The sequence below is a fragment of the Balaenoptera borealis genome (assembly GCF_965194805.1).
Source record: "Balaenoptera borealis genome assembly, chromosome: 20".
Classification (NCBI taxonomy): domain Eukaryota; kingdom Metazoa; phylum Chordata; class Mammalia; order Artiodactyla; family Balaenopteridae; genus Balaenoptera; species Balaenoptera borealis.
In genome coordinates, this window is record NC_138879.1 from 2,316,808 (window position 1) to 2,441,574 (window position 124,767).

At 39.2% G+C, this 124,767-nt stretch overlaps 2 protein-coding genes and 1 pseudogene across 8 annotated transcripts; all 3 read right to left on the bottom strand.

The window, feature by feature from the left end:
• Nucleotides 1-4,773: 4,773 nt before the first annotated feature.
• Nucleotides 4,774-78,410, bottom strand: ABCA6 (ATP binding cassette subfamily A member 6). Of its 6 annotated transcripts, none has more exons than XM_082370404.1 (40): nucleotides 72,504-78,410; nucleotides 71,749-71,832; nucleotides 71,125-71,225; nucleotides 69,417-69,621; nucleotides 68,217-68,378; nucleotides 66,923-67,026; nucleotides 66,309-66,535; nucleotides 62,318-62,459; nucleotides 61,358-61,543; nucleotides 58,292-58,439; nucleotides 56,770-56,938; nucleotides 53,210-53,268; nucleotides 50,052-50,162; nucleotides 49,471-49,646; nucleotides 49,161-49,280; nucleotides 47,149-47,287; nucleotides 46,334-46,424; nucleotides 44,970-45,109; nucleotides 40,531-40,647; nucleotides 39,125-39,293; nucleotides 38,149-38,315; nucleotides 35,891-36,024; nucleotides 34,271-34,408; nucleotides 31,305-31,412; nucleotides 30,259-30,432; nucleotides 29,920-30,033; nucleotides 27,102-27,221; nucleotides 26,728-26,805; nucleotides 25,393-25,484; nucleotides 24,549-24,702; nucleotides 23,834-23,951; nucleotides 22,599-22,690; nucleotides 22,183-22,361; nucleotides 21,304-21,379; nucleotides 21,132-21,226; nucleotides 19,936-20,055; nucleotides 19,596-19,736; nucleotides 17,752-17,831; nucleotides 14,401-14,456; nucleotides 4,774-14,268 (listed from the first exon to the last, which is right to left on the bottom strand). In XM_082370404.1, the coding sequence occupies exons 3-40, from the start codon at nucleotides 71,218-71,220 to the stop codon at nucleotides 14,167-14,169; spliced, it is 4,899 nt and encodes a 1,632-aa protein (XP_082226530.1). In that variant the 5' UTR covers nucleotides 71,221-71,225; nucleotides 71,749-71,832; nucleotides 72,504-78,410; the 3' UTR covers nucleotides 4,774-14,166. The 6 variants fall into 6 exon arrangements, with proteins under 6 accessions (XP_082226530.1, XP_082226531.1, XP_082226529.1 ...); XM_082370405.1 differs by having other exon boundaries at nucleotides 24,585-24,702; nucleotides 72,364-78,410; XM_082370403.1 differs by having other exon boundaries at nucleotides 72,364-78,410.
• Nucleotides 78,411-78,522: 112 nt separating this feature from the next.
• LOC309617784 (SKA complex subunit 1 pseudogene) lies at nucleotides 78,523-81,494 on the bottom strand (annotated as a pseudogene). Its single transcript has one exon. The product of its transcript is annotated as an SKA complex subunit 1 pseudogene (transcript).
• A 90-nt stretch (nucleotides 81,495-81,584) lies between these two features.
• Nucleotides 81,585-114,495, bottom strand: LOC309619358 (ATP-binding cassette sub-family A member 6-like). Its single transcript, XM_082374464.1, is given in 24 exon segments — nucleotides 81,585-85,350; nucleotides 86,522-86,577; nucleotides 87,482-87,561; nucleotides 89,742-89,882; nucleotides 90,075-90,154; nucleotides 90,157-90,196; nucleotides 90,731-90,857; nucleotides 91,149-91,407; nucleotides 91,606-91,645; nucleotides 92,344-92,555; nucleotides 92,882-93,010; nucleotides 93,669-93,786; nucleotides 94,493-94,584; nucleotides 96,258-96,801; nucleotides 100,281-100,429; nucleotides 100,617-100,856; nucleotides 102,713-102,821; nucleotides 103,391-103,407; nucleotides 103,412-103,552; nucleotides 105,578-105,681; nucleotides 106,031-106,217; nucleotides 108,256-108,446; nucleotides 108,557-108,564; nucleotides 110,173-114,495. Coding segments are annotated over 24 exon segments (3,426 nt in total). The 5' UTR covers nucleotides 110,388-114,495; the 3' UTR covers nucleotides 81,585-85,203.
• Nucleotides 114,496-124,767: the final 10,272 nt, after the last annotated feature.

Sequence of the window (124,767 nt, forward strand, 5' to 3'; positions counted from 1 at the left end):
GGGGTCTCCTGCAGAGGCGGGGGGTGGCTCTGTTTCACTGTGGGGACAAGGACTCTGGCAGCGGAGGTTCTGGGAAGTGCTCCTTGGCGTGAGCCCTCCCAGAGTCTGCCATTAACCCCACCAAAGAGCCCAGGTAGGCTCCAGTGTTGGGTTGCCTCAGGCAAAACAACCAACAGGGAGGGAACCCAGCCCCACCCATCAACAGTCAAGTGGATTAAAGTTTTACTGAGCTCTGACCGCCACAGCAACAGTCAGCTCTACCCACCACCAGAGCCTCCCATCAAGCCTCTTAGATAGCCTCAACCACCAGAGGGCAGAGAGCAGAAGCAAGAAAAACTACAATCCTGCAGCCTGTGGACCAAAAACCACAGTTACAGAAAGATAGACAAGATGAAAAGGCAGAGGGCTATGTACCAGATGAAGGAACAAGAAAAAACCCCAGAAAAACAACTAAATGAAGTGGAGATAGGCAACCTTCCAGAAAAAGAATTCAGAATAATGATAGTGAAGATGATCCAGGACCTCAGAATAAGAATGGAGGCAAAGATTGAGAAGATGCAAGAAATGATTAACAAAGACCTAGAAGAATTAAAGAACAAACAAACAGAGATGACCAATACAATAACTGAAATGAAAACTACACTAGAAGGAATCAATAGCAGAATAACTGAGGCAGAAGAACGGGTAAGTGACCTGGAAGACAGAATGGTGGAATTCACTGCTGCGGAAGAGACTAAAGAAAAAGAATGAAAAGAAATGAAGACAGCTTAAGAGACCTCTGGGACAACATTAAACACAACAACATTCGCATTATAGGGGTCCCAGAAGGTGAAGAGAGAGAGAAAGGACCAGAGAAAATATTTGAAGAGATTATAGTCAAAAACTTCCCTAACATGGGAAAGGAAATAGCCACCCAAGTCCAGGAAGCGCAGAGAGTCCCATACAGGATAAACCCAAGGAGAAACACGCCGAGACACATAGTAATCAAAGTGGCAAAAATTAAAGACAAAGAAAAATTATTGAAAGCAGCAAGGGAAAAATGACAAATAACATACAAGGAACTCCCATAAGGTTAACAGCTGATTTCTCAGCAGAAACTCTACAAGCCAGAAGGGAGTGGCATGATATAGTTAAAGTGATGAAAGGGAAGAAACTACAACCAAGATTACTCTACCCGGCAAGGATCTCATTTAGATTTGATGGAGAAATCAAAAGCTTTACAGACAAGCAAAAGCTAAGAGAATTCAGCACCACCAAACCAGCTCTACAACAAATGCTAAAGGAACTTCTCTAAGTGGGAAACACAAGAGAAGAAAAGGACCTACAAAAACAAACCCAAAACAATTAAGAAAATGGTCATAGGAACATACATATCGATAATTACCTTAAACGTGAATGGATTAAATGCTCCAACCAAAAGACATAGACTGGCTGAATGGATATAAAAACAAGACCCATATATATGCTGTCTACAAGAGACCCACTTTAGACCTAGGGACACATACAGACTGAAAGTAAGGGGATGGAAAAAGATATTCCATGCAAATGGAAATCAAAAGAAAGCTGGAGTAGCTATACTCATATCAGATAAAATAGACTTTAAAATAAAGAATGTTACAAGAGACAAGGAAGGACACTACATAATGATCCAGGGATCAATCCAAGAAGAAGATATAACAATTATAAATATATATGCACCCAACATAGGAGCACCTCAATACATAAGGCAACTGCTAACAGCTATAAAAGAGGAAATTGACAGTAACACAATCATAGTGGGGGACTTTAACACCTCACTTACACCAATGGACAGATCATCCAAAATGAAAATAAATAAGGAAACAGAAGCTTTAAATGACACAATAGACCAGATAGATTTAATTGATATATATAGGACATTCCATCCAAAAACAGCAGATTACACGTTCTTCTCAAGTGCGCACGGAACATTCTCCAGGATAGATCACAACTTGGGTCACAAATCAAGCCTCAGTAAATTTAAGAAAATTGAAATCATATCAAGCATCTTTTCTGACCACAACGCTATGAGATTAGAAATCAATTACAGGGAAAAAAAAACCATAAAAAACACAAACACATGGAGGCTAAACAATACGTTATTAAATAACCAAGAGATCACTGAAGAAAGCAAATAGGAAATCAAAAAATACCTAGAGACAAATGACAATGAAAACACGACGACCCAAAACCTATGGGATGCAGCGAAAGCAGTTCTAAGAGGGAAGTTTATAGCTATACAAGCCTACCTAAAGAAACAAGAAAAATCTCAAGTAAACAATCTAACCTTACACCTAAAGAAACTAGAGAAAGAAGAACAAACAAAACCCAAAGTTAGCAGAAGGAAAGAAATCATAAAGATCAGAGCAGAAATAAATGAAATAGAAACAAAGAAAACAATAACAAAGATCAATAAAACTAAAAGTTGGTTCTTTGAGAAGATAAACAAAATTGATAAGCCATTAGCCAGACTCATCAAGAAAAAGAAGGAGAGGACTCAAATCAATAAAATCAGAAATGAAAAAGGAGAAGTTACAACAGACACTGCAGAAATACAAAGCATCCTAAGAGACTACTACAAGCAACTTTATGCCAATAAAATGGACAACCTGGAAGAAATGGACAAATTTTTAGAAAGGTATAACCTTCCAAGACTGAACCAGGAAGAAACAGAAAATATGAACAGACCAATCACAAGGAATGAAATTGAAACTGTGATTAAAAATCTTCCAACAAACAAAAGTCCAGGACCAGATGCCTTCACAGGTGAATTCTATCAAACATTTAGAGAAGAGCTAACACCTATCCTTCTCAAACTCTTCCAAAAAATTGCAGAGGAAGGAACACTCCCAAACTCATTCTATGAGGCCACCATCACCCTGATACCAAAACCAAAGACACTACAAAAAAAGAAAATTACAGACCAATATCACTGACGAATATAGATGCAAAAATCCTCAACAAAATACTAGCAAACAGAATCCAACAACACATTAAAAGGATCATACACCACGATCAAGTGGGATTTATCCCAGGGATGCAAGGATTCTTCAATATACGCAAATCAATCAATGTGATACACCATATTAACAAATTGAAGAATAAAAACCATATGATCATCTCAATAGATGCAGAAAAAGCTTTCGACAAAATTCAACACCCATTTATGATAAAAACTCTCCAGAAAGTGGGCATAGAGGGAACCTACCTCAACATAATAAAGGCCATATATGACAAACCCACAGCAAACATCATTCTCAATGGTGAAAAACTGAAAGCATTTCCTCTAAGATCAGGAACGAGACAAGGATGTCCACTCTCACCACTATTATTCAACATAGTTCTGGAAGTCCTAGCCACGGCAATCAGAGAAGAAAAAGAAATAAAAGGAATACAAATTGGAAAAGAAGAAGTAAAACTGTCACTGTTTGCGGATGACATGATACTATACATAGAGAATCCTAAAACTGCCACCAGAAAACTGCTAGAGCTAATTAATGAATACGGTAAAGTTGCAGGATACAAAATTAATGCACAGAAATCTCTTGCATTCCTATACACTAATGATGAAAAATCTGAAAGAGAAATTATGGAAACACTCCCATTTACCATTGCAACAAAAAGAATAAAATACCTAGGAATAAACCTACCTAGGGAGACAAAAGACCTGTATGCAGAAAACTATAAGACACTGATGAAAGAAATTAAAGATGATACCAACAGATGGAGAGATATACCATGTTCTTGGATTGGAAGAATCAACATTGTGAAAATGAGTATACTACCCAAAGCAATCTACAGATTCAATGCAATCCCTATCAAATTACCAATGGCATTTTTTACGGAGCTAGAACAAATCATCTTAAAATTTGTATGGAGACACAAAAGACCCCGAATAGCCAAAGCAGTCTTGAGGGAAAAAAATGGAGCTGGAGGAATCAGACTCCCTGACTTCAGACTATACTACAAAGCTACAGTAATCAAGACAATATGGTACTGGCACAAAAACAGAAACATAGATCAATGGAACAAGATAGAAAGCCCAGAGATTAACCCACGCACCTATGGTCAACTAATCTATGACAAAGGAGGCAAAGATATACAATGGAGAAAAGACAGTCTCTTCAATAAGTGGTGCTGGGAAAACTGGACAGCTACATGTAAAAGAATGAAATTAGAATACTCCCTAACACCATACACAAAAATAAACTCAAAATGGATTAGAGACCTAAATATAAGACTGGACACTATAAAACTCTTAGAGGAAAACATAGGAAGAACACTCTTTGACATAAATCACAGCAAGATCTTTTTTGATCCACCTCCTAGAGTAATGGAAATAAAAACAAAAATAAACAAATGGGACCTAATGAAACTTCAAAGTTTTTGCACAGCAAAGGAAACCATAAACAAGACGAAAAGACAACCCTCAGAATGGGAGAAAATATTTGCAAACGAATCAACGGACAAAGGATTAATCTCCAAAATATATAAACAGCTCATTCAGCTCAATATTAAAGAAACAAACACCCCAATCCAAAAATGGGCAGAAGACCTAAATAGACATTTCTCCAAAGAAGACATACAGACAGCCACGAAGCACATGAAAAGATGCTCAACATCACTAATTATTAGAGAAATGCAAATCAAAACTACAATGAGGTACCACCTCACTCCTGTTAGAATGGGCATCATCAGAAAATCTACAAACAACAAATGCTGGAGAGGGTGTGGAGAAAAGGGAACCCTCTTGCACTGTTGGTGGGAATGTAAATTGATACAGCCACTATGGAGAACAATATGGAGGTTCCTTAAAAAACTAAAAATAGAATTACCATATGACCCAGCAATCCCACTACTGGGCATATACCCAGAGGAAACTGTAATTCAAAAAGACACATGCACCCGAATATTCATTGCAGCACTATTTACAATAGCCAGGTCATGGAAGCAACCTAAATGCCCATCAACAGACGAATGGATAAAGAAGATGTGGTACATATATACAATGGAATATTACTCAGCCATAAAAAGGAACGAAATTGAGTCATTTGTTGAGAAGTGGATGGATCTAGAGACTGTCATACAGAGTGAAGTAAGTCAGAAAGAGAAAAACAAATATCGTATATTAATGCATGTATGTGGAACCTAGAAAAATGGTACAGATGAGCCGGTTTGCAGGGCAGAAGTTGAGACACAGATGTAGAGAATGGACATATGGACACCAAGGGGGGAAAACTGCGGTGGGGTGGGGATGGTGGTGTGCTGAATTGGGCGATTGGGATTGACATGTATACACTGATGTGTATAAAATTGATGCCTAATAAGAACCTGGAGTATAAAACAACAAACAAACAAAACAACTAATACTAAACTTTCATTGGGTTATTTGTATGGAAATATGTTAATATAAATGTTTCAGACATTACATGAAATTTCTAAAAATCTTATATTTGTATTTGTATGGAAATATGTATGGAAATATGTTAATATAAATGTTTCAGACATTATATGAAATTTCTAAAAATCTTATATTTGTATTTGTATGGAAATATGTATGGAAATATGTTAATATAAATGTTTCAGACATTACATGAAATTTCTAAAAATCTTATATGGTCTGGTATAATGTTATAAGTAATAATCCTAGTTATTACTTTAAAATGTATATCTCAGAAATAACTAATTTTCTTGTCAACTGCATTATTATGAACTTTCATCAAATCTTTAACAGTGGTCATTTTTAAGTCTTTTGTCATTTACAGACAGTTCTGTGTGTACTCTGATGCTATTGCAAATATGTTCCTATGAAAGGGTTTCATCTTCAAGAAATTCATGGAAAAGACTCTGACAAGTACAGGTTTCTGGTAACTGACTGTACTGCTGAACTGAATGAATAAGCATTTTCAGAACTCTAATGAAAAACTGATGAACTCATAAAAGTGCTAACAAAAGATCAAGATGAAAAAAAAATTAATTACATGGGACTGAGTGAACTGATGAGGATGAGTATAATTTTTGTGACTTTCTGTCTGAATTAAAAAAAAAAAATCCCGCAAGGACTCAGAGGCAAAGAACATACAAATCAATTTTCACTGCAAAGTAAAGGAGCTGTTACAGTGGAGGATTCCTGGACTGAATGTCAATATTATGACATAGTATGAGTGTGTTTCATGTTTGGTAATTGCAATCATTGTTGCTTTTGTTGTGGTCATCCATGTACAATGCTTGGTGTCAGTCTATTTATCTCTTGTAAAAATAAAATACAGTGTGTGTGTGTGAAAAAAAAAAAGTCTTCTATTGCTTATTGATACTATGTATAAAATAGATAATTAATGAGAACCTACTGGATAGCACAGGAAACTCTACTCAATGCTCTGTCGTGACCTAAATGGGAAGGAAATCTAAAAATGAGGGGATATGTGTATACATATAACGGATTCACTTTCCTGCACAGCAGAAAGTAACACAACATTGTAAAGCAACTATACTCCAATAAAAATTAATTAAAAAAAAAAGAATGGGTAAGAAAAAAAATCCTCTATTGCTGACTGAAATCATTGGTGGATCAAGAAAGGCACCAATGGCTATAGAAACTGATAAATCATGAATTACTTGACAAGAAAATGCTTAAAATGAACAAGAAAGAAAAACACATATTTATCAAACAAACTGAGGGACTCAAACTCAGGACGCTAGCTTCAGCATTAGTAGCCTAGTGACTAAAGCAGCCATGCAAAAAGCGCATGAATTGACATATTATTGTTACATTTTGCAATGTTTTTTTGCTCTTTCATTCTTTTTACAAAGGGTAACTTGCCAAATGCACAACTAAATGTCATTTAATAGTGTTACTTATATTCACCAACTTTGAATTTATAGAATACAGTCATTGGATCTACACAGGTTTCTCCCTCCTTGTTTACTTTATATATGCCTAACTGGTAAGCTTGGGCTCCTTGGACCTCACCATCAGCTATAAGTACATCATTACAAGCTCTAGGTAGATTTAACAAAAGTTGCACACAGCTCACTGGGTTTGAAAGAATCAAGGATACTGCCACTGAATTCTCCTTAACTTTGGCTGACAGTGGGCTAACATCTAACATCTCAGGGCAGAATGCAGAAAGTGATGGTAGATGCCAACCCAGTGTGGGATGCCTGAACAGAGCCTGGGAAATTTCAGCTCCTTCTCCATCAGAGACTAGGAAATCCCAGACTCATCCCATAACATTTCTGGCTGTTAATCTTTCCTATCTTTGTTTTTCAGATATTTGATTGAATCCATTTATCTTAAATTTTGCATGAGCTTTTTGTTCTTCATAGAAATTATTACTGCCCATTACCTTTTTGTATATTCAATGAGAACGTCAAGCAAAAATGTATTCAGTCATCTAAAAGTATTGTTTACAATGTACAATCATTACTTTTCTAAAGCCAACCCCAGGAGTCCTTTTTGCAAGTTTTCTGGTTTACTTAGTGTAAAACTTTAAAAAGCTGAAGAAAATGTTGGGCCAGTTACCTTTGAATTGATCATTTGCACTAAAATATCACACAGTGTAATTTTAAAGACAATAGCAAGATTTCTATCAACGGTCAAACCACTGCTGATGTGTTTTCCTCTGTCCCATTTTAAAATGGATGAATAAAATTATTTCTTGTCTTATTTCTGCCAGACACCGGAAATAAGACAAGAAAACAAAGCTAAAAAAAGAGTGCAAACTTAAGCAAGCAAGTTCTGAGGTGGTTTGGCAAAGGCTGATTGATAAACCAGCTAAAATATGATTTGTGTGTAAGGATAAAATAGTCACATTTGTCAAACAAAATCTGAGATTTCTCTTTTATAGATCTCTCTGATAATGGATAATATCTCTTATATTGGATCTCCTTCAAGAAGAAAGAAATTGAACCCAAAAGGAAGTAGTTGGATGTTGGAAACTAATAAACACATTGGTAAACTAAATAAATATTGACTGTGCAAAGTAATGATGACAATGACTAATTAGAGTTGGGGGAGGGAGGGTGTTAAACATGATATGGGACTAAAATATCAACCAGCAATTATATGGTAGAAGAGAGAGCCATGATCAGGGTTAAATTCTCTGGAGATCTTACAGTTCAGGATAAGGACAGAAATAACTGATTAAAAGTGCATTGTCCAATATGGCAGCCACTAGCCTCAAGTGGGTATTTAAATTTAAATGTTATTTCATTAGAAATCAATAAAATTTAAGATTCAGTTTCTTCACCTCTGACATGTGGAGAGCTTGGAAGTCAGCATTCCCATCCTAACGACAAGAAAAAGTTAAGCAAACTGAAAATCAATGATGTGCCTTGGACCCATCAAGAGTGAGGTCTCAGGGCAAACCACAGCCCTGAAATCTGGACTCATAGGGGCCCAAAGGTGTTAAGAGACGAATTGCTTTTTAAAATTCAGACATGGCCTGCTTTTGTTTGGGTCTACACTCAAATATGGCTTTCTTTAGGGTGGTCTTTCGCATAGGACTAGCAATATTCCCAGACATGGAATATGCATTCCCCAAATCCAGTAAACCAAACGCCACGCTTCTTGTTTGGTCCTAGGGGTGGGGAACGGCAGCAGTTTATTTTTAGTTGCTCGTGGATTATCCTGGTGGCTCCTGCCCAACTTACTCTTAAGGATTTTACTGTCAGGGCAGGTCCTTGGACTTTTGCTGGATTTATTAATCCAGCCTTGGTTGGCTATATGAGTCACCATTACATTGAACTCATGACATCATTAATATGGTGTCTTCCATTTCCAGTATTATCATAACGTCATCAATATGGTGTCTTATTACACTGGAGACCCCCATCAAGTCCAAATCCCTTCTGACCAAATTATGACAGGAAGCTGGTGAGTTTAGATAACCCACGAGAGCACAGCAAACAAGTTGGGATTCTTCTCCTGTGAACCTGAACTACAACGGGCTCTTTTGCAAGACTGAAATGGAGAAGAAAGTGTTTGCAAAAACAATTACTAAGTACAAGTCTCCTCTAGCTTGTTGTATTTTGTGTGTGTGTGTGTGTGTGTGTGTGTGTGTGTGTGTGTGTGGTTGAAACCATGTCCAGAACTGCTGAGGCTATCGCCGTGCAACTTTATTTAGAATGACCTCTGCTGTTAGTCTCCATGAGCTACCAGCCTTTGTCACGGGACAGAGAATTCATTGGTCCCAGAACTCCAGCTTCTAGCATGTCATTAGTTAAAGTGGTCATCTCTTTTTGGCCACCAACTACTCTATATTGTTTTAAATTACCTACCTGTGTGGGTTTGGGCAGTTCTACTGGTTCCCATTCAGTGCATCCAGTTAAGACAGGCCTGAGGGTGGACTTGCGTGCTTTCTGTCTACAATATTAGGTAGACAAAGCAATCTCCAGTCAGACATAATATCCATCCCAATAATATTGATATATTCAGGTAATGGAGACTTGATCACTTCACATGAACTTTGCTTAAAAATTTACTTTTTGCCTACATTTTCACCTTAATCCCATCAGCCTTTGCATCTTCTTATCCTATCTAAATTTAGCTGCCATTAAGACTTCACCAACAGGTTTCCAATCGCAGTACACTGGGCTCTTGGGTTAAGGAGTCCCAGAAAAGCCTCTCCCCCTTCCTGGCCAGTAACCCACACATGTGCATGTGGCCTTGGATCCCCACCATGTAGGACCAGAAGATTCTGGCCTCTCCTTCAATCTTTATGATAATTAATCTGCTTAGCCACTACCCCAGGCCATTCTGGGTGGGGTATCTGATCATAATGTTTGCCTTCTGTTTTTCTTAATTCTTCCAAACTGGGGTAAATGGAGTGAACTTCTTTGGGGCCTTCTGACGTTGGAGTGCCACTGGTCCACCCAACCTTCCGCAGTGCTGCATTGACACCACCCAGGTCCACCACATTCATCCCATTTCTCATTAACCTTCTTGAAAACTTGCCCCCTCCTAGGTCAAGTACCTTGACTCTTCTTTCTGTCTCTCCTCATTTTCTCTTTAGTGGCCTTGGTATCAGTAAGATAGATCCCTACGGGGAAAATGAGACAGCAAATCTGATAAAGCTTCTCAAACTGTTGGATTTCACAAGAGCAATGTCACGTGGGGTGCCCATGTAAAAGACACCCCCTTAATCACCGCATTTACCGTAACCTGGTAAAAGGCATATTCAGTGGGTGAATGCCCCAGTCCTCATAAACCCAATCTCACTAGCCTTTGAAGCATATCAACTGTCTCATCTGAGATTCCACCAGGCATTTCCTGGGGCAGGTGGGCAGTCAGTCATCCTTTTCAGGATAAATGCATTTTACGGTGGCTTTTATCCCATCCACCAGGCTGGCCATTCCCTCAAGAATAACCCTCTGTGTGTCTGGATCACATATAGCCATCTGTGACTGTTCAGTTGTGAGCTGCAGGTCCTGTAAGACCCCACCATGCCCTTCCCCTCTGCAGCCCTCAAAACCAGACACAGCCCCCAAATTAGTCACTCTCACAATCCATTTGAGTCAAGGTTCTTCAGGAAGTTGATGATACTAATCCAAAAAATGAGACAACGTCACACTATACCCCCTGCCTCGGTAGTTTCTTGTTTTTTTTTCCCTCCACCACACTGACTTCCTTTTTGGAGACTGGAGGCCACAGAGGTACTTTCCTGGCATGATTTTTCCCTTTGCAGGCAGCTTTGAGGTTAGCGGTCAAAGCTAAGACTGACCCAAAACTGAGCTTTGTCCAGCATCAAGGTCCAGCTCAGCACTTTCTCTCACTTTCGCTGCTATAGATAATAATGACATAGGGATTGTATGTTTAGCATGCTTATTGTTCTGCATTTCCTTGCATGTCCAATGAACCATTGCGTCTACTCTCATCTCTAATTCCACTGGTAAGTGTTACCTTTGGTAGCTGATGTTTATACCGCGGGTGATGGGGGTAGCTATCAGGGACCAAAGGTTCTCCATCCCCTGCCCTTGCATTCTTTCTTTTCCCAACCTGCATATTTGCATGAGCCAGAGCCGTTCTAGCAAATTCCACTTCACTGACACCAAATGTCTAGGAAAAATACCCTGTTTTCTTTTGCCCGCACACGTCACGTCTGGCCACCATATGTGTGGGTTTTGAGCCATAGTGAGCAACTCTCCACCACCACCTGGGTGTTGGAGAATTCTATTCAATTCAGTGTAGTTCTAGCACTAGCTCTCTGGTTATTGTCAGATCCCACAGGTTAAGCCTCAGTCCCACAAAACTACTCCCGCTACAGATGCTAATTACGAGTCCTCAGCTGGTCATCTGTGCTGCTGACCAATTGGTTATAAACTGGGCTTCCTGAGACTTCCCGCCTTGGGTTCAACAATTTGCCAGGACAGCTCACAGAGCTCAAGGAAACTTACTTAGGTTTACAGGTTTATTATATAAAAAGAATGTGATAAAGGATTCAGATAAATAGCCAAATGAAGGGATTCATAGGGTCTGGAAGGGCCCTGAGCACAGGAGCTGGGGTGTACCATCCTCCTGGCATGTGGATGTGCTCACCAACCCAGAAGTTCTCTGGACCCAGTACTTTTGGGATTTTTATGGAGCCCTCATCAGGTAGGCATGATCAATTATTAACTCAATGTACAACCCCACTCCCCTCTCCCGAGAATGGGAGATGAGGCTGAAAGTACCAAGTTTTTCATCATAGCTTAGTCTTTCTGGTGACTAGCCCCATCCAGGAGCCCACCAAGAATTGCCACGTTAGAATAAAAGATGCACTTATCGCCCAGGAAATTCCAAGGAACTTAGGAGCTCTGTGTCAGACACTCCTATTGCTCAGGAAATTATGAGGGTTTAGAAGCTCAGAGTCAAAGACCAAATATTAGCAGAAACTAGGGGCAGAGATCAAGGTATATATTTCTTATTTTTTTACACAAGTGAATACAGAGGATCACAGCCAAGATCAGCTTACGCAGAGCAGAAGCCACTAGAGCCATAAGCTGGTAGAAGCAAACACTTAAATGGGGATTTTGATGAATTGCTGGTGGCTGAGTGTGGACTAGGTGAGAGAGGGGTCCTGGGGTCAACAGTACGGGGAGGGGGGAGGCAGAAGCAAGTGGGTGTAACCGGAGGGGGACAAAGATTATAGGCCTGGAAAGATGCATCTACTGCTTGAGATCTGAAACTACAGCAGCGGGAGGAGGAGAGAGACCCTCTGACCTTTCTCTTCCCGTCTCTTGCTGCTACTTTCTGTTGGGTTGGTCAAACCCAACTGGAAGCCACCCATCAAAGAAGGGAACTGTGAGGCAAAGAAGGGAACTGTGAGGCAAAGAAGGGGAAGTCAGCTTCCCCTGCAAGGGGATGTTAGGAAAACAGAGAACAAACCCAGTACAAGACCTGTCCACAATAAAATTAGAGATGGTACAAACTCTCTATCCTTTTTTAAAAAAAATCCCTTCCTTTGTTTTGTTCTAATGACCTTCTCTTTTGGAACCCAATCACCTGCTCTTCAACACAATCCTAATAAAAACAAAAGTTAATATCTTCAAAAACAACTGTATTATGATGGTTTTAGCAAACTACATCCAGATTAATCTTTTAAAATATTCATAGTACTACATCTGATATTGGTTATTTAGTACTTTGTAAACATATTTCTATAACAGTTAAGAAAATATATCATTTATAAAGAGTGCAAGTAAAGATTTCATCATACTGTTATGTAAAATGATTGTATATGTTGTCATGTTACACAGTTGAGCAAGACAGGATTATTTATTGCTTGAGTTTAGAAATACTTTAAAATCAGCTCTCATTGTGATATGGATTTACTTTTGTAGGGTACTAAGGGCTCCTGAATAAACAGTAAACTATAAGTCATTTATCATAGATTTGGAAATATAATGTTCCAGATACAATTATGATATATGTAAAATACACAGATAAAATATTTAACCATGTAAAAAGTTTATAAAATGGATAAGAAAAAGATTAAAGTACAATCATAAATGAACAAAGAATACAAATAACACAAAATAAAATGCAAACATATAAAGCTGCAACCTCACCATAAGTTTAAAAGTAAATTAAAACAATTTCAATGTTATATCAGCAAATATGCATATGTATTTAATCAGGAAATTATATGTACTATCATGATTCTAACCATGTAAAAAATGCACTAAAGAAAAAAGGAAATAGTTGATTGGGGGGTATGGAGAAATGGTAGTGACTCTTTTATTCAGTACATTCAATTTCTATATTTTCCTCTATTATACACATTTTCTTCTATGAGCATAACAACTTTTTTAAAAGTTATGCAATGTATCACCCTCAGAAAGCAGCAAGAATACTGCTTTGTCTTCAAAAAATTTTCTGATGATATTCAAAATGAAATAGCTATTGTTTAAGGGAAAAAATAAAATAATATGTAAAGCTAGCACAGACTTTGAGTAATACAAAAGATATGCGCACATGTGTGCATATATCTTCTTAAAATAGCAGTAAATACACAGAAAACTACTGATCAGGTGATACAGGAAATCAGTGCCCCCCACAATCATAAGAACATACTCAAATTTTTGAAAATCTGAACAAATACTGCTGTGATTCTCATTGTTTTCAAAAGGTATATTTGAACTACTTTTCCAAAGCACATGCTTGTTCATTTGTGAATACAAGGAACTCCTAATCCTGTGACTTTTAAAACAATTTCTGAAGAGGTTTCAGAGGAAGACCCTGGGTTGTACCTGTGTATTAAAGCAAACTCATACACCCAATGTATCACAAACTGGTCTGCAACAATCATGCAGTTTCTAGCTGTTGAATACGTCCCTCACCTTTGTCAGCAAGGGAATTTTAGAAAGTCGTCATACTTCTAAAAAAGTCACATTTCAAAAAATTCCAAATGTGTGGCTTTATTTTCACAACACCCTATGCATGGCTCTTCAGGTATCTCTACTAATACTTTGTATTGCCTTTATTATAGATCTTCTACCACTCCAAAAGTTAAAGGGAAGAATAATTTTTTAAATTTATTCATTTATTGACTAAATATACAAAATATACCTAATATTGATGTCAATAATTTTTTAATTATATACACTGCTAATTATTACATATGACATAAGCTTATAAGACATCAACAAAGAATGATTAGGTCTGAGGTTTCAAGGGTCTTCTGAATGAGGAAGGAGTTTCCATCTCATGGTTGTATCAACCTCTTCATCAAAATTTCCCAGCTCCTGCTCCTTAGAAAGCTCTAAGGACACCTAAACATGTGCCAAAGAAGAAGCACAAAGAATTAGCAAGCTGTTGATTGTCTTCTAAATAATCAGAAAGCATGCACGCTACTTTCATGTGAAATTTACAGGAATGATACCAAACCATACAGGTTGACTCACCTTTTCCAAGGTGCACTGAGAGAGGTTGTATTCTTCCAGGTTAAAGTTATGTTTCACTGAAAAAAAAAGACTAGTAGTAGATGCTTACAATTTATCTATTACCAACCATCTTTTCAAAGTCATCTGAAACAAAACTGCCAATAATTGATATAAATGGACTATAGAGCTGAATGAACAAATGCTTGGTGAAAGAATGTAGTAGTGAAAAGTCATAGCATCAATATAAATACGTATTTTTTTGTTGATATTATAATTATTTATTGTTTTTTTTATTGGGGTATAGTTGGTTTATAATGTTGTATTAGTTTCTGCTGTACAATGAAGTGAATCAGCTGTACATATACATATATCCCCTCCCTCTCGGACCTCCCTCCCCCTGACACCATCCTTCCCACCTAGGTCACCAAAGAGCACTGAGCTGACCTCCCTGTGCTATACAGCAGGTTCCCACTAGCTAACTATTTTACACATGGCAGTGTATATACGTCATTCCCAATCTCCCAATTCATCCCCCCTCCCCCCAGCCCCGTGTCCACACGTCTGCATCTCTATTCCTGCCCTGCAAATAGGTTTATCTGTACCATTTTTCTAGATTCCACATATATGCATTAATATACGATATTTGTTTTTCTCTTTCTGACTTACTTCACTCTGTATGACAGTCTCTAAGTCCATCCACGTCTCTACAAATGACCCTATTTCGTTCCTTTTTATGGCTGAGTAATATTCCATTGTACATATGTACCACATCTTCTTTATCCATTCATCTGTCTATGGAAATTTAGGTTGCTTCTGTGTCCTGGCTATTGTAAATAGTGCTGCAATGAACATTGGGGTGTATGTGTCTTTTTGAATTATGGTTTTCTCAGGCTATATGCCCAGTAGTGGGATTGCTGGGTCATATGGTAGTTCTATTTTTAGTCTTTTAAGGAACCTCCATACTGTTCTCCATAGTGGCTGTATCAATTTACATTCCCACCAACAGTGCAAGAGGGTTCCCTTTTCTCCACACCCTCTCCAGCATTTATTGTTTGTAGATTTTTTGATGATGGCAATTCTGACTGGTGTGAGGTGATACTTCCTCGTAGTTTTTTTTTTTAACTTAAAAAAAATTATTTATTTATTATTATTATTATTATTATTATTATTTTGGCTGCATTGGGTCTTCATTGCTGCATGCGGGCTTTCTCTAGTTGCAGCGAGCGGGGGCTATTCTTTGTTGCGGTGCGCAGGCTTCTCACTGCGGTGGCTTCTCTTGTTCTGGAGCATGGGCTCTAGGCACGCGGGCTTCAGTAGTTGTGGCACGCGGGCTCAGTAGCTGTGGCTCACGAGCTCTAGAGCGCAGGCTCAGTAGTTGTGGCACATGGGCTTAGTTGCTCCGTGGCATGTGGGATCTTCCCAGACCAGGGCTCAAACCTGTGTCCCCTGCATTGGCAGGTGGATTATTAACCACTGCACCACCAGGGAAGCCCCTCATTGTAATTCTGATCAGCATTTCTCTAATAATTAGGGATATTGAGCATCTTTTCATGTGCCTCTTGGCCATCTGTATGTCTTCTTTGGAGAAACGTCTATTTAGGTCTTCCATCCTTTTTTTTTTTGATTGCGTTGTTTGTTTTTTTGATATTGAGCTGCATGAGCTGTTTATATATTTTGGAGATTAATCCCTTGTCAGTTGCTTCATTTGCAAATATTTTCTCCCATTCTGAGGGCTGTGTTTTCATTTCAGTTATGGTTTTTTTTGCTGTGCAAAAGCTTTTAAGTTTCATTAGGTCCCATTTGTTTATTTTTGTTTTTATTTTCATTACTCTAGGAGGTGGCTCAAAAAAAGATCTTGCTGTGATTTATGTCAAAGAGCGTTCTTCCTATATTTTCCTCCAAGAGTTTTATAGTGTCTGGTCTTACATTTAGGTCTTTAATCCATTTTGAGTTTATTTTTATATGGTGTTAAGGAGTGTTCTAATTTCATTCTTTTACATGTAGCTGTCCAGTTTTCCCAGCACCACTTATTGAAGAGACTGTCTTTTCTCTGTTGTATATCCTTGCCTCCTTTGTCATAAATTAGGTGATCATAGGTGCGTGGGTTTATCTCTGGGTTTTCTATCCTGTTCCATTGATCTATATTTCTGTTTTTGTGCCAGTACCATACTGTCTTGATTACTGTAGCTTTGTAGTATAGTCTGAAGTCAGGGAGCCTGATTCCTCTAGCTCCATTTTTCTTTCTCAAGATTGCTTTGGCTATTTGGGGTCTTTTTGATATGACTGAAAAGGGGTTAAAATCTAAAATATATAAACAGCTCATATAAAACCAAAAAAACCCAAACAAACAGCTTGATTAAAAAATAGGCAGAAGACCTGAACAGATATTTTTCCAAAGTAGACATACAGATGGTCAAAGGAACATGAAAAGATACTCAACATCACTAATCATCAGAGAAATGCAAATCAGAACCACAATGAGATATCACCTCACACTTGTCAGAATGGGTATCATCAAAAAGACCACAAATAACAAATGCTGGAGAGGGTGTGGAGAAAAGGGAACCCTCTTGCACTGTTGGTGGGAATACAAATTGGTGCAGCCACTATGGAGAACAGTATGGAGGTTCCTCAAAAAACTAAAACTAGAGCTACCATATGATCCAGCAATCCCACTCCTGGGCATATATCCAAAGAAAACAAAAACAGTGATTCGAAAAGATCCATGCACCCCAATGTTCATAACAGCATTACTTACAGTAGCCAAGATATGGAAGCAACTAAGTGTCCATCTGTAGACGAATGGATAAAGAAGATGTGGTACATATCTATACAGAATGGAATACTACTCGGCCACAGGAAAAAAAAAAAGAAAAGAAATTTTGCCATTTGCAACAACATGGATGGACCTGGAGGGCATTATTCTTAGTAAAGTAAGTCAAAGACAAATACTGTATGTTATCACTTATGTGTGGAATCTAAAAAATACAACAAATGAACATAACGAAACATTTCACAAATAGACTCACAGATCTAGAGAACAATCTAGTGGTTACCGGTCAGGAGAGGGAAGGGGGGTGGAGGCATGATAAAGGTAGGGGATTAGAGGTACAAACTACTATGTATAAAATAAATAAGCTGCAAGGATCTATCGTACAGAACAGGGAATATAGCCAACAGTTTATAATAACTTTAAATGGAGTATAATCTATAAAAATTTTGAATCATTATGTTGTACACCTAAAACTAACATAATATTGTAAATCAACTGTACCTCAATTAAAAAATGAAAAAAATAAAGTTAAATCCAAAAATATTATCTAAGTTTTGATTAATTCTTCAGAAGTTTTATTTAAAAACGGTCATTCTTACCTGCTTCTAATTTGTGAAAGGCCTGAGACAGAGGGCGAACATCCTCCGTGGGCAGTTTATAGGCCAAGAAGGAGGAATACCTAGAAATAGAAAAATGTCATACTTGACCTTGAGTTTCAAGGGAAAAAAATGACCATCAAAATAAATGTTGACATTAACAGCAATTTCCTTTTAAAAATAAAATTAATGCAAATTAATGTATGGCTTCAATCTGAAACAGATAATTTATCAATGGACATTTCTTACAGTGGCTTTGGTGGCTGGTGGTTGGAAATGATCCAGTATAATTACTTTTATGCTTAGTCTATGCAAACCTTTTTCTTGTGGAACACAGATATTCTGAACGAATCCCTTTGGTTAGTTCAAATTAGGTTGGAACGAATCCCAACTTAATATTTCATCCTTGTCACCAGAAAGTGAAGGAAAGATACAAAGTTGAGACTGAGAGTCATAATAGTGTAGGGATTCAGATCCCTCTAAACAAAACTTTCCTGACATCTGCTGACTTAAAAATGCACAACGTGAAAGCTGTGAGTTAAGTTTTATTTGGGGCAACATGAGGACTCTAGCCCGGGAGACAGTATTTCAGAGAGCTCTGAGAAACTGCTCCAAAGAGGCAGGGGGTAAGGTCAGTATGTATGTGATTTTGGTGAAGGGGAGTACATGCAATCAAGCACATACTTTTTGCAGGTTTCTGCTAGTCACGAGGAGCAGACGTCACCATGAAGGATTTTAGTGCTTTTCTAGATAGGAGGAGATACAAGAATTGGGCTCATAAAACCTGAAAATTTCTATCTCAAGACCTGTTCTGCCAGTTTTTCCCAGAGCACAGAGCACCTCATTCCTGATCTCCACCCTGAATTCCTTTCAGGGGGTGCTGAAAGTCAGCAGCTGCAGCAGTTCATGATTTAACCCTTGTAGAGGCAGATGGCAAGTGCCAATTTGTAGTTGACGCCTCAAAGGAGAGGACGAGCCGGAACTGATTTTTGCCATCGTTTCCTTGTGCTACTCCTGGCTGTATGACCTCAGGCCCCATGCTCCCAGGCAGCCCTAAAGCTGCCAGACCTCCCGGTCGGGCCCTCTTCAGCCCAGCACCCCCTCTCATGACCTTTCCATCTATTCATCAAAACCGCTTCTTGGATTTGTGACCCTGAGGGTCTGGGAATAGGACTGAATTACGTGCCCTGGCGTATCCCTTAGATAATTCCATTACATTTGAACTGTGCCAAAAGGCAAACAGCCACTGTTACGCCCTGCTTTTTTGCTGTGCTTATCCCTCCAAGGAGTTTCAAACTCAGTTCCTGCTCCACGCCCCTGCCCTCCCCTTGAAAAAACAACACCCATATTCCTATGTGCTCACACACACATGCCTTTCTATTCTACATTTTGAGGCATGAAAACTCCATGAAAGGGACATTCTTTGATGGTCTCAATTGCTGTTTCTTTCCTATGAGGATGGTTCATCCTAAACAGTTGCGTCTTTAAAATTGTAACTATTTACATCTTTTAGAGAAGCCTAAGGAAGGTGTCATGGGCCCCGCTGCAGTCTTGTGTAGCTCCAAGTCATCAGAAATCCCTTCCCCCGTTTTTCGCAAGTTCCCCTGCAGAGCTGGGGACCAGCCTTGGATGGCCGAGGAGGCCCAGGCTGGGTGTCCCCAAGTCTCCCTAGGGGGCACAGCTTTCTGCGTAGCTCCCAAATATCATAATCTGGAAGACTTAAATCCATTTTTGAGGTCTCTCACTTGATTGTGAAGTCAAGTAGCCCTGAACTTCTCACAGAGCAGGAAAAAAACCACTGATGGGAAAAGCCAACACGTTCGTCCACAATCAAAAGCTCCTTTCACCTCTCCTGCTGTGCAGCGTGCGGGAAAAGCTTCAGAACCTCGGTGTGGACCAATGGCACTTGAGAAGTTTCCTTCACTGTTAGTTCGAGGATGTACTCCTTGCCAAGGTTGTTTTTCAGGTGTTGGATGGAACCGATGCATCTGTGAGCAAAAAGGAAAACATGCTGGAAAAAATCTTGCCCCTGAAATTTTTTCATGTTATTCTTAAATTTCAAATTTAGGGAAAGGGGGTCCCTGAGGTAGAGGAAAGGAAGGGCTCCAGCGGATCACAGGGATTTTTGCCGTTTTCATAGCAAATCTCGTTCTGAAAGTCAAGTGCAGGCTCTGGAAAGACACCCACCTCAGCCTTCCGGACACCATCACGGCCACACGGTCACACACGGCCTCGGCCTCGGCCAGGTAGTGGGTGGTCAGGAGGGCGCCCCTCTCCGTGTTCTTAATGGCTGCCTGGATCGTCTGCCTGAAGGAGCCCCAATATTAACACCATTTTGTAAAAAAAGTGTAGGAAAAAAGAGATAGAAGGGAAGTTTTATAGATGAAATGCAATTTATGGATCATATTTAAATCCTAATTAAAAAAGAAACAGGGACATGTGAATACTGAGAAGGTTTTGATAAAAGTTTTAAAATATTTTTAGGTGTGCTAATGGTATTCTGGTTAAGTAAATAAAAAAAAACTCCATTTCTTTTGGAGAAACTAACTGAACTGCTTATACATGAAGGATACACTGCCTAGTATTTGCTTCAAAATAACGGGAGAGTAGGGAAAAGAAGGGGCAGAGGGTAAAGATGAAGGAAGATTGGCCTTATACAAATAACTCTTGGTTTAATAGATTCATAAATAATTCTCTATCCATTTGTATAAAATTTCCATAACAAAGTTCTTTTAAAAAGTTGGGAGGGACTTCCCTGGTGGTCCAGTGGTTATGGCTCCGTGCCTCCACCGCAGGGGGCACGGGTTCGATCCCTGGTCGGGGAACTAAGATCCCGCATGCCGTGTAGCGCGGCCAAAAAGATTAAATAAATAAAGAAATAAAATTTGATTTAAAAAAAAGTTGGGAAAATATTGGACGGTCACAAATATGAGAGTGGACTGGAGAATTTTATAATTCCAAATAGAAAGTCCTACATAGGAAAGTAAAAAGAATTTAAAAACTAAGAAAACCTGGGTCAACAAATTTGACAGATTTGGTGAAAGCCGGAAAAAAAGGAAATGAGGAAAAGATATCAGCAAGTTAATAGTTTCTAAGGCAACTGTTATAGACGTCTCAATAATTGGCAAAATTAAAATACATTCCAAATTGCAAGACCTAAAACTTCAACAAAATACCGAGAGGTGTTTTTTTTTTTCCCATGTGAATACCACATGCGTATAAAGCACTATTAGAGAGTCTACCTGTTAAATATTTGTTTTCCTAATAACATGGATTGTTTCCACTCAATTAGGAACCAGTGGATTCGCTTTTCCAAGATCAGTTTAAAATGCTACTTGTACATAAGGTTTGTCCTCCTGGCTCTGAGGGTCGTAACTTCTCACCACATGTGCTGCTGCTCTGTTGGATCCAAGCGTGTAGACGGTTCATCCAGAAGCAGGACAGGCGGATCTCCCAGGATACTCAGCACAAAACACAACTGAAATGCAGAGAAACGCCGCTATTTGCTGCCACCAGCCCATCAGCTCTCAGAATAGCATCCCGCACCGCACAGACCTTTCTAGCAGCTCCTGCTGTTAATTTCTGCACTGGAACATTCAGCTGTTCGTGCAGTTTGAAGGCGTCCGCCAATCTGATGGGAAACAGGATGAGACTATGAGATCAAGAGCATCTGGGGAAAGGCAAATCACATGCAAGGGTTACAGCACTGGAGTTCCCTCCTTGGCACTATTATTCTCAAAACTGATGATCAAAGAAAAAAGTTTATTTTGAACATGAGAGATTTTCATCTCATAAAAAAATTTTGAAACTAACTAGAATTCTAACTGAAATACATGATTATTCACTCATTTAACATTTTAAAAATGTATTTTATTGAAGTATAGTTGATTTGCAATGTATTAATTTCTGCTGTACAGCAAAGTGATTCCGTTCATATACATATATCCATTCTTTTTCAGATTCTTTTCCATTATGGTTTATCACAGGACATTGAATACAGTTCCCTGTGCTGTACGGTAGGTCCTTGTTGTTCATCCATCCTGTATATAATAGTTTGCATCTGCTAACCCCAAACTCCCACTCCATCCCTCCTCCCTCGCCCCTCCCCCTTGGCAACCACCAGTCTGTTTTCTACGTCTGTGAGTCTGTTTCTGTTTCATGGATAAGTTCATTTATGTCGTATTTTATTGATAGATTCCACATATAAGTGATATCATATGGTATCATTTGACATTGACAATTATTCTATGGAATTATTTTTTTTTAAAGATCCCTCGGTCAGGGATGCAGGAAACAAGACCCTGTCCTCCATCCCTGCTCTACCCCTGACGCTCCCTGAAAGGTGCAGACGTCATTCCTACTCTCCACTCTTTATTCGTGATGGTACAGCCTCCCTGCATCTCGGCACAGAGGAACCTCATGACCGCACAGTACCGTGAAATGGCAATGCTGGCGTCCGCTTTACGCAGCCCTTTCACCGCGGCGAACACCTCCAGATGTTCGCGCGCTGTCAGGATGGGCCACAGCACGTTCTCCTGGGGACAGTACCCCAGGAACCGGACGCTGCCGTCCCCCTGATGACCCAAAACCGAACCGTATCCGGTCAGTTCCACCTAAGAAAGTGAACTGGTTTTAGAAACGTGCAAGCTTTTCTCCAATCACATGATTACTCAAGAAACTGACTTGTAGCTAAAAATCACCCAAATTTTTTGAGAAATATTACAGAAATTACTTCATATGTTTATTATAAAAAACTAAACTACTAAAAGTACAGTCTTACAAGGATATAACCCATATATATTATAACATGTCTATTTTGGGAATGGAAACCATTTCTTCATTTTCACTACCTCTCCAGCTGTTGGCTTCATGACCCCAGATATCATTCTAATAGATGAGCTTTTACCAGCGCCATTAGGTCCTAGCAATCCCAAAATTTCACCTGAAAGAGAATTACCCATTATCAATATTGGAAGTAAAAGAATAACATAAACATGTTTCTTCAATAAGTTTCTGAGATATATGTGCATCCCTCAGTACCACTTTGAAATTTATAATGTATATGTAATCCATGTCACCAAAACATGTTCTTTAACCCCTATAATTATATAAAACATTTTTGAGAAAGCTTAGTGATTGATATTTGCTATCAATACATAGGTCTTTTTTTTTTTTTTTTTTCAGATTACGTTTTCAGCGAAAAAAACGTGCCCAGATATTTTTTTATAGCAGATGGCTGATGTGCTGAGTACCTAAATGCATTCCTAAACTTGGGAAGTCGGGGACATTTTCTCCATCCCAAATTCCACCACTTGTGTCTGTGTCACTATCATCTTTCATCTGAACTGGTATGAAAGCCTCTTGACTTGTCCACCACCCAAATTCATGAACAAACAAGAACCAGGGTGTAATATTTTTCAAAGTACCAATTAAATGGTGGCAAAAAGCCTCTAAAAACCCTCTGGTGGCATTCCACTAACTTGGTATAAAGTCTAAACTCTGCTGTTTTTCACAAAGCTGCACCTCATCGGGCCCTGCTCACCTCTTTGACTGCACCCCTTCTGTTCATGGGGGCATCCGCTGACCTCCGTTTGTGCCTTAACCACTCCAAAGGCGGGCCTGTGTCTGAGTCCCTGCCCTTGCTGTCTCCTCCGCCTGAGGTTCTCTTATCTCTTCATGCTCACGTAGCTGGCACCTCGTTATCACCTAGATCTTGGCTTAAATGTCTCTGCTCAAGAAACGTCTCCCCTAACCCTAAGTGGATGCAGCCCAAGTCACTCCCGTCATTTTGCATACTTGAATGCTCCACACAGAACTTGCCAGCATGACATCTGAAACTTCTCTTGATAAGTCATTTTTGTTTATCGACCCCCCTGAGGATGTAAAATCCATGAGGTCAGGAACTTGCCTGTTTGTTTCATAATTATATTTCCAGATCCTAAAAGAGCCCCTGGCACACTCAAACCATATATGTTGAATGAATGAATGAATGAATGCTTCAGCAAGTACAACGGTGCCTGTAACCTAGATGCTCAGTGGGCCTTTCTCAAAATAATGGCGAATTTTAAAAGTGACTCTTCCAAACCTTTTTTAACACAGAAGGAGACATTTCTTGCTGCTATTTTCTTCTTCCTCCTTGAAAAGCACCTTTTCTTCTGGCCTGCATATTCTTTGTGTAGACAGCTAGCAATTATGACTGGTTTCTGGAATAGATGACAGCGTGATTTTCCTCTTAAACTCCAGAGACTTTACGTTTCTGTGCTCCCCCTGCTGGAACCTCTCCTGCCCTACGTCATGAACCAAACCACATTTTGAGTTGCCTGTCACCCATATTGCTTGTTTCGAACGTAACGTGCATTCATGGACACCGACAATACTTCTCGCTTCTCAATGGACGGAGTCGACAGCATAGCTTCATAGCTTAGCTTCTAAATAACAGCATAGCTTCATGCCGCCTCTTTGCCTTCCCGGAGCAGAAGTATCCGAGCTCACAGAAACACCACCACGTCAAAATCGAACCGAAGAGTAACCCTTAAAATCTTAGTCTCTACCTGGCATTTTATAACAAATGTCACATAAATTCTTCAACTCATGAAAATTTTGGTTTTGAAATTATAGCTCTACATATCCAAGCCCATTTTTCTCAGAAAAATAAAACCACTGTGATTTGTGTTCTCTGAGCATCCAGGACCCTCAAAAGAGGCGCCTGCATGTTTAAGAATTACTTGAATGCACCAAACTGCAAACTTTCTAAACGAAACCCAGCATATCAACCCCCATTCTTGACCGCCCTCGAAGACCTCCGCTAACACCCATTCTGTCGCTTGCTTTTCTACCTCCTCTGTGGAAATGGTTAGGGCAGTTGCCGTTCTTATTCTTTCTGCCTGAACATCTTCATCTTCATCTACAGGTTCTTCTGGATTTGGACGACCATCTCTACTTTTAGGGGAAATTCTGCAGAGAAAATGAAATACACAACATGTGATTTTTCTAGGTGTCAAAGATGCATCAAAAATCAGCTTCTCGGTGATTTCACCATGGACCTTTCTTTCAATACACTGGTCATGATGATGGCTCTGTGAATATGGCTTCTGCTTTTGCCAAGAAGGTCCGTCCCAGCAGCCAAATCCCTTTCTCAGTGTTGCTGCCATTCTCCTAATAAGCATCTTTGACCCTTTCAAATTTGTCAGCAAGTCCTGCTGCTTCCTTAAAAGTCAGGGCACCTGCATTTTCTCTGTAGAATGTGAGCCCACGTTACTCACACCCAGTATCTGCCTAGTACCTTTTACCTGGATTTCCTCCAGTGGTGAAGCACTCTGAGCTATGCTGCTAAACCAACTCCATCCCATCTCTTCTGGTCAAGCATGTGCTATCCTCTTGAATGCGAGGATGGCATATTTGAGTACTCATTAGATTTTTGAGAGGCTGAAAGCTCCCTTCAGCTCATTAGTGGCAGAACTCTGCCTGGGTTTCCTATTTCCTGGCAGTTCAGCCAGAAATCCACTGACCATCATGAAAATCATCATGCTGTTTACAGTCAATATAAATTGTCAATATAGATCAGTAATTTGAGGGCAGTGGTGCAGCCACTATCTAGGAATATGAAAATACGGTATTAAGTATGAAAGTAAGTTTTATGCCAACCTGAAAACAGGATCCTTTTGCATTATTTTCTTTCCACACTTTATTTCCAAGCATCGTAGAACAAAAATGAAAAGCAAAGCCTGAAAGTAAGGCTAGGAGCAGAGAAACACTGTTACATTGAGGCATAAGTTCACAAACATTATTGAAACATTTGAATCAAATCTGTGGTCTTTCAGTCTTTGGATAAAATAGATGTGAATCATTCTTAAAAATCAGGGGAGGATTCCAGTTATACAGTAACAATCCAGCTTGGTGGAACCGGCCTTCTTTCTTCTTATACAGCCTACATCCAGTCCGTTAGCAAAGGTAATCTGCTCCTAATTTCAAAATTATCCGGAACCCAAGGGCCCCTCACCCCTCCTGGCGCTGCTCCTGCCCCGGCCCAGGTCGCTGTGATGGCTCAATATTGATATTACAGCCCCTTGCTACTGGGTCTCCCTCTTCTTCCCTTGCCCCAAACATCTATTCTCAACACAGTAACTACAGCTGTTCTTTTAAACCATGTCACAGCACATCGCTTCACTTGAAACCCTCCGATGACTCCTTGATTATGAAAAGTAAACTCAAGGTTCTTAACGTGACCCAGAATCTCTGTGTAACTCCTCTGTCCGCCCCGCACTTGTCTCTGCTACGTCTGTGACCTTCTCTTGTACCACTCTCCCCCGTGGTTACTCTGCCCCAACCACACTGGCCTCCTGGCTGACCCTGAAACAAGCCAGGGTCACCCTCTCCCCTCCTATGGGAACGCTCCTCCCGTGATATCTCTGCAGCTTGCTTCCTTGCCTCTTTCAGGTCTTTATTTTCAAAGTTCATCCTTTCCTGAGCACCCATCTTACCCAGCATGTGTTATTTATTTAGTTTATTACCTGTCTCCTTCCACCAGAATTTAAGCCCCATGAGGGCAAGGACTTTTATTTTTGCTCTATGCCTAGAAAAGTACTCACACATATGCAAAGACAGTAGTTTTCTTCAGCCTAAACATACTAGTATAATCATTTTTCCCTTTCATTCTTTTTTTGACTTGCTTTTTTATCTCTAATGCAAAGGATTTAAGTTATAGTGTATGTGTTCTTTTACAAGCTCTCTCAAATTTGGAGGGGGCAGTAGACAGGATAAATAACCATGAAAAACTAATTTTATACTGAATTCTGGACTTACGCAGTCCATTCAGGCATATAAAAATAACTAGGATTTAGAATCGTGTCTGAATGTAATTGCTTTATCTGACTTTCTTAAAAACACTTTCAAAGTTGGCACACTTCAGACAAGAACAAGGAGTTATTACAGTAAATGATAACTATCCAAAAAGTAGGCGATGAGATAGAAAAACCTTACTATTAGGCATACTAGAAGATCAGTTGCATTCAGGTCATAGTTTGGGTCTTGATATTTTATTTGGTATTTGTGGACTCTCTGCAAAGACAAAAAATAAAAGGCTTTTTAAATAGCGCTGTTGAGGTTAAATTTTCATGCCATAAAATTCACTCATTTTAAGTGTACGATTCAAGGATTTTTAGTAAATTTACAGAGTTGTGAGAGCGTCACCACAATTCAACTTAAGAACATTTCTATCACCCCAAAGAGATATCGCCCCCCATTCCCACCTCAGCCCCAGGAAAACACTAGCCTCTTTTCTGTCTTTACAGATTTAGGCAAAGCACTTCAATAGGCTGCACATTCAAAATTAATGACACGGTAACATTTCTTACCTCTTCCAAAAAACCTATAAATCCACCCAAAGTCATTGAGGGAACTAATACCATGCAAACCATCAAGACACGGAAGTCGAATTGATTTATTATAATGATGCCAAATGTGATGACTGCAGTCTACAAGGCAAGTTGAAATATATTACACGTCATACATACTCAGTCCATTGATATTTGAGAAAATACTTAAGATGTAGGTGTTCTCATCAAATGCATGAGAATTTTTCCATATGCAGATACACCCCTTTCAAAGGGAGAAGGGAAGGGAGGAGCTTTTGTTAATGAGAATATATATGACCTTCAGCTTCCAACAGAAAATCTTTAGATGAAACATCTGGAGATTAAGGTGAAAGCTAAAATGACCAAATAGACTTCCTGGACCTCAATTTTATTCCTGAGTCTGTCACTAATTTTTGTGTGACTTTAAACAGGTTTCTTAACTTTTTTCCCTCCATCAAATGAGGTGAATTATACTAGAAAATCTTGACTTTTCTTCAAATCTGACACTTCAATATTCCATGACTATGTAGCTTCTCTTCAATGCTATAAAAATGAAATGGGCAAGTATGCTGGAGTAGACAAAGATGAGACAGGAAAAGGGAAAATAATCAGAAAACATAAATAAGTATTATACTGTAATACTATGGTGTGTTTTTTACATTTTGAACAAAGAAATTTTTATTTTACAAAATTTACTTTGGTTTTGCAATACTGCTTTGTCTTATTTTAATCCATAATAATTCAAAAATAATTAGCAGCAAAGGAAAAAAGGTATCCAATCATCTGTAGATATATTTCGATTTGAAAGAGAGGGTTTTTGAGAGTCAAATGTTCACTCCTCTGCCGTGGTCCTTTATCTGCTAAAGCTTGCTCATGTCACAGTAAGAAGATCTTAATCATCACATTAATCCACAAACCTAATAGAAAAGATGTCTGTATTATCATGACTTTCCTTAGAAATAACAAAGTCAAATTTCTTCGTTTGTTCATTTATTCACTGGAAGCTGAGGAATTACACAGGAGGAATTCACGATAAGATAACGCAGATTTGATTCTGCCTTCTACCATGAATTGAAGGAACTTTGCCCTCATTAGTCTTTCATCCCTTATTATGTAAAGAATTAGGGAAAAAATGGTCTCTGCTCTCTAAGCCAAGAGATGAAAGCTACTGCTCTGGCAGACTCTGGTGTATCAAGTTCTGGAAGGTCTGTCATATCCTGTTGGAGGTGATGCACTTTGAAACCTGGCTGAGAAAATTCTTTCCCATTTTTTCCAACCCAAACATCCCTCCAGAGCCTGCATTCATAAGAAAAGCTCCACCCCTACTCTGCTTCTCCATTGATAGCTGAAGGATAAAGGGGTAAGGAAGGTGTGGTTCTACTGGTGATGTTGAGTGTGCCCTCATCTGAGAAACTGTCACATCTGTACAAACCAGGATGAATGGTGAGTGTATGGTAAACCAAGGGCTGACTTCTCGCTTGACACATAGCAAAAAGGCATTAATCTAGACACCCATTTATCTCAGCCTGGAGTGGTTTCTGTTTAAGGAGAGCCCAAACAAAGAGTAGAGAAAAAGGAACCATGACTCCAGGCTACTGATGACTTAGGACTGAAGACCAATACGCTCAAAGAGTGTCTCTGAGGTCACTCACTAGGATATTTCATCCCTCACTCATCCTGACAGTAACAGACCTGTCAACAGCTGTACTGGCCAATAACACTGACACTGCTTGAACATCGGCTCCAAAAGAGACTTTGTTCAGAGTTGAAACTACTAGAATACACAAAGTGTGGACACGAATTCTTCGTCCACCTTTTCTGGACATATTCAAGAGTACGGACTGAAAAGAAATCAACTATTAGTCAGACTGATATCTGTTCTGCTTACCCAGTATCTGGGTTTACATTAGGCAAAAGCATTAAGTCTGTTGACTGAACAAAAAAAATTCCCAATGCAAAGCATGAATACAAAGACTTTGGGTGCACCAAATCTTCATGATTGCCTCAAAGCCAGTCTTCCAAGTAAGGTATCTCTATAGGCACTACCTGCTGAATACCAAGAAATACAATCTAGAGACACCAAATCAGAATACTGTCCACTGAGAAGGGATAAGTCAACAGCTAACTGCTGACCAGAACAGTCCAAGGCTAATTTCTTATAGAAATCGATGGATGATGTCATACCTATTTTCTTAGCAGATGGGCTTTGGTTGGGTTCCTCTCATGATTTCAGGACTCCCACTCCCAAGAGTTGGGAGCTGTGTTTACAAGACAGACATTTAACCACCAGCTGGGGATTTCAGCTAAAAAGCACCAGAAATGCTGAGATTAGGCATCTCCAGAGTCTTGGTAAACATTTCCATCCAAGTTTTGAGTAATCTTGGACTTTCAGTAATCTTTCATTTATATTTACAAATACTTCCTCTGGCAGAGGTATAAAAACCTCTTTGATCTCTGAAATTATTAGAGTCTGAGTTTAAGAGAGACCTTCGTGAAGACTGCAGAAATGGATTGTACTGTCAAACGCTATAAAGCCAGTTTTGGTTCTAGTGTTGCCAGGAAGCCCTGTGCTCTGAAGGATCCAGTAACTCAGTGATAGCATCTGGGGCATCAGGTCCTCTGCAAGGTTCTCCATCAATTCTAGTCAAGGCTGTACATGAATTCTCCGGGAACATCTTTGACTCCGTAACATGTTACATCCCCTCCCCTTTCTAGGGTGTAATTTTAAGGTATTAATTTTCCCCATCACTCAAGGTAAACGTGACTATAGTTAACGTAACATTAAAAGTTTAAAAAAGAACTCTGTGCAAATACTTACCATATAGAAGCAAAATGACCAAAGGCCACTATTTTTTCTCCTCTTCCGAAAAATAAATGATATCACGTATGTCAGGAAGACAAGAGAAACTGCGTAACCAAGCGTAATGACAGCCTGAAGATAATACAAATAAATATCAAAGTCAAAAAATGAAATCTAAACTGAGGGCAAGGTTACAGAAATTTTTATTTTTCTCATTACACATGCACTTTGCATGGTTTTTGTTTGGGTGTATGACAAAATAAAACTGAAAACCTCATGCTTATATGAAATTGCACCAATATTAAAATTTATTATGAGTTCCCGTATAAGACACCGTCTATGTCATGTACTACTCACCAAAGCAAGCACAGCTCGACTTGTGAGATGAATGTGCACCATGTTTGCTGCGTAGAAAACTGAATACATTGAAAAGAGAATGAAATTGTAGAGGTTAACGTCCACCAGGGCCTGACCACACCAGTAAGCAGAAGGGAAGAGTCCTGAAATCCACAGCTGGGACTTAGTTCTCTTCTAATGGAAAAACACAGCGTATACATAGATTCAGTTGAAATCCAAATCCAAAGCAAACACATCGGAAGATTTGCAAAGATAAATATAATCTAATATTCGAATACTTAAAAATTGTTAATATAATATTTTAAAACCTATTTTAAAAAATCTAATATTTTTAAGTTTTAATAATTTTAATTCTGTGCACGTTGTTTAGGAAGTTGAGGTCTAAAGAGCCAATTCCATCAAGGTGGGCATTTTGAAACTGAGTATTATTTTATTTGATAGATTTGAGTCACAAAACCACTTCAGCTCATGAAGAACAAATAGAGCAGTAGACCTCCTAATGATCAAGGCATAAGTCTCCTTCAAAAGAAATGGTATTTTGTAATCTGAAGAACAGCAAGTTCTTCATTATCCAAACATGCTCGGGGAGAGTTAATGACTCAGAATTGTAAGAGATGACTTATCTGAATTCGATGTAACTGTTTTGCCTGGTTAATGAGCATGACCAAATACAAATACAACCAAAAAACTGTATTCTCCACGGTAGAAAGTGGCTTCAAGTCTTAACTTTGGTCCTCAATTACGACATAGATGATTTCTTCCTTGTAGTTAGGAAATAATGTAGTTGAAAGTTTTGTAATATTCCCCTTTGAAGGTTTAGATTAATTTGAGTCCCTACCAGATTATTGCACTTTTCCTGTCATTTTGAAGTAAAAAAGTACTTTGTGTTTTTAGAAGAAAAATTTCTGACTTGATAGAAATAATGTTTAAGTACATTATCTAATTTAAACATATGTTAAAAGGTTTTCCTGTGAGACAACACATAGCATTTAAAATACAACTACTGAAGTCCCCGAGTTTCTTTTCTTTTTTCCCCCGTTTCTTACTTTGTAATCGCTGACACTGTTCATGGCGATGTAAGGAGAAATGCTGCACACGACGAAAAATAAGAAAAAGGACCCTTCTGGCAACCCAGTCCAGAACAGTGCATAATTCTGCAAGTATAAAAGGTACTCTTTACTTTGTAGGGTACACAGAGGTGAAAATATAATGTCATACTCATAAGACTTATATAATGTTATAAATCAATAAACCACAAAAGTAATTAATTAATTAAAGATATCCAATACATTAAAGCACTTTAAACCAGTGAATATTTTTAAAAATGAAGAAAGGGACTTCCCTGGTGGCGCAGTGGTTAAGAATCCGCCTGCCAATGCAGGGGACACGGGTTCGATCCCTGGTCCGAGAAGATCCCACATGCCGCGGAGCAACTAAGCCCATGTGCCACAACTACTGAGCCTGTGCTCTAGAGCCTGCGAGCCACAACTACTGAGCCCGTGTGCCTAGAACCCGTGCTCTGCAAGGAGAAGCCACCACAATGAGAAGCCCGCGCGCCGCAACGAAGAGTAGCCCCCACTCGCCGCAACTAGAGAAAGCCCGCGTGCAGCAACAAAGACCCAACACAGCCAAAAATAAATAAATTTAAAAAATAAACAAATATAAAAAAAATGAAATACTGATCATCATAAAAGTACGTGCTTTTTGAAATACTGAAAAATCAAAAGCGAACATCTAACAACAGAGATTGGCACAACACTGTAAATCAACTACAAAAAAAATAACATTAAAGTACAAAGTAGAAAAAAAAAGTGTACATCGAGTTTATCAACCTCTGCACATGGAGGTGGGAGGGAAAATAGTTTCTGATCATTTAACGTGAGGCTTCAACGCCTAGGAAAAAAGAGAAGTGAAAAATAACTCAGGACCCATTTCAGGGTGTATATCCAAAAGAAATGAAAGCAGGGTCTCAGAGAGATACCCGCACACACGTGTTCACAGCAGTACTATTCACAAAAGCCAAGAGATGGGAGCAACCACATGTCCATGGACAGAAAAATGGATAAACAAAATGTGGTATGCATATTATTAACCCTTAAAAGGAAGGAAATCTTGTCACACACTACAACACGGATGAACTGTGGGGACATAAGGGAAATGGGAAATAAGCCAGTCACAAAAAGACAAATGCTAGTATGTGATCCTACTTGTATGAGTCAAATCCACAGAAACAGCAAGTAGAGTGGTGGTTGCCAGGGGCCATGAGGAGGGGGTAATGGGGATTTCTTGTTTAATGGGTATAGAGTGTTAATTCTGCAAGATAGAAAAGTTCTGGAGATCTGATTCACAACAATGTGAATACACTTAACACTTCTGAAGTGCACCCGTAAAAATGACTAGATGGTAAGTTTTATGTTATGTGGGTTTTTTTTTTATCACAATTATAAAAATGATAATTCAGGAATTATGATCCAAGAGAAATAGATTATTCAGGCCTGAGCAACACGTCTTTCTCAGCAAACCTAGTGATGAAGGTGTGAAGATACTGGCAGCTGAGAGGATGCTTCTGAAGCATAGGCTTAAAAGGAAAACTCATTGCACCAAGCACATCCTCAACGAGATGAACTTCAAGTCACTACCCCCAAATCAATGTCTGTCTGCGGCTGGGTTTATGCTCAGGTGGGGTACAGAGCTGCCTCTTGGATTTAAGTACAGGAGATCAGTGCAGTAGCCTGTCTCAAAATAATTCTCAAACTTTACTTAAGGCTTTGGAGGCTGCATCTACAAATTCTAATTTTTCATCAGATGGGAAAATGCATCACTGTCTTTATAAGAATGGCTGAAAGAAGAAAGGTGTGTGCCTTTGGGGGTGCCTAAGAGAATAACCATGGGGCCTCGGTCCATTTTGATCCTGAACAAACAGGCAATAAAATGAGGAAACTAAAGGACCAAGAGGGGGTAACATCTACCTCTTTCTACTACCAGCTGGTCCCACTTTCTGGAGCGTTCCTTTCAGGCACCATCCCCGCTCTCATGGTCAGTGCTGGCTGCAGCTCAAGTATATCCCATCCACCTGCTCTCGCATGTACTCCCAGCACCACTAAGGCAGGGAGGCCCCAAAGTGAATTCAACCTCTTTGTCACAATGTGGGCTTCCCTTTCTGATGGCGCCATTTCTAATTGGGTTTCCTGCTCTTCCAACTTCCTGGTGTGGAACAGTTTGGAGTCAGCTTGGAGAGATCCCTCTTGGGCATCAATCAGGGTCTAACCAGAGAATCTTAACTACCTTCTGTACTTAAAATACAGAGAAGTTAACCACGCAATGGTTACATGGGTGGGAAGAGTGGAGGAAGCAACAAGGATGATGAAGCCAGAAGCCACTGTCCCTTCTGGGTTAGAAAGAGGAAGGAAGGAGGTGATGTGATTGGAGCCCAGGGTGTGGGATGCTTCTGCTGTCCCAGCGCCTATCACTGCTCCCTGTGGCCTAAGTCCAGCCTACAGCCAGCTGACAAAGAATCCCGAAAGCTAGCCTGTGGGTACCAGGCACCCTCGCAATGCAGAGCAATGATGGGTAAGTAAAGGAATTAATCAGATGGCAGATAGCCCAAGAACTGGCAAATTCTCCTTCATTTCAGTCAGTGAAGGGTCCACCAACAAATTACACTGGATTTATAAGATTCTAAAGCCGGGTTACAAGTGCTCCTGATTTCCAATTCACTGTACACACACACACACACACACACACACACACATACACTCTCTCTCTCTCTCACTCTCTCCAATACACTTCCGCAATCGAGTATGTATTTTTTCAGACGATTCCCTAGGAGACTATGACAGAATATTGAACAATATTCCCCCATGCAAATTCTCTAATAATAACTTAAGAAAAAAATCATATTTTGTTAGGTATAGTCTGTCTGAAAGGTTAGGACACAATAATTTTTAGGATTAACAATCCATTATGAATATTTAACAGCTAAAGAGGGAAAATGAGTAAATCCAATACTTACAAAAGGAAATGAGCTTCTCTCGGTTCGAATGTACTGTGTATGATTAAGCATTCGAAGTAACCCATTGCTGACAATATTCATAAGAGTAGGAAAACAGTGCAGTCTCTTGGTATTGCATACAACTGAAAATCTATAATCCTTCAAATAAACAAAGACAGATAAAATAATGTTAATCCTAAATCATTAAAGAACAAAGAAAAAGGTCTTGTGTTTAAGAGCTTAAAAATGCCATATTCTAGCTGTGTGGCCATCTTTAAGTTAACTGGCCTTTCTGAGCTTCAGCTTCCTCTTCTGTGAAAGGGGAGAATAAATGGGTTGTTAAACAGTTTAAATGAGATAATGTATATTAGGCCCTAGCACAGTGGACCGCACAGCTGGCAATATGAATTTTTATTAGGATTACTAATTTATTAGTAATTTTCAAATTACTAATTATTATACTAATTATACTAACACTATATTATAGTATAAAATTATATTATAGTATAAAGTTATTATAGTTTAAAATTATTATAAAATTACTAATTTTATAATTTTATAAGTAATTTATTATTTATTTATAATTTGATATTAGGAGTTATTAGTATTACTAATTTTATTAGTATTACTAATTCCTCATTTTGCTTATGAGGAAATTTCATCTAACAAGATTTAAAAGTGGCCCTGAAAAGTACACACTAAGCTTACAGTGAGCAAGCAAAGGAATCCGGATTTTCTGGGTGGGAGATATGCCTGGGGTTAATAAAATATTCACGGTTACACTGCCAGTGAAGCGTTTTCACACTTTATAAGAAAATATTTATGATCTTCATGTTTATAAAAATGTTCATGCATTGATCAAGAGGCTCAATATTGTTCAATATTACCAAGAGTTCATGCAAGAAATACCACAGATAAGTAACAAGTAAAGCAAATGTCAAGCAGCGTAGTTTCCTAGAGTTGGCACAAAGAGATTACGTCTTTTATGATGTGCCCACTTTAGGTAGAACTGAATTCAGTGATACATCTTCAAAGCCTTTTGTTTCTGTTTTATTTCCCTTGTAGCAAGAAACAAACAGGTAGCTTCATTTAATTTGGCCCCCAGCTTTGCACTGGAATTTAAGTAAGACTCGGAGTTTTACTCAAGATTGGGATGTATTTTCAATAGTTTTATTCCTGTGAAAGGATCTCTACTGCTTATACTCTTTTACCCAAATTGAAACATATTAAATAATAAACTGAGAACACTTTTCTCTCAGAGATTTCATCCGGCTATTATGGTATTTAATGTATTTTCTCAATATATAAAAATATCACTTGGGTAGTCGTTAAATAGGATTTCTTAAATTCATAATTATATGGGTTGGTACTTTTAAGGTCTAATATTTTTTTGAGTATGAATAATGCAATGACATTTAGGTAGTTTCAAATGTAAAAAAATCATCTAACTCAGAATTTAAGATAAAAATGTTTTACAACAACTTATTTAAACTTCACAGTTTATTCAATAACCCCAAACGTTTTTAAGTCAAGTCGCTGTATACTAGCTGGATTGACTTTCTGCAGTTTTTAAAACAGTTAAAATGTAGCACGTTAACTTTTTTCATAAAAGCAAAAACAAGAGGTAAGTAGCAAGCATACCCTTTTTTTACCAGAAACTATGATAGCTCCATTGTAAGCTGGGTCATCAGTACCATTTCTATTTTCAAAGTCATCTACTTCCAAAAGTATATTTTGATGCTTCAGTGACTGTATAAAATCTTCAATATTTGATTCTAGTATGAAATCAACAACAGAAGGTCATCATATAAAGCAAGAACATATATGACAATTTAAAAAAATAAACCACATACACAATTGAAAATCAATATTTATAGAATATCATGTAAAGGCATGTGCCTTTGGGCATCAAAATAATAATATTCGCCCATGAAAGAGAACCCATTATACTATCTTCTGTTTATCAAATCTTATGCTGTGATGAGTTAGCTTTATAATTCTACTTAATGCACGCTAACATGTTACCATTAAAACACGATAACTCTATTTTCTGACTTTTGGTTAAAAAATACATTTGAACTCATTAATTTGTGAAAATATAATAATTGTATGAGAAGTACTTTAGATTAGCCATCCTAAAACGGCCAGTAATAAACTCCCCTCTCTCCCTTATTCTCCACAATAACAGAAAAGCAAATATATGTATATGTATACTAAGTACACATATTTCACATATTTACATATATATGCCATAAATACACTTTGGAGGTGGGAAATGAGTGCCACTATCCAATCAAAGCGTTCGATACACCCCTAAAGAAGAAAGCAGACAGGATTGTTTGACAGAAATAAGAGCTGAGAAAACTGTGCAGCCTAGAGCACCCGAGAGCCAACAGCTACAGAGGTAAAACCAATTTCCAGGATATCTAAACCCAGAGTGGACAAATTCAAGGGGCAAATTGGGCTCTAAAGCCATGGTCAGGCTCACTGACCGGTTAACCACACCTGAACAAGGTGACCCCGCCTCGCGTTTCATACAGAGTAGGCAGCGGCTGCCGCGAATTACTTTCTAAGAGACATTATCTGGGGAAGTTACTTGAGGGCAAGACCTAAAGTAACTCCAGACAGTTAGGGATGTCTGGAGGATGGAGGACAGGACAGGATGGAGTGAAAAAGGAAAAAGGAGGACTCGTGTTTCTTTGCTCATTTGAACTTTGAAATGGGAATTCATACTAGGATTGGAAAAATAGGGCCAAGCCCTGGATGACAGGATTCTCACCGGGTGGGAAAGGGACGCACACACACAACGTAACCTTTCCGTGCATCCTGGGGCAGCCACACATCCCACTCCATCTCCACAGTCGCTGGAGTAGCACACCTTCGTGGTGACCCACATTCACCTCAGCAAACAGGGATGCTTCAGTGCAAGAGGAACATCTAACCAATAACCGTCAGACTCCGAGAAAAGGGGAAGAAGATGGCACAGAAGCTCCACACTTAGATCACAAAATAGCTAACAGCTGAGCACAGAGAAGAAAAAAATGAGGAGGTCAACACAAGTACATGGATCTCAGAGTAACTGGAGAGGAAAACACATACATGAGACAACAACAAACTGAAAGGTAAAGAACAATTCTAGATCTTGGAAATCCAATATGCAATTAGCAAGACTTTCAGTTTTAAGGTAGCAGAGTGAATAAAATTGCTTTCTAAAACCCAAATGGAAAACAAGAAGAAGAATGAGAAACAGGAACGAAAAGACCACCTTGGTTTAAAGAGGAGGCATCTATAGACCTCTGAGCCATGAATTGATACAAAAATTGGAACGCATGGGGGATGTCATCAAGAGAGGACTCGTACTCTGAATCTATTTTTTAACATCTTAGAGAGAAACATAAAAGCTTCTTCTTTACAGTGAAATAAGCAATTAGGCAAAACCAACTGCCCATCATTTAGGAGAACAAGGTCACGGGTTCCAAATGGTCTTAAGGAATCTTCCTAGATCTTGTTGGAGGGGCATAGGGTATAAAAATGACATCTTTACATATCAATCAGTATGTATAACATTTATAGCATAGGTTAGGCAGCTGTAACAAAGAGATGTAAAAATAGAGTGGTTCCATAAATATAGGACTCTATTTCCCTCTCACGTAAGAGCTTAGGATAGTCAGGCAGACAGGCTGATAGGGAGGTAGGTTATATAGTGACTCAGCCTCATCTGCCTTGTCCCACCATCTCCAAAGTCACAGCAAACGGGCATCATTCCTCATAGTTGTTTTCTATAAGTGAGGTTTAAATACACATTTTATTCCCTTATAATTTGCTTTCCCCCACTCTACGTGTGCTATTTAACAATAAAACTAACTTATTTCTGGATTCAAATTTTGTTTTTTGTTTACCTGTGTTGTTGATGATCAGTAAGCTGGTACGAGGGTCTTGGGGAAGTTGTCCAGGAGAGAGGAAATACAGTTCGGGTTTAAAGTCCCAATCAGTCTTTTGATTTAATACAGCATAGAGTATGCTTTCCACAATCAGAGGGAACATTGCAATTCCAAATACAAATAATCTACCAATAAAGAAAAATTACCATATGAATCTATAACAATGTTATTTATTCAGCCAGACGTTTCACAAATATTTGCTGAGTGGCATCTATAATAGACGCTAAAATTTTGAAAGTCACACCTTTGCCCGCCACACAGTACTAAAAGGCATTGCAATAAAACACACGGCTATCAAACTATGAGAATTAAACAGACCTAACGTACAGGTGTTCCCACCCTTGGTAAAGATCAAATGCTACATTTATCCAACTCTGGCAGGAATGTTGGTTGGGTATCGTGTTCTAGTTTTTTGTTGTTGTTTGTTTTTGCTTTTTTTTTTAGATCCAAGATAACAATTTTCTTTTCTTTTTTTCTTTTTTAAATTCTCTTCCCATACAGGTCATTGCAGAGTGTTGAGTAGAGCTCTCTGTGCTATACAATAGGTCCTTATTAGTTATCTATTTTATATATAGTAGTGTGTATATGTCAATCCCAATCTCCCAATTTATCCCTCCTGCCTCTTTCCCCCCTTGGTAACCATAAGATAGTTTCCTACATCTGTGATTCTACTTCTGTTTTATAAATAAGTTCATTTGTACCATTTTTTAAGGTTCCATATATATATAGCGATATCATATATTTGTCTTTCTGTGTCTGACTTACTTCACTCAGTATGACAATCTTTAGGTCCATCCATGTTGCTGCAAACGTCATTATTTCGTTCTTTTTTATGGCTGAGTAATATTCCACTGTATTCTAGTTTTTACTTTTCTCCTGGTTTAACCCTCTCTTGTCACTCGCTATCTAACAAACCACGTGCTCTGATACTCACAGGGTCAAAAATGCTTTCTTCCCATGTTTTAACTTTAAGAAACGGAGCCGTGCCATTGCACAGAACTGCAGTCTCCAGAGGCCCATGGCACTCACAGCCGTCTGCATCTCAGGGAGAGAAGAGCAAGGTGGATCCATTTCGGGTAGGCGTCCTGTGTCCCCCATCATCTCTGCTTGTTCAAAATTTGCACACACACACACACACACACACACACACAAATACACACACATTATTAATGCCACCATGGGCATCACAGTTTTCTCTTTTTAGCAATATTATAAATTGTCTTAGAATGTTCGTGGTTACAAAGCAAAGAACATAAGAAAAGAATTATGTGTATGATGTCCACATTCAATAAACTCAGTGGGGAAAATATGCTGAATTCATACCAAAAGTGGAATTCAGGAAAGGATGGTCTCACTATGCCCAGTCTTTGAGAAGGCAGAGAAGGTCCCATAAGTGAAAATATTCTGAGGGATTTCAAGAAATCTTCTCCATAGGAACAGCCAATCATGGATGCCTAAATATCTACTGTTGAGCTATCAATAATTTAGAAGTATATGTGAAAGATTATCAGCTCTGAAACCATCAGATCTGTACCTGATTCCCAAATATATGCCTTACAAGCAGCATGACTTGGGGCAAATCACTTAACTGTGGTTTGTCCGATTTTCTTATACGTAAAAGCGTGCCAATGGCATTTGTTATAAAGGTTATTATAAGAAGGTAATTGCAATATAGCCACACATCGATCAAAGTGTCTGGCACAGAGGCTGCAAAATGACAGTTCTTATTATTATCACCCATTAAAATACACCTTAGGAGGGACTCCCCTGGCGGTCCAGTGGTTAAGACTCTGCACTTCCACTGCAGGGGGTGCAGGTTCAATCCTTGGTCAGAGAAGTAAGATCTCGCATGCCACATGGTGCGGTCAAAAAAAAAAAAAGAATCAGTAAAAATACAGTAAAATGAAATGAAATAAAATAAAATACGCCTTAGGAGATTATTTAATCATTTTCCTCATTAAGACCTTAATGGAAATCTTATATGAACAAGCTAAGGGCGATTTTTATAAGAAACATCTGCTCAGACTTTATGACCCTGTTTGAGAGGCTGTGACATCCTCAAAGTATCCAAGAAGCAGTGAGCATCTGGGGGTAGGAGAAAGCTGCTGAAATAGGAAGCAAATCATTTCCAAAGGGAAATCTGGGATACTCCAAGAAGGGATCTGTGTTCGGTCCTCATAACAATGCTAAGAAACAGTGACAGCCTTTCCCAAACGGCAGAGTCAGATTTGGAAGTTGTCACATTCCTTAGTGTGAATCATGCACAAGACATTATAAATACTAAGTTGATACATGACCATTTGGAAATTGATCTTCCATGAAGTATACAGATGGATTTACCTTGCTCAGCAGTTGATGTTCCTTCCAGTTTCATGAAGACTTCATTCAGAGTTGACGTGGAAACGTCATAGCCCATCACGCCCAGGCCAGAACCCTTATCGAGATCACTGAAAAGGTCTAGGGCAACAGAGGGGAATAGATACATTTGAAATACCACATCGACAACTAAACCTAGTAAGTAAATACTTATCTAAAAGATGATGCAGAGTATTGTGCAAAAAGTTTATGTCTTTGGAATATCACAGTAAGCAAAAGCAAAATTTCACTAGAATGTTCTCCCTCTCTGAACTGAACATATCAGGCTTCTCCCTCTGTCCTCAAACCCTCTGCACTCCATCTTCTGTCCACAGCTCATGAACTGCCTGCAAACTTCTTTGAGGAAAGATGAGCAGTCAGAAAGAGCATCCTTTTCTCACACCACAAATCAATGTATATGCCTACCCCTATTCCTGGTTTCCCCTCTGTGTGATTTGTAGCTGCTCCCACCAAAGCCCACCTCTTTGACTTGTGTCCTGAATTCCATCCCTTTGGGCATCTTAAGGACTTCCCAAAATAGTCTCTTCTTTTTCTCTCCTGCATCATCAACTTCTCCTACATGTACTGGGTCATCCCAAACCAGAGGCAAAAATGCTGTAAGATCACCCACTGAACAAAGACAAGCAACAGCAGGGACTTCCCTGGTGGCGCAGTGGTTAAGAATCCGCCTGCCAGTGCAGGGGACACGGGTTTGATCCCTGATCTGGGAAGATCCCACATGCCGCGGAGCAACTAAGCCCATGTGCCACAACTACTGAGCCTCTGCTCGCTGCAACTAGAGAAAGCCTGCACGCAGCAACGAAGACCCAATGCAGCCAAAAATAAATAAATAAAATACAAATGAATTTTTAAAAAAGACAAGCAACAGCAAAAGCAAAAACAAAACAAAACAAATCTACTCCTTTCCCACACACATACACACATTGCTCCAAAGATTTGTCTCTTTCGTTCTCTTTCATTAGTCGCATCCTATTCACACTTAACCTACACAAATCCAAATGCTACCCTTATGCCTCCACAGAAGGTACTCTCTTCAAGGTAATCAGCGATTCCAGATTTCTTAATTCAATGAATAGGTTGGGGGGTTTTTGTTTGTTTTTTATTCTTTTAACTTGGTATGTCTGTCTGTCTCTTCTTTTTTTTTTTTTTTTTTTTTTTAACTCAGTGACATTCAAAGCTGCGGACTAGCCCCTTATTGTAGAAACGTTTTCTCCCTTGAGTTGATAAGAACACATCCTCCTGTTTTTCCTTCAGGTTCCTCGGGGACTCCTGATTTCCACCCCCCTCTGACTCTTTCTCATTGGTCCTTCTCATTAACCCAATCCCTTTGCATTAAATCCATCTATATGCCAATGATTCCCAAACTCAATTGTCACTTTGTTCTCTGATTGCCAGTATCTTATAATCCAACTACATACTTGGCCATTTGACATCTCCACTTGGGAGTCTAAAAGCATCTCAAGGTAAACATTTCCAAAATAGAACTTTAATTCCCTTTGCTCCATCCTACCCAACTGTACCGGTCATCATTTTACACTAAATGCCACCCTTTCCACCCAGTGATTTAAGCCAGAAGTCCCGCTTAATTTTTCACTTCTTGTGCTCCTCAGACTGGCCATCAGCCAGATTCTTTGGCTTTATCTCCAAATATATTTCAAGTCCAACCATTTCCATTCACCTTTCAGCTGGCACCATGGCAACCGATCACCTTTACCTCTGATACGGCCCCATGACTGGTCTCCTAGGGTCCACTCTTGTTCCTCTCTACCCTGTGTGCTCTTTTATATCCAGAGAATGAAATTATAAGTCACATCACATCAATGCCCCGTTTCATGACAGTCAGTGGTTTCTCAATGCATTTAAAATAAAATTCACACACCACGCGGCAGCCCCCGAAGCTCCATATGAGCACGTCTCTACCCTTATGACAGCACCCATGTCCGCCAGCCACTCCCTGCCCCCGCCCACCGCAGCCCAGACACCCCTTTTCCCCTCTGCTTGGAATGCTTTGACCATTTCCTTCTTGTGCCTGTCGGTGTCCACTCTACATAAACCCCAGCCCGACACCAGTCAAACCCATATGTTTATTACTTTATGATACAACTGTAATACAGTCTGGTTTATTGTGTATGTCCACCTCTCCTCACCCAACGGCCTGTAGGGTAGGGATACATATGTCTTATTTAATCCCTTGAGGGTAGGGATACATATGTCTAATTTAATCCCTTGCACGTTGAGCAGTGCCTTTTATATAACAAGTCCCTGATAAACACTGATTGTGCATCTCTTTCACGGTGGGCACTTGGATGAGGAAGCAAGCTTTGCTGAGAAGCCTCTCACCTGCCACGTTCTACAGTGGGTGGGTGACAGGCCAGCAGCATTACTGAGACGAGCTAGAGGAGCCCTGAGGTTGGAGAGGCACTGCATTTCCCCATGGCCTGCACGCGGCAAGCGGGGGACCTGGGAGCCCCCTTAGGTCCTACAGGACATAAGTACATCATTGGGCTGGCAGAGGCCTGGCGTGTGCATTCAAGGCTGCCATGGGCTGACACACCTACACCAGGGAATCTGGCTAAGGGACACATTCTAGCGGCGGTATCAGCATATACCTCACTACTCCCCTTACCCAACCGAAAAAGAAGGTAAGCTAGTTGCACCTCATTGGACATTAGTCCAGGAACAGAAGAGCACCATACAGCCCATGGACCTGAGGGCACCATCTTCCCTGCTACCACAAGGACGTAGAGAGCTGCCGCATTTGCACAGTGGGACTAAATCTGAATTCCTGAGTATTCGCCTAAAGAGACGGAATCATCCAAATGAGCCTGTTTAATCAGGCCTGTAGGGAGTTAAACCTTTAATAACCTAAATGTTTTAACAAAAAGAAAGCTGTTTAAATCAGAAAAGACTGAGATTCATTTCCTCATTTGTAAGACAGGGAAAATCACAGCATCAACCTCACAGAACGGCTGTGAGGGATAAATGAGCTATATACATCGGAAACCACCAGAACAGCACCTGACTCGTGGTAAGCACCGTATGAAGAGTGGTGATGGTTAGAATGATTATCAAACACATCCGAGGTGGGCAGTGCTACCCAGCAGACTGCGAACACATGGCTAGTACTTCTGCAGAAGAAAGAAATCATGGTTTCTCTGCAAAATAATTACAGACACAATTAAACTAAAATAAAAAAGGGAATGTGTAGCAGATGCCTCGATGCCCCACGCCCGTCTTGTCTGCGCTCACCTGTACACAGCAAATCTGCTTATGAAGAACACCTGCCTGATATATCCAGACAAAACTCTAATTCAAAACGATACATGCACCCCTATGTTCATTGCAGCACTATGCACAACAGCCAGGACATGGAAGCCACCTAGATGTCCATCGGCAGATGAATGGATAAAGAAGATGTGGTACATATATACAATGGAATACTACTCAGCCATAAAAAAGAGTGACGTAATGCCATTTACAGCAACATAGAGGACCTAGAGATGATCATACTAAGTGAAGTAAGTCAGAAAGAGAAAGACAAACACCATATGATATCACTTAACTGTGGAATCTAAACTATGACACAAATGAACCTACTTACAAAACAGAAACAGACTCACAGACATAGAGAACAGACTTGTGGTTGCCAAGGGGGAGGGGGATGGGGGAGGGATGGAGTGGGAGGTTGGTGTTGGCAGACGTAACCTATCATATAGAGAATGGATAAACAACAAGGTCCTACTGTAGAGCACAGGGAACTATATTCAATATCATGTGATAAACCATAATGGAAAAGAATATATTAAAAAGAATGTTTATATATGTACAACTGAATCACCTTGCTGTACAGCAGAAATTAACACAACACTGTAAATCAACTATACTTCAGTAAAAAAGAGAGAGAGAGAGAGAGAGAGAGAAAGAGAACACCTGCCTGAAGGCATTTTTTCTGGGCTCTGCTAAGTCCACAAGGAGCACAAGCCAGAAGGGTCAGAACATTAATGCTCCTGGAAGCATCTCTCAACCAATGACGGATAAGGAGTGGTGGATAAATACCCCAGCTTTCTCACCCTCCGGTGACAACTCTAAACCCTTCTTACTTATTGATTTATTTCTCTCAGTGGTTTCACACCGCAACTGCCTATTGCAATAACCTGCCCGATGATGGTCACACAGACTTTCCTGGCTTCCTCCCCTCCCCCGTCTCATGTCCCCTTTCCCCACTGACGCTTCTAGGTATGAATTACCAAACAGATTAGCTGCACTGAACGCCTCATCTCAAGTTCAGCTTTTTAAAAAACCCAACCCCAGAGCAAGATCCAAATCCATTAAACAATGAAAACTGTAATAAGAACGTGAACACTTTCCCAAATTTCATTCCATCGTATTCATATTTAAATTACCTGGAAATTTATTCGTCCTTTCCACAGGCAAAGTATACACAAGCTTTTCTTTGCTTTCTGTTTTCAGTTTGGCATCAGGGATGTGATGATTAATGAGGGATGTTATTTTTTCTGGATCACATGTTTCATTTCTGTACAAACTAATACATAAAAGGAAAGACAATTCATTTGTATTTTCTCTACTGCTACCACAAAAATAGAGTTTTTATTGGATTTCTAGCCTTTGTGTATTACTTTATCCGGCTTTAGGGAACAAACAAAATGAGTAAATAATAAGAATAATAATAATAATGTCATCAGTTTGAAAAATCTTAGGATCTATATAGAGAAGGTATATCAGCTCAAAACAACTACAAATACACAAATAAATATATAACGTAATTAAAACTATATATCAAGTATGAAGATAAACAGAGGGAGTTGAGAATATTAGGCAGAAGAGATTTCTCAGGGAAAATAATTATTACACCAGACTGTGTAGATACCAGAAAATGTGTCTAATCGGGAAATCTGCCCTTCATGCATGTTTTGTGTGGCCATCAAGGTTTTTTCATAAAATTCTTTTAGCCTGGACACTTTCCTTTTTTAAATTTTATTTATTTTTATTTTTGGCTGTGTTGGATCTTCATTGCTGTGCACGGGCTTTCTCTAGTTGCAGCGACTGGAGTCTACTCTTCATTGCGGTGCATGGGCTTCTCATTGTGGTCGCTTCTCTTGTTGCAGAGCATGGGCTCTAGGCGCACAGGCTTCAGTAGTTGTGGCACGTGGGCTCAGTAGTTGTGGCTCGCGGGCTCTAGAGCACAGGCTCAGTCATTGTGGCGCAGCACGGGCTTAGTTGCTCCGCGGCATGTGGGATCTTCCCGGACCAGGGCTCGAACCCGTGTCCCCTGCATTGGCAGGCGGATTCTTAACGACTGCGCCGCCATGGAAGCCCCTGGACACACTTTCTTGTTAGACATGGTCCTCCTCACTCTTTGCCACCAGATTTACTTCCTGTGGATAGTAGCTTCTGAGGGTATTTGACTTTGTGCCCTCTGAAAGGATGAAAGTCTACTGCAGGATTGCATGGACCAGCTGAGGCGATGGACGGTGGGAAGAAGGTCGAGGCGTAGGTGGCACGGGCAGCTGCCTGGAAAGTGGCCCACGAAGCAGCCCTGCTGTCATTAGTCAGCCCGGGCTTCTCTTTTTGGAGTCTGGCCGATCCCTAGAGTTAGTGAAGGTGCAGGGACAGCACTGGGAAACAGACCAATCCAGCTGAGCGGAGATGAAGCAGAAGGCCAGTCCTCTCTCAGAATGCTCTACCGTTATGATACACCAGTACTGAAGATACAGCAAGGTACCCCATCTGTGCCTGAAGGCTTTACCTTAAGTGATACCCAAGACCCCATCTTCTCTTCAGAAAGACAGAGGAGCCCGCACACTTCACCCTCCCGCTGGACAGGATCACTTTTCTATCTGAGGAGAAAGAAGCGAGAGAGGAAAGATGAGAGGAGTCACTTCTTCCCTCTCTAGAAAATACGGAGGAGGCGCCAGAGCTCAGATTTCCAGACGAGACGTGTCCTATGGGGACATAACTCCATCTAATGGGCATTCACACATTTGAAACATGCATTAAAATGGATGCATTTAAAATGAGCTTAGGCGAGACTTCCCTGGCGGTCCAGTGGTTAAGACCCCACGCTTCCACTGCAGGGGTTCAACCCTTAGCTGGGGAACTAAGATCCCACAAGCCATGTGGTGTGGCCAAAAAATTTTTTTTTAATGAGCTTCTGCATCCCAGTCACTTCCGTGCCCTCCGACACTCGAAAAAACAAACAAACACACCATAAATTCCACGGGCATATTTTCTACTCTGGATGCTAAAGGACGAGTGGATATTTTTCAACCAAGTGTACATGAAGGAAGATTGGGATGTTGACATTAATCAAAAGCTGATGTGAAAAAACATCAGTTTTTTATTAGCACTCAGAGTCCAACATATGTCCCGCTGGTAAGGAATTCTACAGTGAGACTAGAGGCCTGCCACCCCCAGATTCCTACGCAGTACAGACACACCAAGGTCACCCCCAGATTCCTACGCAGTACAGACACACCAAGGTAACGAGAGCAGGGGTCTTGCTCTGGGAGTAAATACTTCGCACATTCTTCATTGTCCTACTGAGATAAAACCAACAATTACCAGCCAGGATGTCGGCTTCATCCATGAAGTTGGTACTCAAGAGGATCACGCGGTCTGCTTTGTGCTCCTTGAGGAAGCTCCACACTCGATGCCTTGAGAAGGGATCCAATCCCACAGTTGGCTCATCTAATAGCAAAACCTACAGACGATGAAGATACATAAGCTGTGCCTCTCTTCCATGTTAATTGTTTCCACACTAGAGCATGGGAAACAATCAAAACCAAGCAAAACAGTAACTATCCAAGCATGTATATCCAATATACTTACACTCATGGTTAAACATAGGAGGTTCTCTCTTGATATATTATAATGAAAACTCTACTACTTTTAGTGGTAAAAGAAGAGCTTCACTTCTTTGACATTAGTCTTAGCAATATTTTTTGGATATGTCTCCTCACGCAAGGGAAACAAAAGCAAAAATAAACAAATGGGACTACATCAAACTAAAAAGCTTTTGCAGAGGGAAGGAGACTATCAACAAAACCAAAGGCTGCCTACTGAATGGGAGAAGATATTTGCAAATGATATGACCGATGAGTTAATATCCAAAATAAACAAAGAACTCACACGACTCAACATCAAAAAAAAAACCTGATTACAAAATGGTCAAGGAATCTGAATAGACTTTTTTTTTTTTTTTTTTTAAATTTATGGCTGTGTTGGGTCTTTGTTTCTGTGTGAGGGCTTTCTTCAGTTGTGGCAAGCGGGGGCCACTCTTCATCGTGGTGCGCGGGCCTCTCACTATCGCGGCCTCTCTTGTTGCGGAGCACAGGCTCCAGACGCGCAGGCTCAGTAATTGTGGCTCACGGGCCCAGCTGCTCTGCAGCATGTGGGATCTTCCCAGACCAGGGCTTGAACCCGTGTCCCCTGCATTGGCAGGCAGACTCTCAACCACTGCGCCACCAGGGAAACCCCAGACATTTTTAAAAGAAGACATACTTATGGCCAACAGACACATGAACAGATACTCAACATCACTAATCATCAGGGAAATGCACATCAAAACCACAATGAGATATTACCTCACACTTGTCAGAATGGCTCTTATCCAAAAGACAACAAATAGCAAGTGTCAGTGAGGATGTGGAGAAAAGGGAGCCCTCGTGCACTGTTGGTGGGAATGTAAATTGGTGCAGCCGCTGTGGAGAACAGTGTGGAGGTTCCTCAAAAACTTAAATTAAAAATAGAACTACCACACAATCCAGCAATTTTACTTCTGGATATTTTTCCAAAAAACCCCCAAAACACTAATTCAAAAAGATGCATGCACCCCTATGATCGGAGCAGCACTATTTACAAGAGCCAGGACATGGAAGCCACCTAAGTGTCCATCGATAGATGAATGGATAAAGAAGATGTGGTGTATATATACAATGGACTACCACTCAGCCATAAAAAAGAATGAACTCTTGCCATTTGTGACAACAGGGATAGACCTAGAGGGTATTATGCTAAGTGAAATAAGACAGAGAAAGACAAATACTATATGATCTCATTTACGCGTGGAATCTAAAAAAGAAAACAAACGAACAAACAGAACAAAATGGAAACAGACTCAGATACAGAGAACAAACCAGTGGTTGCCAGAAGGGAGGGGGTGGGAGGACAAGAGAAATAGGTGAGGGAGATTAAGAGGGACAAACCTCCAGTTACAAAATAAATGAGTCACGGGGATGAAATGTACAGCTTGGGGAATATAGTCAATGATAGTGTAATTATTTTGTACAAAGACAGTAACTAGATTTACCATGGTGATCTTTTGTAATGCACAAAAATATTGAATTAGTATGTTGTGCACCTAGAACTCACACAGTGTTGTAGGTCAATTGGATTTCAATAATAATAATAATAATAATAAATGGGCACGTAATTTCATCACCTGTGTATACAATAAAATGTTTTTATCACACCACACACACACACACACACACACACACAACACACACACACACAGAGCTGGACTTTTTCCTGATACTCAGTCTGCATTCCTCCATATGTATAATCGCACTTACTTGAGGGTCTCCTAAAATGGCAATCCCAATGGTCAGCTTTCTTTTCTGACCTTCACTTAAATGTGTAGCAATATTATTCTGAATGTTCTGTATGTCCAACTCCAATAAAATTCTTTGTACCTAGACCAGAAAGATACAAACCTTGTAATCCAAGATGATGCATATTACGCAATTTTAACCATCTGTTAAAGTAGTATGTACATTTTAAAGGACCTCATTGCCTAAATTTTATTCATAACAGGGCAGTAAATCACTGATTTAACATGGCAAATGGTTGGCAGTTCAGTGAACCCCAAGCACACCCGTCTACCTCTTGTTCCACTTCCTGTGGCGGAATCCCTTTTATTTTAGCAAACAGCCTGAGGTTTTCCTTCACAGTGAGCATGTCAAACTGAACATTGAATTGAGGACAAACACCAGTTATCTTTTGGATTTCCTCCAAGTCTTGCATTTCAGAGAGATTTTTATTATAGATGGTAACTGATCCTAAGAATGGAAGTTAAAAATAATTTAACATTGGCAAGATAACACGATTTATTAATGTTTGGAGATCTTATTCAGGAATATATTGGCATATATTCAGAAATATCTAAAATAATGACTTTGTAATTTATTAACAACTACTAATTAGTCTTAACATAAATAGATGCTCAGAATAGTGTATATTTCCCTGGAGTATCACACAGCAATGGAATAAAGATAACGATTTCCACAAAAATTTGGGAAATACAAAATATATATAAAACCTTACAGATCTGATAAACAGCTTTAGATAAACAAACATTATTTCTTCTTAAGCAGTTAAATTTAAACCTTAAAATGAGAAAGGCATACATATGCCCTCATTCTATTATCAGACATCTTGCCTTTGGGAAATATCTTTTTGCCCACCTTCTGTTGGAACAGACAATCCATTAAGGATGTTTAGCAAGGAAGATTTGCCAGCTCCACTGTGACCCAGAATTGCTGTGATTTGACCTTCGTATATGTCAAAGAACAAGCCTGTTTTTAGAATAAAATATTAACATTATAAACAAGAGGGCAATAGACAGGGCTGTTTCTAAAAACAGAACAAGACAATTTATTTTAATTGTGTATTCTGAAGCACTTCAATAGTTTAAAATATATAATATTCGGTATTCTCCTGGTTGCTAAAATAACATGCTTACTGTAGAATATTTGAGAAATAAATACAATCACTTTGGAAGATAAAATCAAGGATAATTCCAAATATTAACATTGTAATAAACTTACATCCTTGCATTTGCATATATGAATATGTAAATATATATTCATAAACTTTGATCATACTCTATTTTTTCCTAGCCTGCCTTTTCAAATATTAAATCATAAACATTTTCCATGGCATTAATTACCTTCTAAAATATATTCACCAAAAATTTATATTTCTCCCTGAGCCCATTTTTCTATTCTTTTGTTATAAATGTTTTGCATTTACATGTCAATAGAAAAATCATTTAGCTAAGAATCCTTTGAGGTATTATTTTTTGTTCGTTTGTCTTACCACCAAGTGAAAAATCAAACTTTGTTATGGAAAGTTGTTGAACAGAGTAAGATGAAATTCTTAAGAATCTTATAATACATTATATCTAAACGATCAAATCCTTTCAATTAAATTAAGTAACCTACTTTCTAATGTTATTGAAATTAATGACTGGGCTGAAATTTCAGTTCATCTATTTTCTATCTGAATGATCTTGGATAAATGAAATTCTATAAGGTTTGGTTTACTCAGCTATTAAATGTGCTAGTAAAAATAATTATAAGTAAAGGGAAAATTCTTCCTGTTGTAATTCAATCCATTAAAACCCTCGTTTACAATTGGACTAAAAGATTCTAAAGATCATTGGAAGAATAAACTCAAATAATTAAGAAAATTTAAAGAACAGTATGAAATCAGTCTTGGCTACAAGATATTAAAATATATTGGAAAACCATGATAATTAAAATATTAGTAACAGTCATAGCAGTGGAGCAAATATAATAATTAAAATAATATATTACTGGTCCAGGATACACTGACCAATAGAACAAGAATAGAAACCTAAAAGGAACCAAAGTAAAGATAAGAAATAAAGATTAATGAAACAACCTTTCAAATTCATCAAAAAGATGAGTTAATTAATAAACAATATTGGGACAACTAAACAAGTTACATTAACGACTTTTATGTTTGTTTTTAAATTGGAAACAAAAATGTTTTCAAGGATGAGAGAAAAGTGACACTAGCTATCTTGGAAATGACATGTATTAACTGAAAAAAGAAATATAAGCCTCAGTTTCCTCATATGCAAAGTGGGAGAGACATTATGGATCTCATAGGATTAAAGGGAAAAAAGGAAAAAAAGTCCATGTATGTCATTTAGCATAGTTCCCAGCATACACTAAGTACTCAATAAACGTTAAACGTTTGTTGCTATTCTTACTGTTGTTGTTAATTACTGCTTACGGGAGTATGAATTTTTATAACCTTGGAAGGAAATAATTTGATATATGAACCAAGAATCTTAAGAATATAGCCCCATTTGAATAATTCTGCTTCTAGAAATTTTTATTCAGCAAATAATTAATGATCTTTACAAAGATTGAGCAAGAAGGTGCATTATAGCTCATTTTATGAGAGTGAAAAAATTGGAAACAAACGGAATTTCCTATACCAGCGTGTTAGTTAACTAAATCACGGGGTCCATACAATGTAGTGCTATTTAGCCCTGTTTAGCTAACAGGCTGCAGACAAGGGACTCAAAGGCACATTTTCAAGAATGTTCCAAGTGGCCACAGGCACCAGCTTCACGGGGTGAGGGGGCAGCTCCCATCCTTACTTTCCAAAGAGTAACTCCAGCTGGTTGTTTCACATGTTTTCACATCTACCGATGCTCAATGTTTTGAAAGTTTTTAAGGTTCTGTTACTTTTAAAAATATAAGAAATCCTGCAGAAGTTGAAACTATTTAGACATATTCATGAGGGCAAAAGTAGTTCATAACGCGCTCTGGAAACTGAAATGATATATTTTAAAATATTTAACGTATCTTTGGCTAAAATTTAAAAAATGAAACCACAGACCTAGATAGTATTTGATAAGAATAAACTTAAATTTAAACTGTCAGAAAGAAATACATATGGGAGTCTTTCCACTTATCCATGTTAAATACATAATATAAGGTGACATTTTTAAAAGATGCAGAAGGGAATGTGAATAACAATAAAATTTTATCAACTAGGAAAAAACCCCAAAAACCAACTTGCTTACACAAGTACATTAAATTCCCAAAGGAAAGACGTAATCTCAAAGGAATAAGTAAAATTGAGTTAAGGGATCTGCACTTGTTAGAAAATAATTGCAATGTAAGCAAAATGGACCAAAGAACTCTCAACCTTTGAGAGGGTCTATGGTTCCTCCTTTTCTAAATTTTAAGGTTTCTGTCTCTTCTAAAAATACATTACATTCCTTCTAAAAATCATTATTCATAAGAGCAAGCTGTCCTCTATGAAATATAACCACTAACTCTGATGCTTGCTTAAAATGTTTTTAAATAAAAAAACTACATTTGTGAGAACACTCAGTTTCAAATATGTTGGTTCACTAGAAATTATAAACCATGTTTGTCGTAGGGTATTGACTTGTGAAATTTAATTTATGGTCAAAGGTGTTACACGTCTTTGTGTTAATCTCACCAGTACACGTAAACTATGTAAATTCCCTGGCTAGTATAAAAAACATGTATCCATTTTAAGTCTAGACATTAGTTCCTCATAGTGCAAATACAATAAAATATTGCTTATAGCAAATTCTTCTTTAAAAATGAAGAGGCATTTTTCACTGTATGATTCCATTTTTGTAGATTAATAGATCCATGAAACATCTGGAAGGATTTTACATCCAGTTCTTAATCATGGTTAATTTCCAGGTGGTGGAGTTAGGCTGTTTGTGTTTTTTTCTGTTTTGCTTATCCATATTCTCTAATTATTCACATTGAATTTTCTCCATTTTTTGTAATAAAGAAGTCAATGAAATGTTTTTCTTTACCTTTCAATACTTCCACTTTTCCAGTTTTTTCTTTATATTCTTTTTTAACATTTCTGATTCTGAAATAACAAAATGGGCACTTACTTAGACAACAGGAAAGTAAGAATAGTACAGCTCGTGAACACCCCGAGTGAGAGAGATGCAGCCAACTTTACGTGAAATAAGGGATGACATATAACAGCCCACTTAGAAAGACCAAGACTCATTTCTAATTAAACGTTTCCCCTGGGGGAGAAAATTAAGAGTCCCTCTAGAAAGTTACAATTAAATTACTAGTGTTTCACTTGGAAAAGTAGAATGCTCTGTAATTACCCTCACTTTCTTCCCCGAGTCTTAGAACATTTGGTGTTTGTTCCCCTGTGCAAGAGGCACTCATTTATCTGCACTCTTTAAGCATCATCTCCCATCCCCTTCAATCTTGGTCATTAATCAGACCCTCTGTCACCTGCATTTTCCATAGTTTCCTCCCTGAGAGCTTCTCTTTGGCTTCAAACTCTGCTTTAGATACAGTCAAATCTCCCGCCTCCCCTTAAGACAATTTTTCAAGCTAAAATGTAAACTTGCCATCTCCTCTCCCTCACGTGTCACTTCCTCCTCGGTCACGCTGGCTTCTGACCCCACTCACCTGGTTGCTTCAGTGGGAAGCAACCTCTTCCTACTGAAAACATTCATGTCCTCCTGATGGCCAAATGCAACAAATACTTTTCCATCCTTACTTATTGGAGTAGGGGTCGCTATTGAGGACTCCTAATTTTCCTTGTTGAAAGTGTCTACTTTCAAGGTAACGTTCAACTTTAATTTTTTTCTTCCTATTTTTCCAAAAGTTCCTTCTCTGTTTCCTTGTAGAGTACTCTTCTTTCACCAGACAGCACCTTGCTGTTCCACGGGGTTCTCTGTGTATATTATAGGTCTTCTCCTTCTAGACTCTGTCGATGGTCTATTTCATTGGTTCTCACGGTTTCAACACCAACCTAAAACTGACACCATCCTTTTCCCTGGGCTTTAGGCTCACACATCTAAAGGTTTGCTGGATTGCTTCATCCAAATACACACACACACACACACACACACACACACACACACACACACATACACACCCCTCTAAATCAATGACTACCAAAGTTGAATGCACATTGGAATTTCAAAAGAAACTGATACAGGATGAAGCAGGAACCAGGCTCAGACAGATTAGCGATGTCACAACCATATAAGATCATATACGATGAATCTTCGAGGTCAAAGGGAAACAGAGTTTAGTCACCCTCTTCTCTGAGCCTGAATCAGAATAAAGGTAAGGACATTTATTCAATCAGGATGCAGGTGATGGGCAGGGTTACAGCCAAGAGTCTGGAGATTTAAAAGAAAAAGGCTTCAAAACTGCTAAATCCGACAGGGTATTTTATTTCTGCCTTTCTTTGTGTAGTGGGACGCCATTGAAGTGAGGCTTTCATATTTTATTTTAAATAATAAACTTCTACCTGGGAGCGGCTGGCTCTTTTTGGATTTCAGAGATGACGGTAGCCATTCATGTTTGGAGCAGACATCCTGCCTGTGTTCTGGGCATGTTGCATGAATGGTGTAGTTACAGAAATGGACAGATGTGCAAACAAATGCCCCCAGAGAAGAAGGACTGGGTGGGGGTTGTGGGTGAGAGGGAGCAAGTTGTGAATGAAAAATAGATTTTTTTTTTTACAGAATGAAGATCTTGATTCTGGTTAGAACTCTGCAAGCTTTCCTCCACACTTACAGATACACAGAGCTGAAGGGCTACTCAGGAAAGAGGAAGAGGTCCTTAGTATATAAAGCAGGGATGCCTGGGAAAAAGGGAATCAGTATCTTAGTACCTTCTATATCCGTGCAAAATCAAATTCACGTGTTGGGATAGATTGCAGTAGACTTGACACTTGTCTAGCAGAGGGGAAGGGCAATGATTTTCCTAAGAAAAGGTCTCTGTGAAGAAAGACGTGGTAAGACTTGTGGATTGGGAAGGTCAATTGCAGGCCGTCTTGCAGTCCCAGAACCTGCTTCAGCAGTGACTGAAGATGCAGCATTGGTCACGGAAGAGCTATCCTGTGGGGCACCGAAGCCGACTTTGCTGCTTTGGTGTGGATCTGGGGTGAGCAGCTGCACAACGGAGCCAAAAGCTTGAGTGAACAGGCTTTGGATCAGATGACTTTCCCTTCCTGCCCCAGACCTCCATGTTAGCGAAGAATCCAGCAAACAGACAGGATGTCCAGAATCAACACCACACAGATTGGTCAGGGTTGCGGGGTAAGGGTGAGGACATTTTGCTTTGCTCTCCTTCACAGAAGTCAAAGAACAAGCATTTTTTGATCTATGTAAACTAACCTTAAGGCTCTCTTAGGAGACTGAATCTGAAAGTTATTGTCATTTGAATAGTAATATAATTTTATATTTAGTGTTCTCTACTGGTAGAGAGGGACTGATGACACTGCGTCTGGGGAGAATGTCCCTCACTTGGCTCTTCTCTTGGATGGATGCTTTCCATCAAGCCCGGATTGGGAGGGGCTGTAGCCCCGCAGAACACTTAACAAACAATAGGCTCAGAATTAGAAGGATGAAGCTTAGATACATAGGTTCAACCACGCTCCTAGAAACACTTCACTTCCCAGCTATAGTCCCTTTTCTTCATCTTCCTTTGCCTCCGGACATCTCCTCAGTAGCTAGAGCTTGCGAGTATAGACTCTGGAGCCTGACTGGATTCCAACCTCAGCTCCTCTGTTAGGTTGACAGAGTGTGTGACATTGGGCAAGAGTCAACCTCTCAGTATTCACTTCTCTCATTTGTAAAATGGGCAAAATAGAAGTGCCTGCCTTATAAGCTTTTTGTGAGAATTAAATGCATGTCCAGTACATAGTAAGCACTATGTGAATATCTGCTAAATAAATGCTTAATGTTTAAAACGTTCTCATTCTTTAACTTCAGTGCACATTAGGAAGATATACAGGGCTCTTTAAAATCCACAGATACTTGGGTTCAAGCCCACTGTCCCTGAATTAGAATCCCTGGAGGTAGGGTCTGACAGCAGAGATACGTGAAAAGCTCCTCATATAAGTCTGTTACAAACAACCCTATAAAGTAGATGTTACTCTTGTTTCATAAAGGACACAGAGACTCAGAGAAACTAACTCATTTCTACAAGATTCCACATCAAATGAGAGGGGAGCGTGGTATTAAGATCTAAGAAATGTTGACTCCAAATTTCTTACTTCTTCCATTAGACCATATAAGCCAGACAAAACTATGAAGGAAGGGATTCAGAGAAAGAAAAGAGCAGCAATAAAACAGAGGTGGGGGACAAGAGACAGAAACAGGGAGGAGACAAGACGGAGGGTGAAGTGGTAATAGGGAACTATGTTCAATATCCTGGGATAAACCAAAACGGAAGGGAACGTGAAAAAGAGGGTATATATACGTAGAAGTGAATCACTTTGCTGTACAGCAGAAATTAACACAACATTGTAAATTAACTAGATTTCAATAAAATTTTTGAAAAATTCATTCACCTTGTGCCCGTATATTAGTGTATGTGTGATTACCTGATGGCTTCTTTTCCTTGGAATTCTGGAGCTACTGGTTCAAAATAATCATCAGAGGGGAACTCAGGATCTACTTCTTTCTGAATGACCTTACTATCAGTCCTTTGGTGTTGGAAACAAGATGATGAGTTCAGGAAAAATAATGGAGAGTAACGGTGCTCATTTCCATCTAATTAATCAAGAGGCAATAAAATGTTTGTTCAGTAACATGAAAACAATGAGCAAGGAAGCCTTATTCAGAACAGTATAGAATGTCTTGGATGTTTAAGCATCATAAAGAAATTCTTTGCTTTCTAACTTCCTATTATTGAGAAGAAAGCTTGAGAGTGAAGAAAACAATGAAAATTAAAATTATTACAAAAGTTAAACAATATAATAGAACTTTTGATGAAGTATAAATCAAAGGTTTGAATAAAATGTGTTCTAAAAGGTGTTTAGAATTATGATTAAATCAAACATTGGCCGGGAAAAGCCTTAACATGGCACATAAAAATAATTTTAAATATGTTTGTGAACTTAAGAAATCACTTGACCCAACAATATGATTGAACATAATATGGAAATCTATATGGTATATGAATAAAAAGTACGTGGGGAAATTAATTTGTTCAGGATGAATATATGGTCATGCTCTAGATTTTAAAAAATGAAATAGTATTTATTATTAAGGGTTTTCAGATATTAACCAGAAGTGATAAAAAGACAGAAATACATACAAGTAAATACATAGGAACGTATACGACAAACTTAAATACAGTCAAAGTGGAAGGAACATAAAAAATAAGATATATAAGTAAGATTTTGCAAGGAAAAAGCATTCTGATTCTAGTATATGTGCAGGAATTCTAGGCTTATGTGAAATTTTTAGTTGTTTACAAGATAAAGAAAATCTAACTGGGTAATATACTTCTGTAAATATGAGCAATATATGGAAAGTTTAAAGAATAATGATGAAATCATCCTCTGTAATTTTCATTTGTTATCTCCTTAAATGATGCACAAATGGCCCTCCCATAAACAGAGGCGAGTGAGGAAAACACTGATTATTTTCCACCTTAGGTCCTGTCCAGCTGCACTTAGTTTACAATCTACCCTTCTTCTTGTAAGAGGAACAAATTCTTATTAGGAAGCAATTTCACCATACAATGGCCCTACGCTAATCAAAATCATCTTAAGAACTAATTTATTTCCACTCGTTCTGATACAAATCCTAAATATCATTCTTTGAAAACACTTTCAGGGATCCTTGAAAAGATTAACATTATTTAACACTATATAATTATAATATGCATTAAAATTATCACTACTGTATACCACTATATTACATTCAGAAGAATAATTATTTTTATATAACAGTTCCTTCAGACCATTAAAACTAAGAAGTAGAAAGAACTCATTCAGCCTGTGATGGGAAATATTTGTCATTCTTCATTTCTTAAAATATATTTATATAACCTTAACAAAAAAATCTTCAATGTGCTCAATATCTGAGGATGTCAGAGTAAAACCCATTATTACTTACAGGGTAAGATTTTGTCAAAGTATAACGCCAACACCAAGTACAAAAGAGCATCAAAAGCCAATATGGAAAAAGTTGCTATCATTATATATGAGTCCCCTGAAGTGTCAGGAAAAATTACACCATTCATATTATAATCCAGGTGGATAATCTAAGATTCAAACAGAATAATAATAAATATTTAAATTAAATAAAAATAATTCAGTGTAGCAGCAAGAATTATCATTTTATTAAGTAGCTTTTTCAAGAAGCCCTCATAATGAAGCTATTAGTGAAACTATTTCTATTTTACAGTAATCAAAGGAATATTAGAAGGAAATACCGATTTTTAAAAGTACAGTGTTTTAGTAACAGGAATTTAATTTATAATACCTTTGTTTTTTTCATAAAGTCATCACAGTATTGCAAACTATCTACTCCATGCAACAAAGAAATATAAATTTTAGAAAGAATATGAAGAATTCTTTGAAGTTTCTTATTAGGATGATAAGAGATCTATCTCTTTTTCTAGTTATTACTATAAATAAAGATTTGTATTTATAATTTTGCCATGTAATAATAGTACCATGTTCTAGGCACTGTTCTAAGTGCTTTTTATATTATCCCATTTAATCTTCATTATAATCATATAAGATAGGACTTATTATTTCTCATCTGCATTTTACATATGATGAAACTGAGGCACAGAGAAGTTGGGTAGATTAGCCAGATGAGGTCAAAATCACATAGTGAAGACTGATAAAGCTGGACTCAGAATACAGGAAGTCCAGCTCCCAAGCCTAGTTCCTCACCCTAGATACTCTACAACTTCTCAGTTTATGTTAAGATTGTTAACATTTCATGACAAAATTGAGTTTATTCTAGGAATGCAAGGGTGGATCAACATTTGAAGATCAATCAATGTAATTCAAAATAAAACAGACTGAAGCAGAAATAATGTAATTAATCTAATAACGGCAGAAAAAGCAACTGACAAAATTCAGTGTCCACTTATAATAAAGTCTCTTTACAAACTAAGAAGATAGGAGGTCTTCTTTAATCTGGTGAATTCAATGTAGGAAGACCAACACCAAAAACCATGCTTAACTGTGAAATGTTGAAATCTTTTTTCCCCCCTGCATTTCTATTCAATGTTGTATATACTAAAGGTCCCAACCTGTGCAGTAAGGCAAGAAAAATAAATAAATGGCATAAGGACAAAATAAACCATCATTATTTGTAGACATCATGACTAAAAATAAGGAAATCCCAAGATAAAACCCAGAAAAATACTAGATTTAACAAAAGAACTACGTTATACAGCAGAAACTAACACACCATTGTAAAGCAATTATACTCCAATAAAGATGTTAAAAAAAAAAAGAATATAGCAATGATAGTGGACACAATACCAATGTACAGAAATCAATTGCATCTCTCTACATTAGCAACAAACATTTAAAAGTAAGAATTTAAACATAAAAGCTATCTATAATGGCATTAGAAGTATCAAAAAACAACCTTTGGAATAAATCAAGCAAAAAAGGGCAAGGATCTATACAGAAAACTGAAACAGTTGCTAAGGAGAAATGAATGTGAAGATAAAATGTGTTCATGACCAAAAACAAGTGTCAGTTTCCCCAAAGCGATTGAAAAATTCAACTGCACCAAAATCCCAACAGCTTTGAGCACATCTACTGTGTGTATGTGTGTGTGTGTGTGTGTGTGTGTGTGTGTGTGTATATATATATATATATAACTTGTTAAGTTAATTCTAAAATTTTCATCATTTCTAAGAACCTAGAAGACACTCTCTTGAAAAAGAAAATAAGATTTTCTTTTAAAAAGAAAAGAAAGTAAAATTGTTACCACCAGATATCAAGACATATTATAAAGCAAAACAATTGAGACAATGTGGTATCAGTGCAAGGATAGACAGATGGGTCAGGACATGATTGGTTCAGTTGTGACAAAGGAAATACTGCAGTTCACGCAACTTCATCAACAATCAGGAAAATGCAAATTAACACCACAATGATATATCATTACTTATCCGCCAGAATGGCTAAAATTTCAAAGACTAACAATACCAAATGTTGGTGAAGATTTGGAGCAAATGAAACTCTGAAACACTGTTGGTGCAAAAGTAAAGAACTGCAATCACTTTGGAAAAATATTTGATAGTAACTATGAAGATTAAGAGATTCATACTCTAGCGCTAGATATACATACACTGTTCAACTCCCAAACATATACCAAACAGAATTGAATACACATATTTACTAGGTAATATGTGTGAGAATTTATTGGCAAGTTATTAATAACAGTCAGAAGCTGGAAAATATTTTTGTCCATCAAAAGAAAATAGTATATTCACACAATAGAATACTATAAAAACCATACTACAGCTACACATAAATTGTATATGTAAAAACATAATGTTGAGTGAAAAAAGCCAGATCTTCAAAAATCACTTTGTACAATATCACCTATATAAAGTTAAAAATAGGCAAAACTAAAAAATTGTATTTAGGAACACATACTTAGATGATAATGAAAAACAAGGTGGTGATTATCATAAACCTTCTACCATTTAGGAGGAAGGAGTGTTTAGAAATGCTTCTGGGGTTTTGTCCACATTCTATTTCTTGATCGAGTTCATGAGTACTTTGATTCACTTAAATTATTTATTAAACTGTAAATTTATGTCTTGAAAGTTTTTCATATTTGAGGTTTCAAAAAGAGGCTTAAACAACAATTCTTAACAAACTAGCAGAATGCTTTCATTATGTGATAAGAGAAGAAAGGTCAATATTTACATATAGGAAAAAACGCTAGAAGAAAGTACTTCAAAGTGAAAATACATCTGAGAAAGGAAAATCTGGAAGAATTATCTGAAAGAATTTTTTCTTCAAGTTTCCTTGTGAGATGACAATTTTTCTGCAATGTAATAATAACATTTTCAAATTTAGCTTTAGAGTAGAATTGTTTAGAATAAAAGCTCTTAATCTGAAAGTACTGATTATGAAGATCATGAAGTGTCTAGTTCTTTTGAAAATTCAATAATAAACCAATTAACTATGATCTCACCTGGTTAATTCCAGCAGTGAAGGCAAAGGGGCTACAAATACTGAAAATCCATTCCAAAGGTGACGGCAGTTGTCTATAAAATGCAGTGAATCCCACACCCCCCCAAAAGAGAGTGAGGACAAACACAAGCAAACTGGTGAGGATAGTTTTCTTTAACAGCACAGTCATCAGGAATGCCAAAGCTATCTGAAAGAGAGAGAAGGCATTACATAGACTGACAGTCATTGGTAGCACCTTAAAATAAGGATCTTCATATCGTAACATAAGTATTTATCACGGAGACAGCGATGAACAATATTAAGGTATAATTATGCTCAGTCCTTCTCTCAACCTCTTTGTAAAGAGAATCCTTATTTGCCCTACTCAAACGCTGGGTTTTTGTTGCCAAGGAAAGAGCGGGGAAAGCTGCAGGAAGAGCTGAGGAAAGGTTAGAAATGCAGACTTGGAAAGACAGACAGAAACTAAATTAATATGTTAACAAAGAGCGTCTACATACGCTCTGCAGAAAACACCCTGGAGGGTGGGAGAAATTAGAGGCTCTTGTTCAGAGAAGGAAGAGGGGGTTACATGGGAAGTCAGAGCAGGGTGAACAGGGCAAAGAGGTGTGAAAAACTACCACATGATGGGGAACCACTGGGAAAAAAGATGGGTCCAGCCGTTAAGAGCATCCTTATTAATCATCTAGAAAAGTCCTAGATAGTTTTACAGTCAAAATAATTTTTAGATGCATAATTTCATTAATTCAGACCTTGATGCAAAAAATAGGTCCAATTTTATTTAGGTTACATCATTTTCTCATACTCATAAAGACTTTCTCAAGCAAACACACACACACACACACATGCACACACATGCACACACATGAAAGAAGCTGCTATAGTTGCCTGCTGAGACATTAATTTTTGCTATATATAACTAAGACCTAAAGCAGAGAAAATGGTAATAAATGTATGAACTTACCAAAGATAAGCCATATAAGAAAAAGAGGGTAAATATAACCACGAAGCCCGTCATGACGATAATTTGGGTAGATATTATGATAACTGTAATGATTATAGAAGTAATGAAGATGAAACCAGCATAGATTAAACCCCAGGAGAGCCTAAATAAAGACAAATATTATTTCAGTTGTTTTAACTTTATTATGAAATATTTAAAACATACAAAAATATCTAAAGAATAATACAATGATTACCATGGTACCTGCCACCTAGATTAATAACTAGAATATTACTAATATTACAATGACTGTGCTGGTGCCATGGCTAGGTATCAGCTCTCTATTCAAGTATTATATAAATAATGTGAACATACATAAACAGTATCATCTTGTCTGTATTCTCCTGCAACTTGCCTTTATCCACAACATGTACAATATTACACACTGCAGTATAACATTTCATTGTATAAATATATCTCAGTGTTCTCCTGCCCATGGACATTTAGGTTGTTTCCAATTTTTATTTCTAATGCAATGTTGCTAAAAATATTCTTGTATTTGCCTTTTTGAGGAAAGTACACAAAATAATTTCTTTAAGGTGAAATTGCTGAAATAAAGGAGATTAGCATTTTTGTACCTTCAGCTTTATTATATATTACCAAAGCGTTCTAATTATAAAATTGGAAGGAAACTTAACAACTTCTGATCAATCAAGTAACCATGGATGTACTGGGGGCAGATGATCACTTGACCATTCTTGACGACCTCAGCCAGCAGCACCTCCACCCTCCCTAGCTGCAGAAAATTGAAATTTCATAACTGTACTAAGCCCATTCCAGTCTTGCTATTCCTATTCATGACTGCTTTATTTAAACCAATATAGCTTATGGCACACCCTTAAGTGTTCACACTGTTTTGCTTTAAATGTGCTAGTGTTCACATGTTTATGAAGTGGTTATTAGAAATAGCAGTCAATCTAAGAGGCCTACAGGGTGTTTTAGTCCAAGCTTCTCATTTTACAGATGAGTAAACTGCAGTTTGTATTCCTAGTTAATGGGCATACTCAAGGTCAACAACGTAAATCAATAACAAAGCTAAGATAGCAGCTGTAGGCTTTCGTTCAGCCCAGAGCTCTTTCTTCTACATAAAATTGCCTAATAATAATTCAACTGCTGGAAAAAACAGCAAAAGTATTAAACCAGGAACTTGCATTAATATGTTCCAATAGAACATGTTTAATTATTGCTTATTTGACTTCTTTTTAAAATTTCACGTCATTACAATGATTCAGACTGTGTTAGAACATCGGCGTTCTTGGAAAAGCACGCCGCAGTCTGCAGAATTCACTTTCTGAGTAAAGAAGGGAACTGCCATAGGTAGGAACTGAAAAACCATAGGGTAAGGGAACTACAAATGAAGGAAGTTAAAACATTACCTAGAAAAAGGAACTTATTGCAGAGAGTTGAGGGGATGTTAATAAATCTATGAAAATCTTCAGGATAAAACAATTTCAGATATCACATTTATAGAATAAATATTGACTATATTTCACATTTATGGCATTAGTAAAAAACAAAACGAAACAAAACCGGGGGTGGTGTGCTGCAAAACTTATTTCCAGTAGACACTCTGTACTTAATAAAAACGTTTCAGAATTTTTTTCCTTCTTAGTTTTAAGGACATATATTCATTTTGCTAAATTTTAGGTTACATGCATACTAAGAAGCATTTATCCTGAGAAGGAATCCACATCTAAATAACCAGTACTTTCTGATTTTAATCTAGAGTTGGCTTGTGCCTACCTGTTCTAAGGTGGCTGCAGGGATGCTGTCCCACAGGACAAGCCCTGGGCTGAAAGAGGGTCATTTTTCCACCGTTCCGCTCTCTCTTCCCTCCTAACAAACGCCAACCATTCCTTTGTATTCCCCAAGCTTCCACCGCAAAATCACTCCTCTCCTCTCTTGTTTTATTTCAAGACCCAGTTTCCTCTTTTCCTATTTTACAGTTCAGTTATATTAGAATTAAAACTCTCTCTGTTAATAAAATACACTTCATAGAAATTTTTAAATTTCCTAGACCTTAATTTTATTTCAGGGAACATGTATCTTGCAAAGGGTTGTTCAATAAATAGTCCCTCATCCATTCCAGATAGTACCACATCCATAAAGAGTATTTTCTTGATATGGGGAGTATACAAGAAATATCTCCCAGGATTCAACATTGGAAAATGCTAGGTTTCTTTTAGGGTAAAGCAAACAGATTATTTTTCTTTTTTTCTTTTCCTAGACAGTATGAATTTTGTGACTGATGGTATTGCAGAATTCTCTGCCTTGGCCTCTTAGAAGCTTAGAACTTGTATGATTTGCATATTTATCTGTTAATATTACCTATTTATTATTTTGCTAAATCTTTGTTTCTACTCATCATTTATTTTTATTATAATACAAATACATGCATAGATACATACATACATGATAAATATGTTGAAATACATGTTTTAAAATCACTTTAAATCATTTGTAAAATGGAGCAAGATATGATATAAATATATCAATATATGAAGCAAATGCTCTTATTAAGTGCTTCTTATATGCCAGCCTATGTGCTGGGCACCTTTATAGGTTATCTCAACTCCAACATATGGTATTTAGTTGCTCCAAAAAATATACCCCAAGTTACCCAATCTCGGAACAGAGGCTTGCCATTATAGGATCATACTTTCTTCAACAAGAGGAAGTGTAGAGAAATCAAGTGATAACTATGGGTAGACCAAGCAGGAGAGTTGACATTAGGGCACTGGGCACATGAAAATATGTTCCACATCACTAATTATTAGAGAAATGCAAATGAAAACTACAATGAGGTATCACCTGACACCAGTCAGAATGGCCATCACCAAACAATCTACAAACAATAAATGCTGGAGAGGGTGTGGAGACAAGGGACCCTCTTGCACTGTTGGTGGGAATGTAAATTGATACAGCCACTATGGAGAACAGTATGGAGGTTCCTTAAAAAACTAAAAATAGAGTTGCCATATGATCCCGCAATCCCACTCCTGGGCATATATCCAGAGAAAATCATAATTCAAAAAGACACATGCACCCCAATGTTCACAGTAGCACTAGTTACAGTAGCCAGGTCATGGAAGCAACCTAAATGTCCATCGACAGAGGAATGGATAAAGAAGAGGTGGTACATGTATACAATGGAATATTACTCAGCCATAAAAAAGAATGAAATAATGCCATTTGCAGCAACATGGATGGACCTAGAGATTGTCATACTGAGTGAAGTAAGTCAGAAAGAGAAAGACAAATATCATATGATATTGCTTATATGTGGAATCTAGAAAAATGGTACAAATGAACTTATTTACAAAACAGAAATAAAGTCACAGACGTAGAAAACAAACTTATGGTTACCAGGGGGAAAAGCGGGGGGAGGGGGTATAACCTGTGAGACTGGGATTGATATACACACACTACTATATATAAAATAGGTAACTCATAAGGACCTACTGTAGAGTGCAGGGAACTCTACTCAGTACTCTGTAATGACCTATATGGGAAAAGAATCTAAAAAAGAGTGGATACCCGTATCTGTATAACTGATTCACTTTGTTGCACACCTGAAACTAACACAGCACTGTAAATCAACTACACTCCAATAAAAATTTTTAAAAAAATTAGGGCTCCTGGGTTTGAGTCCCTGCACACAACATCCATTTGACAATGGGCAGCTCTTTTTCATTCTCTGTGATCTTACTGGTACCTCTATCATAGCATTGGCTTAACATCCTTATGGCACAGAAAAAGTGCCGGGCAAATTATAATCACGATCTTGCAGAGCAAAACTTAACAAAGACTAAACTGAAAAGTCGGAACAACGCCAACAGCAAAGTAGGCAATGTGTCAAGTTGAAATCATTGTGTTCTGGAACAGTAACACATTTTCACTGCTTCCGAATTTCTCTGTTTACTCATTTGCACTACTTGAGTCAGTCACTCACCAGAACGCTGAATCTTGTAGACCCATCATTTTCATCAAATCCTTATACTTTTTTCTCTCTTTTGTAACATTGAGTGATAAAAAATATATAAATGGGGAGAAGTAAAGCAAGCAGTAAAAAATGAACATCTCATTTTGAAGGTTCTCTTTAAAAATAAAGGGTAATGTCTTCATATTTATAGCAGTAACTGACATCAACTCCTCCATCACATAGTGATTCGTCGTGATCTAAAGAAGGGTTCAAATGAACAAAATTGTTACTTAAAGTATAGAAACTGGTGAAATCTGAATAAGCTATGGGGATTGTACCAATGTGCATTTCCTGGTTTTAATACTGTTTTGTGGTTATGCAAGATGTTACTTTCAGGAGACACTAGATGAACGGCACATGGGCCTCCTTGTACATTGTTGTTGAAATTTCCTGCCATTCTATAACTAGTTGAAAATTTAAGGTTAAGAAAAAAAGTAATGTGCTCCTTTGCCTAAAATTCAATTTCACCATTTGGATGCCTGCTTCATTATATAAATACATGAAAACGTGAGTAGACACCATCTTTGATCAAAACCTTGATGCCTCTGGAATAAGTTCACATTAGTTATTAGAACTCTTCTTACTTGTATAATAGCAGCATTAATGGCAGTTTGTAAAGTCACGAATCCTCTACTCCAGTATTTAGCCAGTGAACAGGAAAATTCATTATCTGCACCCCAACAATGAGCTATAAGCACAAAGAAAAAAGCAGAACCAACATTATGGGATGAAGGCAATTGGAAAATAAGAAACAAGAATCCAAGAGAGAACGATCTAGAGGAGACTTCACCACATAGATAAAAGGAGCAAATGAAGTGTCTAATGTGGCAATTTGATTCATGGAAAACATGGTATGCACAGAAAGTCTTAGAAAATAAAAAGAAGATGAAAGCAAACACTCTGCTTGAACCATCCTGGACTCCTTGCTGTGCCTCAGAACACCAAACGCACAGCAGTACTAGAACTTCTTTTGTGTTCAAAGGCTCTCCCTCCAGACAGATCCATGGCTCACTCCTTCCCTCCATCCTGATCTCTTTTCAAAAGTTAACTCCTCACAGAGGTCTTTCCTGGCCGCCACAATTTAAAAAATCTCCATTCTGGTCTAAGCCATCATCAGCCCACTAGTATGTTTCACCGCATTCTCTGCAATCCGTTCTCTGGGCTAAATCCAGAGCACTCCCTTAGGCTTGGAAACCTAATCATGTCTCTGCCCTGATTAAAGTACCTCGATGGCTCTCCATTGCCTTAGGTTTTCAAGACGGCACAGGGTCTAGCCCTCGAGTAACTTCGGCCTCCTTCTCCCATCCCATTCCTTTTTGCATGCTCTGTCCAGCTGTACAGGACTGCTGCTCTCCCATACCAACTAACAGAGGCTCTCTCCCACCCCTGGGCCCCCGCAGCTTCCTCTTCTATCTGGAATGCAATGTCCTCCACACCCCACACATGCCATTTCCTCTGGTGTTCCTGTAACCGTCACTTCTCCAGGCAGAACTTCTCTAGTCGCACAGCTTCTTAGGAAGCCCTGGTCTAAGTCCCCCAAGCACCTTTTCTTGCCCTGGTCATTAATTGTTCACTGGCTGCCTTTCCTGCTAACCTGGACGCTCAACTGAGTCGGGGGCCTATCAGTTTTGGGCACCTGTGCACCCTTTCCAACATGCACTTGGGAATTCACTATGTATCTGCTGGATGACTCAATGGTTTTTTGAAAGCCTTCCTCGAGGGGGAAGATATGATTGACTTTGGAATAAGCTCAGCAATAAAATGTGTTTTGTGTATTTTCTCTTGTGCCATCAAAAGAATCTTTGTTGCCCATCCCATCCTACTCCATGTGTTAAAAACATGAAAAATGCCACAGTGATATTTTATATGGAAAGTCACCTGTGAAAAGATCTTCCTTCAAAATCGGAATATAATATCCCTGATAAAATTTTAACTTATAAGAAAAAGTGTCATTAAAGATGACTCCCACGGTGTATGGGAAATTGTCTAGAAGTATTTTATCCATATAGTTTTGATCTGGTGCCCCGATGACTCTTCTTCCTGTGAATTGCACGGTGAAAAATAGACACAGAGGACTGTTAGAGTTTCACCAAAATAAACTGTGATATCCAACTTTGTCATCACATATTTCCATTGGAATTAACTAAAATCATTTTCCCTTTAAATTAAACTTATCCCAAAAGGCAAAAAGGGAAATTTTTTGTTGTTTTAGATTCTAGAATCAGGAGACATGCATGAGAATTAAATGTTTTCTTTTAATAATGACAGGTATTAGAGCAAGTTTTAGGTATATAGAACTATTTTGCCAAGGTAGTATGCATAAGGGAATTGGGATACAGAAACAGAGGTAACCGTAGCAGTTATTATGTGGTCAGAGGACTCCAGGTTTTAGATTTACTAAAGCAAAGGCACTTCATATGGTCTTTGCCTTATGCAGGAACCAAGGCCACAAAGTGACTCTATTTGTAACAGCCAGCAATTGTACCTGCTGGAAATCGAGGACTAAAGAGTAGCTCACCAGACTGCACCCAACCTGCCCATGAGTGAAACGCACATTCTGCTTATATCAGTTACACAGAAACCTCATTTAGAATGAAGACCTTTAAAGATGCTTACAAATTATACCATATGCAGACAGAGTATCTTTAGATTATCCATCCTTAATCTTCATAGTTCTGAAATTAGTATATAATAACCATGACCTAATTTCTTTTATTTATTTGTTTTTTCCTCAATTATAAATCTTAATCATTATATTTCCATGTTAAAACACCCACACTCCCCAATAGCCTATTCCTCTTAGGTATTATTCTGAAAATCTGAAATTACAAATCTATTGTTTTATTTAGATTCCAGTAGAAATGTAGGTCTACCTAAAGTGGACCCTCATCAAGCTGAAAGGGTTTAAAAGGCTAATTGTTATGAGAGAAAGAAAAAACTGACCAAATTTGTGTGCTATACTGATACCTAGATCATTAGCATAATGGATAACTGTGACTTCAAATTAAAAAGGTACACATTTTTTCAAAAAGATCTAAAACAAAATCAGTACTACTTTTTTGCCGTCAGCACACCTACCTTTCAAAAAGGGAGCACATGCCGTCTTATTCATTATCTGCTGGGTTATGTTGGAGATCGGTGTGTACACAACATCCATAGAAGAGCTATTAAATTTATCTACCCTTCCCAGATCCTGAGGGGGCATTTCAGGAAAATGCACATTTTCTTTTAAATATGAAAATATGCCCATATAAAATCCTAAAAGTATTGGGAACCCCCATTCCTATATAAAAAAAAAAAGAGAACACATTTAGATTGTATTCTCTGAAGGAGCTCAGTCAACACCAGAGGACAATGGAAGACAAATTCCAGTTTCACCATATAGTTGGCTTCTCTTTGCTCTCACTCTTCAGAGCGAAGGGAACCCAATGAAAGATCTATACCGAGAGAGTTGTCACATGTATCATTCTCCAATACTAGAACAAAACTTTTGCATTAAGTCATGAACTACTGCAGAAGCCAGCCTAGAGCCTAACAGGACTGCAGTCCTTACATGCATGGGCAGGTGATTCTAGGGTCTGTAAGACACAGAGTATCCCACATAGAGCTCATGATGGCAACGAGAAACATTTTTGTCAACTGTCATATCCTTGTATTGGAAGTCAAAGAGAATGAGAAGGGACAGAGTGGAAGAGACTGTCTAGTGGTCCATCAGTATTAGTCACCTCCCCCTGCTTGGCGCAACGCTGGGCCACATCCCCAGCCTCCGGTGATGAAGTGGGACCAAATGCTTGAGTCCTCGCCAGTGGAATGTGGGCAGAGATGACCTGCACTGTTGCCAGGCCCGGCTAATGGAACCCTGCACAACCTTCTCTATTCTCTCTGTCTCAGTCCTTCTGCTTCCGGATCTGACTGGCCGCACAGGATCCAGTGAATGTCTCCAAGGTCTAGGGCGATGGCAGACTCGCGTGACGAAGGAGCCTGGGTCTCTGAGTGACTGTGGGAGAAGATTCCTCAACCTACCCAACCCACGTCACTTTCACTGCCACCCTTATTTAGACTGTGAAAAGAGTGAAAAATAAACCTTTGCTGTGTTTAGCATTGAAATTTGGGGCTTTAAGGCACACTGGCAATCAGTGGTGTTACTTGGTCATAATTCTTGGAAATAATCCCTGTGTAGAAAATTCATGGCCTTGAAAATAGGTCCACTCAATTTACAATTAATTCCTCTATTTCTGCTAGACACTATTTTTTAATATTTCTTGACTCTAAATTTATTATCCATGACAGCAGCTTTAATAGTTGCTATAACTTACCATACAATGAGATTTTCAGTTATTCTCCTTTTGAAAACAATATGAGTAATAGTTGGTCTTTCTAATTCTACATTATTTTTCAGAGACTGCTGTGAGTCTCTCAGGTTGACAAGTATAACTAGAGACAAATTCAAAGTCAATAGATGCAGTCTGCACAGATACAGAGAATAAACTGGTGGTTTCCAGTGGGGAGAGGGAAAGCGGGAGGGACAATATAGCGGTAGGAGAAAAAAAGGGTTATTATAGGATTATACGAAATCATGTGTGGGAAACTTTTGAAAATTGTAAAGCATTACAGAATTTAAAGAGTCTTTCATTCAATAAAAAAAATGTACATCCTTACAGCTCCTTAAAAAACATAAAATAAAATAGATGCAGTCTGTTACTTAAAATATAGAATAAGAGAATCATGAGGCAATGAAATAAAAGCATAATGCTAACTGTGGAAAGAGGTAAATGGTCAAACATACCAATAAGCTCTGTCTTTTCATCCTCCATTTCTTAAGAAGATTCTTGCACAGAAGTGCTTGAGTTTGCTGGTACACACTCTTCTGTTTCATATGCATTTAGCCTGTTCATTAAACAAAGAGAGAGTAAACATGGTGGAGTATCAACTAGAAAAATAAGTGTAATAAGAAAAACCTTGATCATATTTTGGGGGAAAATATTTCCTACCTTTAAGAGCTGCAAAAAAAAAAAGGATTTAAAATATTATTTCAATAATCATGACTGTAAAATTTGACATCAAATATGCTCACTGTAAACTATTTGGGAGAAGAGTAATGATAGGGAAGTAGAGTGAACTATTATCACAATTTTACAACAATTACAATTAGAATGGAAAAGATACTTTGATTCAGAACCTGTAAGATACTTCCCATTTTTGACATTTTATACCAGAAATTCAACTATATAAACAGAGCAGTTGAATTGTATCTCATCTGAATAATAATAATCTTGCATTCTTTACATTTGAATAGATATCCCAGAGCTAATCAAATTAACATAAAAATTCTGATTATTTAAACTCATCTAAATAATTAATTATGTCCATTAGAAACAATCCCAAGGAAGTACTTTCTTTTGGTATTTACCTTCCAGATTGAATTGAACAACTTTCATCAAAAGAGTTAGGCCATCAGATAACGATCCAGACTCAAAGGACTTGAAACTTGATTCTGATACACAGGAAGAATAAAACAATTTATGTCAATTTTCTGAACTCAGAAGTCCCTGAATAACTGAGGAAACAAACTACAAAGTAAGGAAAGAAAGAAAGAGAGAGAGAGAGAGAGAGAGAGAGAGAAAGAAAGAGAGAAAGAAAGAAAGAGAGAGAAAGAGAGAAAGAAAGAAAGAAGGAAACAAAGGAAGATCACACAGGAAAGTAATTTTGCCCAAATGTTTGCAAATGAACAGAGAAAATTTTTTTCAGTTTTTATAATCTCAAAATTAAATTCTTTTAGATTTGCATATCAAAATATTCAGACAATTCTCCCTCAGCTAGTACAGAAGCAAATTTTACTATCTTCCTATATTCTACTGTTGTATCTACACAATAAAAGTTGGTTAGGAAAAATCAGAAACATTTTGTCTTCAGGTCTTCAATACAAAACACATAAGTATTTGGAAACATCTGAAAAATAGATTGATTTTAGCAGTGTTCACCCCTATGTTTGGCATATAGCACAACAAAACAGAGCTTTACTTACTGTCAGGATAATGAGAAAAAAAGCACGCTGGAAACACTGTCAAAGCACACGTCTTTTTGTCTAAGGCAACAATTAAAATTTCTTTATTGCCACTTCTTCATATATTCTTTAAATGAATGCTTACTCCCAGCAGTTCTTACCCAGGCTGGTTTCTGAGAAGGGGTGTAGCCAGAGCAATCTGCACATGATGAACTTGTTTTGTTTTCTGTCTTTTCTTCCCTAAGCCAATTATTCTGCAGGGAAATGACTGTTCCGGGGTTGGTTAGGAATAAAACAAACCCTGTGTTTGTTCCCTTGGCCTTTCAACCCCAGGGATAAGGGGGGGAAATAGTAAACAAGGAAAATGGAATTAGCTCTTCAGACATGATGAGACTAAGAGGGGGTAAAGGGCAATAAATGAGTAACTAACCAAACAAAGTAGTTAAATTTGTATGAGAAATCTTAAGCTGTTTTTGTTTTTTTTTCCCACTACTAATGCCTAAACACAACTGCCACTGACATCTCTGACTAACTTAGGCACACCCTAGAATGCACTGGAGCTGAGTTTTTTGTTTTGTTTTGTGTTTTTGTTTTTGTTTTTGCCTAAAAAAGTGAAGCAATCCATAGCTTGCCTTGGAGAAACGCCTACGTCGGACAAGTGAAGAATTACGAACAAGTGCCCTTCTCCGGCTCCGTTCATCGTGGATGTAAGATTTCATAAGGCATCTGAACAAAATAAAAGTAAGCAGATCGCTAAGGACTTAAAAAAAGAATAAGAAAAGATTCAGGTCAATTTTTATACGTGAAGACTAGGAAAAAAATGAAATGTATTTCAATTCCCATTGCACCGTCTATCTCTGTAAAGAGTTACAAACTTCTTGACCTGCCAAAGTAAATCGCAAAACAAGAAACCAAAGTCCATGAATTGGGAAATCTCAAATATTTGACATGGCTCCCAGTCCACAGATGTTAATAATCATAAAGCTGAGAGATGTTCTGGAGAAAAGAGGTATAATTTTAAAACAAACGTTTAAAGTCATGGTATTTTGTAGAGACATTTCTCTCCTTGGTAATTAGTTCTGTTTTTAAAAATAGTTAACAGTGAAATAGTACATGTCTTTTACATTAAAAATTGGCAAAAACAAAGTAAAAAGATGTTCTAAATGCCTCTTGGAAGGGGGGTGGGGTGGACAGTCATAAACACTGATAAAATTTTATATCAATAAAAGGTCAATGGCCCAAACAAAGATTCTAAGTTTCTTTTAAATCACCTGAAATATAGTTCAGGTTTTTATTCATTTTGTTGTTACACTTGTTTTAGACCCTATAGACTCTATTTTAGGAATCATTTTCACTTTGCCTTTCTTATAATTGCATTAAGATTCACAACTACAAAATCAATAATTAGTTAAATATATTTTACTAGTTTCACTTCTTGTCATTGTTTCTTGTGTATTCTTTCTATTCCTCTTTCTTGACTCCTTTACTCTGATTTATTTTTATTTTGGGGACTATTTTCCTTACTTAAACCCAGGGATTTCCCCACAAATATGACCGAATATGATGAGGAAATGCCCGCCCTCCAGCTAGAAGCACATTGGAATACTGAGTAAAATACATCTAACACAGATGTTCAGATGTATAACCAACTTTAAAAAGGAAGAAGAAAAAAGAAAGGAAAAAAAGGAAGAATCAATGGAAGAAACAGAGAGAAATGAAGGCACATTGCCAGAGGCTGAAACTGAAAAGAGAAATTAAAGCCAGAACTATGAGTGCTACGTCAGAAATACAATAGTCCAAAGAGGTATTTCAATACCCCGTGACCAGGACTCGGTCCTTGACAGGTTGTAAAGCTGGGCTTCATATCTCTGCATGAATCCAGAAGCTTCACAGGACCGTTCAGTGCTAGAAAGAGAAACTAGAAAAACCTCACCCACTACCCAAAGGAAAAGTAAGGATATGTATTCTTTGCCCAATCTCTGGGTTAAAAAAAACAAGTTTCCTCCATAGAAAATGAGAATCCTGAGTATACGTCACACATGTCAGGTATGGAAAAGAAATCTGAATTTACTGTCCCTGCACAGCAATGTGTCTGAGAACAATATCATAGCAGTTGAATTCTGGCTCTGCCATAGCTGTGTGACCTTGCATAATCTATTTAACAATGCCCCCTCAGGTTTTCTCATCCATAAAAATGGAGATAACACTGTGTGTGTGTGCGTGCGTGTGTGTGTGTGTGTACAGTATGTACGTGTGTGTGTATATATACAGTTAATTATATAGTTAATTATATATATAGTTAATAATGTATATAGTTAGTAATATAGTTAATAATATATATAGTTAATATTACATATAATTCATATTACATACATATATATAGTTTTGGGGGGATTAAACTCATTAGTATAAGTAAAGTTTATAGAACAAGGCCTGATCCAACAATTCAACTCCTGGGTATACGTCTGAAGAAAACAAAAACACTAATTCAAAAAGATACATGCACCCCAGTGTTCGTAGCAGCATTATTTACAATAGCCAAGACATGGAAGCAATCTAAGTGTCCATCAACAGATAAATGGTTATAGAAGATGTGGTATATATATTCAATGGAATATTACTCAGCCATAAAAATGAACGAAATTTTGCCATCTGCAACAACATGGATGGACCTGAAGGATATTATGCTTTGTGAAATAAGTCAAACAGAGAAAGACAAATACTGTATGTTATCACTTGTATGTAGAATCTAAAAAGTAAAACAAATTAAAAAAAAAGAAGAATGCCTGGAAAATCATAAAATCTCAAAAATGTTACTTGTTGTTGCTGATATTCTTTCTCTTCCTCCTCCTCCTATTATCCTGGAGCCCCACAGAGAAGACACGAATAATTCTATAGAAATATGTCCAGAATTCAGGGCACAAAGCAAGAGAGGTAAAAGTAAATATTCCTCCTGGAAGCTAAACTCACCATCAAAAGTCCACCATGAAAGAGAATCAGCAGACCAAAAAAAAAAAAAAAAAAAAAGGGACTATTAGCAATCTCAAGTACTGAAGATAATAAAAATTATGATAGAGATTATAAAATATATAACTAAAAGGTTAAAGAAGTAATATAGGTTAGTTAAAATAGGAGACAATAAAAAGGAAGACTAATAGGAAAATAACCCATTATAATTTAAAGACACAGTGATTAATAACAGTTAAGATGAAAAACTTATGGATAAGTTTTATAGCAGATTAGAAACATCTAAACAGAAAATTAATAAACCAGAAATACCTCTGAAGAAATCATATGAAATTTAGTGCAAAGACAGGACGAGATGGAAAAATATTGAAGAGAGATTAAAAGACATGAAAGACAGAATGAGGGTGTCCAGCACATCTAATAGGCATTTTATAATAAGGAAAATAAAGGGAATAAATAAGAGGAATTGTTCAAAGATAAAATGTATGAGATTTTTGAGGAATTGAAGACATGAGTCCTCAGATTAGAAAATCAATGTATCCTGTGCAGAGTTAAAAACAAACAAAAATCCAACAACTGTGTTGCAGTAAGCTTTCAAAACATGGGATAGAAAGAACGAGAAGGGGAAATATTAAAAAATAATAAAATATAAAAAGACAGATTATCAACCCAGGATCAACAGCCAAAAGATGTCATAAAACAATGGAATAATACCCTCAAAGAGCTGAGAGAAAATGAACCATTAACCTCAAATTCTATACCCAGCTAAATGTGCATGAAATAAAGATATCTTTATAGCTCATTTATCCTGTGCAGCAGGCTGAAAGAATACTAAAGGAGATACTGTAGTTTAAAATAAAATCATAGTTTTTTAAAAGTAAATTAAACTCAGACAGAAAAAGCTGAGTGTCAGAGGCTTTGACAGATAAGTTGCCAAAACTAGGTATTCATTTACTGTAAACAATTTTGTGGAAGAGGAAGCAGAACTTCCCGTCATCCTACACATTTCTTCTGTCTCTGCTGATGGAATCTTAGAGATTTCTATGATCTTGTAGAGCTTTAATTGCTAGTTGAGAACACAGATGGACTTGGCATGGGAATGGATAATATTAGGGTTTTCACATGTGTATTATGCCACTGTTTTCCTCAGAGTTTGTTGTAAGGAGCTCAAAGTTATCTGGATTACTGTCTTCATCTATTTGTCAGTAGAAATCTCCAATTTCACCTAAAAAGCAGCCCTTGTGAGCTCTTGTGGGAGAGCAGGCGTTTGACAGAGAATATTCTTGAATGGGGTGGGGGGATGGTGGTAGAATCAGGAGCACAGGTGTGGATTTTGGCCTTATAGAGAAGAATGTTATTCATTCACACTAACGGGAATGAAATTCACATTAATGGGAAGAAAGTCAGAGTCCAATGAAACCTGGCTGGTTGCTGAGGTTGTGAAAGCTTATGAAGACATTCTCTTTTAATTCCTTCAATTTCACAGTCAAGTGGAAAGCAATGTCTTCTCCTGAGAGTGAAAGAAAAGAATGAGGTGTTCAAGTGTGAGAAGCAATATACTTGACTGTCATTTAATTAGTTATCCAATCCAGTGAAAGAGTGAATACATTAGGGGGACATAGTGGAGTTGGCAGACAGAAAACCATGGCTCCACTTGAAGCCAGTGTTCATTCATGTAAAGTGAGACTTTCCATTCATTTTGTTCATGTGTGTCTTCTACCAGTGTTGATCTCCCTAATACAGGTATAATGAAAGTTGGGGTCTTCCCAGGCAATTACGATGAAGGGTGAGAGGGTCAAGCATTGAACGTACACATGATGGAGGGGCTCCTGGCTGAGGACCCCTAAGTGGAGATGGTAGATACCTCTTCTTTCTTGCCAACTTGATTTGGTCCACTGGCTCGTAGATTACGCTTTCAAGTCCATGTTAGAGTACGTTATCACTGTGTCTGGAAAGATGGTGAACTTTGGGTGGCTTAGCTGTCCAAGGTTATATGCAAGCTTTAATGAGGTGAAACAAAATATGTGGTCATGATTCACCTTCTAAATAATGAAACTTCCAAGTAAACTAGAACTTAGCAGTTTAGCAGCATATCAGAGCTAGCCACAAGTTTCCCGGAATTTTAGCTGCAGCAGGAATTTTAGCCGTCTATTTCTTCTCCTTTTGCATGTTTTTCTCTTACAAGCTTCTATATTTTGCTTATCTGCTTTATGAAGAACATATACAGACATCCATCTGTGGCCAGAATGACCAGGCTTAGATATCAGGATTATACCAGCATTGCCCTAGGACAAAATGTCAGCACCAGGGGTTTGTAGATGTCTCTATAGAGCTGCCCCAGCTGCCAGCACGTCAGTGCTCACTCAGACCTCTGGGACAGAGCGCGAACGAGCTCGATTGGGTTTGGCACTGCTCTGGCTCCAATCTGTTGTTATCCTTAGTTTGGAGGCACATGATGTAGGTGCAGCTGTTAGAGGCCCACCCCGTGAGTCTGCCAAAAAGAGATAAAGCTGTCCCCAGAAAAGGGGAAATTGTTGTGAGCTTGGCAAGCACTTCCAAATGTGACTCATACCGAATTCTAAATAGTAGTACTTTTTAAGAATTTCCCTGTTTCTGGAGTTAACTGTGTTACTTTTTTAGAGCACCTTGCTGATTATTCTACTAAGGTTCAATCTTTCTATAGTTGAATTCTCCTCACCTGGGCAATAATTTTTTCCATTAATGGCCCATATCACAGAGGTCTAGATTGCCCAGCACGATGGTCAGTTGTTGTGGACACTCTTGGCAACTGATTAGGTCAATGTTACTTTTCTTTTTTCTTTCTCTTTTTTTTGCAGCGTTCGTAATGTACTACGTGGTCATCACCGTGGTGGTGTTATCTGGTGAGATACTTTTTTTCTCTGCTACAGGGATAAGCCCTGCCAAGCCAATGATGTAGCACAGATAGACCGCAGACAGACCAGTCTCCCGAGGCGCAGAAGAGAAACCTAGTACTTCCATTACAATTCTTTATAGGTTGAAGTTTACAGTCTGGTTTATACTGAATGCATTTCAGGTAAGTTCTTCCCTAATGACATATGGAAAAGCAGAATAATCAGATGGATAAGCTGCTTCCAGATCCAACTTCTAGGGCTGGCCTGCGGACTGAAATGTCATTGATGGAAGTTAGACACTAATGACCTTTAATTCCAAAGTGCCTGGGTATCCTTGACCTTAACTTTTTTTTTTTTTTTTTAACATAACTTTTTTTTTTAATTATTAGCACGTTTTAAATGATTATTTATTTATTTATTTATTTATTTATGGCTGTGTTGGGTCTTCGTTTCTGTGCGAGGGCTTCCTCTAGCTGCGGCAAGTGGGGGCCACTCTTCATCGCGGTGCGCGGGCCTCTCACTACCGCAGCCTCTCTTGTTGCGGAGCACAGGCCCCAGACGCGCAGGCTCAGCAGTTGTGGCTCACGGGCCCAGTTGCTCCGCGGCATGTGGGATCCTCCCAGACCAGGGCTCGAACCCGTGTCCCCTGCATTAGCAGGCAGACCCTCAACCACTGCGCCACCAGGGAAGCCCTGACCTTAACTTTTTGATCTTTTTCTTCCAGTACTACCACCGTACTCATCTTACTGAAGTCTGCGGCATTGCCCACTAAGCACAAAAACTACACATGAACATTTCTAGCTGCATCATGTGCCTAGCACAGAGGCTCATAGGGTAGGTGGTTAAATATATGGTGAAATGAAGTAAATTTTAAAATATATCTGCTTCATCAGAAAGTATTTTATTTTTATAAGAAACAGGAAAAAAATCTTAAAAATTGTATAAAAAAGGAAATTATAGGAACAGCCTCTAAACTCTATTGCTGATCAGTTCAAAAGCTCACAAGGGCTTTAGGTTATAACATAATAGGTAAGTCCCCCCTACCCCCCTCAGATCTCTGATAGCCTCTTTCAGTGTCATAAAATATTCACTATCAGATGAAACCTCTTGTCAGTTTTCAAAGCTGTGAAGTCCTGTATGTCAGCTTCCACTATAAAATAATGACCTTTGGTATCCTTTCTTTATCAGTAAATCTGTGATAGAGATTTCTGGCCACAGAACTCATAGACTTTGTTGGTTGATGTAGGCTCTTATATTTACTAACTACTGCCTTGTTGATTTCTTTACTAACAGCATTAATTTGATAATAGGATAAGCGAGATTTCATATATGAAGGAATACCACTGCAGAAGATATCAATGGCATTCTTTAACATGGTATTCACAGTACTCCTTTGTTCTTTGGGGAACTTCTTTGTGAGTGTAGATTCTTCCATTTTGGTTCTTCTGTGTCAAGATCATGTCCCTAATAAAGCTTTAGGTTACTCTTACTTGAGGCAAACAGGGAGGACTCTTTTCTTTGAGATGTTCCACATCTTTATAATCTTCTGCAAGAGATTCATAGTGGTCCTTGAGTGAACTGTTAGTTTTTCATACTGAATTTCCAATTCTAATTTATTTAGAAGTTCATTTGCTACAATGATCTCATCTCCATATTATTTCATATAGTCTTTAAGGTAGGTTCTTGGCTACAGTTTCTTAATGATAGTTTTTTTTAAAAATATTGCCAATCTTATCATTAATATGGGAGCATAATTGTTTCAGATCTGAGGTCATCCTTTACGCCTCTCATAAAGTCTAGTAGCAAAGGCCAATGTTATTTTTTTTAAAAACATTTTTCCTTTTTGTTTTTCCTTTCTTCCTTTTTTCGGAGGTTGGTAAGCTAACCCCTCTCTTTGCCTTCCCCTCCCTTTCTCTCTGTAAAATGAGTAGATACAAGATTCCTCAAAATAGAATTAAATTGCACTTCACTTAAATTGCAACCACAGCCTGGGGATGGCTTTAGCTGAGTATCCAAAGTCCTTCCTAGTATTTTTTTTTCACTCCATGTGATCCCCAAGCTGGCTCTGAGGAGGGAAGAATACAACAATACGGTGGTCCCTGGTAGAACGAGCATTTTCTTCCTCAGACTAACCTCTGCCATCTCTTCAGTGCTAGATGAGACTTTCCTTTAGCTTGATCGTGCTTCCAGGACTCCCCCCACCGAGGAGGGAGAACAGAATAGGGGCTTTCAAATTCTGCTTCACTTTTTATTGATCACCTTGCTCATCCATTGGAGAAGTGTGTGTGTGTTGACTCCTGGTATCTTCCTTTTAGTTCAGTAAATGATGTTTGGGTTGCTAACAAAATTATCTGGGGGTTATAATGAGAGTCTGGGACCTTTTGTAGTCCCATTATAGATGTATATTTCTGCCATCTTTTTTGGGTTTTTTTGTTTTTTTCATTTTAGTAAATAGAGTAAGGGTACTCTGGAAATGGGCACTTGACTGGTACTGATGTCCAACAGTCTCTAACTCCTTCCTTTCTTGGGAGATTCCTGCTTTAGAGGAGCTGACTTTCACGTGGAGTCAGGAACCTGGTTGCAGTGTACCGGGAAACTCCTCGGAGATTCCAGTGTTGAAAGCCTAGGCACGTACACAACCTCTGACCCGGGCATTCCAGGAGTGTACTCCAAGTGAGTAGGTAGATGATTGCCAAAGACCTACGTACAACATTCTTAGTTGCAGCATTGTTTACAGAAGGGATGTTTAGAAAGAACCTACATTATCTTTCAATCAATTTTCAACTAAAAAATTTTGGGTACATCCAAACACTGAAATAATACACAAGCATCACAAAAAATGACATAGATATATAATCAGCTGGTAAGGTGTGATGTTCACAGTATGCTGTTAAATAAGACAGTTACGAAACAGTAGATATGCTATTATCCTGCGTGTACAGGATAGAAAAATGTATTAGCTAAGCAAGAGAATTTTCATACTTTAGACCGGTTTACTTTGTATGATGTTTTACAGCAATCATGCATTATGTCAGAATTATTTTAAATTATATTTTTAAAACTCAAAAGGATTAAATTTGCCATTGTAACTATTTTTAAGTGTACAATTCAGTGACATTAATTACATTCCCAATATTGTGCAACCATCATCGCTATCTGGTTCCAAAACTTTTTCATTATCCAAAACAGGAAATCTGTTGACTATTAAGCAATAACTCCCCATTCTCCCCTCCCCCAGCCCATTATAGCCTCTATTGTTCTTTCCACTTCCATGAATTTGCCTATTCTAGATATTTCATAGAAGTGTCCCTATTCAGACAACACCTGTGTGTAGTTTATTTCAAGAAAATCATGTTATATGTATATTTACAACAATTTTTAAAAATCGAATAGATTGAGACATTGAGAATTTCTGGGCAATAAATGCCCATTGGTTTTATTTGTCACCGTGAGTATTTTTAATCCAATCCAGAGCCATCCCGCTAGGTCTTCCGAGGCACTGGCTTCTGTATTCGTCCCATCTGCATCCTGCACTGCTGTGCTTCAAACACCCGCATGTTGCAGGCATTCGGGCATCAGGAACTGCCTTCGGGCTCTGCTTCCAGCCCGGCATTCTCACTGCTGCTTCTCACTCCTTTCAGGGTGGCTTCTGCATCAGTTGGTTCTCCTGCCACGTCGGGAACAAACCACATTTTGCAAAGATCTTGTTGTTTGCCTGAGCTCCTGTTCCTCCTAGGTGCTCCACGGATCGCTTTCAGGCTGACTTTTTTCCCAGCTTCATTGTAAGTTTTAAGGTATACAAAGTGTTGATCTGATACACTCCTATATGGCAGAATGATTACTGTGTGTTAGCTGACACCTCCACCACGTCACGTAACCATTTCTTCTCTGTGGTGAGAAGATTTAGGATCTACTCTCCTAGCAACTTTCAAGTATATAACACAGTACTGTTAACTATGATCATTGTGCTGTATATTACATCCCCAGAACTATTCATCCTATAACTTGAAGTGTATACCTCTTGGCCAATATCTCCACATTTCTCCCACCCCCTGGAAACCAGCACTCTACTCTGTTTCTCTGAGTTCAGCTTTTTTCGACTCTACATTTAAGTGAGATCATGCAGTTTTTGTCTGTCTCTCTCTGACTTATTTCACTTAGGATAATGCCCTCAAGGTCCATCTATGTTGTCACAAATGGCAGGATTTCCTGCTTTTTCGTGGTTGAAAAATATTCCTGTGTAAGTGAGTATGTGTGCATGTGTGTGTGTGTGTGCATGACCTTCTTTATCCATTCACTTGCCAAAGGACGCTTAGGTGGTTTCCACATCTTGGCTATTGTGAATAATGCTGCAGTGAACGTGGAAGGGCAGATATCTCTTCAATATCCTGTTTTCAGTTTCTTTGGATATATATCCCCTAGTAGGGTTGCCGGATCATATGATTATTCTGTTTTTAACTTTTTAAGCAACCTCCATACTGTTTTCCACAGTGGCTGCACCAATTTACACTCCCACCAGCAGTGCACAAGTGTTCCCTTCTCTCCACATCCTAGCCAAAACTTGTTACCTCTTGTCTTTCTGATGATATAGGCTGACTTTTTCAGTTGGGATTCCTGGACCACATGGATAGTATAAATCCTTGCCCTGCTGCTTAAGCATAGCTCAGACTTTTCTTTTTTACAGCCGGTGTCTGGAACAGCTTCTCCAGGCGGTAGGCACTGCCTCTCATATCCCCTGTCCCAGCCTGGGCAGCCTTTCGTAGAAGCTGGTTTCATGCAGCACTCATTGTTCTAAGTCCTCAACGCTAAACCACGGCTCCTCACGTGGGCACACAAATCCCAGCCTCACGCTTAGTGGTTGATATCCAGGTACAACACAATACTGGGCCACCGCAACACAAGCTGAAGCTTTTTGCTCTCATGGTATTAAAGTGGCTTTGTCTTATCTTACCCGGAATTTCATGCATTTGCAATGGGAGGAAGGTCTGTGAGAAAGGCTAAAATTCTATGTAGGATTTAAACTCCACATGGGTTTTATTGAATATGACAAGCATGGTGCTTCCCAGCTGCACAGCTGCTTCATGGGGACCTGCCCTCCTGACGGATGAGGCCAGGGTTGTTCTTAATGGAAGGCTGACCGTCATTTGTATCATGGGCCCAAGACCACAGCGCGTTTAGCCTCTATGTTGTTCGTTGTAAAAATCTCAGTTCAAATAGAGGCAAAGGCAGTCATAAACTTTGGCTCTCTGGGATTTGAACTGGGAAATGTAGAGGAAGATTAAAGATGCCCGGAGAGAGGCAAGGAGGTGGGAGGGACAAAGGAGGCCATGGGGTAAGTTAATACTCGAAGTAAACAAAAACTTTAAGTAAGCCGGAGGAGGAGGCTGAGAAAAGACGTACTGAGCAATGCATGCCGTAGCCAGTGAACTGGGAGAAGAAGTAAGCCTGTCACAAAGCACAGCCTGGGCTGAGGCCACCAGTGAGGTTTCACAAAGTCCGGGTCATGGACATTCCTGGTGCATCTTGAATCTACAAGGACCTTCAAGCTGGCTCTTTCAGTCCTGTTCTTATTCTTAGATACGCCTGGGATTACAACAAGCCCCTCCTTCCCTGAGTTAACATGTGTGAGTCTATTCCTTGCAACCGGAGACACCCTGGGAGCCCAGAAAATACTACCAGGAATAGAGATTTGTGAAATATGAAATCACCAAGAATGTGGAGATTTTGTCATTAGTTAAGACATAATGGCTGAAAGCACTGAGAATGTTCTACCTATTCCAAAACTGTGTCTTCTTGGTAGTCATACCATGACTTCTTTGTGGCCATGGGCAAAAGCTGCAAAGCGACAATTTTAAGGGTGTAAGGAAAGAAGCCGAGCAGAGTTACGTGCTTTTCATCTACAGCAGTGGGAAATTTACAAAGTTAAAGTCCAGGGTGCCCCACTCAAAGCAGCTAAAGGAATCTGTTAAAGGAAGTGCTTTTATCCGGCAGCCGACGGTGTTCACTGGCAAATAGCTGCCATCAGAAGAAATCACGAAACCTGCTGCACCTTTCTTGGCCATTTCCTGTTTGAAATGGAATGAGAACATTTGCGGAGAGTGGAAGGTGTTACTTTTCACTGAGCTCCTCATTTTAACCACTTACAAGAATCCATCACAAGTATGAAGCAAATCCTCCCCCTGGTGTCCTCCCACCCACCTCTGCCCCCATCCACATTAATCTGTGTTAATGTGGAGTTAATTGTAAATGCTAAACGTTTTATTTTCATTTCTGTTCATTGATGTTCTCGGTATATGACTTTGTCCCGTATTTCAAGGGCTACTAAGGACAATGTCTTCGCTCTTTGTATCTTCAAGGACATATTCTATCCATGAGAAAACATACAATGTATATGAAATAATATGTGGTTTGAAATATAAGTCAAATTTTTATGCACATTTTAAGCATTCTTACAAATTAGGAGGACTTGCGTTTTTAACATGGAAGGTGTTGGGACTTCCCTGGTAGAGGAGTGGTTAAGAATCCGCCTGCCAATGCAGGGGACACGGGTTTGAGCCCTGGTCCGGGAAGATCCCACATGCCGCGGAGCAACTAAGCCCGTGCGCCGCAACTACTGAGCCTGCGCTCTAGAGCCCGCGAGCCACAACTACTGAGCCCGTGAGCCACAACGACTGAGCCCATGTGCCACAACTACTGAAGCCTGTGTGCCTAGAGCCCGTGCTCTGCAACAAGAGAAGCCACCGCAATGAAAAGCCAGCACCTCAACGACGAGTAGCCCCTGCTCGCCACAACCAGAGAAAGCCCACGCACAGCAGCAAAGACCCAACACAGCCAAAAACAAACAAACAAATAAATAAATAATAAAGTATTAAAAAAGACAAGTGGAAGGTGTTACTTTTCACTGAGCTCCTCTTTTTGACTGACGGTGATAATCCATCACAACTATGAAACAAACCCTCTCCCTGATACCTGTGGAAAGAGTCATTTGTAAGAATCAAGGTTAAGGGGCCAAGTCTTACCTTTAAATCAATGCCAAGGTGGAGGTAAAGGAACTGACCACAGAGCAGATAACAGAGTTCAGCTGATGAGCAAAGTCAGAGCCAAGAACGAGCCTGAGATGAAAAGTTCCTGGGGGGATTGAGAAGCTTAGGATGGACACTGAATTTTTCTATGGGTCAGAGAACAAAGTTAGCAAAACTTCATAGAGCAGCGAGCCAATAGTTGATATCCGAGCTACTTACCCTAAGACTATAACAAAGAAGACATCGGAGAGGCTCATCACCGCTTTGTTTATAAGGGATAAATGTGCATGTAACCAAGTGTCAGGCAACAGTAAAAAGGTGAAGCAAAAACCACAGTAGTGCATCAGAGGAACACCACGGAGCTGTCACAGAACACCAAAGGGCTGTGATGACAAGGGAAATGTTCATGAGCGATTAAGTGAAAAAGTGTAAAAAACTACTGTGCTCACTGATGTCAACTTTGAAAAAGTACTCACAAAAAGCACCTTGAATATAGGTCAGCCAAAATATTTACTGTGGTGTTTTACTACAGATTACTGCTATCTTCATCCGTATAATTTCTATATATCCTGAAATTAGCAAAGATCTGTTTTACCATCAGAATACAGAATAATTGTATCTAAAGGTTACACTGTGTAATTTCATCTATCAGCTCATTCGATCTTCTGTGACAGTCCGTGTCACATTAAGTTGGTCTTTAAGCAAATCATGCTTTAAAAAGATGACATACTTAAAGTTGAGGTTTAAAAAAGCCTACAGTGTTTTATTTGTAAAATGTGCTCGGCGGTCAGTCTTACTGATGATAACAAAAAAACCTGTCTAACATTATGCGATTTTTGAATGAATGTTAAGCACAAAATAGGCCTATATTAGTGATTAATATAATGTCTGGTTACGTTAATTTTGTCTGCTACCTTTTCCTATCTTTGCCTCTTCCCTCCATTCTAAAATTTAAAAAACCACTTAAAACCTTAATCACTATGGGATGTTTAAACTACTGAATGTTTTGTTCATTGCAGTAATAACGAAAGATTTTTCTAGAATTATGGGAACTAAGAATGTAGTAAGACCTAAAATCTAGTATTAGGAGATTCAGGGTCTTAAGGCTCTTCCTGCAGGAGGAGTTTCCATCTAACTCTTGTGTCAACTTCATCATCAAAACTTCCCAGCTATTGCTCTTTGGAGAGTTCTAAGAACACCTAAGCAGGAGAAAATAAATAAGGAAACGAAAATGTCAAGGTGTCTCCGAAAGATGGATGCACCCAGAGGTTCACACAAAGTTTACCTGGATTGATGCTCTCTGGTTTAAAAACTCACCTGTTCCAAAGTAGCCTGAGAGAGGCTGTATTCTTCCAGGTCAAAGGTCCGTTTCACTGCATTTAATGGGACTGACATTAGTGGCTCACAAATTTTTCACCAAAAGTATTCTCAAAGTAGGCAACATAAACAGCAACTTCAAATCCATGAGGTACTTTAAGATATAGGCCAAGTAATTAAATTTTCTTGAAGGATAAATTAGAGTGCTGATACGGATAATCAAAAGATAGCAATGCATTCATGTATAAATGACCTGTAAACTTTCTCGTTAAGGAGTACCTTGTGTCCTATTTAGCCTTTTGATTCTCTGCACGTGTATGTTCTGGACTCCAGATCAATTGTTGGGTATTGCTTTAGTCTACATTTATAAAACCACGGAGTATATACTCCACGCTGGTCCCCTTTTAATGAATCCCATGCTTCTTACATGTCAAGACCTCATAAGTATCTAGTGTGCGCTCTAGTCAATGCCTCTGGAACTAGTTCAGAAGCCCCTCGTCAATCCTGACTTCTCGTCCCTCTGTATTTTCCATGCAGTTCCAGCACTCATATAAACACATGGATCAATGGGGTAAAAGAGAGCACTGACAGATTGAGGCCATGGTCCACAGTCTTGCTCCTTGAGCCTCTGGCTTTGACAAACATGGAGATGCCAGAGGCTCACCTTGGTGTTCTTTGGGCTATCGCGCTGATAATCATGCTCCACCAGTATGCGGTGGAAGCAGGACAGAATATTCTGACTTATTTGCTGCTGCGTTTCCTCATTAGCAGAGGGAAATCAGTTAGAGGAAAGCCAAGTCAAGGGGCACCAATACATTCCCTTCAAAATTTTTAAGACTATTCCAGTGGAAATTTTCCAAGGTTTGATTGATGATATACGTTTTCTACTTGAAGTTATCTAATACGTATCCCATGTGAAAATAGGCACCATACGTGAAGTCTTAATATGTCTAAACTTACCTGCCTCTAATTTGGAAAAGGCCTGAGATAGAGGGTGAACATTCTCCACAGGTAATTTATATGCCATCACGGAGGAATACCTGGGAGGAGGAGAGAGTGAGGGTTACTGTGCTTTAATGTTACAACATTGGAAAGAACTTGACAGCGAAAATAACCAAAGAAGTTTTCAAAAAGTTTCCTTTAGGGACTTCCCTGGAGGTCCAGTGGCTAAGACTCCGCGGTCCCGATGCAGGGGGCCCGAGTTCGATCCCCGGTCAGGGACCTAGATCCCACATGCTTCAACTAAGAGTTCGCCTGCTGCAACTGAAGATCCCGAACGTCAATACGAAGATCCTACATGCTGCAACTAAGACCCAGCACAGCCAAATAAATAAAAAAGTTTCCTTTAAATAAAAAGGTAAATAGTTTAAATCTGATAAAGCATGAATCTGAGCCAAAATATTTGTCTTTAGCCATAAAAATTTGATTACAACAAAAATCTGGTTGTCCCAAATTTAATGTTCAAGATAAATTCTTAAAAATAGCTCTGATAATCTTTCTTACTCAGCCTGTGGTATCTTTCTTTTGTGTTATAGTTCTTACTCTCAAAAGCCAGTCTTTCCGTGCTCCCTGGGACAGTTTTATCAAATTATTTTCTCTGCATTTAATTTTCAATTTCTTATACAAGAATTAAAACCTGTCGAACTCTCTCCCATTAAAAAAATTCTTTCTTGACCTCTAGCCCTCCCCACTCCAAATAAGCTCATCCAGGACCTCCATGTTGCACAATTCAATGAACATTCTTTGGTCCTTATTTTTTAGACTTCTCAAAAGAATTAAATAAAATTGTACACACCCTCCTTAAAACTCTCTCTCTTCGTCTCTCTCTCTCTCAGAGCTTCTTTCATAATTTTCCTTCTAACTCTCTAGACCAGCTCTGTTTAATATGTTAGCTACTAGCTACACATGGTGATTTACATCTAAACTAGCTAAAATAAATAAAATTTAAAATCTGAAGTGCTCAGTAGCCACATGTGGGTATTGGCTGCCACACTGGACAGCACAGATACACGACATTTCCATCATCGCAGAAATTCTCTTGTTCAGGGCTGTTCCAGACATGCTTTGCACACTTTGGTATTTCTCCTTATGGCTGCTGCTGAGGTGGTGGCAGTTTCCCCCTCAATCCACTCTCAATACTGAGAGTTCCTGGGATCCATGCGAGACCCTCTCCCCTTTCCATCTCTTCTTGACCTCATCCATTCTCCTAGCTGAATGGGCTTATATCTGTATGTTAAAAATGCCCCACTTTATTGACAGACCTGATCTCTCAATGACCTTTCCCTTCTCTTCTGAGCTATAGGCCTACATCTTTGTATATTGGCATCTCCATTTGGATATCTCTTTATACATCATGGATATAAGCTTTCTTTCCATCCTAAGCACACAGAGCTCATTCTTGACTTAGATTCTTTACACGTGACGTTTTCTCAAAGGAGTGACTCTTATCCCCATTCTTCGACTGGCCAAACCCTGCTCAGTCTTAAAGTCCTACCTTAATGTCATTTCCTCATTTGCATCTTCATTTGCTTAACACCCTTGCCTCAAAAAGAAAGCAAGCACCAGAAGAACCTTGTCTATTTACTGACTACTCTATACACAGTCTCCAGCACATGGTAGGTGCTCGATAAATATTGTTTTCAAAAATGAGTAGAAGTAGTATATAAGAAAACTGTACATCTTTCAATTAAATTCAACCTTATTCTGCTATTCACGTGGATTTGGTTATCCTTACTTGTAACTCATAGCTGACCTCATACAACTTTAAAGGAACCATTGGGAGGATCAAATGATTTATAATCAATTAATTTAGGATAGAGTCAATCTTTCTGAAGCACGCGAGGCTGTTTGAACTCTTGGTGCAATTTTATATTTGATAAAATGCTATAGGCTGATACAGAATTTTCATTGTCTATTTAAAACACCATTAAATTGATGGTTATATTTGTTTGTACTTCCTAACTCTGTCATTCCACCATTTACACACACACACACACACACACACACACATACTCCATCCACCTATTCTCAGTATGAAACACTCACTGAAAATAACTTTTCAATTGCTGTCTTTCTTCTGTACTTCCTAGTGACCCCCAAACAACTTGTTTTGTAATAAACAAGCAGCTGAGGCTTTCTTCCTGTCTGGACCAGTGTAAGACTAAGCTGTGCGTGCCGGAAGGTCCTTATACCTGCCACCCAAGCCAAAAGCATCCCTCTCCTTTCCTGCCGAGCAGCCTGTGGAAAAAGCTTCAGAATCTCTGTGTGGAGAGGCCCCACCTGGGTGAGTTCCTTTACTTTTACTTCTAGGAAATAATCTTTACCAAACTTGCTTTTCAGATGTTGAATGGAACCAATACAACTAGTCCAGGGAAGAGAAAGAAGAGCTGAAAGAAAAAAATATGTGTCTCTTCATTTCTCCCTCAATCGCAGGTGCAGAGGAAGGTGTCTGATCACAGATGAAGGAGCTAAGAAGCACCAGCTGTTCACAGCGAACAGACTCTCTCTCTGCGGGAACTTGGGGGTCGAGCGCCGGCTCTGGACGGGCACCCGCCTCAGCCTTCCGGATACCATGACGGCCACGCAGTCCCACACGGCCGTGGCCTCGGCCGCGTAGTGGGTGGTCAGGAGGGCGTCCCCCTCTCGGTGTTTTTAACAATGGCCTGAATCGCCAGCCTGAAGATGAAGTAAGGGATTGTTTGAAAGTAGTTTGGGAAGAATAGATGAATGGGAATGAAAATGAAGCCTAAACAGAAAATGTTCGATTTGGTTACAGGAAAAAAGAAACCTTTGCTCTAGAGGGAAAGAAGAAAAATTGTACCACATTACGTAATTATACCACCACATCAATAGGCTTCACGGAATGAAAAGTAGACGCCTGAAAATTGAGTAAAATAGTGTTTGTTTAAAAAATAAAGTCGAAGTACAGAGAAACACCACATTGTAGGATTTTCAATAACTGAAAAGTAAAGCAGAAGACGAAAGAGGCGGGGGAAGCGCAGCAAGAGAAAGAAAATTCAATCGAATACATTCAAGAGTCCGTGTGATTCTTGAAATGTCTACTTTTCCTCCCCTGAGGAATTCTGAATACGGTATCAACTTTCACTGAATCGAGTAAGAGAGGGCGTGGGCCTCAGAGGTTAACGGAGCAAGAGTAAACACTAAAGGAGCCATCACTGTAGACTTACGCTATTGACTCGGACACTTCACCACACGTGCAGCGGCCCCTCGGGGTCCTTCCCTGTGGATGGCTCGTCCTGAAGCACCACCGCTGGGCTCTCCAGGACGCTCAGCGCGAAGCACAGCTGCAACGAGAGGAACCGCGTCTGGCAGCGCCCTGGGGGTGCGGAGAGGACCCCGAGCCCCGCCCTACCTGTCTCTTCACTCCCTCGGAAAGGCCTTGCGGGGAGCTTCAGCTAGCCCTGCGGCTTCAGTGCGTCCACCAACCTGCAGGAAACACTGATACGTCCCTACCTAAAACACTGTACGTAACCCTAGCATTTTCAATCTGAAAAGAGTACACTAAGCCCCATTCACATTGTCCCAAATAATAAATCTCATGATTTGGTTCTTATTCAGATTTTCAACCACTTTATTTGCATGAAAAGTAAAGACATTGTTCATCAGCTCCTTTCCACATTTAATGAGCGAGTGCTATATCCTCCCTTCCTCCAGCTACAAATAGCGTGAAGGAGGCTCCGCTCTGCACCTTGAAATACTAAGAGCAGCATCCTCTCGCCCAGTCCTTTCACTGCCGAATACAACTCCCGGTGTTCTTTGACCGTAAGGTGGGGCCACAAGGAGTTCTCCTGGGGACAGCACCCCAAACACCTGACGACATCATCTTCCTGTTGCTTCCGAGGTGTTCTGCTGCCATTGAAAACCACCTACATCGAACACTGAATGCCAGATTCACATCTGGCTTTCACTCCAATCCTCCTCCTCCTTCTAAAGGAGATAAAAATGGCCACTCGGCTGCAATCTTTTTTGAGCATGCAAGAGATATTTTATAAATTCTTTCATCTGTTTATTCTTATTTTAAAAAAAATCATTTGATGCTGGAGAGGGTGTGGAGAAAAGGGAACCCTCCCGCACTGTTTGTGGGGATGCAAGTTGGTGCAGCCACTGTGGAAAACAGTTTGGAGGTTCCTCAGAAAACTAAAAATAGAACGACCATATGATCCAGCAATCCCACTCCTGGGCGTATATCTGGAGAAAACTCTAATTCAAAAAGATACATGTATCCCAGTGTTCACTGCAGCACTATTTACAATAGCCAGGTCATGGAAGCAGCCTAAATGTCCATTGACAGCTGAATGGATAAAGAAGGTGTGGCATATTTATACAAAGGAATATTACTCAGCCATAAAAAGAATGAACTAATGCTATCTGCAGCAACATGGATGGACCTAGAGATTCTCATACTGAGTGCAGTCAGACAGAGAAAGATAAATATCGTATGATACTGCTTATATGTGGAATCTACAAAAAGGCTACAAATGAACTTATCTACAAAATAGAAACAGACTCATAGACATAGAGAACAGACATGTAGCTGCCAAGGGGTACCGGGGCATGGAGCGGGGTGGGCTGGGAGTTTGGGGTTGGTAGATGCAAACTATTACATTTAGGATGGATAAACAACAAGGTCCTACTGTAGAGCACAGGGAACTATATCCAGCCTCCTGGGATAAACCATAATGGAGAAGAATATTTAAAAAAGAACGTCTGTAGGTGTAAAACTGAGTCACTGCTGTACAGCAGAGACCGGCACAACATTGTACATCAACTATACTTCAGTAAAAGAAAATCATTTGATTGACTGATGGGAACACTGATATCTAAGAGGACATCTCCCCTGGCCATGAGCTTGGCCCCCTCCCATGCCACGTACCACTACCACTCCCGCAGTTGGCTTTGTGTCTCCAGTTATCATTTCAATAGATGTACTTTTCCCAGCTCCACTGTGTGCCAGCAAGCCCAACGCTTCACGTGGGGAAAGGTTCCCCATCACTATTTGTACTGTAGAGGTCAACTAACCTAAAATCACTTAGCTCAGGAACGTTTTGAAACAAAATAACATTTCAAACTGCACCTTCGTCATTTTCTATATTACAACATTAATGGAAAGACTTTGGATTTACACCAGAAGAATTTGGTCTTCTGGATCCAAAATCGGTTGGTTTTCTTGCCATTTGATTTGAGACAGGATTTGGAAGTAAAAACGTTTCTCTGCTGACAATGTCAAGTGGTTTTCTAATCACATGTTAACCAAGATATATGAACAGACTCAAAGAATGGAAAATTATTTCCTTTATAGTCCTAAATAAAGAGAATAAAGAACATTCTAATAGAGGAAACGTTATCTAAACCTTTGTCAACACAGAAGGAAACATTCCAAACGGCTCTTTTCTTCTTTCTTGTTGAAAAGCAACTTTTCTTTTGCTCTTTATATTCCTTGTGTAAACAGCTTGCCATTATTACTGGTTTCTGAAAAACATGAGAAAGCATGATTTTCCTGTTAAATGTCACATATTTTGTGCACTCATGTTTTACCTTTCATTTCCTAGGCTATGAATTTAACCAGATTTTGTGCTAATAGTAATTCAGCCTCTTTTTTCAAATAAAAACCCAAGTGTATGTTTACGAACGAGAACTTCTTTGTCAACTCCTTCTAAAAGTAATTCCTAATCAAATATATTCCCTTTTTGTTATGCTAACCTTTCCTTTTGCATTAATTCCATGTCTAGCCCATTTCTTATTGATTTTCATACAGTGTAAATTCACTTGTTCTTTTTCATATACTATTTAGAGTTGTTGACATTACAATTTCAATATATTGCAAAATGAAATTGAAACTCTTGAAAAAGATGTGGGATTTTGTTAAAAGTTGATTTAAAAAAATCAGAATTCTTGAATTGTACTGATGAATGAGGATTAAAACCCACAAAGTAATGGAAGAAGAGAAAATTAAAAGAGTGATGACAGGATAAGTACTCCAAAAGATAATGATTTGAATATGACCTACACATGGAAGTATTACAGAAACAAAAGCAAGTTTTCACACTAAAAACCAACAGTTTATCCACTCTACAGGACAAGCTAACTATCCCATTACTTCATCAGGGGTTGAGTCACTTGTTTTCACCTCATGCAAGCTGGAAGTAGTGAGTCCACTTGCAGTTTTCACTCGTTCAGTTTGCACATCTTCACCTTCTTCTGGCTCTTCTGGATTTGGATAATTTTCGCTTCTTCTTGGAGAGATTCTACAGAGAAAATCAAATAACATTAAAATGAAATTTTGTCTGTACAGCAACTACCAAGAGAATGTTGCTTCAATTATTACATCATTATTCTTTGTTTTAAGAGAATACAAATGATTAATTTATTGCCTACAAGATTCCCCTTGACAGTAATAACCCACTCAAGTAGCCAAGTCCCATGAAATACTCTTTGACCATTTATTCTCTTTAAAACCTTTTATCCCATCGGTCAACCAGCTCTCTAAATTCTCTCAAATACAGACTTATCAGTCTTTTTAGTCTGTTTCCATCCAGAGCATCATCACACTACATCATAAATGATCACCATAACTGGCTTCTCTTGCCTTTTCAAAACATTTCACAACAAACTCATTTTTCATTACTGTGTCTTCTACTCAGAGACCCATACTTGCCATAAGCAGGAGAAAAACAAGCTTTGATGCTTAACCACTGCATATACAGCTCACAAGATAAATACGCAACTTGCCTAAAACCAGTTAAGATCCAAGACTTAGAAACTATGCATCACTGCATTCAGTGTAATCCTCACTTTTTTGTTTTTATTTTTGTTTTGTTTTTTCAGAATAACACTGTCCAGTGGGCTTAGCCAAGAGGTGGATAGTAAATCCATCCTAATAAAATGATGTTAAATGTACTGCTGTAAACATTAAATATTTAAATTATATTCAGATGTTAATGTTCTCCCAACCTGAAAACTGGATCTTTCCTCATTGTTTCTTTTCCATACTTCATTTCCAGACACCTTATAACAAAAAGGAAACTGAAACTCTGAAGGTATGGCTAAAGGCAAAGAAAAAAATAGAATTAGCGTCGTTATGGGACTCAGACTCCATGGGTAATATATGCCTTCTGCCATAGAAGATTTTATCATTTTCTTATAAATTTGATACAAATCTTATAAAATACTTCTCACATGGAGACATTTATTCAAACCAACCCATATATGTGCTGCCTACAAGAGACTCACTTCAGATCTAAAGACACACACAGACCGTAAGTAAGAGGATGGAAAAAGGTATTCCATGCAAATGGAAATGAAAAGGAAGCTGGGGTAGCACTACTTATATCAGACAAAATAGACTTTAAAACAAAGACTGTAATAGGAGACAAAGAAGGACATTACATCATGATAAACGGACTGATCCAATAAGAAGATATAACAATTGTAAATATATATGCACCCAACATAGGAGCACCTCAATACATAAAGTAAATATTAACAGACGTAAAAGGAGAAATTGACAGTGATACAATAATAGTTGGGGCGGGGGGAGACTTCCCTGGTGGCACAGTGGTTAAGACTCCGTCTGCCAATGCAGGGGACACGGGTTCGAGCCCTGGTCCGGGAAGATCCCACATGCCGCGGAGCAACTAAGCCCGTGCACCACAACTACTGAGCTTGAGTTCTAGAGCCCGCGAGCCACAACTATTGAGCCCGAGTGCTACAACTACTGAAGCCCATGTGCCTAGCCCGTGCTCCGCAACAAGAGAAGCCACTGCAATGAGAAGCCCATGCACCGCAACAAAGAGTAGACCACGCTCGCTGCAACTAGGGAAAGCCCGCTCGCTGCAACTAGGGAGAGCCTGCGCGCAGCAATGAAGACCCAACACAGCCAAAAATAAATTAATTAATTAATTAAAAAATAAATAAAAATAATAGTAGTGGAATTTAATGTCACACTTATATCAATGGACAGATCATCCAGGCAGAAAATCAATAAGGAAACACTGGTCTTAAATGACATATTAGACCAGATGGACGTAATAGATATGTGTAAAAAAATTCCATCCTAAAGCAGCAGAATACATTCTTTTCAAGTGCACATGGAACATTCTCAGAATAGAGCTCATGTCAGGCCAAAAAACTAAGCCTTGGTAAATTTAAGAAAATCGTATCAAGCATCTTTTCCAGCCACAACTCTATGAGACTAGAAATCAGCTATAAGAAAAAAATTGCAAAAAGCACAAACACGTGGAGGCTAAACAAAATGCTAGTAAACAACCAATGGGTCACTGAAGAAATCGAAGACAAGATGAAAAAATACCTGGAGAAAATCAAAACAACGAAAACAAAAACACAACGATCCAAAATCTATGGGACACAGCAAAACCAGTTCTAGGAGGTAAGGTGATAGGGATACAAGCTTACCTAAGGGAACAAGAAAACTCTCAAATAAAAAACTTAGTCGTACACCAAAAGGAGCTACAGAAAGCACAAACAAAACCCAAAATTAGTAGAAGGAGACAAATGATAAAGATCAGAGTAGAAATAAATGAAATAGAGACTGCTAAAAATAGAAAAAGATCAGTGAGAGTAAGAGCTGGTTCTTAGAACAGACAGATGAACTTGAGAACTCTCTAGCCAGACTCGTGAAGAAAACGTGAGTTCACAGCGGCAGAGCATGAGCATGCGGAGCTCCCCTGCCGCACAAACGCATCACAAACGCATCTACCTGGGGAGCGACTCTCACGCAAAACCACCTGGAAACCGGAAGAGGAACTCGCGTACAACCAGAGCTGCGGGGAGGACGTCCACACAGCGGAGCGGGACCGAGGACAGGCGTAGGGTCGGCACCTCCGCCCCGGAGGGCGAGGTAGGCGGAGAAGCTTCGCACCGGGGCCCGGGGCCCGGGGGGGCGAGCGGGGCAAGCCCCAGGCGGGGGTCCTCCGCAGAGGAGACAGGCCCCTCGGCTGCTGGGGGAACCGCAGGCACGGACGGAGGCGCGGGGACGCCTGACTCCGCTCCCGAGGAGCGCCGCGCGGGCCTGCGCACACCGGGGCCGAGGGGGCTTCGCGCCGGCAGCCGCCGCCTCCCCGCCGCCCTCACTCCCGCGGCCCCCGGCGCTCCACACCCCAGCTCGGCCAGCCGGGCCCTCGGACCGCCCCGCGGCTGCCGGCGCACAGCCAGCCGGGCGCCCGGGCGGCGCAGCAGCGCGCACTCCGGCGGGCAGGCGCGGACCCGGCAGCCGCAGCCCAGGGACGCCCCGGGCCCAGCCGCTCCACGGCCCAGCCTGGCCCCGGACCGGGGTGCGGGGTGCGGGGTGCGGGGTGCGGGGTGCGGGGGCAGGACGCAGCCCCGGGCCGCCTCCGAGCAGCGCCGCGGCCCACCTGCCCTCCGCGAGCGCGGGAGCCTCACCTGCCGCGGCGGGCCCGGCTCCGGGGCAGGGGGCGCGCCGAAGGGGAGCGGGGCCCGCCTGAGCCCACCCTCAGGCCTGCAGCCGCCGCGGCCGCGGGCAGACCCCTCCCCGGGCAGCGGGGCAAGAGCCGCCGAGCAGAGAGGAGGTCCCGCCTCACGTCCTGCGCCGGCAGAGCCCGTGACTCCAAGCACAGCCCCCGCGAAGGGGGCAGAGGCCCGGACACCCCAGGAAGACGCGGCTCGTGTCCGGGGCGAAAACAGCCCTCGCACCAGAGGCGCCGGGCACGCGGCCTACACGGGGACGCTCCCACGGCGAAACAGCCCTTCAGGACCCCAACAGGCCAGGGGCTCCCCTAAATTCATAGAGACACAGGAAGGCAGAGGAGCTACTCCCAATGAAAAGAGCAAGAGAAGTCGCCTGAAAGAACACATGATGAAACGGAGCTCCCCAGTCTGCCAGACCCTGGGTTCGAGAAGGTGGTAATAAAAGTGCTAACTGGATTAAGAACGATTCTCTATAGAAACAGAAACCTCTGTAACCAGGAACTAGAAACTATAAGGATGACGCAATCAAAAAATAGATAATTCAATTTCTGAGACAAAAAGCAATCTAGAAGCAATGAATAGCCAACTAAATGACACAGAGAAAGAATAAATGATCTGGAAGATAGAATAATGGAAATCACACAATCATGAACAGCAAGGAGTTTGTCTGTTGTGTTAGCCAGAGTTTTACATTTTAACGAATATCTGTCCCAATCAAACAACTGTATAACTTTAGCATTTATTAATGGTCAGTAAAAAATGACGACATATGGAACGTCTTTGCATATATTGACAAAATAGGAAGAACACACATTCAATATACAAACACCACAAACACGTGAAAGAATGCTCAACATCATTAATCATTAGAGAAATGCAAATCAAAACTACAATGAGATATCATCTCACACCAGTCAGAATGGCCATCATCAAAAAATCTAGAAACAATAAATGCTGGAGAGGGTGTGGAGAAAAGGGAACCCTCTTGCACTGTTGGTGGGAATGTAAATTGATACAGCCACTATGGAGAACAGTATGGAGGTTCCTTAAAAAACTAAAAATAGAGCTACCATACAACCCAGCAATCCCAGTACTGGGCATATACCCTGAGAAAACCATAATTCAAAAAGAGTCATGTACCAAAATGTTCATTGCAGCTCTGAAATAGCCAGGACATGGAAGCAACCTAAGTGTCCATCAACAGATGAATGGATAAAGATGTGGCACATATATACAATGGAATATTACTCAGCCATAAAAAGAAACGAAATTGAGTTATTTGTAGTGAGGTGGATGGACCTAGAGTCTGTCCTACAGAGTGAAGTAAGTCAGAAAGAGAAAAACAAATACCGTATGCTAACACATATATATGGAATCTAAGAAAAAAAAAAAAAGGTCATGAAGAACCTAGGGGCAAGACGGGAATAAAGACACAGACCTACTAGAGAATGGACTTGAGGACAAGGGGAGGGGAAGGGTAACCTGTGACAAAGTGAGAGAGTGGCATGAACATATATACACTACCAAATGTAAAATAGATAGCTAGTGGGAAGCAGCCGCATAGCACAGGGAGATCAGCTCGGTGCTTTGTGACCACCTAGAGGGGTGGGATAGGGAGGGTGGGAGGGAGGGAGACGCAAAAGGGAAGAGATATGGGAACATATGTATATGTATAACTGATTCACTTTGTTATAAAGCAGAAACTAACACCATTGTAAAGCAATTATACTCCAATAAAGATGTTAAAAAAATATATTATCAAACATATAAGGTAACAATCCACAGTAACTGTGAATCAGGAAGGGGAAAAACAACAGATTAAAACTATTTGAAGACTTTAGGTATTAGAATTGTCAAATAACAAATACTATTTTCAATTAAATGTATAAGTAAATTAAATGTGGAATTAAAGAACACAAGCTAGTAACAAAAGGCTGTGAGGAACAGGTCGGCATATTTGAAACAGAACCAAATAGAGCTTTGGAAAACAAAATCGAGGTTTTTAAAATCAGCCAAAGATTAAAGATAATTTAGACACAGCTGAATGGCTTTTGGTCATAAAGCCATTATTAGAATAAATAGGATCACTACGTAAAGTTTCCAGACTTAAACACACCCAATAACACAGTCTCAAAATATATAAAGCAAAATTAATTAAAGGGTGAAACTGACAATTCTACCTTTATATTGGGATGTATGAGGAAAAAAACCCCAATTAGATCAAGGACTAATTCCAATGGTGAAGGAGACATTACCTTGTTGTGACATTTAACCATTGTATCACAACCGCCAACAACATTGGCTCAAAATGATACGATTGGGAATACAGGGATGAGGCTTAGAAGGTAAGAAGCAGCTTAATAGCCTTTAGGATGTCTACTGCCATACTGAATTCTCCAACGGGTTGTATTTGTGACATTCCTATCCACACTAAATCCAACCTTCGAATAGTACCCACAATGACCAGCCAGTGTAACTCTAATAGCCTTAAAGAAGTAAGACCTTGGTCTCTTGACCCTAATCCCTCCAACCTGTCCCCATAACATACAGGAGAAAGAAAAGTCCAGAAGAAAGAGTAAAAGGGTAGAACTTGCTCCCCTTCTCACCGTTCGTGCTCAAACTAAGGGCCTGCCTGAAATGGAGCTGGAGAGAGAGAGTTTCATTGTTTATGAGATTAAAGTTACGGTTTGGACTTGACTGGACTTTTCTTAGTACTTAAAGCAAATCTTAAATAACAAAACGAGACTAGTTTAACATCCGAAATGGTCAGAAAGCTGTGGTAATCTGCTCAAGATGTCAACAAAGCTTGGAGAAGGGGATACAGCAGACTGTGCCTAAAGTAATAAATAATTTATTTCTTAATAAAACGTTTCCATGTTTATTTGTTTGCTTATGTTATTAGTCAATGTGGCCACCTATCACGATTTTTTTAAAATAAAGAGAATTATTCGGGAGGAAACCTCACTGAGTTGAGAAGCTTGGGCTCAGGTCTAATCCTTTTAAATTTTTTCCATTCTGTAAAAATGAGGGAATTGATCCAAACGATCTAGTCTTTCAGGTAGGACATGTCAGGATTCCTACAGATATTTTGCCTCTTTCCAAAGAAACAGAAGTGTAAAACAGAAACCTCAAAGAACAGATGGAAAATAGGAAAAAGAAAATGAACAAAAACCTGAAACCATGAACATAGTCCAACAATAACAGAAGTGCAAAAGAAGTAGTTCCATTCTCTTCTAGGTAAAGTATTTACACTTAACTTTGCATTTTTAGGAAGGAACTTTAAGAAAATTTAATATAAGTATGCATTTGTGTACACATCCAGATACTTAAAATAAGAAAGCCAAGAGACCAAAAGCCATTATTTTTTCTCCCCGTGGGAAAGAGAAATGAAATCACATATGTGAGGAGCATAAGACAAGCTGCACAGCCAGCTATGCAAACCACCTGAAAACAATAGGATTAACAGCAAGATTAGAGACGGTGGGTCATGTATGGGGCGGGGCAAGGAGAGAGTCAGGTCATAAAGCTGTCAAAGGCAATTTTCTTGCATATGCCTTGTGTTAAGGACAAAATGTTAATGAAAATGAACTTTTATTATTATATTTGGCCTGGAGGGAAAGTTATCACTTACCAGAGCAAACATGAGTCCTAATGAAACTGTGAATTCAGAAAACATGAAGCAGTAAATTAAATGTATCAAAAGAAGAATCCCGAAATAAAATGGAATGTCTCCCAGAGCCTGTCCACACCAGTAGGCTGAAGGAGAGAGGCCTGAAATCCATAACTGAGACTGAGCTTTTTGCTGATAAAGAAACAGAAGGGATACAGAAGAGGTTGAAATCTTGGGCAGAAAAGGTATTTTGTTTCCATGAAAATATTAATTTTTAGTAAATTTTAGAAACAGTAGCTGTAGCAGCAGCTACTTTTTTTTAGTCTTATGTTATTTTATATAGTGAATCCGACCTTCAGTAATTTTCTAGCCTGGGTTTAGGAAGCAGGCCACAGGAAACTAAGACACTAATTCTATCCCAAAGAAAATAGTGTCTCTGTGACCAGAAAATACCATCCTGCAAAGAATCTAATGTCCAATATGGGAAGGTATGGCCATTGGCTTAATAGGAAAAGTCTGACCTGTTTGTAAAAGCTGATTTACCCTTTGGTGTAGATAGATTAAAATGACTATATCATAAGTTTTTAAAACCCAATTTACAAAAGCATAGTTAAAAGTTTGGAAATGTGATATATCTTATACTTCATACTAAAAAATACAAATTCCCTTTGGAATTGTGGAATAACTACGCACAGTCAAAAAGTAGCACATTTTCATCTCGTATAATTGCCTTTAAAGCCAAGGTTAACTGTTTGCAGATGACATGATACTATACATAGAAAATCCTAAAGATGCCACCAGAAAACTACTAATCAATGAATTTGGTAAAGTAGCAGGATACAAAATTAATGCACATTTCTAATATGGAGGAGGTGAAGTAACAGCCCTATAGTACTATGTTTGAACTGTGTCAGTATGAATTCATAAGACATCTTTAATGTGTGTGTGTTATTCTATATATAAAATTTAGAATACACAGTTAGTCTCTGTCTGTCTGCTGAGAAGCCTAGAAACAATGACCAGTCTCACAGCAAAGAATATTTCATTCACACAATGGTCTTGAAATATTTTCCAACTATAAGAAGCTGGGGCATCTTGTCACACAAAATAGCAAGGAACCTATCAAAATAAAACAAATAAACCAACCAACCAAACAAACAAAAAAACTCAGAAACCAACCTGAAGTAGCTCCCTTTGGCCAAAGATGGAACAACTGGAGTTTCAATAAGAATAATTACAGTGGATTGAAACCTAATGTTTAAAACTTGTTCATCTTCCAAGGATTTTAGGGAAACAGTTAATTATCTTAAAAACTAATACAGGGAAAAATGGAGCAAAAAATTTGTTTTTAACCCTTGCTTTATCATTTTTTTCCCTATTCCACCCTCTTTTAAAAAATATTAGCCCCAATAGGAGCTAATCTTAATTCATGTATATTCAAACCAAATTCTCTCAATTGTTAAGGTTCATAGAACTGAAAGTACTAGAATTTCATATAAGAGAAATGTACAGCTGGAAAGGGATTATTATAAATAATTTTCATGATCTATTCACAATGTTTTATACAAGAAATTACTCTCAAGTTTCTTTGGGAGTACTGCATTCTTTGGGTTAAATATATTATAGCAAAATTTATGCCTGATCAGGAAGAATGTGGAAGAAGGTAAAACGTATAAGAATTTTATAAGAAATATATCACGGGACTTCCCTGGTGGTGCAGTGGATAAGAATCCGCCTGCCAACGCAGCGGACACGGGTTCGAGCCCTGGTCCGGGAAGATCCCACATGCCACGGAGCAACTAAGCCTGTGCGCCACAACTACTGAGACTGCACTCTAGAGCCCGTGAGCCACAACTACTGAGCCCGTGAGCCACAACTACTGAGCCCACGCACCTAGAGCCTGTGCTCTACAACAAGAGAAGCCACCGTAATGAGAAGCCCACGCACCACAACGAAGAGTAGCCCCCGCTCGCCGCAACTAGAGAAAGCCTGTGCACAGCAACAAAGACCCAACGCAACCAAAAATAAGTAAATAATAAATATATATATATATATATATATACACACACACACACACACACACACACACACAAAAGAAAGAAATATATCAGTTTTACCTTAATACCTAGGATGCCTGCATCTGGTAATGGGGTTCTCTTGGAAGTTAAATTGTCAAAGCCACACTTTTTATGCATATTGCTTATTTTTAAAATCTCTATTTCTTGTCTTTGAAGAGAAAGAGGGGTAAAGAGCATATTTACGCAAACAGCCTCCCCAGTAACTAATGCAATATTAACTGAATTTTTAAAATCTCTAGCCAGTGCAAACCCTGCTACCTTGGACAGTTCTGCATCAGGAAGACTTTCTGCTGCTAACTGATACACGCATCACATTTTCTTTCTCTTCAACTCAGGGAAGCATAAGCGCAATCCTTACTTACTTTCTACTGCTATTAAAATCTAATACAGGGACTTCCATGGTAGTCCAGTGGTTAAGACTCCACGCCTCCACTGCAGGGGGCACAGGTTCGATCCCTGGTCAGGGAGCTAAGATCCCACGTGCCACGTGGTGCAGCCAAAATAAACAAATAAATAAATAAATTTTTAAAAAATGAAATAAAATCTTAAACAAGTGAGGTCATTAAATTGAACGCATGCAAAAACAACTCGTGAATGCATCTCATTTCTTTATAACCCAATGAGTTTCCCAATGTATTAATGTATAATACACAGGTAACTTACCAGAAGGCCGACTCTGGGAGACCCATCACTGTCGTCTTAAACTTTGTTCATTCCTTTGTAATGTTTAATGATGTATACAAAAGGGGAGAAATAAACTACACACATAAAAATAAACCATTCATTTACAGTTTCTTCCTTAGAAATGAAAGGGGGTGTCCTCATATTTATTCCAATGACTGATGTCAACTCTTCCATCACAGAATGATTTGTTGTGACCTAAATTGGGATGTTAACAAACAAATGCATTATGTTAACTATAGAAGAAATACACAAGAAAACCATATTTTGTTTCTTTCCATTTTCATATAGAAGCATTTACATATTTCTATCAGCTTTTTAAAAATATGGTGAGATTCATAAAAAGGAATGAAATGGTGACATTTGCAGAGATGTGGATGGACCTAGAGATAGTCATACACAGTGAAATAAGTCAGAAAGAGAAAAACAAATATCATATAATATTGCTTACATGTGGAGTCTAGAAAAATGGTACAGATGAACTTATTTGCAAAGCAGAAATAGAGTCACAGATGTAGAGAACAAACTTATGGTTACCAAGGGGGGAAGGAGAGGTGGGACAAATTGGGAGGTTGGGATTGAAATATATCCACTACTATATATAAAATAGATAACTAACGAGAACCTACTGTATAGCACAGGGAGCTCTACTCAGTGCTCTGTGGTGACCTAAATGGGAAGGAAATCCAAAAAAGAGGGGATATATGTATACGTATAGCTGATTCACTTTGCTGTATAGCAGAAAGTAACACAACATTGTAAAGTAACTAGACTCCAATAAAAAATTAATTTAAAATGTTTAAAAAAATATTTAAATATGGTGTGTTAGATAGATAGATAGATAGATGATAGATAGATGATAGATAGATAGATAGATAGATAGATAGATAGATAGATGAGGCCGGAGGAATAAACTACTCTCACAGTTCAGGCAAGAGATGCTAATGTCTTGGACAAGTGCTGGTGGCAGAGTTGAAGAGAAGTACGTAGATTTGAGCTTAGAATTAACAGGGCTGGATGAGAGACGGGATGTGATGGGTGAAGCAGAGGAAGTGATCTCTGATAATTCCCCAGTTAAGTGCATGGCTTTGGCATTCACTGAGATAGAGAAAAAAAATTTTAAAGACTCAGTCACATTTAGAGAAAAACACCCACATTCAGTTTGGAACAGACTAGTTTGAATTGCTTATGGGGCATCAAAGTAAACAGTCAGCTACTTAGGACTACAGTAGAACAAACCTCGTCCACCACCCGTGTTTGCAGATAAAGTTTTATTGGAACCAGTCACAGACATTGGTTTATGGCTGCTTTCACATTACAACAGCAGAGCTGAGTATTTGCAACAGAGACCGTCTGGCGCCCAGAGCCTAGAATATTTGCTATCTGGTCCTTTACAGGAAAAGTTTGTTGGTAAACAAGTTGAAGCAGGGTTCTTGGAGTTACCAGCATGTAAACTGTAATTAAATTTATGTAAATGGATGACATTGTGTAGAGAAAGTATATAGGGTGGAGAAATCTGCCTTGGATAGAACCTTGTGGAACTGCAGATTGAAAGAGGTGGGAGTGTAACGATGGATAAGATTGCAAGAAGACTGAGAAGGAATGGCTAGAAAAGTGAAAGAAAGCCAGGTGAATGCTGATATTTAGTTAAAAGATCAAGTAAGACAAGGAAGGAAAATGTCACTTGTTGATTGACATGAGAGTTGTTACTGACCTCAGAAAAATTCACTTTGGTGGTATGGTGGGAATAGAAATTATAATGAGCTGAGTCGAGCCTTAAGTGAAAGCAACCCTTTCAAGAAGTGGAGATGTTACAGGGAAGGAGAGCATTTGCTTGAGGAGGAAACATGGATGAGAGAAGGTTTTGATAATAAGGCAAGAAACTGATAATTTTAAATACTGAAGAGAAGTATCTAGTTGAAAGGGGGAAATTGAAGAAAGATGACACAGAAGGGAAAATCCATTGTGCAACTTTCCTGATAATGTTGAAGGGATAATGTTTCCAGCCTCTGAACTGAGGAAAAGGGTGGGTGTAGAGAGTACGTCCATAGCTTGTCAGGGTTTGTGTTGGGAAGTTCGGGAGTGTTCCCACACTACAGGTTCTATTTCCTCTGAGAATGAGAGGCAAAGCGTCATCTCCTAAGAGTGTAGGGGTAGGGTGCAAGAGGAGGGAGAGACTACAAGTGAGGCAAAGGATACAGAAGATTTAAAATAGGCAGTTACTTCTATAATTGCAGCATTAATTGCGGTTTGAAAAGCCACAAACCCTCTTTGCCAGTATGTTGTCAATGAACAAAAAATGTCATCATGCACAGCCCAACAATGTTCTTTCAAGAGGAAGAAAAACATTCCCAGCATTATGCAGTGCAATCAATTAATGGAATTAAAACATTAACTTCGGCTGCAAAGTGAAACATCTGAACGTCTGCTCAAAGTCCACGGTTACACAACCTAGAGCATTCCTAAAGCGCGCTGCAAAACTGGAAGAAAGAAGAATATTGGTAAATGGCTGCCACAGTAGTGAGACTCATTCTGTAATAAAAACTTACCATGAAGTTCAGGAACAAAAAGTATATTACTTCTTTTCTTGATTTTATTAATGTTTCTATCAGTCATTCCCAATAGGGAATTCGATGAAGTAGCAAAAAAGACTGGAATCAATTCTCATGTAGTTACCTGAGTATTCAAAGTGTTCTCTCATAACTGGGATCCTATGTCCCCAACTAAACTTCGGCCAATATGAGTAAGTATCATTGAACACAATTCCCACCATTTCAGAGTAGTTTCTTGCAAGTACTATGTCCATGGTTTCTTCATCAGGAGCCCCAACGATTGTTCTTCCCGCCATGTGTAAAAAAAATATAATTAATCATATAAACTTATTACTAGAGGACACAAAACCAAGTTGCAATTGTTTAGGTTTCCCATAAAATTATTGGTGTTATATACTATCCCAAAGAGATGCCTCTAAGTGAAGGGCTGAAAGTCCTTCCTATTGTTTTAAGTTCAGTGTGAATACGTGAGAAGATGTGAATGATACACCACTGACCCGCAACCGTGGAGGTTTCAACTGCGCGGGTCCCCTTATACGTGCATTTTTTTCAAAAGTAACTGCATTACTACACTACCCAGGAATCGGTTGCATCTGAGGAGGCAGAACGGTGGGTGGAGAAACCTCAGATGCTGAGGAAACACAGATACCGGGGGCCGACCATAAACTGCCTGTATTTTCGACTTCCTGGAGGGTGGGCTCCCCTACACCCCCTGTTGTTCAAGGGTCAACTGTATTGTTTTTAAAGAACCAACTGGCAGCATATTCTTTAGCGTAATCGTAATCCCCACTTAAGTAGATAAAAAGTGAGTTTGTGTGCCTATGTGCATAGAGTAATATATGTCTATATATGTGACCATGTGTACGTTTGTGCACATACTATCCAAAAAAGATACACACAAGTTCATAGGGAAGGAAATGGCGGCTAGGGTGAAGGTAAAAGCTCTCATTTTTTGCTTCATACAAGTTTATATTGCTTAACCTTTTTAGGCTGGCTATTACTTTGGTAACTAAAATAATTTTAAAATTAGAAAGAAAAAGTATGTTAAATAACCAATAAAAATACTTGAGAATTTGGTGGGGTTTTTCCCTGCCAAGATTAGAAACTGATTTCTATCATGTGAAAATAGTATGCCAGTAGAAATAAATTGCATGCAAAGAACCAGAGTACAAACATCAGAAGTAAAGTTAGAACCCACAGAGATTTTTTTGGAGTCAAGGACACTAACTTAAGAATTAAGCTCACACAACGTTTATAATGAACGGGTTTACAATCTGCAGAAGCAATCCGCCCAACAGGTGGTTAACAAGTCCGCTAATAACTTACGAAGTCCAATTTATGGCCTCCTTTTTAATACTTTTTTATATTTGCATGTTTTATGTCCTAACATTTTTATTCCTTTTAGCACAGTGTTTAAATCTCATGCAGGGTGATGTCTACATGAAGAAGAAAAAGATACTCATTTTCACAGGGTGGCTACATCTTTCAGAACTACTCATCCTTCCCAACATAGAGTAAGGCCGTGAAACTTTTAGGAGGACAATGCAAATTTCACTGATTTTTCTCTAGAGGTTATACAAATGATGTCAAGGTCAGAACAGCAAGAGTTAGAAGAATACAGAACGAGACGGTGAAAGAGGCGCTGTGACCAGGCGGGGCCGGGCTGGTAGCTGGCATTGGGTGTTTCTATAAGAAAAGGAGAGAATCCGATGAGCCCTGAGACGCAGGGCTGGAAGCAGCAGACGGCTTGCTGCGTGCAGCAGAGACCAGTTCCCGAGGCTCGTGTAAATGCTTCCGGAGTTACAAAGAGATGAGGTCAGGGACCACACGGAGAATGCACCGAGCGCCAGGTCTGGGCAGGAGAGCCCGTGCCCAGCGTGGGTAAGCGAGGCGTGCAGAAGTCAGAGTTCCAGAAGCTGCAATGAAGAAAAAAAGAACGGTGCAAAGTGGCCAGGGGTAAAGTGTGCAGTCATCTAGCATGGGGTCCAACCTTGTTTTCCTGCTCCAACCTTACTTTTTGGAGCATGCAACATACGCACAATAATAATGACTCACAACACCACAGATTTCCAGGACGAGAGGGTGCAAGGTGTGGATGCTCTTTAAAAAGCCCCCCGTTAAATCTGTTTCCCTTCGAGAGGCGCCCTTACTTGGAGGTCCACAGCAACCCCTCCACCACATATGAAATGAGGATCCTGCCCCAGCTGAAAACCACTAACCCACAGGCTGGGTAAATAAACTCAATTTGCAAAACAAACTTCAAGTTAAACATGAATACGTTGCATGAGAGTGAAACGCGGGTCACTGAACAACACGCCTTTCATAAAGGAAGCCAAAGCCATCTTATCCATTATCCTCGGTGTAGGCCACCACCACCAGATCAAAGTCATTAAACTTATCCACACGGCCCAGGACTTGAGGCGGCTGTTCATGAAAACGAGTAGCTCTGAAGAGCGCCGAAAAGAAGCACCAAGAGAGCCCCAGAAGCGACGCTGTGGTCCACTCCTCCAGCACACAAAAGAAGAAAAGTGAGCCAAGTTCTCATGTGGTCCAGAACAGTGGGAAACAGTCAAACACACTTTAAGACAGAAAGTGTTGTCACTGAGCACGGTGTCATTTCACCCTCCAACTGTCTTCCTTTCCCAGTTACTATCTATCCTTTAAAAACAACACCATTTTAAAAAACATACAACTTTGAGATAATACCAAAAATGTCTATTGATCTTAACCTAGAAATACAGCACCCCTAATAGTAGAACCACTGCTGATTATATGCCCTCATATTGATGTAATATAATTACAGAGCATCCCATAGGAGATATTCTTATCCAAAGGGTTTAACCTGAAGTCAAAATCCAATTTTTTGATCTAAATTCTGTTTGCAAGAAATGTAGGTGGTTGTAAATCAACTATACCTCAATAAAAAAAAAATTGTTTTAATAAAAAATAAATTAAAAAAATAAAAAAGAAACGTAGATGGGAAAGGAATGAGTTAAATCACAGAATGCAGAAGCAATCAGGTAAATACAGAACGTGGGTATTCAACAAGAGAACAGTTTTGGTCTGGTTGGTGCCTGGCTTGAACAAACCAACTTTAAGAGGCATTTGGGGGCAATTCTAGGACATTGAATTTGGACACGGAATCCGATGATGTTATGCAATTATTGCTAACTTTATAACGTGTCCTAGCCGTCACGAAGGAGAATATGCCCTTAATTTTTGTAGGTGCCAGCTGAAGCCTTTAGCAGTCCAGTGTCCTATATTTTAAGAGGGGAGTTGAGGGGAGATGGGGAGAGGAAGCCAACATGGCAGGATGTTAGCAGGTGGGTGAACAGGATCGGATGTGAGTTCATTGGACCAGCGTTTCTGCATTTTGCGATTTTAAACATTATTAATAAGTTCTTTTAAAGGTTACGTTGGGTGATCACTGTAAGTGTACCCTTTATCAACATAGCCACTACAAGATTAGAATTGAATTGCTTTAGGAGCTAAGGATGACGTGCGCTCTGCTAGCTCCCATCCAAATGTTACTGGCAACCTAAGTGGGAAGAGAATTTGAAAAAGAATAGGTATGTGTCTACGTATAACTGAGTCACTTTGCTGTACACCTGAAACGGACACAACAGTGTAAATCAACTATACTTCAGTATAAAATTTAAAACTTTTTAAAAAAATTAAAAAAAATTTTTTAATAGAAAAAAGAAATGTTATTGGCTATTTTTCAACAGAACACAGCCTCTTTGTGGCCAAGGTGGCCCCAGATAGACCTCATGGGAACATAGAGCAAACCTCTTTGTCCTGATGCGCATATGTCCTTGTCCTAGAAACTAAAGAGAGTGCAAAGATGCTGACAGTCAGTGATCTGGACCCTGAAACCACTCTTATGGTTCTAAAAGCACAGTCTTCACAACAAATCCCCCCACGTTCCCTAATTGTTGCTCATAATTTTTTCCCCCAGCCCTACCAATGAACAGAATCTTATCAAAATGTCGTCAGTAGAGTGTTATGATTCAACCATTAAAATCTATTTCATTTTGCCTGGCTTTTTAAAATTTCTTTTTTTCCTACTACTGAAGTTTGCCCAGGGTAAATCCGAATCACTCCACAGATTCAAGTGGATTACTTATTTGGAGAATGGCTAGCTCTATTCAATAAAATGTTACTTACTTTGTTTTTCAGGAACTGACATATGAGCCCATTAGTTAATTTCACCTTTTGACATAAATATTATCCTATTCTGCAACATTTGCAAAATATTATGTTTACAACCCCAAATCAACTAGCCCATAGAATGTGTGAACATCAAAAAGCAATAAAAATGGCATAATATGAAATGATGGATTTTCATTCACTAAATATGGTGAAATATATATTCTGAACCATACCAATAAGCTCTCTTTTTTCATTCTCCATTTTTTAAGAAAATTCTTAGACCGAAGGGCCTGAGTTTGTTGACACACGTGCCTCTCTTTTTTAATCATTTTGTCCTGTTCATCGAGAGAAGAGACAGTAAATATCACACAGCAACAACCAGGCGAGAAAAAGAGCAAAAAAGAAAAAAAAAAAAATCCAGTTACCAAAAAAAGCTTCTGAACACTTTGAAGACATACTCCCAGATGCCCTCGTTGAATGCCTTATTTGACATTACAGTAACACACATTCACTAGTTTTTAAAGAGTATAAAATATTAATGAATGTAAAATATCCTGCCTGTGGGCCTTTCTCTCCAGGCTTTGCTTATGAGCCAGATGAGTGTGTCTTGTCTCAAAAGTAAAGTTTTCTGCCGCATCTTGACATTACAACAACCTGGAGTAAATAACTAACACAACATCGTAAATCAACTATACGCCAGTAAAAATTTTTAAATAAATAAATAAAGATAAAGTAAATCAGAGAATAAGACGTTAGTAACGTTTAGAATCCAAAACACACTTTGCCCTTGACTTAGTTTTTTTTAAAAAAGGTATAACAGAAATAAAACCATCTCCAGTTTTCTGTCCGTCAGAGATTTGCCCGCAAGCAGCAGTCTGCACTTTGAAAGGGTCGCTTTTGCGTGCTTATTTGATGACATCTAGGAAACCACTGAGTAAAGGAAAGCTGAATCACTTCACAGTCATTCCTAGAATCGCAAAGAGCTCATTTCTCCTCTTTAAACTCATGGGTCTCCCTTTAAGAAGTAAGTATGTCAGATACATACAGATAAAAACCAGAAACATTGGTTAGCTAGTATGATTGGAGTATATGACGTGTGTACAGATCATCATGATGGGTAACAGGGATCCTTCTGTGTTTTCAGTTTAAAATTCCGAAGATGATCATTTGGTATCACAGCTCTGGTGACTTAAATGCATTCGAATAAATGTTGATGCTATATACAAATTACAATGTTTAGAGAACTTGCTGGATTTCCTTTTTTTTTATAAAAAGAAAAGCTAAAGCTACCAAATACCAAAATCATCTCTAAATTCTAACTTGAGAAAGTGTCTAAGGGAAAACACCCATCTTCATGAAAAAGGAAACCACAGGGAGAAGCAACTTGTCCTAACGCATACACATTCCCAAGAAGTTAAACTTTGCAAATTCTCAGACGGCCAATCTGAGAAGTGTTAAGTCTGACACTCAACAATATTAATTATATTTACACACACTTCTGAGTCTATCTTCCATTTTACTATCATGCTAAAATACTATTTTACTGAGTTTAAAAAATTAAATCACTCATTAGGTCTACAATATAAAATACAGAATAATTTAGAAATATCAGAACAATATAATAATTGAACAATGTCAGTCAAGATGCTTGGCATTGGCTATGTCCTTTGTGCCTTAATTACCATACAGAGTAAAAGGTAAAAACAACAAGTTTGACTTACTGTCAGGAAAACAGGAGTGACGAACTGAGAAGCACCTTTGATTCACTAGTTTCTTTTTGTCCAGAAGAACAGTTAAGAATCCTTCAAGGACTTTTTCACAAATGTTTGCCTCTTTTAAAGCTGTTTTCATTCAGTTTGGCTTCTGAAAACAGGCCATGGTCTGTGTGCAAAAACCCTGCCAAACACATTCTTTACTTGATAAGTTGTTTTTTTCCCAGGTCTTTCTTCTAGTCCAATTGTGCCCCAGGAAGGATGCAGCTGTGGATTGGTCCCTAAGTGTGTGTCACGTGGTATGTGTTTATTACTCTTTCTGGCATATGCAAAAAAGTGATCAGATTCAAAAAGGGAGAAACAAAACCCCCAGTTCTGAGTAAGTCCATATTAACTTTGAATGATTAAAAATTCAACAGCCACGCCAAGAGCAAGCAGATTCAAAAGAAAGGAAGTTGAACAGAGAAAGAAACTGAGGATCTCAGAAATCAGAGTAATTTACATGAGAAAACTTTACCGAAGACTTCACTGCACTTCAGTTAAGTGGTTCTCTGTACTGGCTGATTCCTATGTGCTAGAAGGTATGCTAAGGGTTTAAAATGAATTAGTTTATTTACCCTCAAAGCAAACCTGTGAAGTTGGTACTATATTTGTACACAGTTTACAGATTCGAAATGCGAGACTGAAAGGCGAAGTAATTTGCAGATGCTCAAATAAAGGCAGAGCCAATACGTGAGTCCAGAACAGCATCTGGACTCCAAACCCACTCACTCTTAACTACCACTGTGAAAATTATGCTAATAAAAACAACGATATCTAACATTCATTTAAATAGCTTAATAGTTTAGACTAGATGGGCAGAATTTTTTTTTTTAGCTACAAATGCTGGATGTTCTCAGAATTTAAATAACCCCTGTTTATCAACCCTGAAAATCTCCTTACACGATTTTAACTGTAATCAATACATTTCTTGGGATGTGTACACAAGTTAATAACCACTCATGAAAGTGAAGGACAGAGAGAGGGTGACGCACTCGGAGACTATTCAGGCGATCACCGTTTTCATTAAGAATATAGAAATAAATGTTTCCTTTGACTTTAATTGCATTCCCTCCCTGTTGTGAGTCACATTTCTCGTCTTGTTTTCCCACTCGTTGCTTGAAGTAAAAGTCCATGAACAGGAAAACACCAAATATTTAACCTAGCTCCAATCCCAGACATTATTGACAATATTTAACGGGTGGAAAAAACAACTGAAATTATATCATAATACACACACACTTTCTTAGTAACTAAACCGAAAGGATAATTTTTCTATTTCCGTAACTTTAAGGATTGTAATCTCCAGTATGGTGCAGTGAAGCGCTTACAGGGTTAGGAGTCTGAGGCCTATATGCCAAGCTGTCGCTCACCGGCTATGTGCCTTGGACAGGTGACAAAAAATGCACAGGCCTCTGTTCCACGTGTATAACAGGAGCCAACCTTTTCGGTTCCAGGCCTCTGTGCATTGATGACGGTGCGGCACTGCTACAGGGTCACAGTGCTTACACCCTCCAAACTTGGACTTAACGGATGACCACGCTACGTGACGTTAACCCAGCCCCCTCGGTACACGTCTCAGATAGCTAATATTTTTATATTTCTTTTTTTAGTTGAAGTATAGTTGATTTACAATATTGTGTCAGTTTCAGATGTATAGCAAAATGATTCTGTTTTATATATGCATATTTTTCTGATTCTTTTCCATTATAGGTTATTACAAGATATTGAATATAGTTCCCTGTGCTCTACAGTAAATTCTTGTTGCTTATCTATTTTACAAATAGTAATGTGTATCTGTTAATCCCATACTGCTGGGAATTCCCTGGCGGTCCAGTGGTTAGGACTTGGCACTTTCACTGCCGAGGGCCTGGGTTCGATCCTGGCTGGGGAACTAAGATCCCACAAACCACTCATCCAAAACAAACAAACAAACAAACAACTCACACTCCTAATTTATCCCTCTCCCCCGCCTTCTCCCTTTGGTAATCATAAGTTTGTTTTCTACGCCTGGGAGTCTGTTTCTGTTTTGTATATAGATTCATTTGTATTAATTTTTGGATTCCACATATAAGTGACATCATGTAATATCTGTCTTTCTCTGACTTACTTCACTAGGTGTAACATTCTCCAGGTCCACCCATGTTGCTGCAGATGGCAATATTTCATTCTTCTTTAGGGCGGAGCGGCATTCCGCCGCATGTATGCGCCACACCTTCTTGACCCAGTCCTCTGTCGATGGACACGGAGGCGGCGTCCCCGTCTCGGCTACTGCGAACAGCACCGCGCGCCATGAACACTGGGGTGCGCGCACCTTTCCGAGTTAAGAGTCTTCTCCAGAGGTACTTCCGGGAGTGGCGCTGCACGATCCCACGGCGGCTCTGTCTTTGGTTTTTAAGGGCCTCCACGCTGGTCTCCACAGCGGCTGCACCCGTCTGCATCCCCACCGACCGTGCAGGAGGCCCCCTTTCCAGCTCTCTTTTCTCAATCGTCTCCTTAGCCTGCTTCCTCCCTCTGGGTCCTGGGCCCGAGGTCTGCCCCTTTGCTCCCGGCAGGTGCATCTACCAGGTGCATCCACCGTCTCCCCTGCAAACCCAAGCCCCCGGGGGGAGGGGCAGCTCAGCACCCTCCGTCTTGGCTTCATGGAAACTTCCAGAGACCGTCGGCCCGTCCGTCCTCCCCCGAGTCAGAGGCCCAATCTCAGCAGAAATCACTTGACTGCTGAAACGTGCCAGCCAGCCGCTGAGCCTCTGGGGGGAAGTCGTAACCTTTTGCTGGTCGAGGGTCTGGAATATTCGAGAATCACCAGAGCGCGGGGCGGGGACCGTGGCGCGCGGCTTCCGACCTCCGCTTGTGAACAAGGCCGTGTCTGCGAAGCCAGGGAAGCGAGGGCTGCGGGCGAGGGAGTCGCCCTCGGTTCGCCAGCTCCCGAGCTCCCGGGTGGAATCGGAACCGGGCCGAACCTGGAGGGCGGGCAGAGGCCAAGAAAGAGGCAGCCCCTCGGGGGCGGGACGGGGAGGGGGCACGGGGCGGGGGTCCCGGGAGATGCCGGCCTCCCCGAGGAGCCTCAACGACACACCACGCGTGCTGCTCGCTGGCAGCGCCGCACCCCTGGGAGTCCCGCCGGGCGGGGCCCGCGGGCACAAGACGCCCTCTAGGGGGGGAGGGGCGGGGCGGCTCGCGGGTCAACCAGAGGTCACGCCCTCCCCGTGACCTCGCCCCGACCCTAGCGGCTGTGCGCTCTCACAGCTGAAGTTTAAGAGAATTCGCTTCTGTATCACCGTGAATCCCGCCCTCCCCGCAGCGTGATGGAACTCGTTTCTTTGGGTCACTTTTACGTCTTTCAAGAAAAGTCACATGTTTTGCCCTCCAAGTCTTCCGTGTCTTTTGCAAGATGCGTTCCTACGCAGCACAGAGTTTCCGTTACTAACGTGATAGGATCTATTTTTTTAACATTTTCTAATTAATTGTTGCTTGCCTGGAGGAGCAGGGTTCATTTTGCACGTTAGTTTTGAACTCTGCGGAGCTCTCTTGTTCATTCTGATTGGAAAACTTCGGAATTTTCTAAACCATCCGTTAATCTGCTAGATTGACAGTTTTACGATTTCTGTTTTCTAGCAATTCTCACGATTCTCTGAAGTTGAATTCCCGGGATAAATCCCATTGTTCCTGATGCAGTCTCACCCTCTGACTCTTTTACAATATCCGGTTTCTTTTCACGATGCTGTATTAATTGTATCTTTCGTAGTTGGTATTTCCTTCTACAGTCTCCGCTTCCTCCAAATTGCCTTTTTTTCTCCCTGTTTGCTCATTAATTTTAAAAGCACACAGCTAAGCTGTGCTCAGATTTCTGACCTAGAGAAACTGTGAGTTGATTAATGTACGTTGTTTTAAGATGCTACATTTGGGGATGATTTGTTATGCAAAAATGGATAAGGAATACACCAGTTACTTCTGTGTAACTCCCAAAACACTCTAAGCCCTGTAAAGTCAAGACTCTGTATCGTTAACCTCCGTTTCCCCAGCTCCTAACCTAGCGTCTGGCCCAATGTAGGAATTTAAGAACAAAAGAAAACGAATTTAATCATTGACAGACTGACCCACTACAAAGCTTGTGACTGAATTTCAGTCCAGCCTGGGGGCCGTTCACTATACCCCAGGCACTGAAACACCTCAGAGTGATGTAAGACTTCTTTACCACAGTAAAAGAATCTTCTGATTATGGATTCTTCACAAATGTGGCTTATATCATCGAAGTGACCGAACGGCATTTAAGTCAGGTAGAGTTAATTTTCAGGAGCCTCCCAGGGAAAGTTGCTAAAAACTCCAGAGGACGGTTTCCTTCTTCAGGACTTTCACAACTTTTGTCCAGACCCCTCTGGTTTCCCTTGAATCAGGATCTTCTCAAAGCAGGCAATTTGGATACATTCAAGTCTGAAAATCGCTGCTTTAGCTAATGCTGATTCTCATTTTACTGTGCATTTCACAGCCGACCACTGCTGACTGATTATCTTCAGCTGACTTGGCAGGAAGACAGGACAAATGGTGGGTCTTCAGCCACCACTGGCCACCTCTGGCAACGTGCACCCCGCCTGTGTGTGGGAGTGCATGGACACCCCTGAGAGGTCTGCCTATCACGCATGGGGCTCCCACGAGTGAGTTCAGTATTCTGCAAGTATCGCAAGACAGAAGCCAGATGCCATGACAGGGCTAAGGGTCACTTTATGGAAGGAAGGGATGGAGAATATAAGCCCTGAAGTCACACTGCCTGGGTTCAAATCCCAGCTCAGCCACTCAGGAACTCAGGGTCACTGGGTAAATCACTTAACTTCTCTGGCCTCAGAGTTTCCAGCTGTAAAGTGGAAGGTGAAAATAAACGTCCTTCTTTCTCAGGGTTGATGTAAGGATTAAATGTGATAGTCAACACCAGTGGTTCTCAGACTTGAGCCGCATCAGGATCACCCGGACGGTTTGTTAAAACACAGATGGCTGGATCCCACTCCGGGAGTTTCTGATTCCATAGATCTGGGGAGGATCTGAGAATTCACACATCTAACAGATCCCCAGCTGATTCTGATGCGTCTGGCAGGGAATCACGAGCCCACAGAAGCGCATAGAACAATGGAACAATGCCCTGCACAGAGTGAGTCCTTGATAAATGTCAGCAATGACTCTTTCTAAATCTTAGTTGTTATACATCGAGTCTGCTTTTAAAATATTCCAATAAAATGACACTTTTGACTCATCTTGATGCTTTCTCCCGCCTGAAAATTATCATGGACATTCTTAAGTCCTCATTTATATGGGAAAAAGATAAACTGAGTTTTCTCAAATGTGTGGGTATCACTAGTTTTACTATTTGAAGCAAAATAAGGGGGAGCAGTAAAAATCAGACTGTGATTATATCTTTATTGCCAGTGACACCGTGAGAACTTACTTCCTGGAGGTTTTGTGTTACCATCTCTGCCCATCCACCTCCAGATCATCCCGGTTATCAATAACATCTACTTTCGGGATAAGAGATAACAGAGGATTCCTTGCCTGTCTTTTCGAGAGTCCCTGAAAGGTTTACTGTTTGTGGCTCCTTAAAGGGACCGAAGGAGAGCTTTAACACTGCTGATTTGAAACCCAGCCTCAAGCTCTTGCTACACACGACTCCAGTCCTTTCTAACCTCTGGCTGTCCTGTGGGGACTTCTCTGGCTGGCTCCTCGTCACGTGTTCTTTGTTCTGACTTTCTGAACGCTGCTGTCTCCTGTTTCCCAAGTGAACTAGCACAAGGATGACACTTCTGCCCCGTGGAGTTTAGGCTCCGGCTTCCCAGGCTGACTTGCTGCCTCCAACTTGGGCTCTTCTGGGGCCACGGCTTGTGCTGCCTCCATCCACCCCTTTCTGGATGGGGACGGGGCCCCTGCAGCACAGCCCTCTGCTGCCATCTGGTGGCCAGAGGCTTCCCCTTTTGCCGTGTCTTCACGAGGCACTTGCAGCCTGTACTGTGCTGCTTTCACACCTGGCAGGATTGGAAACTGTGTGTCTAACCATCTCTGCGGCGGTGGGCGGGGAAGACTGGACCTTAATTATGAAGTTTGAGATAAAACGTCTTTGAATAAGAAAACTCCCTGGCATTGCCACCTTTCCAGCGTGAGATTCATTCTCCTCCAGCTCTGAATTTAAACTGTAAGCTGTCGTTCTAATTTCTTTTGACTTTTCAATTACACTAAAATGACTGAGAAACTTGCGGTGGCTTTTTAATACAATTCAGTCCTCAATTTTATTTGCTCAGTAGTCTGCTGGATAGGCTTTGTATCTCCTACTGCACGAGAACATCCAGGAAGCCCAAGACAAGATCCTGGAATTTGCATCTTGCAGTAACAATATATGTGTTGATTTAAATGACCGTAAGTCAAATGGAGCCAGTAGGATTTTTTTAAGGTTCTTACCTTGAACTTCAAGATATAAGCAAAGATATACAGACATGTGGCTCTGTGTAGACAGTTATGTTTATCTCACGCACACATTTCTAATATTCAGAATGAAGGCTTGTAAATAGTGATCCCTGCCCCAAAACGAACAGTCCCAAATTGGGAACCTCATTAAGAAATGGCTTAAGAGGAGCAGATAAATAACTTGACACATAAGAAGAAGATAGGTCACAAAATAACCGAAAGATAATCCCAGATTAACTCAAAACAGCACTGAGAAGCCTTCCAATGTGCACACAAAGACCTTCAGAATAAGTTTGCAGACAGATTCTATCAAACTCTGATAAAACATCTATATTTTAAAGATCAGAATTTAAAAGATGTGTCTTCTACCTCGATCCGAGTGGACCAGAACCAGGAACCCACCGCCCTCGAGCAGAATATGGAATGTTACCTGTGTATGCAAAATCCACAGAAATGTGTTAAAGATAACTTTTCCACGGAAACCTTTGGTAAATGAATCTATTTTCAACTCACATCTATGCATTAAATCAGTGTTCTCAAAGAGGGATATTTTCTCCCGAGGGAACATCTGACAAAGCAGGTTATGCCAACTCCCAAGTGTGTCTATTCTGATCATAAATTCAGGGACTGCAGACAGAAAGCCCAGAACATTGCAGACATGAGAACACTGGGTCTCAAATGTGTTCTCAGAATTTCCTTTCTCTGGATGGGATCCTTGACTTCCGGCATCGTACCTGAATGTTACCCATTTTACTACTGCTAAGACATCCTGCACTTTTTACGCCACTGTGATTCTCAGCTTAGGAGCCGGTGCCGAAACCAACACTGCTTCAGATGTTTATTTCCTTTACCTACTGGATATCTCCACTCAGACGTCTAACGAGGGTCTCAAACTTTAAAACTTATTCCCAATCTTTCCCCCACATCCTTAAACCTGAACTTTCATGCTCTTCATCCCATCTGATGTTAATAGAAGATGAGGTCAAAGAGATAATAACTGAGGACAATTCCACCCTTCCAGTAGCTCAGACAAAAAAAAAACTTGGGGCCGGTGACTCTCTTTCCCACAGCCCCATCCTAGCTCTACCTTCAAAACGTTGAGAATCCAACCATTTCTTACCACTTCCTGATTCAACTCATCTTAACCTCTTGCCTAATCAGATGTAGTTGCCTCCTACCAGGTCTTTCTTTCTCCCCCTTCCCCTCCCCACCACTGCATCCCTTTTACGTTCAACACAGCAGCTAAGTTGCTCCTGTTCAAATATATCAGATGATGTCCCTCCTCTACTCAAAACCCTCCCGTGACTTCTGGCCGCACACAAAGTCCACACAATGTCCATCACAGCCCCTGGGGTCTCTCTCTGCACCCATCTTTTACTAGTGCCCCCAGCTTGATCGGTCCACTCAAGCCTCACAAGTCCTGTTGCTCTCACACACGCCACATGCCACACACTCTGCCTCGGAGCCTTGGCACTTGCCGTCCCTCTGTCTACACTGCTCGCTCACCAGCTCACCGTTTCAGTGTGGTGTTACCATCACTCACCTGCAACATTCACTTCACTCCAACACTCCTTAGCTTCTCTTTTCAACATCTAATGCATTATATACATATATTTTTTTAGTAGCTTTTCTCATTCTGCTATATTGAAAGTTCTGTGAGGGCAGAGATTTTTTATTTCAGTTATGTATCCCCAGTGTTTGTAAGTGCTGATTCAAAAGAGGCATGCAATAAAATATCTGTGAATACACGAATGATACACGAAAAGCAATCTTTGCTTAAACCTTAAAGATTTTGGACACCGTCACATCCGCAATGAGAAGCCCGCGCACCACAACAAAGAGTGGCCCCCTCTCGCCGCAACTAGAGAAAAGCCCGCATGCAGCAATGAAGACCCAACGCAGCCAAAAATAAATAAATTTATAAACAAAAAAAAATTAAAGCAAAAATGCCTTTAAACATTAAGAAATATAGTTGACATTAGAATTAAGGGTTTATCAGTTTGTAAAGCTGGACCAAGAACACTTTTGATCTCATTCAGTCACAGACTTGATTTCACATACTTTTGATGTGTTTGGATGTAGTCAACGGAAAACAAGTATCAATTACATAATAATTACTTAATAATGTCAATAGTATAATGTGGCCAAAGAAATTACGAGCCAATACATAAACAAGAGAATTAGCATTCAATATCTTTTCCTACAGCTATGTGACAATAAGAATTAGATAATGTGAGGCAGAACAATAATGATATCACACTGTTAATAAAATGACTACAGTATTGTGGTTAATGAGACATAGAAGAATTACAAATAAAAAGGGAAATAAAATTGCAACCCAGGTGAGGGATTCATTTAGCCAGTCTTCAACTAAGAAGGTTACACTATAGTTACAACACAGAACTTGGAAAATCCTATTACCACGAATTTAGATGCAACCTGACAATAAAACTTAAGTGATATCTTGTCTTAGGAAAAAGCACTAGGTTGCAAAAACCTGAAACTGTTAAGTCACAGCTGGAAGCTCAAGAAGTCAAAGCTTGAACACAAAAAAGCAGTCACCTGAACAGCTGCCAGCTTACCCTTTGAGGGCAGATCCAGGTTTTATGCTTATGTTAGCATTTACCGTAATTACGCCCTTGAGCAGTTCCAGGCTTTACCTGGGCAACCTCACCAGCATCACCCACCTCTTAGTCTCAAGTTATCAAGAGGTGAACTTCGGTGACCTGACATGGCCCTTTTATTGGCAACTGTTGTGACCCTGGGAAGGTCTGTGTGTAGACATGGGATGAATTGGGAGATTGGGATTGACATATATACACTACCATGTGTAAAACAGATAGCGAGTGGGAACCTGCTGTAGAGCACAGGGAGCTCAGCTCGGTGCTCTGTGACGACCTAGAGGGGTGGGATAGGGGGGTGTGGAGGTGGGAGGGAGGTCCAAGAGGGAGGGGATATATGTATACATATAGCTGATTCATATGGTTGTACAGCAGAAACTAACACAGCATTGTAAAGCAATTATACTCCAATAAAAAATAAAATTACTTTAAATTACTGATTTTTTGGGAATTCTCTATGCAAGTGTGGTAGCAAGCTTTCTAATCATGTAGTTTTGTGTATGCTGTTTTTAAGGTGCTTAAAATTATTAATTTGCTTAATCTGATGAATTAGATTTGCAAGAGCTGCTTTAGGTACTTGAGAAAAATTAGTTCATTAAATTTAAAATCTTATCTAAGTGTTAAGAGAATCAATTTATTCAAACATTCTAAGGAAAATGATAAATATGTATTAAATATCTGGGAATAAGTTAATATGTTAAATGTAATAAAATGTAAGTAAAAATGATTGCTTTGTATTTTCACAAAATAGATTTGAAATAAAAAGATCTACAAGAATATCCAGTTTAAGATTAAAATATGAATGTGAATTAAAACACAAGTAACTGTCAATGTTCCTCCTTGAACATTCTTGTAAACACCCAACAGATACTAAAAATAAATTACTAACAATTCTAGTGCCAGGTTTTTTCTTCATTTTTAATATGAGACACTCATTATTCGTTTATCGACACTAAATAACAAAGAATCCATTTCATACAAAATGAAGGGTTGTCTTAAGTTTTCAGTTCTTAAAGCTTATTACTAATAACATAATCATATTTATTTTTCTTAAATGGTAGCATAGAGAATTACTTACATATAACACATTATGAATGAAAAATAAGTAAACTTTTACCTTATAAGAATAGCTGATATAAAAATTTTTCACCTGAGAATAGATTCTTTCATTTTATGTAACATGTTCTTTCAGGAAAGAAAATGAAAAATCAATGTTAGCAATATTAAAAATACATGAGGGGTAAGCATTTCTATTTTTAAAAAATTAATGTGTATTTATGTTACATAAAAATACAGCATGATTTTTCCTCAAATTCAGAGCACATTTAGAAGAAAATGTTGTGTGACCAACAGAACAATAAAAGCATGACAACACTTACCCTAAATAGAATTGTGCCCCAATAAAATAGTGTTACTACCACTAACAAAGCATCTGTCATATTATATGATATTAAAGTACATAAGTATGTACCCTCCTCCTACTAGACTGTAAGATCTTACACGGTCAAAGTGGATAGTTATTTTCTATCCAAAGAACCCATTGCTTGAAACTTGATCACTAAGCTGTCTGTTGAATAAAATTACTCTAAAAACATTTTAATGATAAAAATATTGGTTTTAGATAGTTTGGGCCAATTGAAAGGAAAAAAAAGGCTTAAAAGAAAACCCACAGCCTTTTACTGAGAACAAACTGGAAGAAAGATTAAGAGCTCACAAAGAGAAATGTAAAGGACGCTCATCATCGTGTTTTTCAGGCCTCGTTCCTAACGCTGCAGACAGACGTTCGCATTATTAGTCACGAACCACGGTCGCTCCGTGAAGTCCAAGTGTTCACTTTTAAGATTTGATTGTGGGTGGAAAATATAAGGCAGGTGATGCGGCTTTTTCTAATTTTTCCTAATATATGTATTTATATTTATTTGTATTGGTACAGAAAAAAAGTTTTGAGATTATAATTTAAGACATCTTGAACTGTACACTGTCAATAAAGATAAATTTCATATTTGACCTGCTGTGTCCTCTTCTTCCCACCCCACTTACCCTTGTTTTCCTAAGTAGTAGTTAAATTATACTTCTGAATAGAAAAAATTCTCTTACTGTGAAAAAATGGGAACAGAACAGTCCTACATTTTAATTTTAATTAAATTAAAATAAGCTAATTCATAACCAAAATATATTCACTCTAAGTATGTAAAAACTTTTTTAAAAAGTCCTTTTTTAAAAAAAATGCTTACAAGAGCACAATAATAGTAAAGTAACTGAATGAACTTAATAGATAGGAAACATGATTATGACTGGTCAGCAGAGCTACAAAAACACCCCCCCAAAGAGAAACCCTGGGTATTTACATGAATATTAGACACGAAAAGATATCTCTTTACGGCACTGGTTAGCAATGACTTGCTTAGAAAATACAATGTGCTATTTACTAATTTATCTACAAAGGTAAAGATTTGCTTTCCAAGGTTTCCTGACTTGTCTTCATCGTGTAGTACTATAGTTTAAAAGTTACAACTTTTACTAAAGATGGAAAAGCGAGATTCTCAGGTGAAGAACCAAAAGGTAGGTATCATGAGGCAAGTGCCTTGATAATAAAAGATTAAACATACTAGGCCAACTGAATCCTACGAGGGGAAGTAACTTCGCTGTGGGTTGTGGAATCCGACCAGAGGCTGTAAAACAGCTCATTTAGATTAGTTAGAAGACAGACCTCTGAGACGGCGGGTAACGTACCTGCAGTGTTAGCAATGTGGCCAAAGCGACAGAGGAAGATGCCAGTCATGTACCTTGTACCGAGGCTGAGAAAGGTGCACTATTGTACGTCAGCTGCTACAGCCTAAAAGCACAGCTGTCTGATTACACGGGACGGCGACAACTGAAGTTTCACCTGCGTTAGTTAGTAGCTTCATTAAAGGGTGTAGGAGCAAGAGGGAGGAGATATGGGAACATATGTATACGTGTAGCTGATTCACTTTGTTATACAGCAGAAACTAACACACCATTGTAAAGCAATTATACTCCAATAAAGATGTTTAAAAAAAATGTTTGTACTGCCCCAGAAAAATATCAATTTATATTAAAAACCAACAGAAATATTATGTTTTCTCTGCTACCATAATAAAAACGATCTCAAGTTAAAAAAAAAAAAAAAAGGGTGTGGATCTTTAGAGGAGCTCAGCGCCAAACCCTTCTGCTGTGGCTGCTGTTCTTTAAGACTCTTCGTAACGCAATAAACACACGCCTAATATATTTGTTTTCACAAAGTTAATAACTTTCACCCGTCTGGTTGAAATATAATGTCCACTAGTAGGATTTATATTATAGTATACCTATAGTCCACACGTGGGATCTACAAGGAAATATTTCTAAGACTATCTTAACTGTAATCCTACTTCAACTCTGTCAGAGAGTGAAATTCTGGTTTCTTATTAAAGAGAATTATGTATAGTTTACTTATCCTTAATTTAACGCCCAAAAGCTTATTTACATTCCACCACGTTCCAAAGTGAATCTGAGATGAGTAACTAAATAAGTCTACCCGGTGATACAGTTAAAACTCTATAAAGGAGAGAGATACTCAAATAATACAGTTTATTTCTAGAATAAAAGAAAATGTGTCCTTTGGAAGGAAGATGACAAAAAAATTTCTATCTTCCACGAGGGGTGGAGGAGAAGGTATGGCTTAATTCTTGTAGCTCTAGATGTCTGTCATTCTAGCCACAAACAGTCAAAGAATCAGATTATTACATAATAAGATTCTACACATGGTCTTCCACAATAATGGAAACACCTCTGAATTTTACCGTAAGCAAAAGAACTGTAACAAGAGCACTGTACCTGAGTTACTTATGTCTAAAATCACCTAACAGAACAAGGTCTCATTTCAGTTATTC

What these genes read in the sequence shown, in the direction of transcription:
- ABCA6 (XM_082370404.1), bottom strand. Translation starts at nt 71,220, where the DNA reads ATGCATATGAAACAGAAGAGTGTGTACCAGCAAACTCAAGCACTTCTG. An exon ending in TAGTTTCTGGTAAAAAAAGG is followed by an intron (nt 34,409 to 35,890) that starts GTATGCTTGCTA and finishes GTTTATTTGAAG; the next exon opens with GATTATAGATTTTCAGTTGT. An exon ending in ACAGTGTCAGCGATTACAAA is followed by an intron (nt 30,433 to 31,304) that starts GTAAGAAACGGG and finishes TTTTTCCATTAG; the next exon opens with AAGAGAACTAAGTCCCAGCT.